This window comes from Papio anubis, chromosome 1 (assembly GCF_008728515.1).
Source record: "Papio anubis isolate 15944 chromosome 1, Panubis1.0, whole genome shotgun sequence".
Taxonomy (NCBI): Eukaryota; Metazoa; Chordata; class Mammalia; order Primates; family Cercopithecidae; genus Papio; species Papio anubis.
Genome location: NC_044976.1, coordinates 15,113,516 through 15,220,617, shown reverse-complemented (window position 1 = coordinate 15,220,617; position 107,102 = coordinate 15,113,516). Strand labels below are relative to the sequence as shown.

Here is a 107,102-nt window from a genome sequence, read left to right as displayed (position 1 = left end):
GATTTACTAGGTGAAAAAAATCCTCTTTTGTTGCAAAAATCTGGCGAAACTAGAGAAATCGAAAAGTAAAACAATGCTCTGGAATAAACTAGCCCAAATTAGTGATTTCTCAAGCTTTTTGCCACTGGGACCAGGCCTATTACGCCCTCTGCATGGGCTCCCAAGAGAGCCACAGCCTAGAAGGGAAACTGTTCAGTCGGTTCTCGCCCATGTGGGACTGGAAATCTCAGACGCGGTTATCCGGGAAGACAGCCTGGGTCACAGACCTCCTCAATGACCACACACTGAGAGCCACTTCCCCAAAGGTAACCCCAAGCAGATGGCAGGGCCTCCCACATCCTCTGTGGTTTGGAAGGAAGCTTCCTCTGGCCTTCTGCCTCATTAAGGGGAAGAGACCAGCTGCAGGTGTGGCTCCTTCCCAGCTGGCTCAGGGAATAGAGCCGCTTTAAGGCCAAGTAGCCTTAGCAATAAAAAGAATGAAGGGGGCACCCTTGCAAGGCAGTCTCCCATGCAGTCCCCAAGTCCTCTGCTTTTCTATTTATTTATTTTTATTTTATTTTTATTTTTTATTTTTTAGAGGGAGTCTCACTCTGTTGCCCAGGCTGGAGTACAGTAGGCTCACTGCAACCTCTACCTCCTGGGTTCAAGCAATTCTCCTGCCTCAGCCTCCTGAGTAGCTGGGATTACAGGGGCGCACCACCACACCTGGCTCATTTTTGTATTTTTAGTAAAGGTGGGGTTTTGCCTCATTGGCCAGGCTGGTCTTGGACTCCTGACCTCAAGTGATCCACCCGTCTCAGTCTCTCAAAGTGCCTGAATTATAGGCATAAGCCACCACACCCGGCCCCCTCTGCTTTTCTGAAGCCTCACATCCAGTGCCAGGATCTAAAGCAAGCAGCTGGCTTCTACCAAGTTCCTGCCATCTCATTTCATCCTCTCCATGACTTCCATTTTGTAGGTAGGGGGAAGGAGAGGCTTAGAGAGGGAAAGTGACGTTTTAAAGCTCACACAGCTAGAAAGCAACTCACGCGTCCATGTCTTTCTGATGCCATGTCCCTTGCCACCATACCATACTACCTCTTGCCAAGGCCACCTGGGCTAGCCACTTCCAAAGCCAGCCTTCCTGCTGCCCTGGGGCCTGGGTTCCTGCCAGAAATTGAGCTAAGCCCTGGGGGAGGACATGGGAGTTCTGAAAAGTTAAGCAACCTGCCTCCCCTGGAAGTGTCACCGGAAGATGAAACAACTCTTGTCACCTGGCCCAAGGAAGCCAGTCCCATGCCCCAGGTGGTCAACAGGAATGGCCCCCAACCGGCTGGCTCGGGCAGCCTGCCCCAACTGAGTAAATGGCTCCACTGGCACCCAGCTGCTCAGGCCAAAACCCTGAGAAGCATCTTGAATTCCACACATTCCTGCACCCCCACATCCTATCCACCAGCAAGTCCTGCCAATGCGTGTTCCTGTACCAAATAGTCACTGGGATCTTGCTATGAATCAGGTGCTGCTTTCCCTCCTGGGGTCTATCCCCTACCCACACCCTCACCACCATCACAGCTGTGTCTCCTTCCAGCCCCTTCCACAATAGGGATCATTGGAGTTTTCCTTTCCTTGACTAGGGCTACTTCTCAGTAGACAGCAGCCTACACAGGAACAAAGGCATCTCTGTTTTGTTCATTCTCACGTTCCTGGCTCCTAGAGCGGTGCTGGCACTCCATAAGTTCATCCTGGACAAATGACTGGTGATCCTGCCCAAGTCTATCCTTGGCCCTAACGTGAACCCTCCCTTGTTTGCCCTGGGATCTCACAGATCCACTCTCCCCTTTGGAGCTCCTCTGTCCAGAGGTCCTGGAGACAGGGAGCACTATGCCTGTGCCTGTCACTATGGGGTAGCGGGATAAATGCTGCACACAGGTATGACATCTCTGGTGCCTTTCAGGGGTCTCCATGAATCCCCTCAGTGCAGGTGTGTCTACAGGTCACGCTATGAGGCTTCTCTTTCTCTGGCATTTCAAGGCCTCCAGTGCATCACAGCAGACTCTCCCTGGGTCTCTGTGGAGGCACATCTGACCCTGTGAATCTCTGGGCAGGTGTGTCTTCCTTCTCCGCATTCATCAAGCAGCACCAGGCACTGTCTCAAGTGCTTGATACGCATTTTCTTTTCTTTTTCTTTTTCTTTTCTTTTTTTTTTTTGAGACGGAGTTTCGCTCTTTTTGCCCATACTGGAGTGCAATGGCACGATCCCGGATCACAGCAACCTCCACCTCCTGGGTTCAAGCGATTCTCCTGCCTCAGTCTCCCGAGTAGCTGGGATTACAGGCATGCGGCACCACACCCAGTCGACACGCATTTACTTGTGTGATCCTCGCAGCAGTTCTCTGTGAAGCAGGCATTGCTATCCTACAAGTTGGGAAAAGAGGGCCAGAGAGGATCGGTGACTTGCTCACGGTCGCATGGCCTGGAAGACATGGAGAGCTGGACCAGCACGCACAGTCCCTAACCATTGGGACATGCAGGGGGGCTGCCTCCGTGAGGTGTGCGTCTCAGGTCGCCCCGCCCCCGGTGTGTGCTGAGGAGTCGGCGGGGACTACAAGTCCCGGCAGCCCGGGCGCGGGCGTGGCGAGGGCCGCAGAGGGCCGCAGAGGGCCGGGCGGGGCTTGCGGCGCGCACGGAGGGACTGCGGCAGTGTCGGAGCCGCGCAGAGCCTGGTAGCCCAGGTGCCCCGCCCGCGCCAGCCCAGCTCCAGCCCCGCGCCAGCCCAGCGTCCCCCGCCCCGGGCCGCCCGGACCGCGCCCCTGCCCAGGGCCTTGCGCACGCCGGGGCCCAGGCCGAGGGCCGCAGCGCCGGGGCCGGCGATGAGCGCGAGGAGTCGGCATGAGCGCAGGTGAGTGCGGAGCCCGGGTCGGCCCGAGCCCTGTGCGGTGTCCGGCCCGCCCGTAGTCGTCGCCCCTTCGAGGGAGACAGGAGGTGACGCCCCCCATCGCGGGGTCGCGAGCCCAGGGAGGGGGCCCTGGGCGGGGATCCTGGGCCCGTCCCCTCCCTTTGGACGGGGACTCGGCCCCGGTTTCTTCCCAGAGACGCCGAGGCCGGGGATGGCGTCGACGCGCACAGCCGGTCCCTCCCCTCCCCTGCACTCCACAGCTGCGGGATTGGAAGCCCGGCGCTTGTGCAAGAGGGTCCTGGGGCCGTGCGGGGACGGGGAGGCCACCCCACGTCCACTTAATTGGATCTCACCCCGAGTGACGGATGTCCAGGTCGGGGAGGCGGCTGCATCCTCGGGCCTCTGGGCAACCCCTCTGGGCTGAATGAATGAATGGGGTTGGGGAAGCCAGGACCGCATTTTCTGGGTAGATGTCCGGGCCACAGCACCACTCCTGATCCCCTGCCTCAGGCCCCCAGAGAAAAGCTGTCACACCCAGGACCAAGGGCCACACCCTCCATGCGACCCATCCCGGGCCAGTTGCCCTACGCCCACTCCTCCAGGGTCTAATTTAAATCCCACCTGCTGGGAATGGGGCCAGTCACCCTCCTCTATCCAGAAAAGTCTCATCTCAGTGTCTGTCACTCAGCCTTCAGCCCCACAGCCTAGAGTGCACCCCTGGCGAGGGAGGGGAAAGAATGAGGAAAGACGTCCCCTAGAATCCGGATCCAAAGATGGGAAGACAGTTCACACACACTCGCGCCCCAGCCTGGCAGAAGACAGGAGCTCCCTGCCTCCGGGAACCACAGCCCCGGAGGAGGCAGCCGCCCTGGACTGCTGCCAGGTCACCAGCAGGAAGCCGAGGCTTCCGCAGGAAATAAGAGGTCCCAAATGGCTCTAGCCCCTCCGCTCCACAGTGCTGGTGACATTGCCCTGGGGCTGTGACCTCAGACCAAGTTCAAGTCCAGTCTTGGCCGCTCATAGCTGTGTGACTTTGTGCTTGTTAATCCACTTCTCTGAGCCTCATTTTAAATGGGAATCCTAATCTGTACTTTTCATGGAATGGTCGTAAGGAGGAATGTGCTCATTCAGACACACTCATTTCCAGCTTCTCCCCTTTCAAACTCTATGACCCTGGACAAGGGATTCTGTTCCTCAGTTTCCCCAACTGTGCAATGGGGATAATCATAGTCACTATCCCAGAGGGTTGTGTGTGAAGCTTCATTGAGTTAGCACACTGAAGGGCTTCCACAGGGCATGGTGAGCGCTCCATGGGAGCTGCTGTTAATCAGAAGAGCAATGACAGGCCAGGCACGGTGGCTCATGCCTGTAATCCCAGCACTTTGGGAGGCCGAGGCAGGCAGATCACTTGAGGTCAGGAGTTCAAGACCCGCCTGGCCAACATGGCGAAACCCCATCTCTACTAAAAATACAAAAATTAGCTGAGTGTGGTGGCGTGTGCCTGTAGTCTCAGCTACTTCAGAAAGCTGAGGCAGGAGAATCGCTTGAACCTGGGAGGCAAAGGGTGCAGTGAGCCAAGATCTCGCCACTGCACTCCAGCCTGGGAGACAGGGAGACTCCATCTCAAAAAAAAAAAGAGCAATGCCATCATGAAGGTGCTCTCGCCCCCCACACAGCATGTGGGTGCCTGTTCTGGGCTGGTCTGAGCTGGTGAGTGTTCGGATACCCTCCCGCAGCCGCCCTGGGGAGACTGGGCTGTGGCTGGGGATAAACAGATGTACTGCAGGAGAGAGTGCCCTGGGCGTGATCCTTGCAGGGAGGGGCTCTGGAGGTTTCCACAGCAGTGACTTCCTCCCTCAAGTTCCGTACCCCTTCTCCTCCTTGCCAAGGTTGACTGAGAGAGTGTCATTGTGAAGTGACAGTCATACGATTGACATGAGGAAGAACTTCCCAGGGGGACCGCTGTTTACATACTGGGGACTCCACCCTCTTTATGAAGAACCTTTTGTTCATAAAGAGTCTTGAGGCTGGGCCTGGTAGCTCAAACCTGTAATCCCAGCACTTTGGGAGGCTGAGGTAGGAGCATCGCATGAGGCCAGGAGTTCAAGATCAGCCTAGGGAACAAAATGAGACCCTGTCCCTACTAAAAAAAAATTAGCCAGGTGCAGTGGCACCTGCCTATAGTGCCAGCTACCCGGGAGGCTGAGGCAGGAGGACCTCCTTTAGCCCAGGAGATCAAGGCTGCAGTGAGCTAGGATAGTGCCACTGTGCTCCAGCCTGGGTGACAGAGTGAGATCCTGTCTCTTTAAAAAAAAAAACAAAAAAAAACAAGGAAGAGGCTCGAGCCCCTCCCCCCCCAACTCCCAGCACCTTTGCCTTCAAGCTCTGTTGTGTCCATGAGACGGGCATTCATTCAGTCAGTCAGTCAGTGTTTCCTGACCCCCCAGCGCATGGCAGGTACTGTGAGCAGGCAGGGCAGTGACACCCACACAAGCCTGATGCTGATGGGAATGTCAGGAGTAGGTGTGCTGGGCAGAGAGGACCTGGGAGTAAGGTCAGCCCTGTTCCAGCTGTGAGACAAGTCTGAGGGCAGCTGCCCCAGAGGCTCAGTGCTCTCGTTTGTCAAACGGGGTAAGGGAGCCCACCTTGTGGGTTGGTGCGGGAGGAAATCAAATCAGCACCACAGTGATGGCTCCTTTCCCATCCCTTAGCCCGCTGGGCTGTTGGCCTGAGGGTTTTTTTTTTTTTTTTTTTCCCTGAGTCTCGCTCTGTCGCCCAGGCTGGAGTGCAGTGATGTGATCTCAGCTCACTGCAAGCTCCGCCTTCCGGGTTCACGCCATTCTCCCGCCTCAGCCTCCCAAGTAGCTGGGACTACAGGCGCCCGCCACCACGCCCGACTAATTTTGTTTTTGTATTTTTAGTAGAGACAGGGTTTCACCATGTTAGCCAGGATGGTCTCAGCTAGTCTCGATCTCCTGACCTTGTGATCCACCCGCCTCAGGCTCCCAAAGGGCTGGGATTACAGGCGTGAGCCACTGCACCCGGATGGCCTGAGGGTTTTAAGGTACAAGGAGCAACTGTTGAATGGGCCTAGGGAGCCGTGGGGCAGCCAGGGCTTCAGATAGCACAGTGATGTGAAAGGAGAAGAGAGCCTGGGAAATGGATGAGCAGAAGCCACGCCCCCCTGGCCCGGGAGCCGGGTCCTGCTCACCTCTCCAGGCAACCCCCGCAAGGAACTTCAAATGCCTGGGATGAGCCGGCTTCTGCCTCCTTTTGTGCTGGATGCTTCGAGACTATCATCCTAGAGATGAGAAATGGAAGCCCAGAGAGGCAAAGGCACTTGCTGTATGAAACACAGCATCAAAAAAGAAATTCTTAGGAACAAATGATGGGCAAAAAGACAAAACCCCATCTCTACAAAACAATTAGCTGGGCGTGGTGGCCTGTGCCTGTAGTCTCAGCTATTTGGAGGCTGAGGTGGGAGAATCGCTTGAGCCTGGGAGGTCAAGGCTGCAGTGAGCTATGATTGCAACACTGCACTCCAGCCTGGGTGACAGAGAGAGACTCTGTCTCAAAAAAAGACTTATACACTGACAACCGTAAGCTGGGCCTGGTGGCTCATGCGTGTAATCCCAGCACTTTGGGAGGCCGAGGCTACAAGAGTGAAAAATAAATAAATTAATTAATTAATGAAAGGAGATCACAACCGAGGTTACCTGGCAGGGTTAATACGTTAGGCCATGTAAAGAGAGCCAGGGCAAGGTGACCCTGTGCACAGTGAGCCCTCTAGGAGTCTTGAAGCCAGAGTGCTTGGCGATGGGGCTGTTCAGAGGCTGGGGATACTGTGCCCACAGCAGCTGCCTGGGGCACTCTGGACTCTGGGTAGAAATTTTAGAAGGGCTCAGACTGGGGGATGGAGGAGGGAGCCCAGAATATCAGCAGCCTTCCCCCCACCTGCCCAACTTTCCCAGCCTGCTCGGTGAACTTCTCCAGAGGCTCCTATGAAACCACAGATGCCCAGCCCACCCCTGCCCCGGCCTGAGGAGTTGATCCAGCCAGTCTGGGGAGGGCCCCGGCATCTGCATGTGTAAAAGGTGCTCCAGGTGGTCTAGGACTGTAGATGAACCCTGACAGAGGCTGTCCAAGGGCGGGAGTGGTGAGCTGTGCCCACTCTGGAACCCCAGAACATCCACTGGCGGCCTGCCCTGCTAAGGCCACAGCTCCACAGCACAGGAATGAGGAGTGAAAAAAATGTCTGTGGCCGGGCACAGTGGCTCAGCCTGTCAGCCCAGCACTCAGGGAGGCGAGGTGGGCGGATCACCTGAGGTTGGCAGTTTGAGACCACCCTGACCAACATGGTGAAATCCCGTCTCTACTGAAAATATAAAACTTAGCTGGGCGTGGTGATGGGTGCCTGTAATCCCAGCTACTCGGGAGGCTGAGGCAGGATAATCGCTTGAACCTGGGAGGCGGAAGTTGTAGTAAACCAAGATCATGCCATTGTACTCCAGACTGGGCGACAGAGTGAGACTTTATCTCCAAAAAAAAAAAAAAGAATATCTACAATAGAACCACCTGATAACATTCACCAGGTCTCAGTTTACCCATCTGTAAAGATAGGCCTGCAGGACTGACCTCTTATCAGTCCAGACTCGATTTTGCATCTCCTCCCTGCCAGACCTGGGCTGGGCACGGATCGAATGAAGATAAGCAGCCATGACCCCTGCCCTTAGGGTGAGGACTGGATGAGGATGGAAAAGTGAGACCCAGAGCTCCAAGAAAGCTAATGGCTGGATGCACGAGCACCACAGGGGCTTGGGGCACTGACCAGGCCCTATTCTCCAATTCTGGGCCATACGCAGCAGAGAGAACCACACACGCAAGGAAACAAGACACTATTGGCCAAGCACGGTGGCTCACGCCTGTAATCCCAGCACTTTGGGAGGCCAAAGTGTGCAGATCACTTGAGGTCTGGAGTTCGAGACCAGCCTGGCCAACATGGTGAAACCCCATCTCTACAAAAAAACAAAAATTAGCTGGGCATGGTGGTGCCTGCCTATAATCCCAGCTACTCAGGAAGCTGAGGCAGGAGAATTGCTTGAACCTGGGAGACAGGTTGCAGTGAGCCAAGATCACGTGACTGCACTCTAGCCTGGGTGACAGAGTGACACTCCGTCTCAAAAAAAAAAACAAAAACACTGTGAGTAAGAACTGACAGAAGAGCCAGATAAGGGACACAGTAAGACGTGCGCTTTGGGCTCTATCAGACCAGGTGCTTATTGTTTTTTGTTTTGTTTTTTGAGATGGAGTCTCACTCTGTTGCTCAGGCTGGAGTGCAGTGGCATGATCTCGCCTCACTGCAACCTCCACCTCCCGGGTTCAAGTGATTTTCCCTGCCTCAGCCTCCTGAGTAGCCGAGATTACAGGCACGTGCCACCACGCCTGGCTAGTATTTTTATTTTTAGTAGAGATGGGTTTCACCATATTAGCCAGGTTGGTCTCGAACTTCTAACCTCAAGTGATCCACCCGCCTCGGCCTCCCAAAGTGCTGGGATTACAGGCGTGAGCCACCATGCCCAGGCTGATGTTTATTGTTTTTAAGGAAGCAGGAGGAGGAGGCACCCCCCCAAATGACCTTTCTCTTTTCTGTCCACAGACAGCAGCCCTCTCGTGGGCAGCACGCCCACCGGTTATGGGACCCTGACGATAGGGACATCAATAGATCCCCTCAGCTCCTCAGTTTCATCCGTGGTGAGTGGGCAGAGTGGGGTGGGGAAAAGCTGCAGGGGGAGAATGCCCAGGCCCACCCAGACACCCCAGCTTCCTACTCCAGCCCTGCCCCCACCCCGACCTGGGCCCTCTCTCGCTGCGTTCGCAGAGGCTCAGCGGCTACTGTGGCAGTCCATGGAGGGTCATCGGCTATCACGTCGTGGTCTGGATGATGGCTGGGATCCCTTTGCTGCTCTTCCGTTGGAAGCCCCTGTGGGGGGTGCGGCTGCGGCTCCGGCCCTGCAACCTGGCCCGCGCAGAAACACTCGTTATCGAAATAAGAGACAAAGAGGTGAGAGTCAGGCCGAGCCTGGGGCTAGAGAAGGGCAGTAAGGGTCAGGGTCTGGGGTGGAGGATACTTGGGTGCCAACCCGGCCACTGACTTTCCATGGGACAATAGGCAAGTCCTGCTCTTCTCTGGACCTCAGCTTTCCCATCTGAGCAGTGGGCACAAGATACGGGTCGGGTGGTTTCTGGAGGGCTCCCCATAGCCTTGATTTCTGCCTTCTCCAGCAGGGGCCCCCTGGCTGTGGGACAGGGCCTGGGAGGGGAGGGGACTCTTCTGGGACTGAGTCCACACCTCTGTGTTCCAGGATAGTTCCTGGCAGCTCTTCACTGTCCAGGTGCAGACTGAGGCCATCGGTGAGGGCAGGTGAGGCAGCCCCATTGCCACTTCCCAGAAGCCCCTGATCCCCTGGCCTCCCCAACCCTCTGCCCCCCGATGAAGACTGACTCTGGCACCTCCCATCCTAGGGAGGGAAGGTGGCTCTGTGACCACAGGGAGGTGCCAGGGCAGCTCCCAGAGCTTGATAGTAACTCCCACCCCCTCTCCCCAGCCTGGAGCCACCCCCACAGGCCCAGGTGGAGGATGGCCGGAGCCAAGCGGCAGTGGGGGCGGTACCAGAGGGTGCCTGGAAGGATACGGCCCAGCTCCACAAGAGCGAGGAGGCGGTGAGTGGACGGGTGGGTTCTGGAAAAGTCCTTGCCCCTCTCTGGGCCTCAGTTTCATGATCTGTGCAGTGGGAGAGTCAGACTTCATATTCTCCAATCATCTTTTGGTTCTGTTGTCCCAAACATCCAGGATGCTCTCTGAGCACATTTACACTTTCAGGCCCCTCCCCACCTCTCCGTCTGGTGACTCCAGTCCCTGCCCGCTACCCCCCATCCCTCAGCTCCCAGCACAAGCACACTCCTGGGGCTGGGGCCAGCTTCCAACCCATGCTCTCCTCTGTCCCACCCAGAAGCGGGTGCTGCGGTATTACCTCTTCCAGGGCCAGCGCTATATCTGGATCGAGACCCAGCAAGCCTTCTACCAGGTCAGGTAGGAGTCAGGGCCTGTGTGGCTCTCATCACCTCCCAGAGTGGCAGTGGCTCGGGCATAGATGGTGGCATGGCATGGCCTGGGCTCCCCTCTCACCTCTGATGCTTTTGCTCTCTGAAACCTTGGGCAGGTTACTGAGCCCCTCCAGGCCTGGGATTTCTGTCTGTAAATAGAGCATGAAGACAACTGCTTCCTCCTAGGATTGTTTTGACAGTGAAATAGATAATAATTCATGTAGAGCTTGGCACTGCATCTGGTCCGAGGTGGTGACACCACTGTGAATCAGACCATCAGCTCTGGACTCAGACTGTCCCCTCAGGGTTTAGTCATTGCTCTGCCACCTACAAAAGGCTTAAGAAACATGAGCTCGGGGCCGGGCGCGGTGGCTCAAGCCTGTAATCCCAGCACTTTGGGAGGCCGAGACGGGTGGATCACGAGGTCAGGAGATCGAGACCATCCTGGCTAGCACGGTGAAACCCCGTCTCTACTAAAAAATACAAAAAACTAGCCGGGCAAGGTGGCGGGCGCCTGTAGTCCCAGCTACTCGGGAGGCCGAGGCAGGAGAATGGCGTAAACCTGGGAGGCGGAGCTTGCAGTGAGCTGAGATCCGGCCACTGCACTCCAGCCTGGGCGACAGAGCAAGACTCCGTCTCAAAAAAAAAAAAAAAAAAAGAAACATGAGCTCGGGCCGGGCGTGTGGCTCACCCCTGTAATCCCAGCACTTTGGGAGGCCAAGACAGGTGGATCACAAGGTCAGGAGTTTAAGACCAGCCTGGCCAAGATGCTGAAACCCTGTCTCCACTAAAACTACAAAAATTAGCTGGGCATGATGGCACGTGCCTATAATCCCAGCTACTCAGGAGACTGAGGCAGGAGAATCGCCTGAACCTGGGCGGCAGAGGTTGCAGTAAGCCGAGATCACACCACTGCACTCCATCCTGCCTGGGTGACAGAGCACGACTCCATCTCAAAAAAAGAAAAACACAAGCTCACCACACACCTTAGTTTGTTTTGTTTGTTTGTTTTTTAAGATGGAGTTTCGCTCTTGTTGCCCAGGCTGGAGTGCAATGGCACAAGCTCGGCTCACTGCACTTCCGCCACCTGGGTTCAAGTGATTCTCCTGCCTCAGCCTCCCAAGTAGTTGGGATTACAGGTGCATGCCACCACACCCAGCTAATTTTTGTATTTTTTGTAGGGACTGGGTTTCACCATATTGGCCAGGCTGTTCTCGAATGCCTGACCTCAAGTGATCTACCCACCTCAGCCTCCCAATGTGCTGGAATTACAGGCGTGAGCCCCTGGGACCTGCTCACATACCTCAGTTTGAATGCCCCAGAAGCAGACCCCCAGCCGAGGTCGCAAGGGAGTTTGTTCTGAAGATGATCCCAGGCAGTGCTGGGGAAGGGATGGAAGCACGGAGGGAGGTTATGCTGGCTGCCACTGCCGTGGACACCCCAAGTTCAGTCACCCTGGGGATCTCCTCAGGACAGTGGAGACCACACACCTCCGGGGGACCTCACACAGGGAGTGAGGGAGCTGGGACACTTACCCATCAATTCCCTGCCATTATCAGTCATGGGACACAAACCTGTGCTTTCCAGGCTCACAGGCAGAGGGTGCACACACAGCCAGAAGGCCTCAGGTAAAGACAGGTGTTTACAGGGTCCAGCTGTCATGGAGGTGAGGCAGAGGGGAGATGGGGATGGCAGCAACAGCCTCTGCTGCGTAATGGGGATAATAGCAAAAATCACTTGTGCATTCATCACTTAGCAAATGGCAGGCACGTCCAAAGCAGTCCATGAGGCTTGCTCCACTTAATCCACCCATGGCCCTGTGTGGTAGGTGCTGTCACTGCCCCCATTTTGCAGATGAGAAAACTGAGGCAGAGAGGTTAAGTGACTCGCCCAAGGTATCATCAGTATAAATAGTGCCCTTATCACTAAATAACAGCTACTCTTTCACTGTTCATATTGTTAGCATCATCTCTCTGTTCTCCTTCTTCAGTGACTTGGTTTGGAGCCCAGTGAGAGGAATAAAAGGGCAAAGCCAAGCCTTGGGTTCAAGGGGGGCTTACTTGCTCCCAGGAGCTCAGTGTGGCAGAAGAGGGATGGGAGGCCTGGAGCCAATAGTCTCCAGCCTGCACAGGGTAGGGAATGCAGAGCTCAGGCCCCATGGCCCATACGTGTCCCCTCGCACCCATCCCCAGCCTGCTGGACCACGGCCGCTCTTGTGACGACATCCACCGCTCCCGCCATGGCCTCAGCCTCCAGGACCAAACAGTGAGGTCAGTGCTGCCCTGGGCCGGGGCGTCCTGAGAACTGAGGCCCCTTGTGTTGCTCCCCAATGTGGTTGGCTTCCAGTCACCTGCCTTCTCTGGGCCTCAGTTTCCCCAGCTGTAAAATGGGGAGCTCCTTCACCCCGGGAGGGTCCAGCCACAGCTCCTCCTTCTGATGGCTTGGCCTCATCCCCTCTTCTAGGAAGGCCATTTATGGCCCCAACGTGATCAGCGTACCGGTCAAGTCCTACCCCCAGCTGCTGGTGGACGAGGTAGGGCTGTCTCTGGGTCTTGCTCCAGCCCTGGCTTGGCGTGCTGTGTGACCTTGGCCCAGGGCTTGCCTCCTCTGGGCCACTTTACGGTGGCAACCAGACCAGCTGTCCCCTTCTCCATAGTGGATCGTCATCTCAGAACCTACCGCAGTCAGCCCAGCCAGAGAGACCAGGTCCAGGAACTGGAGGTTCTGCCCAAGGCTTGGGTCACAGATTGGGGCCCCACTTGCAGGGATTGGAGGCCAAGCTCCTACTGGGCCCCCAGAGACACACTCTAGAGCCTGGGTCCTCTCTGTGCATCCTCCACTTTGTGCTCCCAACAGCCCCGTGGGTTGGGCCTGGGACTGCACTGTTCATACCTGAGAAACCCAAGCTTCAGTGGGAGGCTGTGACATGGCCAAAGTCACACAGGGACAAAGAGAAGCCAGTGAGTGACCTGGACACATCTAGAATAAAGTGTGAACATCCCAGCCCTCTGACCAGGGGCAGGCACCATGAAAGAGAGAGAGATCTTTGAGTCTGGCCCCGTATAAATCAGTCTGTCACTTTTGTTTTTTGTTTTTGAGATGGAGTTTTGCTCTTGTTGCCCAGGTTGGAGTGCAGTGGCGCGATCTCGGCTCACTGCGACATCTGCCTCCTGGGTTCGAGCGATTCTCCTGCCTGAGCCTCCTAAGTAGCTGGGCCACCACACCCAGCTAATTTTTTTTTTTTTTTTTTCATATTTTTAGTAGATACAGGCTTTCACTATGTTGGCTAGGCTGGTCTTGAACTCCTGACCCCAGGTGACCCACCCACCTCGGCCTCCTAAATTGCTGGGATTACAGGCATGAGCCACCGCACCCGGCTGGAACTATGTGGTTTTAGGCCAGTGGCTTAACCCGTCCATGCCTTGGTTTCCTCATCTGTAGAATGGTGCTAATGGTGGCACCCGCCTTGTAGAATTGTCATTGCCGTTGTGTGACACTTAGATAAAGTGCTTGGCATGGCCGGGCGCGGTGGCTCAAGCCTGTAATCCTAGCACTTTGGGAGGCCGAGACGGGCGGATCACGAGGTCAGAAGATCGAGACCATCCTGGCTAACACGGTGAAACCCCGTCTCTACTAAAAAATACAAAAAACTAGCCGGGCAAGGTGGCGGGAGCCTGTAGTCCCAGCTACTCGGGAGGCTGAGGCAGGAGAATGGCGTGGACCCGGGAGGCGGAGCTTGCAGTGAGCTGAGATCCGGCCACTGCACTCCAGCCCGGGCGACAGAGCCAGACTCCGTCTCAAAAAAAAAAAAAAAAAAAAAAAAAAAGTGCTTGGCATGTAGTGGGGGTTCAGTAAATACCCTTGTCCTATTTATTTATTTGTTTGTTTGTTTGTTTATATTTTTTGAGACAGGGTCTCTCTCTGTCACCCAGCCTGGAGTGCAGTGGCACAATCTCAGCTCACTGCGACCTCCACCTCCCCAGCTTAAGTGATCCTCCCACCTCAGCCTCCTGAGTAGCTGGGAGCATAGGTACAGGCCACCCCATCAGGCTAATTTTTGTATTTTTTGTAGAGATGAGGTTTCTCCATGTTGACCAGGCTGGTCATAAACCCTTGTCCTCTTTGGAGTGGAGAAACTGAGGGCCCTGGGGATGTCTGGGTGGGTGGGGATGGGATTGACCAGGAGAAAGGCCTGGCTGCAGTCCTTTGGCAGCCACTGGGCCCTCTGCTCCCATGGGCACAGGAGACCCAGCCTGTGGCTGGGCTGCCCTGGGGGATGCGGCCCTGACGCTGCCTCCTGCCCCTCCCCCAGGCACTGAACCCCTACTATGGGTTCCAGGCCTTCAGCATCGCGCTGTGGCTGGCCGACCACTACTACTGGTATGCCCTGTGCATCTTCCTCATTTCCGCCATCTCCATCTGCCTGTCGCTGTACAAGACCAGAAAGGCGAGTGCCATGAGGTGGGCGGGGACGGGGCAGGTGGGTCCCCAGGGGCCCCCACCCACTCATGGCCCTCTTGTCGCCTGCCCACAGCAAAGCCAGACTCTAAGGGACATGGTCAAGCTGTCCATGCGGGTGTGCGTGTGCCGGCCAGGGGGAGGTGAGGAGCTAGAGCCCAGGGAGTGGGGGCAGGAACCTGGGGGGGCATGGCTAGGGCTGGCCCCGCCCAGCTGAGCTCCTCTCCTACCTGCCTGCAGAGGAAGAGTGGGTGGACTCCAGTGAGCTAGTGCCCGGAGACTGCCTGGTGCTGCCCCAGGAGGGTGGGCTGATGCCTTGCGATGCGGCCCTGGTGGCCGGCGAGTGCATGGTGAATGAGAGCTCTCTGACAGGTGAGCCCCCAGCCCCTGACCTGCAGCTTCCTTCCTCCCCTGCCATCCAACCCTTTGCCCTGCAGCAAAAGTTTTCATTTGAGTTTCCAGTTTCCTTTTCCTTTTTTTTTTTGAGACGGAGTTTCACTCTGTTGTCCAGGCTGGAGTGCAGTGACATGATCTCAGCTCACTGCAGCCTCCACCCCCCGAGTTCAAGTGATTCTCGTGCCTCAGCCTCCTGAGTAGCTGGGACCACAGGTGCATACCACCACGCCCAGCTAATTTTTGTATTTTTAGTAGATATGGAGTTTCACTATGTTGCCCAGGCTGGTCTTGAACTCCTGACCTTAGGTTATCTACCCACCTCGGCCTCCCAAGGTGCTGGGATTGCAGGCATGAGCCACCGCACCCAGCCTCCTTTTCCTTTTAAGTAACAATCCTGGCTTTAGCACTTACTAACCTCACACCCTTGGGCCATTACAACTTAACCTCTCCGTGCCTCAGTTTCCTCTTCTGTAAGATGACTGTCAGTCGCTCCTCCTGGACAGAGTTGTGCAAAGCGCTTAACAGCATGACAGGTGCAGCATAAATGGCTGGCCACCCAGTGCATCTGAGCTATTTCTTCCCTTTTTTTTTTTTTTTTTTTTTTTTGAGATGGAGTTTCACTCTTATTGCCCAGGCTGGAGTGCAATGGTGCGATCTCAGCTCACTTCAACCTCCGCCTCCTGGGTTCAAGTGATTCTCCTACTTCAGCCTCCCAAGTATTACTGGGATTAGAGGCATGCACCACCACACCGGGCTAATTTTATATTTTTAGTAGAGATGGGGTTTCACCATGTTGGTCAGGCAGGTCTCAAACTCCTGACCTCAAGTGATTCGCCCACCTCAGCCTCCCAAAGTGCTGGGATTACAGGCGTGAGCCACTGCACCTGGCTGCATCTGAGCTGTTTCTATACCAGTGCCCACTTTCAGGTCATAAAGATTCCAGATGGCACAGGAGAGTGGGAAGCCCTCTCCCAGAGTGAGAGACTGGGGTCCCCATTCACTCCCCCACAGACCCTTTCCCTTCCCTTCCCTTCCCCTCCCCAGGGCAGCCACTGTGAAGGGTATGAGGTGTCTTCCACGCCTTTTTCCGTGTAACGTGTGTGCACATGCGCTGATACGCCTCTCCTTTTGTTCTGACTGTGGGATCATGTGCTGTGTATTGTTCCATACTTTGCTTTTTCTCCTGGGCATCCTTCCGCAAGCACAGATGGCCCCACCTCACGGCTGCCTGAGAGTCCACAATACAGATGTATCGTAACTGACTCAACCGGCCCACTCGCCATGATATTTAGAATGTGACTTTCCAGCCATTGCAAAGGATGCCACAGGAGCAGCTTTGTCCTGTGTCTCTTGATATGTGCAAGTATTTCTTTCTCTGAGATGTGTTATATTTTGGTGGTAGATATTGGAGAGAGTTTACTAAAAACCGCAGGATAGTGGCTTTTTTCCAGGGAAGCTTTCTGGCTGGCGTTGTATTTATGTAATAATAGTTAATCGTAGGCCGGGCGCAGTGGCTCGCACCTGTAATCCCAGCACTTTGGCAGGCCGAGGTGGGCGGATCGCCTGAAGTGAGGAGTTTGAAAACAGCCTGGGAAACATGTTGAAACCCCGTCTCTACCAAAAATACAAAAAATTAGCCAGGTGTAGTGATGCACGTCTGTCGTCCCAGGTACTTAGGAGGCTGAGGTGGGAGTCTGAGGCTAAGCTTGAGCCTAGGAGGTGGAGGTTGCAGTGAGCCGAGATCGCACCACTGCACTCCAGCCTGGGTGACAGAGTAAGACTCCGTCTCAGGAAAAAAAAAAGTAGTAATTGTGATCAGTATGATTCGTGGGCACACGCCCTGAGCCCAGCCCTCCACAAACTGTCCACACATGCTTCATCTGTTCATCTCTTGTGAGGCAGATGTGGCAGAATTGTCTCTGAGTCCCTCGCAGGAATGTGCACACAGTAGGTGCTCAGTAGTCCCAGCCTGCAGGCGTTCGATAAGGGAATGCCACTGTTTGCCAGGCAGCCTGCCCAGGGCTTCACAGGGCCATGGCAAGCATGCAGTGCTCTTCTCATTCCAACTCATGGAAATATTTGCCCCCTCCATGTAAATATTCCTCTCCCCTACCCCTTCTCCTTCTCCCTCCCCCTCCTTTCCCCCCTTCCCTCCCTCCTCTTTTGAGACAGAGTTTCACTCTGTTGCCCAGGCTGGAGTGCAGTGGCACGATCTCGGCTCACCGCAGCCTCCACCTCTCTGGTTCAAGTGATTCCCCTGCCTTAGCCTCCCAAGTAGCTGGGATTACAGGTGCCCACCACCACACCCGGCTAATTTTTATATTTTAGTAGAGACAGGGTTTCACCATGTTGGCCAGCCTGGTCTCGAACTCCTGACCTCAAGTGATCTGCCCACCTCAGCCTCCCAAAGTGCTGGGATTACAGGCATGAGCCACCGCATCCGGCCCCTTGTAAATACTTCTATTGGTTGGAGTTAGAAAAGCACTCCATGCATGTTATAAAATAATTCCAGCAGAAAGAGAACGACCCCCCTGACCCCGCCCCACTGCACACATGATGCCCACACACGTTCTGTCTGACCCCTCCGCTGGTTCCTGGGAGCCGGCTGCCACCCGCTTCCAGGAGTGACTCCCTGTGCCTTTATGTCTCTGTCCTCTCTGAGCCTCAGTGTTCCTCTCTGTAAAATGGGGCTGTGACTTCTTGTTCACACCTGGTTACCGAGTTAACTGAGACCTAGAGCTTGTGGGACAGTTGTACACGTAACTCCTGGCTTGCTGGTGGGAGGGAGGGGTGTGGAGTGGTCGTCACACCATGTTCCCCGCCAGGAGAGAGCGTTCCAGTGCTGAAGACGGCGCTGCCTGAGGGGCTGGGGCCCTACTGTGCAGAGACACACCGGCGGCACACGCTCTTCTGCGGGACCCTCGTCTTGCAGGCCCGGGCCTATGTGGGACCACACGTCCTGGCAGTGGTGACCCGCACAGGTATAAGCCAGGAGGCTGGGCTTGAGAGAGATCCTGGGCTCAGCACCCATGGGAGAGGTGGAGCGGGGCAGGGTGGGACCTGAAACCCTGGACCCCACGCCACCTCTGCTGCTGCCCTGCTGTGGGACCTCGGGCAAGTCGCCCCGCAACTGGGGTCTGACATTCCCATCTTAGCAGGAGAAGTTGGGCTAGACTAAGGCCAAGCATTGCAAGGTCTGGAGGAGCCACCGGGGTTACAGTGCTGGAGTGGACAGGGATGTAGCGGGCCGGCAGGAGCCTTCCCTGTGTCTGGATTTTAAGAGGAACCACCCAATGTTTAGATGCTATCCACTAGTTCCTTCTTTAAAGCCCTTAAAAAGCCTACAAGAGCTGGGCCAGACTTGTTAGGACTCCACACTGCTGATGGCTGATCTCACAAACACCGTGTCTTGCAACTCCAGAGGCACGGGTCGGGAGGGCTGGGGTGGGGAAGACCTGTCCGCACCCTGGCTTCCCTGCCTTGGGGTCCCTGCCTCCTCCCCAGGGTTCTGCACGGCAAAAGGAGGCCTGGTGAGCTCCATCTTGCACCCCCGGCCCATCAACTTCAAGTTCTATAAACACAGCATGAAGTTTGTGGCTGCCCTCTCTGTCCTGGGTGAGTAGCCCCCTGTACCCTCCTCTGCCCATAGCCTCCCCGCCTGGGTCCCAAATCCCACTTAGTCCCTCGCTGTCCCCTCAGCTCTCCTCGGCACCATCTACAGCATCTTCATCCTCTACCGAAACCGGGTAAGCCTTGGGGGTGGGGTGGCGGGTGCTGCCAGTGGGGCCCAGGGGCCAACCGGCCAGGTGCTCACATTCATGGTGCCCCCTGCCAGCTGCCTCTAAACGAGATTGTGATCCGGGCTCTGGACCTGGTGACCGTGGTGGTGCCGCCCGCCCTGCCTGCTGCCATGACCGTGTGCACGCTCTATGCCCAGAGCCGGCTGCGAAGACAGGGCATCTTCTGCATCCACCCACTGCGCATCAACCTGGGGGGCAAGCTGCAGCTGGTGTGTTTCGACAAGGTGGGACCGCAGGCGGGGTTGGCGCGGGGGAGCGGGACAGCCACAGGCACCCCAGCCAGGCCTCCACTCCCGTGTTATTCTCTCAGCAGCACCCACAGGATGCCAGGTCCTGTCTAGGGATGGAAACCCCCAGAGGATCCACCCCCATCCCCCACCCCACCCCACTCCCGCCCTCACTGGGCTCATGGTCTAGCAGATGAAATGTCTAGAATCATGTATTCATATGTTCAAGAACTGGTGGGGGGTCAGGCGCGGTGGCTCACGCCCGTAATCCCAGCACTTTGGGAGGCCAAGGCGGGCGGATCTCCTGAGGTCAGGAGTTCAAGACCAGCCTGACCAACACGGCAAAACCCCATCTCTACCAAAAATACAAAAGTTAGCCAGGCATGATGGCACATGCTTGTAATCCCAGCTACTCGGGAGGCTAAGGCAGGAGAGTCGCTTGAACCCAGGAGGCAGAGGTTGCAGTGAGCCAAGATCACGCCATTGTACTCCAGCCTGGGCGACAGAGTGAAACTCAAAAAAAAAAAAAAAAAAAAAAATTACCGGTGGGGGCCTGGGGCCCTAGTGTGCATCCTGTGCTGCTCTCAACCCTTGGGGCCCAGCAGTGACTAACACAGGCATCCTTGTGGTCACTGGAGTGTGTGTGTCCCCCACCAAAATAAGTGATCCAGGAGTGCACAAAGGAGCTGCTGGGGTGGGGGGTAGGCAATGGGTTTTAGGAAGGAAACCATTGGGGTAGCATGATGGGTTGTAGATGGGGACACTTCCTTAGAAGGCAGTCAAGGAAGCCCCCTGAGCAGGTCCCTCAGTGACCTCAGTGAGGGGTAGGTCAGGGAGAAGCAAGGGTAAAAGGCGGGAGTGACATGGCACAGATGTACCATGCACCTGGGGCACAGGGAGTGGCGTGGCACAGATGCGGCATGTACGTGGGCATGGGGAGTGGTGGAGCAGGACAGGGCTGGGTAGGCAGTGGCCTGGTTGACAGAGGCTAGAGGCTAGATGACATTCAGAGGCTGTCGGGGGCCACGGAGAGCTTTTAAACTGGGGAGGAGGCCCAGCGCAGTGGCTTATGCCTGGAATCCCAGCACTTCGGGAGTCCGAGGCGGGCAGATCATGAGGTCAGGAGTTCAAGACCAGCCTGGCCAATATGGTGAAACCCTGTCTCTACTAAAAGTATAAAAAATTAGCCAGGTGTGGTGGTGCATGCCTGTTGTCCCAGTTACTTGGGAGGCTGAGGCAGGAGAATCGCTTGAACCCAGGAGGCAGAGCTTGCAGGTGAGCCAAGATCGAGCCACTGCACTCCCGCCTGGGCAACAGCGCGAGACTCCGTCTCAAAAAAATAAATAAACCTGGGAGGGGGCTGACCAGATTCCTATAGCTCCCAGGCTAGCCAAGGAGCCAGACGCATACTTGGGCAGTTAGAGTCTAGGGTGGGGAATGCAGGCACTGACTCCTGCACTCAGTCAACAAATATATTGAGGCTGGGCGTGGTGTCTTAACACCTGTAATCCCAGCACTTTGGGAGGCTGAGGCGGGTGGATTGCCTGAGGTTGGGAGTTCGAGAGCAGCCTGACCAACATGTTGAAACTCCGTCTCTACTTAAAATACAAAAATTAGCGGGGCAAGGTAGCACATACCAGTAATCCCAACTACTTGAGAGGCTGAGGCAGGAGAATCGCTTGAACCTGGGAGGCGGAGGTTGCAGTGAGCCGAGATCGCACCACTGCACTCCAGCCTGGGCGACAGAGCAACAAGACTCCATCTCAAAAAAAAAAAAGAAAGAAAAAAAAAATACACATATAGAGAGAGAGAGAGCGCGCGCCAACCGTGGGCTGAGTTCTTAACCACAGTGCACAAGTGTGGGGAAGTGAAGAGACCATGGGTGGGAGCCCAGAGCAAACCACCTGCCCTGACCTTGGGAGTGAAGGAGGATACTCCCTGGAAGAGATGATGCTAGACAGGGAAACAGCGGGGGCTGGTAGGGGGACCCCAGCAGAGGGAACCACATGTGCCAAGGACAGCAGGCAAGAAAGGGCATCTTCTGGCTCCAGCTCGGGTTCCTGGGGTTCCCATAGGGTCCGCCGGGCCTGGGGTTTGGATGCCCAGCTCAGCAGGGCACCCCCATCCCAGGACTCATCACTACCCCTCCCCCCACCTGTCTCCCGCAGACGGGCACCCTCACTGAGGACGGCTTAGATGTGATGGGGGTGGTGCCCCTGAAGGGGCAGGCATTCCTGCCACTGGTCCCAGAGCCCCGCCGCCTGCCCGTGGGGCCCCTGCTCCGAGCACTGGCCACCTGCCATGCCCTCAGCCGACTCCAGGACACCCCCGTGGGCGACCCCATGGACTTGAAGATGGTGGAGTCTACTGGCTGGGTGAGGAGGCCAAGCAGGTCAGCCCCCTGCCTCTGGGCAGCGGGGCCTAACGAATCCTACCCTGTCTTCCCTCTCGGTCTTCCAGAGTGGTCTCTTACTATGCCCAGCATTAATAATAACAGGCCAGGTGCAGTGGCTCACACCTGTAATGTGGCTCCCGGCACTTTGGGAGGCCAAGACGGGAGGATCACTTGAGCTCAGGACCCCAGCCTGACCTACATGGCAAAACCCCATCTCTACCAAAAATACAAAAATTAGCCAGGTGTGGTGGTTCATGCCTGTAGTCCAGGAGGCTGAGGTGGGAGGATTAATTGAGCCTGGGAGGGCGAGGCTGCAGTGAGCTGTGATCACGCTACTGCACTCCAGCCTGGGTAACAGAACAAGACCCTGTCTCAAAGAATAATAATAATAATAATGATAGGCCAGGTGCAGTGGCTCATGCCTGTAATTCCAGCACTTTGGGAGGTTGAGGTGGGCAGATCACCTGAGGTCAGAATTTGAAACCAGCCTGGCCAACATAGTAAAACCCCATCTCTATTAAAAATATAAAAATTAGCCAAGTGTGGTGGAACATGCCTGCAGTCCCAGCTACTCAGGGGGCTGAGGGCAGGAGAATCGTTTGAATCCAGGAGGCAGAGGTTGCAGTGAGCCGAGATCACACCGCTGCACTCCAGCCTAGGTGACAGAGTGAGACTCTGTCTTAAAATAAAAATAACGTAATAATGGCAAGGTCACATGCTGAGTGCCTAGTAGGCGCCAGTGCGCGGCTGCAGCAGCCTGGTCTCATTTCCTCTTCCCCAAGCCCTAGCAAGCAAGCTCAAATGTTGCTTCACGGAGGATGCTGAGGCTGGGAGATTTGGAGTAACGTGTTCCAGGTCACCCAACAGCTTGTAAGCAGCAAAACTAGAGTTTGAATTTGAGTCCACCTGACTCCAAAGCCCACATTCTTAACCCACCATCCAGTCTCCCACGAAGGAAGTCTTCCCTGAGTCTAGCTCAAATCTTTCTGTGCACCAAAGCCCCCAGACACCAACCTTCCCTGCCTGCCTGCCAGGTCCTGGAGGAGGAGCCAGCCGCAGACTCGGCATTTGGGACCCAGGTCTTGGCAGTGATGAGACCCCCACTTTGGGAGCCCCAGCTGCAGGGAATGGTGAGCTGAGGGGGGCCTGTGGGGTGCAGGGCAGAGGGGTGGGCTCCACAGCCAGCGCCTCAGCTGCCTCTCCAACCCTTCAGGAGGAGCCCCCGGTGCCAGTCAGCGTCCTCTGCCGCTTCCCCTTCTCCTCGGCTCTGCAGCGCATGAGTGTGGTGGTGGCGTGGCCAGGGGCCTCTCAGCCCGAGGCCTACGTCAAAGGCTCCCCGGAGCTGGTGGCAGGGCTCTGCAACCCCGAGACAGGTGCAGGGGGCAGCCCCTGAGGCCCCCTGGTTGGGCATTGGCACAGAATGGGGTGGATGCCCAGCCTCTGTCCCTGCTGTCGCCTCCTCGTGACACCTCCCTCTCCCTGGCAGTGCCCACCGACTTCGCCCAGATGCTGCAGAGCTACACAGCTGCTGGCTACCGCGTCGTGGCCCTGGCCAGCAAGTCACTGCCCACTGTGTCCAGCCTAGAGGCAGCCCAGCAACTGACAAGGTGGGCCTGTCCCCTGTCCCACCCCCTCTGAGGACAGGGCAGAGGGAAGCTCTCATGCAGGCAGAGCCCAGGGAAGATGCCCTGCCTGGTGGCTGGGAGAGGGGCCCTGGCTACTGCGTGACCTCTGATCCAGGTCTGCCCACCCTCCAGGGACACTGTGGAACGAGAGCTGAGCCTCCTGGGGCTGCTGGTCATGAGGAACCTACTGAAGCCGCAGACAACGCCAGTTATCCAGGCTCTGCGGAGGACCCGCATCCGTGCCGTCATGGTGACAGGTACAATGGCATGTAGGGGCCCGGGCTAGCAGGGCAGAATCCACCCCTTCCTAGCAGAGAGAAGGGGCACCAGGGATCCCTTTTTGGGGCATCTTTTTGGGCCCTTGCTTCAGGCCAGGTCCTTTTTAAACATTTCGTGAATCTGCACAATATCCCCCCCACCAAGTGGTAATTGTCACCCCTGTTTGACAGATGAGGAAACTGAGGCTCAGAGGAGTGGAGTGACTTCCAAGGAGCCCAAGTGTGCTGTCAGACAGCCCAGGTTCCAGGCGGCGCCCCTGAGAAATGGGGATAATGATGTCAGCCTCAAAGGCTGTGACAAGGCCGGGCGCGGTGGCTCATGCCTGTCATCCCAGCACTTTGGGAGGCCGAGGTGGGCGGGTCACAAGGTCAGGAGATCGAGACCATCCTGGCTAACACGGTGATACCCGTCTCTACTAAAAAAGACAAAAAAATTAGCTGGGAATGGTGGCGGGCACCTGTAGTGCCAGCTACTTGGGAGGCTGAGGCAGGAGAACGGCGTAAACCCGGGAGGCGGGGTTTGTAGTGAGCTGAGATCCGGCCACTGCACTCCAGCCTGGACGACAGAGCGAGACTCCGGCTCAAAAAAAAAAAAAGGCTGTGACAAGCTCAAGGAGGAGGAAGAGAAAGATTCTGGCCGGGCACGGTACCTCGTGCCTGTAATCCCAGCACTTGGAGAGGCCAAGGGAGAAGGATCCCTTGAACCCTGGAGTTCAAAACCAACCTGGGCAACATGGCAAAACTCCGTCTCTACAGAGTACAAAAATGGCCGGGCGCGGGGGCTCACGCCTGTAATCCCAGCACTTTGGGAGGCCGAGGCGGGCAGATCACTTGAGGTCAGGAGTTCAAGACCAGCCTGGCCAACATAGTGAAACCCTGTCTCTACTAAAAATACAAAAAATTAGCCAGGCATTGTGGTGGAGGCCTGTAATCCCAGCTACTCAGGAGGCCGAGATAGCAGAATCACTTGTACCTGGGAGGCGGAGGTTGCAGTGAGCTGAGATTGCGCCATTTCACTCCAGCCTGGGCAACAAGAGCAAAACTCCATCCCCCCGCCAAAAGAAAAGAATACAAAAATTAGCCAGGCATGGTGGCATGTGCCTCTGGTCCCAGCAACTTGGGCGACTGAGGCTGGAGGATTGGTTGAGCCCAGGAAGTCGAGGCTACAGTGAGCCATGATCATACCACTGCACTCCAGCCTGGGCAACAGAGTGAGACCCAGTCTCAAAAAGAAAGATTGTAGCCGGGGTGAAACAGCAGGAGCTAAGAGGTCTGTGTCCTTCTTCTTGTCCTCCCTGCCCCTGCACACACACACACATGCATGCACACACAGTCATGGGCACTTGGCAGCAGAGTCACACAGCAGTAAGGAGTGTATGTGGGCTGGGTGCATGGCTCATACCTGTAATCCCAGCACTGTGGGAGGCCGAGGCAGGGGGATCACCTGAGGCCAGGAGTTTAAGACCAGACTGGCCAACATGGTGAAACCCCATCTCTACTAAAAATACAAAAAAATTAGTCTGGTGTGGTCGTGCCCTCCTGTAATCCCAGCTACTCAAGAGACTGAGGCAGGAGGATTGCTTGAGCCCTGGAGGAAGGAGGTTGCAGTGAGCCGAAATCGAGCCACTGCACTCCAGCCTGGGCAACAGAGAGAGACTGTTGTCTTAGAAAAAAAAAAAAAAGGAGTAGATATGGAGCTCCAGCACGGGGCTCCAGTTTCTCCTAAGACCCTTCGATGCCTGGATCTACAGATGAGGAAACTGAGGCAAAAGGATGTTGATAACCTGCCTCAGCTCACTCGGCTGGTGGTGGCAGTTGGATTTCGTCCAGCCTGTTTTCCCATCTGTCAGGATCAGGGTGAGGATGGCCTCCCCGGATAGCCTCAGACCCTCACCTTGCCCCATACCCTCCAGGGGACAACCTGCAGACAGCGGTTACTGTGGCCCGGGGCTGTGGCATGGTGGCCCCCCAGGAGCATCTGATCATCGTCCACGCCACCCACCCTGAGCGGGGTCAGCCTGCCTCTCTCGAGTTCCTGCCGATGGAGTCCCCCACAGTCGTGAATGGCATTAAGGTGAGGCTAACCCAGAGTTCCAGCTGTACCGCACCCAGTGACCCCACCCCTGTGTCACCTGACCCAGGCCCCAACTCTCCAGGGTGGGCAGGGGGAGCTAAGCTGAGCTTCCTGGGCCCCTAGGATCCTGACCAGGCTGCAAGCTACACCGTGGAGCCAGACCCCCGATCCAGGCACCTGGCCCTCAGCGGGCCCACCTTTGGTATCATTATGAAGCACTTCCCCAAGCTGCTGCCCAAGGTAGGGCCGCCCCCAGCTCCCTGGCCGCCCCGCGCCTCCCCTGCTCTGTCTCCCTCCTCATGGCTCGCTCTCCCTGGCGGATGCCTCAGCCCTCCCCCATCTCCCTGTGCTCCCAGGTCCTGGTCCAGGGCACTGTCTTCGCCCGCATGGCCCCTGAGCAGAAGACAGAGCTGGTGTGTGAGCTACAGAAGCTTCAGTGAGTGCTCGGCAGAGGGTGTGGGCAAGGGCCTGCGGGGACTGAGCTTGTCCATTCATCTGTTCATCTGTCCTTCCCTAGGGCCCTGTCTCCCTCCTCAGGCACCAGAGAGCTGTCACCCCTCCCCACCAAAAGCAGGCAGGCTCTCCCAGGTCTTTCATGCTAAAAATAATCATTGTAGCCTGGGTGCGGTGGCTTATTCCTGTAATCTTTGGTGGCTCTTTGGGTGGCTGAGGTGAGAGGATTGCTTGAGCCCAGGAGTTTGAGACCAGCCTGGGCAACAAAGTGAGACCCCATCTCTACAAAAAATTTAAAGATTAGGCCGGGCGCGGTGGCTCACGCCTGTAATTCCAGCACTTTGGGAGGCAGAGGTGGGCGAATCATGAGGTCAAGAGATCAAGACCATTCTGGCCAACATGGTGAAACCCCGTCTCTACTAAAAGTACAAAAAAAAATTAGCTGGGCATGATGGCGCTCGCCTGTAGTCCTAGCTGCTTGGGAGGCTGAGGCAGGAGAATTGCTTGAACCTGGGAGGTGGAGGTTTCAGTGAGCCGAGATTGTGTCACTGCACTCCAGCCTGGCGACAGAGCGAGACTCCGTCTCAAAAAAAAAAAAAAATTTTTTTTTAAATTAGCCGGGTGTGGTGACACACCTGCCGTCCCAGCTACTCAGGAGGCTGAGGCAGGAGGACTGCTTGAGCCTGGGAGGCCACAGCTGCAGTGAGCCAAGATCACACCACTGCACGTCAGCCCGGGCAACACAGCGAGACTCTGTCTCAAAAAATAGTAATAGGCCGGGCGCGGTGTCTCATGCCTGTAATCCCAGCACTTTGGGAGGCTGAGGCAGGTGGATCACCTGACGTCAGGAGTTCAAGACCAGCCTGGCCAACATAGTGAAACCCCATCTCTACTAAAAATACAAAAATTAGTTGGGCGTGGTGGTGCATACCTGTAATCCCAGCTACTCAAGAGGCTGAGGCAGGAGAATCACTTGAACCTGGGAGGCAGAAGTTGTAGTAAGCAGAGATCACACCACTGCACTCTAGCTTGGGCAACAGAGAGAGACTCTGTCTCAAAAAATAATAGGCTGGGCACAATGGCTCATGCCTGTAATTCCAGCACTTTGGGAGGCCAAGGCAGGTGGATCACCCAAGGTCAGGAGTTTGAGACCAGCCTGGCTAACATGGTGAAACTCCATCTCTACTAAAAATACAAAAAATTAGCCAGGCATGGGGGCGGGTGTCTGTAATCCCAGCTACTCGGGAGGCTGAGGCAGGAGAATCGCTTGAGCCTGGGAGGCAGAGGTTGCAGTGAGCCGAGATGGCGCCATTGCACTCCAGCCTGGGCAACAAGAGTGAAATTCCGTCTCAAAAACATCATAATAATGATTATAATAATAATTGCATCTATTCACTGAGCACCTCCTGTGCACCAGGCACCATGTGGCATTAGGGGCCCAGCTGTCATCATATTCTGCTAGCCCACGCCTGGGGTGGGTAGGGTCGTTCCCCGGGCCACACCAGGCCACATCTCTCTTCAGGTACTGCGTGGGCATGTGCGGAGACGGCGCCAATGACTGTGGGGCCCTGAAGGCGGCCGATGTCGGCATCTCGCTGTCCCAGGCAGAAGCGTCAGTGGTCTCGCCTTTCACCTCGAGCATGGCCAGTATTGAGTGTGTGCCCATGGTCATCAGGTAAGGCAGGCAGGGACCGGTGGGCGAGGGCTCGGCAGGGCTGGGCAGCCAACCTAGACCCCCTAATGCCCATGCCCTGCCACTCAGGGAGGGGCGCTGTTCCCTTGACACTTCATTCAGCGTCTTCAAGTACATGGCCCTGTACAGCCTGACCCAGTTCATCTCCGTCCTGATCCTCTACACGGTGAGTACCTGCAGGGCTCCGTACCCAGAGCCGTCCCAAGACTAGGGAGGGGACACAGCCGTGTGCCTTGGAGCCGGCAGGTCCTGGGATAGATGATGTGGGCCCAGATCCTGACCCTGCCGCTCTCCAGCTGTGTGGTTGGAGAGGTGGCAAGGCTCGGGGGAGAAGAGAAAAACACCAGGCACAGAGCCTGGTGCCCACTAGGTCCTCACAAATGGCAGCAGCTGTCATGGGCTAACATCTTGACCGCAACTCTGGGAGCTCCCCCATCTGCAGAGAAGACTGAATGGAGGCAGGGCCAAAACCCTTGCCCCTGCCCCATTCCCACAGGTCTGCCCATTTCTCCAGACGCACTTGTTCTGTCCTATACCTTGGCTGTACCTCCCACACCCTACTTGGAGGAGATCTCCCCTCCCCTCCTCTGGGCATGGCCTGCTCAGCCCCAGCAAATGAGGTGACACTGTAGGGCAGCGCATATCTTACATTCAGGTCTGCCCCCATGTCTGCCTGAAAGCGAGGAGCTTCCTGAGGGCAGCAACTGCGCATGCCCTGGTAGCTATAGGGACTCCGCAAGGCAGAGCTGAAGCCTCCCCATCGGGCCGGGAGTTTGTTACAGGGAGGGAAACCTCCCCTCAGATTTAGGCCCCGAAGGTCAGCATAGGTGCCCTTTCCATCAGACCAGAGGTTTGTCTCACATCAAGAGCTATGCCTCCGGCTGGGCGCGGTGGCTCAAGCCTGTAATCCCAGCATTTTGGGAGGCCGAGACGGGCGGATCACGAGGTCAGGAGATCGAGACCATCCTGGCTAACACGGTGAAACCCCGTCTCTACTAAAAAATACAAAAAACTAGCCGGGCGAGGTGGCAGGCGCCTGTAGTCCCAGCTACTCGGGAGGCTGAGGCAGGAGAATGGCGTAAACCCGGGAGGCGGAGCTTGCAGTGAGCTGACATCCGGCCACTGCACTCCAGCCTGGACGACACAGCGAGACTCCATCTCAAAAAAAAAAAAAAAAAAAGCTATGCCTCCTCCACTGGGCTGGCAGGAGAGTACTGCCCCCATTAGACTGGCAGATGCCTTACCCATCAGACTCCTTCGGGGCAGGGATGGGGCATCTGCTATCAGACTAGGGGATGCCAGGGCCAGGTCTTACTTTCCCCTCTGTCCTCCCTTCCCTGTGGCAGATCAACACCAACCTGGGTGACCTGCAGTTCCTGGCCATTGACCTGGTCATCACTACCACAGTGGCAGTGCTCATGAGCCGCACGGGGCCAGCGCTGGCCCTGGGGCGGGTGCGGCCGCCGGGGGCGCTGCTCAGCGTGCCTGTGCTCAGCAGCCTGCTGCTGCAGGTGGCCCTGGTGACCGGCGTGCAGCTAGGGGGCTACTTCCTGACCCTGGCCCAGCCGTGGTGAGTAGGGAGCTGACCACCCCCATCCCGCCCCTGCCCCGTCCACCCCACATTCGTTCCCTGACCCTCATCCCTGTACCCCCAGGTTCGTGCCTCTGAACAGGACAGTGCCCGCACCAGACAACCTGCCCAACTATGAGAACACTGTGGTCTTCTCTCTGTCCAGCTTCCAGTACCTCATCCTGGCTGCAGCCGTGTCCAAGGGGGCGCCCTTCCGCCGGCCCCTCTATACCAATGGTGCCACTGCAGGCGTGGGCGGGAGATGCTGGTGGAGGGAGGGAGGAAGGGGCCCTGGGGTGCTGGGGGAGGCAGATGGGAGAGATGCCGGCTGAGTGGAGACTGGTGTGCACACATGTGTGTCTGTGGGTCCCGGGGGCGTGGCTCCTGCCTGAGAGACTCTCCTGCTCCCAGTGCCCTTCCTGGTGGCCCTGGCGCTCCTGAGCTCCATCCTGGTGGGCCTTGTCCTGGTCCCCGGCCTCCTGCAGGGGCCGCTGGCGCTGAGGAACATCACCGACACCTGCTTCAAGCTGCTGCTGCTGGGTCTGGTCACCTTCAACTTCGTGGGGGCCTTCATGCTGGAGGTGGGGCCCGCCCTGGGTCTCAGCAGTGGGAGAGAAGGGAGGTGGGGGTGGATTGACCCCAGCTCAGCCCCGGCTGCCCCTGACACCCTCCCTGCCCTTTGCAGAGCGTGCTAGACCAGTGCCTCCCCGCCTGCTTGCGCCGCCTCCGGCCCAAGCGGACCTCCAAGAAGCGTTTCAAGCAGCTGGAACGAGAGCTGGCCGAGCAGCCCTGGCCGCTGCTGCCCGCCGGCCCCCTGAGGTAGTGCAGGCCTACAGGCACCCCAGACACTGGAACTCCCTGCCTCTGAGCCACCAACTGGACCCCTCTCCAGCGACACCACCGCCACCACCTCCCACATCCCCGAGGTTGGCGATTGTCTACACTCCTCCCCCGAGGCCACCCCCACCGTGGGGAAGCGTTGACTGCTGTCCCCCACCTCGGACCATCCCGAGTAGGAATGGCAGCCCCCAACTCCCCTCAGCGCTGCTGTCAGTGTAGCAAATAAAGTGACGATATTTTCCTGGCTCTGCCGTGCCTGTCTCGTACCTGGCACCATAGACCCTCCCACCTGCCCAGGAGGAAATACACATACCCCCGGGTGCCCAGCTGGCAGCCCCTGCATGTGTCTGCCCCTGGAACCGCCTGGAGGGTTGGTTTTTCAGCCTGACAAGCCCCTGGAACCCCCTGGTTTTTCAGGCTCCATTGGCCAACTCCCCTCTCTGGGCCTCTGGCACTCATCTCACAGTAATAATGTTTCCTGTGTCCAGCATGTGCCTGGATATTCCGTTTAGCTTTTTTTTTTTCTGGTCTTGAGATGGAGTCTTGCTGTGTCACCCAGGCTGGAGTACAGTGGCGTGATCTCTGCTCACTGCAACCTCCGCCTCCTAGGTTCAAGCGATTCTCCTGCCTCAGCCTCCCAAGTAGCTGGGATTACAGGCGTGTGCCACCACGCCCGGCTAAATTTTGTATTTTTAGTAGAGACGGTTTCCTCGTGTTGACCAGGCTGGTCTCGAACTCCTGACCTCAGGTGATCTGCCCATCTTGGCCTCCCAAAGTGCTGGGATTATAGGCGTGAGCCACTGCGCTTGGCCCCGTGTAGCATTTTACACACGTTGTCATGTCATCCTTCCAACAAGTGGGGTACTATTCCCATTTTACAGATGAGGAAACCAGGGCTTAGAGTTTGCACAAGTAGTCAGAGTGGGGCTGGATAGCTTTGACTCCAGTTTTGATGTTCCTAACCCTCCTACCCTCCTTTGGAGGACAAGGAGATGTGGGCTTGCCTGGGAGGCATTTGCTAGGGGACAGTTCCCTCTCTCCCACCTTTCCCCCTCCCTGTCCCACCCCAACATCCTGGGACATGTTTGTGGGCAGTTCCTCCCTCAGATGAAATCCAGGCTCAGAGCCCACATCTCCCAGCCAGAACCACGTGCATCATCCCTCAGGGAAGGGTGGGTGCCTCTGAGCTCATCTCACCAGCGGGCCCCTGGCCAAGCCCCTCTGCTCTAGAGAGGCAGCTGGGCCGTCTGGCTCATCTGGGCAGGGGAGAACAGGAAAGACTGGCTGTTTCCTGCCTTCCAAAAGCCCTGGCCAACCTCATTCCTGGAACCCCTGGTGCTATCCCCAGGCCTGCCAGAGTAGGGGCTGAGAAAACGTTGAATCATGCTGGGGAGAAGGGATGTGGGTGTGAGGATGTAACTCCTGCCAGGAGGCACATCATGGTGGACCTCTGCTCCGGGCACAGCAACGGTTCAGGGTGGCAGATGCTGTTTCAGAGGAAGCCACAGAGAGGCCTGGGTTCAAATACCTCCTCTACCCTTAGCCGATTATTCATGAATCTATTGGACAGGTGTGTGCCAGGCACCAGGACTAACTCAACACACTGAATAAAATGAGACAAAAACATGGTCTCACCCTGCAAGCAGTTCACCATCCAGCATGAAAGCCTGGCAGGGAAGGAGCACATGTCCAAGGACATAGTGGGAGCACAGCAACCACAGCCCCATCCCCTCCCCTGCCCAAAGAAACAGCCAGGGGAATGGGTAGAAGCAGCAGAGAGGACCTGGGAGCCAGGACACGAGTTGGCAGCTTTAGCCCCTCAATCTCCCAGTTTTTCTTTCTTTTTTTTTTTTTAGACAAGGTCTTGCTCTGTTGCCCAGGCTGGAGTGCAGTGGTGCAATCATGGCTCACTGCAGCCTCCACCTCGGGAGGCTGAGGCAGGATGAATGGCGTGAACCTGCCTCAGCCTCCCGAGTAGCTGGGACTACAGGCAGCCCGCCACCTCGCCCGGCTAATTTTCTTGTATTTTTAGTAGAGACGGGGTTTCACCATGTTAGTCCAGGATGGTCTCGATCTCCTGACCTCAAGTGATCCGCCCGTCTCGGCCTCCCAAAGTGCTGAGATTACAGGTGTGCGTCACCGCGCCCAGCCTCCCTCTTTTTTTCGAGGGTAAGGGACAGCATTTCTACTGGGTGATTTCCTCTCTTTTGCCAGTGGGATTGCTCCTGGCAGCAGTGGGGTCTAAGGGCAGGAATAAAGCTGCCCCAGTCTGGGAAGGAGCAGGAATCTCTAGGTGAGAAAAGCCCCCAAAGGCCGGTGGCTAGAGGAGGAAGAGGAGGCAGAGCCAGGCTGCCATAAAGGGCAGGGGTCCTGGAGGCCACAGGGGAGTTGAGTCCCTACTCTGAGTGAAAGGCGTTCAGTAGAAGCGGTCATGATCTGCAGGGGTGAGGGAGGCAGGACCCACGTGGGAGAGCCTGAGTCAGTGGAGGATCCTCATCGCAGCCCAGCCCGCAGGCAATATGATGGTGGTATCAACCTAAAGAAGAAACTGCAGCCTTTTCAGGACCGAAGGCTGCCCCAGTGGCTCACGCTCTGTAATTCCCAGCCAGTCTCTCTGGGAAGAGCCGAGAGTGGAGTGGACTCAACTGGGAGTCCACAAGATGAGCCTGGACAACATGGTGAAGCCTCATGCTCTATTAGACTAATCAGCAAAAAAAAAAAAAAGGCACAGTGGTGGGTGCCTGTAGTCCCAGCTACTCCAGAGGCTGAGGCATAAGACTCACTCAAACCTGGGAGGCAGAGGTTGCAGTGAGTCGAGGACGCGCCACTGCACTCCAGCCTGAGAGACAGCAAGACCCCGTCTCAAAAAAAAAAAAAAAAAAATCCACCTTTTGGCCAGGCACAGTGGCTCATGCCTATAATCCCAGCACTTTGGGAACGCAAGGCAGGTGGATCAGCTAAGGTCAGGAACCTGGCCAACATGGTGAAACCCTGTCTCTACTTAAAAAAAAAAAAAAATGCAAAAATTAGCCTGGCATGGTGGCATGCACCTGTAATCCCAGCTACTTGGGAGGCTGAGGTGGGAGAATCCCTTCAACCTGGGAAGTGGCGGTTGCAGTGAGCCAAGGTCACGCCACTGCACTCCAGCCTGGGCAACAGAGTGAAACTCCATTTAAAAAAAAAAAAAAAGAAAATCAGCCGCTGAAAAAATTAAAGTTACTTTTATTGAGTCTTACTGAGGACTGCACCCTGGGAGAACGTTTCAGAGAGTCTCTGTCAGACTGCTCCAAAGCAGCATTTCAGCCCACACTTTAGATACAGAGGCAGGTGGTTCTGCATATATTCAGAAGTTATGGTCAGGCACAGTGGCTCACATCTGTAATCCCAGCACTTTTGGAGGCTGAGGCAGGTGGATTGCTTGAGCTCAGGAGTTCAAGACCAGACTGGGCAACATGGCAAAAGCCCTTCTCTACAAAAAATAAAAAAAAAAAAAATTAGCCGAGCATGGTGGCTCTTGCCTGTAGTCCCAGCTACTTGGGAGGCTGAGGTGGAAGGATCACTTGAGCCCAAGAGGTGAGCTGTGATGGTGCCACTGCACTCCAGCCTGGATGATAGAGCGAGACCTGGTCTCATTTAAAAAAAAAAAAAAAAAGAAGAAAAAAGTTACATCAAATGTCTTCAGAAGCTACACTAGAGCAAATCTCACCAAGGTTTGGGTTCGAGGATGCACCTAGTTATATAGATTATAGAGGCATAATCATTGGTCCTGTCAGGTGCTATCTTATGTACAGGAAAAGGCACAGCCCGGATCATTGAACTTACCTTTCCTAACAATGCAGTGATTCAAGCAAGAGGCATGGGAGCCTGTGTTCTGCCCTGCCTGCCATCTTCAAGACATCCTTCCGTTGCGCTGCCGCTGGCCACTGAGTCAGGGCTTTGTCAGCTTCTGACAAGCAGAAAGAACAAATGTGGTTTCTTGGGATTGCAACTTGGTCTCACAGTGGCTTAGGCCAGGGAGGGAGCAGTGGACAGAGTCACAAAAGAAATTTTTAGTAGCATTCACAGGTGGGTACTGGAATAGATGCAGGGCTAAGGGTAGGGGAGGAAGCCTGGGTAATGGAAGGCTGGGGGGCCAATGGAGTACTGGGAACCCTGGAAGGCCAGGTCTTGAAGGCCAGGTCTTGGGGAGAGTTAGGAGGTTGTGAATTTAGACTTGGATGCTTGTTGAAGTTGATGCACCTTGGGGACATTTGTGGGACACATAGATAGGGTCAGGGCTGAAAAAAGTGCTGGTTATGACCCGGGTCAGGGAATCTTGCCTGTAATCCCAGCAACCCAGGAGGATGAGACAGGAGGAACTCTTGAGGCCAAAATTTCGAGGCCAGAAGTTCGAGATGAGCATGGGCAACACAGCAAGACCTTGTCTCTAGAAAAGGAAAGAAAGAACGGCTGGTTGTGGAAGCCAGCCATGGCCCAGAGCTCAGCAGTGTAGGAGGAGATGGTGCGGGCCTGGGAGAGGCAGCAGGCTCAGCTGGAGAGGCAGAAGGAAAACCAAGGCAGGAGGGTGTCCTGTAAGCTGGGAGAAGGCAGAATGCGAGCGAGGCTTACTTTCTGGCTGAGGGGCCTATGGTGAGTGACTTTGGGAAGCTTGATTTTCTCCTCTGTGAAATGGGCTACACACCCACCCTTGCTCACCTCACCCACCTCACCCACCTCACCCCCCTCACCTCCCTCACCCCGTCGACGTCGAGTGAGGAGCAGCTGTGAGAAGGAGGAAGCTTTGCACGGACGTGAGGACGGCTCCGGGCGCCTCTCCCCCGGGGACACCCCCGAGGAGATGGAACCCCGAGGGCACGGCGTGGCGGCCTGTGCGCGCCGCTCGCGTTAGGACCCAGAGGCTCTGGGGCTGGAGGGCGGGCGCCAGCCCCGTCGGGGGCCCGGAGGGGGACTCGGAGCGGGCCAAGGGGCGGCTCCGGCGGGCGGACTCGGAGCGGGCGGCGGAGTGACCCGGACAGGTAGGCGCGGGCCTGGCGCTCGGGGGGCCCGGGGGGCGGTCAGGGGCGTCGGCGGGTCCCCCGGCGCGGGGACGGGGGTGCCAGGCTCTCCGGGTCCCCGATCCTGGGGCGACCGCGGAGGTCCTGAACCCAGCGCCTTCAGAGCGGACGCCAGGGGGGCACCTGGAAAGTTTGGGGTTGCTCTGCAGAGAAAACGTGAATTGGGAAGGGCGGGGAGCCCGAGTTTGGGGGGAGCCAGAGGTGGGGGCGTCGGGGGATGGGACATCTTTTGTTCTCCCGGGGAGGTTGGAATGTGGCGGGTGGGGTGGGGGGCCCCGGTGGGAATGGCCGAGACAGAGACGCAGAGAGACAAAGAGAGATCAGAGACGGGAACGCGAGGGCGCGCGGAACAAGTTTCCGCGGCTGACTGTTCCCAGCTGTGCGGCGCTGCAGCATCTGGGTTCCCCCCGCTGGGACCCGTCCCCCCTAGCTTGGCTCTGGAGCGGGCAGAGCCCTCCGTCTGAGGTCTGAGCCAGCGTCGGGGCCCCCTGTCCCCCTCCTCCCAGGACGCAGGGGAGTCGGGGTTGGGGGAGGCCGCAGCTGTGGAAGAGGCCAGAGGTGGGGGTGGGGCAGCCTCCCGGGCAGGTCCTGGCCTCCTGCACGCCCCAAAACCCCTTGGTCTAGAAGTGCTTGGAGATGTGGTCCCCTGGGAGGAGCCCATGAACTCCACACTGACTTCCCTCTTTCCTGTCTACCCGCTAGCCCGTGGGCCTCCCTCCCCCAATAAGCCTGGGTTTGGGGGCCAGTCGTAGGGAAGAAGACTCCACGCAGGGGACCAACAGGCATCCCTCAACACCTTGCAGCCCCTCATGCCCCAATTCAGCGCCTTCTGCTGAGCAGCGGGGGCTCCCACCGGCCTGACCGATGGGGAGAGGGACAACGATGGGAAGAGGGGCGACGGTGGGGAGGGGGGCGACGGTGGGGAGAGGGGCGACGAAGGCTCTGGGGTCTTTTCATCCCCCTTCCATGAGGAGGTCAAGGGTTTTCAGAATGGGGTGTGGGGAGTCAGCTATCCCTCACCTCTGGGGCAGCTTGGTCCTGAGCCTCCTCTCCCCGCTCCCACTCCACCTCAGTGAGGTGCCCAAAACGCATGAGAGGGCCGGGGGTCAGGGAGGCCTCAGGATTCAGAGGAAGGAGGGAAAGACCCCATGCTTTCTCCCCTTTCCCTCCCCTCCCCCTGGATTCCCAGTGGGGAAAATAGAGCAAAGTTGGGGTTTCCAGCTAGCTTTCTGGAAAGACTTCCTGGGTTGCAGCCGGGAGAGGCCCTCCTGGAGAATGGACCCCACCCTCGCAGCCCTCCCTACAGAAGGCTGACGGACCTGAGGTGGCCCTCCACGGAGCTGGGGCTGGATGTGGGGAACCGGAGGCTTCCCCAAGTCCCACCGAGTGGCCAGGACTGGAGGCTGGGCTCTTGAATGTCAGGATCCTAATGAAAGCCATGACCCGGTGCCCTCTCCTTCCAAATGACATACATACTTGCCTACAATGTCAGGGGGTGCGGAACCCCCAGGCCGGGTGATGTCACGGCCCCTTCAGTGCTGCCGTTCTGGAATCCAGAGGAGTCCCCTCAGACTTCACTCTAGTGTTTCCTGCTGCTGCAAATAGCCCAGGTCTCGTGAGCCTGTGATGAACACAGCCAGGTCTTGCGAGGCCTGGAGGTCTGGCAGGAGAGGAGTCTTCTGGGCGCTGGGAGCCCTGCCCGGCCTGGCCGCTGTGGGGGCCCGGCAGGCCCATGTGTATGTGGTTTTCTGCTGAGCAGGATGCTCAGGGCCCAGGGGCTAATTGGGAGCAGGTGGTGGGCTTGGCAGACGCTGCTGAGTCCAGGCGGTGATGCCGGTTGGCCACAGCTGGGGTCCCAAGGATGGGCCTGGTTCAGCGATTCATGCAGTCAGTGCCTTGGACACCCGGGGAGGCACTGGGCCAGAGGGCTGAGCATGGGTGTGGGTGAGGACAGAATGGCCCGGGCTGGGAGCACGTTAGGAATGTCCCCTTAGTGAGCAGGGCAGGGTCCACCCTTCCCTGACTGTGTCTAGTACACACATGACATGGGGTGTGCTTGTCAGGATCAGCCCTGGAGCTGGGTTGGAGGCCTTATTCCTTGTGACCTGAACACCTGGGCAGGCCAGCAGGGACTGGGATGTCCCTCCACTCCAGCCCTCCCATGCCTGGCTTCTGGGTGCCACTTTCTCCAGGGTGAAATCAGGGGATCAAGGGTGGGCTCTGCTGTCCTGGGTGTGGCCCTGGGTAGAGCTCCCACCGGTCTTTCCCCAGCTGTCCTCTCTGATACCACTCCGGCCTGCCTCTTCGTTGCCATGAGAGCTGCCTACCTCTTCCTGCTATTCCTGCCTGGTAAGTGGCTCCTGGGGCAGAGGGTAGCTCCCCTTATGTGGGGGTGGGGAGTAGGGTTAGTAGGGGGGATTAGCAGTGAGCCTGTGTCATGACTTATGGCCAGAACTCAGCTCCCCAGCTCCCAGGGCCTCCTGCCTGCTTGGACCACAGACTGGACTGGCCAACACTGGCAGCATCTGGAGGCAGCTCCCGGCCCTTCCCCCAGCCCTCCACAGCAGCAGGCAGGCAGGGCTCTGGAGGGCACGTCCCAGGCACAAGGACTCCGTGGCACAAGGCACAACGCCCCTCTGGGAGCCGATGTGCAGGTGGAGGTGCAGGGGCACCCAAGGCAGGGAGTCCGGACGCTTGGGTTCTAGATCCATTCAGGGCCCTTCAGCTCTATACAGTCTCGACCTTGGGGGGGTCCGTACTGGCCAAATGAGGAGAATCAATGAGGACCACAAAAGTCCTAGCAGGGCCAAGATTCATTCATTCAGCTGTGATGTGTTGAGTCCCTACAACGTGCCAAGTGCTGGGCTAGGCCCTGGGGATTCAGCGATGAACCAGGCAGACACATCGCAGACACATCGTTGCTCCTCATCATGCGGCCAGTCCAGGGAAGGAGGACAAACAGGAAACAAGCAGATGTGAGAAACGCCAGCATGTGCTGAGTGCCGGACGGAAATCAGCAGGGGGCCGGTGGGCTGGGGGTGGGGCGGCCTCTCATGAGTCTGAAATTCCAGGGAAGACCTGAAGCAGCTGAGCAGGCCTCACAGGCCCAGGGAGCATCAGGTGCAAAGGCTCTGAGGGAGGCAGGAGCATGTGGAGTCCCAGGAACAGCCAGGAGGCCAGCAACAGGAAGGGGCAGGATGAGGTCAGGGAGGTGACCACGACCAGGGTGGGGAAGCGTCTTTACCATCGAAGAAGAGTCTGGATCCTCTAGGAATCTGCTTGTAGGGTCCTAGGTTCTTACAGACCTGCCCTTGTGACCCCCGCCTCACCTCCCCAGAAGCGCCTGAGGCCCCCGTTGCCCCTCCCCGTGGGGTATCCCACATGCTTTGCCTCCCCACAGCAGGCTTGCTGGCTCAGGGCCAGTACGACCTGGACCCGCTGCCGCCGTTCCCTGACCACGTCCAGTACACCCACTATAGCGACCAGATCGGTAAGGGCCTTCCACCCCCAGCCCTGCCGGGTCACGGAGGCCTGGCTGCTCAGATGTGCATGGCTCAGCCAGGGACTGCACTGGACAGGCTGATGGGAACTCTGGGGGTTGGTCCCTGGCTCAGCGGGGACCTTGTTTGCCCCTGGGGCTGGGGGAGTAGCCTGACTCCCACCAATTCCACTTTCATCTTTGTTTGCAGACAGCCCAGACTACTATGATTATCAAGGTAACGGGCTGGGGGTAGGCGGGCAGCTGGGGTGGGGAGAGCCCCTGGGAGGGGTAGAGGGAGCAGACCCCCTTATCCTCCCCTGGCTGCAGAGGTGACTCCTCGGCCCTCCGAGGAACAGTTCCAGTTCCAGTCCCAGCAGCAAGTCCAACAGGAAGTCATCCCAGCCCCAACCCCAGGTAGGCGCCAGACCCTGCTCCCACCCCTGCCCCAGCTCCTGCCTCACCCCTCCCCACTCTGTCCACCCTGGGAGTGGGGGTCTGCCAGGGCTGGGAGAGGTGACTCCCCTTGCCCTGAAGATACCCCTCCCAATGATGTCTGCCTACCTCTGTCTCGACACCAGAACCAGGAAATGCGGAGGCGGAGCCCACAGAGCCTGGGCCTCTTGGTAAGGGCTTTCTTGAGCCAGAGAAATGGAGGCACGGCCTGAAGTTGGGGTGGAGTAGGGGGCGGTGCTGGTGGGCTGGAAGTCTTTGTCCCTTGCCCATGTGGGCTGTTGGCAGTAATGTGGGCAGTATGACTGCTGTAGGCTGGCATCCCCAGGCCCCCCTAGGCAGCTCCAGGAGGTCCCACCAGTCCCCAGCGTGCCTGACTGGAGGCTAAATTGGCAGCCTAGGAAGGCCCCTGTCCTCACAGTTACTGGGGGGGGGGGGGCAGGGAGTGTGCTGGGGACTTCCTGTCAGCCAGAGAGACTGGGTGGTGCCCATGTGGAGGCGAGGAAGGGCCAGGGAGCGCAGGCTGGCTGAGCGGTGCCCCTCCGGCTGCCCCAGCTGAGAGCTTGAAAGAACAAGGTGTGTGTGTGAGAGAATCCGTGTGCTCACCCTCGTGTGGGTTGGTGTGTGTGTTCCTGTGTGGGCTTCTGTGAGCGTGGGCAGATCTGCTTGGAAGTTGGTATGGGCTTTTGTGACGATGCATGGGTGGGTGGGAATTTCTGTTGAACTTAGGCTTCTATAGTAAGTGTGGTTGTGAGTTGATACATGAATATTACAGCCCTGGTAAGTCTGACAGTGCTGCATGTGTCTACGTGGGCATGTGTAGGTATGGGTGTCTGCACGGGGCCTGAGGGTACAGGGGGGACTAGGCCCTGCGAGCCAGCCTCAGGTGGGTGAGGCTGGGGGCCGCCCCCCAACTCTGGGCTCCTAGTCTGACCCCACCTGTCACCAGACTGCCGTGAGGAACAGTACCCGTGCACCCGCCTCTACTCCATACACAAGCCGTGCAAACAGTGTATCAACGAGGTCTGCTTCTACAGGTGAGCACAGGTGGGCAGCTGTCGGGAGGACTCCGGAGTTTGGGGGGCTAGAGGGCACACGGGACAGCTCTGGCCAGCCAAGGTGGGAGTTGGAGGAAAGATAGTGAGTCCTGAAGTTGAGCTCAGTTCTGTGGTTGAGCCTGGGCCAGGGACCTCCACTCCTGGACTCCAATGCCGGGTTCTGTCTGGGCTATCCCAGTGGGGTTGGGTGGAAGTGGGGCTGAGACCTCCCGTGCCCTGTCCCTGCAGCCTCCGCCGTGTGTACATCGTTAACAAGGAGATCTGTGTCCGTACAGTGTGTGCCCACGAGGAGCTCCTCCGAGGTAGGAAGGCCTCCTCCCCAAGACCTCCCCTACCCCCAGGTCCACTTCATTATCTGGCTACCTAGTCACCCACCTGATGTTTATTCAACACGTATTATCCACCAGGCCCACTTCCAGGACACCCTGAGCTCCCCTCCCTGCTACTTTTCATCCTCAAAACACTCCTATCACCAGAGCTGGGGGAGGGACAGCGGTTCTCATCTCCCAGCTCCACCCTGACCCCCCTCCTTCCTGCCCCTAATAGCTGACCTGTGTCGGGACAAGTTCTCCAAATGTGGCGTGATGGCCAGCAGCGGCCTGTGCCAATCCGTGGCGGCCTCCTGTGCCAGGAGCTGTGGGGGCTGCTAGGGTGGTGCTGGCATCCGGAGTTCTGGCCCTCCTGGGATCTGGGGCCCTCGGGCCCTGCCTGACCTGGTGCTTTTTCCCCCATCCCCATGTTCCTTTTATTCTGTAAAAAGTTAGTGGACTGCAGCCCTGGGGGCTGCAGGCTTCGGTGCCTCAGGCCACTCCTTCAGCCTGTGGCCACCTCTGGGGCATGATGGGAGCTCCCCACTGCCTAGTCTCTGCCCCTCAGGTTGGGGGGGCATCCCAGGCCTCTCTGTGGGACCTTGGCCCCTGACGGGCCTTCTCAGCCCCTTTTGAGGACAGACAGTCCCCCCTTCACAGTCCCCTGAGGTAGGCTACGTCCCCCCACCCCAGCTGGTCTGCTTGGATTTCCTACAGCCCCCCTGGGCATGGACCACCTTTATTTTATACAAAATTAAAAACAGTTTTTACAAAAGATCGAGTCACTTTTTCGGTGGAGAGCACAGAGGGGCCATCCAAGTGCCCCCAACGCAGACTGTCCTGAGAGGCTCCCCACCCCTTGGAGTGAACGGTCTGCTCAGGTGCCCTGTGCTTCTGCAGTCCCAGCCCCACCTCCTCACCCACCGGCTCCAGTTCTGCCCTGCCCAGAACACTGCGTCGTGACAGTGTACGTGCGCACGCGTGTTGCAGGAATTGCATGGGAGATGGAAGGCTTCAGGGACACAGCTTTCTCATGATCAGGGCTGCTTGGTGAGGACATGAGTTCCCATCACCAGAGGGACACAGTGAAGATGGGAGGCTGCCCATGGGGTTGGAGGGCATGGGATCAAGGCAGGCGGACTGACATCCAAGGCCTTTGAGAAGTTGGGGAGATGGGTGCCATTAAAAGAAAAAAAACGGCGGGGTGCAGGGGCTCACACCTGTAATCCCAGCACTCAGGGAGGCCGAGGCGGGCTGATCACTTGAGGCCAGGAGTTCGAGACCAGCCTGGCCAACGTGGCGAAACCCTGTCTCTAGTAAAAATACAAAAAAAATCAGCCAGGCGTGGTGGCGTGTGCCTGTAAACCCAGCTGCTCAGGAGGCTGAGGCACAAGAATTGCTTCAACCTGGGAGGCGGAGGTTGCAGTGAGCCAAGATCGTGCCACTGCACTCCAGCCTGGGCAGAGCAAGACTGTCTCAAAGAAAAAAAGAGGGCAAAAACGAGCAAGCCATTATAACACCTCCCTCTGACCAGCACGTGGGGCCTGGGCTCTGCGTGAAGGCTCGCACACTCCTTAACTCTGAACAGGCATATGTGGTGAATGTAATTCATATCCCCCTCTTAGAGACAGGAAAACTAAGCCCAGAGACATGAAGTAACCCACCCAAGGGTCCCACCCACGGGTCCACAGCTGTCAGCGGCAGTGCTGTGGCCAAATCGGGCAGCTGGACTCCAGCAGATGAGGATGAGTGTTAATTTCTCCTTCAGACACTGATTGAGCACCTATGTGAACTTCCCCAGTCGCCCTATGCGGTAGGTTCCCATTTTACAAATGAGCAAATTGAGGCTTTAAGAGGTTAAGCAGGCTGGGCGTGGTGGCTCATGCCTGTAATCCCAGCACTTTGGGAGGCCAAGGCAGGTGGATCACCTGAGGTCTAGAGTTTGAGACCATCCTGATCAACATGGTGAAACCCTGTCTCTACTAAAAAAAAAACATACAAAAATTAGCTGGGCATGGTGGCGGGCACCTGTAATCCCAGCTACTCAGGAGGCTGTGGCAGGAGGATCACTTGAACCCGGGAGGCGGAGGTTGCAGTGAGCTGAGATCGTGCCATTGCGCTCCAGCCTGGGCGACAGCTTTGCTCAGGATCACCCAGCGGAGCCAGGCATGTTCACACCCAAACCTGCACTTGTTTGCCATGCTGCCTGGAAGGCCTGTCACTGTCCCGAGGGTGGGCTTGGATCTAAGGAGGGGCCAGAGAAAGGGGCAAGAAAGCACAGACTGGAAAGAGTCGAGCTGCCCAGGCTCGGCCCAGTCCCAGGCTTCAACAGCCCCACCTGTTCTATGCGCCGGGTGACTCAGGACCCCAGAGGCCTCCCCATCTGACATCCTGTGAGGCTGGCAAGTTCCCTTCCCAACACAGGCCTCCCTGCCTCTCCCTGCCGCCTCCCCAAGCACCCCTCCCTACAGGGCCCCATCCCTCTTGCCCCAGACCCCACCTGTCTCCCCCCGACCCCGTCTCCTCCAATCGTCTAGAAGAGGGACACATCTGTACAAACTTTTTAGAAAAGGAGATCTTGTTACAAAAAACAGTTCTGAACAGTTAACATTGTAAAAAGGTATAAAAATACAGGGACTCTGAGCATTCTGAGGAATTTCCTGACACACACTCTCAACTAAGGCAGACAGATCCCTGGGAAGCCAGAGTCAGGGACTGGGCCTCTGACCCCTGCCCTGGGCCTGGCCCCTCTCCTCTTTCCCACGAACCCTTGCTCCAGGGCTGACCAGAGACGAGGGCTCTCCCCAACCCTGGCTACGGCTCAGCCCCTCAGGGAGGAACTTGTACTATCTACAGTGGCTCATCCTGGAAGAGGGAGGCTGGACTGAGGTGGGGCCTGCAGGCGATGCCGGGAAGCCTCGCCACGCCTGGAGCTGGAGTACCCCTCCTCAGCACTGCCAGCGGAGCGCCTCCTCATCCCACCCTAGCTTGAGGCCCCCAAGGGACTGGGCTCTGGGGGGTGGGCTGTCCAAAAGGAGGGCCCTCCCCTGTCCCGGGCATAGGGCCTTTTTCCAGATGCCAGCAGGGGCTCATTTCTCTGGGGGGCCGGAGGGTGGGGAGAAGGGTGCTGAGCTCCTTCGAAGCTCCTGCTGCAACTGTCCCTTCAGTGTGGACACCTGGGGAAAAAGCGGAAGATAAGGCCAGTCAGGTCGTCAGCCTGGCTTCAGAGAAAGGAAGGCAGCTGGGAACCCAGAGGGACACAGTGCCACGGTTTCAGGAAAGGTCTGACCTGACTGAGAGCCAGGGGCTGTCCTGCCCTTCTCATTTTGTTCCTTATGGCACAGTCAGGCGTCTTCAGGGCAACTCCACCCCCATTCTTTATCCCCATCATCACTTGGGTGGGCGTGGCTCTAGCCCAGACCCAAGGGGTGGACATGTGACCCAGCCTCCAGCTGACAAGGCTGGCTCAGGCATGGTCAGGAAGGGGTGTGTGATCTGAGCAGGCCAGTGAGGGACAGCCCTGGGACTTCTGCCCCTGCTGTCTTCAGGGATGAGATTGCTGGGAGAACCTGAGGCTGGAGCTGCTGAGGACACCTGGCCACCTAGGGAGAAGGCTGCCCTGAGCATGGAGCCAGGGGGAGCAGAGCCATGGCAGGAAGGCCTTGGGCCCAGGAGCATCCCGTGGCCCCTGGTCTGGTCTTGGCTGATACCAGCGCAGAGCCAACCCCACCCTTTTCGGTTATGGGAGCCATCAACTGCCTATACCCACGAGGTCTTGACTGGGTCTCTCCCTTTCCTCCAGCCCCACACAGAATCCTGGCCCAGCCTTCTGAGGGGGCCTGCACACCTGCTCCTCCAGCCCACGCACCCTCTGGCGGTGGGCCCGCTCCCGAGCCTCCAGCGTGCGCTCAGCCTGCACCTGGGCACTGCGCAGCCGCTCCACCTCCTGCTGCAGCTCCAGCTGCTGCTGCTGCGCATCTACCTCCAGCTGGGCTGGGCTGTGGCTCTGCTCCAGCACCACCACCTGCGCCTGCAGAGGGGCTGTGGTCAGGGTTCTGGCCCAGCGTGAGTGTGTGTATGCATGTGTGACAGGTTGTCAGGTACCTCCCTGGGACGTGGCCAGTGCAGAGAGGGAAGGCAGGAGAGATCCTTGTGTGTCTTCCATCCTGCTGGCCCTGACAGTGAGCCTGCAAGCCCAGGGTGAGTGCACCCAATGACCCCCACTCAGGTAGGTGCGTGCACACACACACACACACTCACACACTCAGACGTCATACACACAGGCACAAAGGCAAGCATGTAAATCCCTACCTGGACTCACACAGGTGCATGTGTATGTGCAAAGGCTCAACTCCCACATACGTGAAAACGTCTGTACACAAACACATATTCACAATACCTAGACACGCCACACCATGCACAAGATTCATGCTCCATACACAAGAATAATCACATGGGTTCTCACACTGCCGCAAGGCCACAACATACATGAACCCACAGGCTCACGTGCAAACAGGCCTTTAGTGTCTTTTCCGTACACCTTATGGAGAACCCCTCCCTCCATAGCCCGGCTGGGTCACTGGAAGGCTCAGAGCTCCTAGAGGAGGGGGTTGTGGGCCCTGGGCTGGCTGGGCCATCAGCAACACTGGGATTGCTGAGCACTCAGACTGGGGATGAAGTTGGCGTCCCGGACTGGGTGGGGTCAGACCTCCAGCTGCTGGATCTGCCTCTGCGCCTCTGCCAGCTCCAGCTCAGCTCCCGTGAGGGTGCGGTCTAGGCGGCCCTTCTCTGCGCTCAGCCGCACTGTGTCCTCGTGGCTACGAAGCTTCTCCCGCTCCACCTAGGCAGGAGAGCCAGAGGAGATCAGGGTGCCAGGAGGAGCTTACTGAGGGGGCTCGGGTTCCTGAACCCCAATGGAATAACCTAACCCCACCAGAGGCAGCACACCCTGGGGATGTGCAGTGGGATCCACCACAGCTAGGCCCCAGAGGAAGTGAGGGGAGAGCCCAGGGAGCAGCCTACCTTGTCCAGCGTCCTCCTGAGGGCTACACGGTCCTTCTCCAGCCGCAGGGCTGAGCGCTCCACCTCCCGCTTCTCGGCTTCCAGCTGAGCCAGGGCGCGCTGCAGGCTGCCCAGGCGCTCCTGCAGCAGCCGCCGCTCATCTTGCAGCTTCTGGACCATGTGCAGGGCTGCAGCCTCACCCTCCTGCCGCTGTCGCAGCACCTGCAACAGAAGCCAGGCAGGCCCTGAATCCCTCTGGGCCTGAGCATACTTATCTGAAGCTTGGGGATAATGAGGCTGGCCCACTCACAGAGCAGGCGACGGTGAGGCCCACATCAGAGAATTGTCACCTGAAGCCAAACCTTTCTCTCAGAGTCTCAGTTTCTCCATCTGTATAACAGAACTATGCTCTGAATGAACCATGTTTCCTTACTGGAGGTCGCACCAGGGTTTGGGATGAGGTTGAGATGGGTGGGAACGTCCCCACCCTATCCCAGGGCCTCACAGTCTTGGGGACAGAGGGGGCACACCCTGGCCCTCACCTCCCGTAGCTGTTGTAGCTGGCCCTCGGCCTCCACCCGCTGCAGCTCCAGGTCAGCCACCTCGCCTCGCAACGTCTGCACCTGCTCACCCAGAGAGCTGCTTTGCTTCCGTGCCTCAGATAACGCCTGCCGGGCAGCATCCAGCCGTTCCTGGGGGACAGGGGCTGATGGTGCCAGGCTGGCCTGGGAGCCCTAAAGAGTCCTCTCTATTCTCTACCTCCGGATAGGTCCACAACCCACAAAACAGGCAGTCTTCTCACCTGGAGGGTGGGGTGCACACCAGACCCATCCACGGCCTATCCACTGACCTGCGTAAGGTAGGACCCACTCAGACCCCAACTCTCTCCAATAAACCCTGCACCTGGGTCCCCCGAAGTCTATACTAGTAGTCTTGTCTTCTTAGGGGACATACCCAGAGCCTCTTCTCATTGGCTGATGGTCTACTGGGTCCACGCCCTCCCTTCAAGCCTGCTCTCATTGGCTCCAACTGACTGCCCCATTGGCTGGCTCTTTACCAGGGCCCCCCTCCAGGCCTGCTCTTACTGGCTGACTCTCTCACTGGACCCACCCCAGCCAGACCCTGGGCCCGAGACCTGGAGCACTTGGCGGTCATGTTCACAGGCGGTCAGAGCCTTCTGTAGATGCAGGTTCTTGTCCTGGGTGCTGTTGAGGCTGGCACTGCTCTGGGCTAGGGCCTCTGTCAGGCCCCGCACCTTGTCCCGCAGGGCCCCCTCGCTTTCCTCCACCTTGGCCAGGGCCCCGTTCAGCCGCTCCACAGTCAGCTGCAGGGTCCCTGCCTTCACCTCGCTGTCTGCCACCTGGCAGGAGGACAGCCAGAACAATCAGGGGGCTGTTCCCATCTGGCCTCTACACCTCTGCTCCTACTGTGACCTCCACCTGGCATGCCGAATCCACTCCCTTCCCACTTCTCTCTGGGCCTCCATCATGGAGACCCTCTTTTCCTAAGAACTCCCGGGGCTCAGCCTACTGCAACCTGGGCCCCACGTCACTGCTGGCTAATTACTCGTGCCCAGAGTGCCATCAACCTAGCTGTCTCAGACTCACTGGTCTCCTCCCTGTCCTCATTCCCCTCTCCTCTCTGCCATGGAAGAGAAAGGGTAACCACCACCACACTAAAATTTTCTATTTTTGACTTTGGTGGGTGTTCAGGCAAGGCTAGCCAAATTATTTAACATTCCAGTTAGAGCTGAGCTTCCTAGCAGTTAAGGCAAAAAGGGAAATGAGTGAAACCTACATCTCTAACTTATCCCAGATGACTCCTATGTATGCAGATTCTGTTATCAAATAGCCCTGAATTCTAATTTCGGCTCTGCCTCTTACTAGCTGTGGGATCTTGGACAATGACATCATCACCTCTCAGCCTCTATTTGTCCATCTGTGAAATGGGGATGTTGGTAATACTTGCCTCACAGGGTTGTTGGGGGATTGCGTACTGCCTATAAAGCTCTTGGCACAGGGCATGCAAATGTTGTGGCCGTGATTTGGAGAGGGGCCCACCTGTCTCTGCAGGGAGTCCACCCGATCCTGGAGGGCCTGGGCTTGGGCCTCGCGATCACTCAGGCCCAGGCGGCTGCGCTGCAGCTCCCCCTCAAGCGAGCGCCGCTGCAGCTCCAGCTTGACGGTGCGGCTCTCGGAGGCGTCCAGGACCTCCTTCAGGCGCCGTTTGTCGCCCTCCAGCTTTGTCTCATTGGCCTTCATCTTGCTGATCTTCTCCTGCAGGTGGCGCGGGGCTCAGGCCCAGACATCCAGTGCACCCCACAGCCCTCCCACACACGCCCTAGGGCCTATAGGGGAAGAGTGGGGAGCAGCCTCGAAGGGTGACCTGTGTGACCTGGGGCCAGCCTGGGACCCTCTGGGGGCCTCGGTCTCCCCATGTGTTCCCAGGATGAGTGGACATGAAGATCCCAGAGCCCACCTTTCCAGTTTTAGCCCAGGCCAATGGGCTGTGGAACCCGGGACTGCCCCTTCCCGCCGTCTGGCCCCATTTCATATCTGCACAGTGGGGATACCGGATTGGTCCCAGGGTACCACAACCTGGGTGCTCACAGAAGCCCTGAGGAAGGGGCTGTAGAAATGCAGATTCCGAGGCCCTTCTCCTGCCCCACTGACTCACGTGCAAACTGAGCTGAGCCCGACAGTTCTGAGGGGGCCCTGCTGTTCTAGGGTTTCAGGTTGTGATTCCCCCTCCCCTGCCCAGGGTCAGCCAGTGAAGAAGGCCTGTGGAGTGGGGATGGGACAGGAAGGCAGACTAGGGGTCCTCCAATCCCTGGTTCTATCCTAGAGACAGGGTGGATCAACAGGGGGTGTTATTAGAGCCTCCCCAGCCCCCATCCTGAGCCTGGCCCCTCTGCCACCCTGCCCTCAGCCCCAGCCCTGCCCTGTCTGGGGCCCCCACTCTGGCTCCTGCCCAGCTTTGTTCCTGGCCTCCTCCCGCAGCCCCTGCGGCTGGGCCCACAGCCAGGGCTGAAGCCGCAGACACAACAATCCAGCTAAGCTCGGCCCCAGGCCAGAGGCAGGGGGTTGAGTGCGGGGCAGTAATAGAGGGACAGGCTGGGGAGGGCGGAGAGGAACTGTGGCTGCACTGTCAGCACCAGGGCCTGAGTTTCCTGCCCCAGACAGGCAGACACACACACTGGCACAGGCAGCTGTCCCCCAAACACACACAAAACCCCCAGAACTACAGAGACATAAAACAGAGGCTCCCTGAGTACCACCTGTGATAAGAGCCTATGTGTATCACCCTGTGAGGTAATCACTGCTCCTCCTTTTACAGATGAGATGAGGAAAATGAAAACCAGGCAGATGACAGCTCAAAGCCCAAGCTCTCTTTCTTTCCTTTCTTTCTTTCTCTTTTTTTTTTTTTTTTTTTTTTTTTGACACAGTCTTGCTCAGTCGCCCAGGCTGGAGTGCAGTGGCCCGATCTCGGCTCACTGCAAGCTCCGCCTCCCGGGTTTATGCCATTCTCCTGTCTCAGCCTCCTGAGTAGCTGGGACTACAGGCGCCCACTACCGCGCCTGGCTAATTTTTTTGTATTTTTAGTAGAGACAGAGTTTCACCATATTGGCCAGGATGGTCTCGATCTCCTGGTGTCAGGTGATCCGCCCGTCTCAGCCTCCCAAAGTCCAAAGTGCTGGGATTACAGGCGTGCGTGAGCCACCACGCCCAGCCTTGCTCGCTTTCTTTTCTTCTTTTTTTTTTTTCTGAGACAGGGTCTCACTCTGCCTTGCTAGAGTGCAGTGGCATGATCACAGTTCATTGCAGCCTCGACTTCCTGGGCTCCAAGTGATCCTCCCACCTCAGCCTCCCGAGTAGCTGGGACTACAGGCCCACACCACTATGCCCAGCTACTTTTTGTATTTTTCATAGAGATGGGGTTTCACCATGTTGCCCAGGCTGGTCTCAAACTCCTGGGCTCACGGGATCCACCCACCTTGACCTCCCAAAGTGCTAGGATTACAGGCATGAGCTATTGCACCTTGACCAAGCTCTTTTTTCTACAGCCAGTGACCACAAGTGACATGAGAGGATGGAGTCTGAATGTGATTTCACAGACTCACAGGCTGGTCACCTCAGTGGGTTGCAGAGAGACTCAGGCAGACAGACACAGGGAGACACACGTAAGAGTTAGACAACCACTCAGGTACACAGATTCCCTGTCGCCCCCACTGGCCCTCAGCTCATGCCCACCTGGCTGGCCCGGAGCTCGCTCTCGGTGGCCTGCAGGCTCCTCTCCAGTGTGGCTATCTGGTCCAGTGTGGCCCGGCGCTCCCGCTCACTGCGCCGCACACTCTCCTCCTGCAGCGCCATCTCCGCCTGGACCCCGCTCAGCCGCCCATCCACACTGCGCCGGGCTGCAGCCACCACCCACGCCATCAGGCATGGCCAAGCACAGCCCCGAGACCCAAACCAGGTCACAAAATGTCCAGCCTACACTCCACCCAGTGCAGGGCCAGCCTGTCTGCACCCTTCATAGTGTGCAGGTCTGCACACAGGTGAGGCTGTCCAAGGAGACAGCCCCGAGTCAGGTCATGGGGGCCACAGCAGGGTCAGAGGCCAATCCCCCGGCTCCTGCCTCAACTGCCCAAAACGAGAGACCAGGGACCCCAAGGATCAGACTCACCTTCCTCACTCTCAGCCACCGCCTTCTGCAGCTGCCTGGCCCTCAAGGTTGCGTGGTCTCTCTCCGCCTCCATCTCAGCCAGCTGGCGACTCAGGGCACTGGTCTGGGTCCGAAGATCATCCTGCAGCCCCAACATGGGGGAACGAAGGAAGACCCCTGCTCTGACACCCTGCAACCCCTCCAGGGCCCTGCAGGTTCCCTATCCAGCCACGCAGGCCCAGGCTTACCCGTTCTCTCTGGGCACTGCGCAGCTCCTGCAGAAATTCCCGGAGGGCCCCGCGCACGGCCTCCGGGTCCAGGTCTGGAGGAGCCGGGGAGGTGGCAGGTCCTGGAGATGGTGGCTGGGACCCAGGGCTGCATTCTAAGTTGCTGGGGCTGCTGAGCCCGTCCCCGCTTCCTAGAAGAGAACACTTGCTCAGTGATGCAGGAGCCACGGGCCTCCCACGCATCTCACTCACTCCCAAATGCATCTCACTCACTGTCATCCCTGCCTTTCCCAACAGCCCTCAGAATCAAGCCCAACTTCTCTGCTATAGCTTAGGGGCCTTCTTGCCCATCCCAGCTGAAACCCTCTCACCCTTTACAAACTGGCCACCCTGCATCCCCCATGTTCTAGAACATTCTTTGTCCCAGCCCTAGGGCCTCTGTACATGCTGCTCCCCCTCTCCCCATGGTGTCTCTTTGCCTGGCCCGTCCTTTAGGGCCGCCCCCTCCCTCAGAGGCCTCTCTGGCCCCAGGCTGGATTACAGTGAGCTCATCCCATCCTCAGGGGTGTCTGATGTCTGCCACCTCACCCAGACCATGAGCACCATGAGGGCTGGGCCTCGTCTCTTCCATCCACCACTGTTCCCAGGGCCCAGTGCAAGGGTGACTGCTGCATAACCTCAACGTCTCTCCATACCGAGTGCCTACTGTGCTTGGCACTTCATCTTCACGACAACTTCCTGACAGGTAAGGAACAATTTACCCTCTTCCCAGGCAAGGCTGGCACACAGCAGTTAAGTGATTTGCTTGTTCTCTTGACTGGATGTGGTGGCTCACGCCTGTAATCCCAGCACCGTGGGGTCTGAGGCAGGCGGATCACTTGAGGTCAGGAGTTCAAGACCAGCCTGGCCAACATGGTAAAACCCCATCTCTACTGAAAATACAAAAATTGGCCAGGCGCGGTGTCTCACGCCTGTAATCCCAGCACTCTGGGAGGCCAAGGCGGGCGGATCACCTGAGGTCAGGAGTTTGAGACCAGCCTGGCCAACATAGTGAAATCCCATCTCTACTAAAAATACAAAAATTAGCTGGGCGTGGTGGTGGGCGCCTGTAATCCCAGCTACTCGAGAGGCTGAGGTTGGAGAATTGCTTAAACCTGGGAAGCGGAGCTTGCAGTGAGCCGAGATCGAACTGCTGCACTCCAGCCTGGGTGACAGAGCGAGACTCCGTCTCAAAAAAAAAAAAAAAGGCCGGGCGTGGTGGCTCAAGCCTGTAATCCCAGCACTTTGGGAGGCCGAGACGGGCGGATCAAGAGGTCAGGAGATCGAGACCATCCTGGCTAGCACGGTGAAACCCCGTCTCTACTAAAAAAAAAATACAAAAAACTAGCCGGGCGAGGTAGCGGGCGCCTGTAGTCCCAGCTACTCGGGAGGCCGAGGCAGGAGAATGGCGTAAACCTGGGAGGCGGAGCTTGCAGTGAGCTGAGATCTGGCCACTGCACTCCAGCCTGGGTGACAGAGCGAGACTCTGTCTCAAAAAAAAAAAAAAAAAAAAAAGAAACAAAGGACTGGGAGTGGTGGCTCACGCCTGTAATCCCAGAACTTTGGGAGGCCGAGGCGGGCAGATCACGAGGTCAGCAGTTCGAGACCAGCCTAGCCAACATTGTGAAACCCCATCTCTACTAAAAATACAAAACTTAGGTGTGGTAGTGGGAGCCTGTAATCCCAACTACTCAGGAGGCTGAGGCAGGAAAATTGGTTGAACTGGGACCTGGGAGGCAGAGGTTGCAGTGAGCCGAGACTGCACCATTGCACTCCAGCCGGGGCGACAGAGCGAGACTCCGTCAAAATAAGAAGAGGAGAGGAGGGGAGAGGAGACGAGAGGAGGGGAGAGGAGACGAGAGGAGGGGAGGGGAGGGGAGGGGAGGGAAGAGGAGAGGAGAGGAGGGGAGAGGAGGAAAAGAAAAAAGAGAGAGAGAGAGGAAGAGAGGAGAAGAGAGGAGAAGAGAGGGGAAGAGAGGGGAAGAGAAAAGAAGAGAGGAGAACAGAAGAGAAAAGAAGAAAATAGAAAAATTAGCTAAGCATGGTGGCCCATGCTTATAGTCCCAGCTACCTGGGAGGCTGAGGTATGGAGGCTGAGGCAAGAAAATAGCTTGAACCCCGGAGACAGAGCTTGCAGTGAGCTGAGACTGTGCCACTGCACTCCAGCCTGGGCGACAGAGCAAGACTACATCTCAAAAAAAAAAAAAGGGGGGTGGAGCCGGGGGCGGTGGCTCACACCTGTAATCCCAACACTCTGGGAGGCCAAGGCAGGTGGATCACTTGAGGTCAGGAGTTCAAGACCAGCCTGGCCAACCTGGTGAAACCCCATCTCTACTAAAAACACAAAAAATTAACTAGGCGCAGTGGTGCACGCCTGTAGTCCCAGCTACTCAGGAGGCTGAGGCAGGAGAATTGCTTGAACCCAGCAGGCGGAGGTTGCAGTGAGCCAAGATCGCACCATTGCACTGAAGCATAGGCAACAGAGTGAGACTTGGGCTCAAAAAAAAAAAAAAAAGTGATTTGGTTGTTCTCAATGCTGGGAAGTTTCAGGGCTGGGGTGGGAATCCAGGCAGCCCCACTCCCTGGCAGAAAATTGTGCACTCTGCTTGGAGTGATGGCTGGGAGAGGTGGAGCGGGTAGGGCAGGTGGAACCAGGGCACTACCTGGAGGCTGGCACTGGAAGTGCAGGACACGGGTCCTGCCATAAGCATCCTGCCTAGGTGGCGGAGGGACACCGAAACTTCCCCGCAGCCACGAACTTGGTCACCACCCAAAAGGCCTCGCTCAGAGGTTCCCAAAGAAGCAGGCCTGCCCCTGAGGGACCAGCTCTAGAAGGTCCCATCATCATCTCGTGAGACTTATTCACTATCATGAGAATGGCATGGGGAAAAAAAAAAAGAAGATCCCATCGTCTCGGGGTAAAAGTCCTCGTAGAGGCCTACAATGTCTATTGGAGCAAACCCTTCGTCCCCAACCCTCACTCCCCTGCTTGGTGCTCTGGGACTGATGGCCCCTGCTGTCCATAGGACAGGGGCACCTCCACTCAGGACCTCCCTCCCCCAGCTGCTCGCTCACGTTCTCCCCTTACCTATCACCTCCTCAGTGAGGCGCCTGCTGCCCCTGCATGAACTGCTCCAGCCCTTCCCTTGGCTTTGTCCTTTTTTTTTTTTTTTTTCTGAGATGGAGTCTCGCTCTGTTGCCCAGGCTGGAGTGCAGTGGCGCGATCTCGACTCACTGCAACCTCCGCCTCCCAGTTTCATGGGATTCTCCTGCCTCAGCCTGCCGAGTAGCTGGGACTACAGGTGCCCACCACCACGCACGGCTAATTTTTGTATTTTTAGTGGAGACAGGGTTTCACCGTGTTAGCCAGGATGGTCTTGATCTCCTGACCTTGTGATCTGCCCACCTCAGTCTCCCAAAGTGCTGGGATTACAGGTGTGAGCCACCGCGCCTGGTCTCCTAATTTTTTTGTTGTTGTGGCAAAACATATATAACACAAAGTGTCCCAGTTTCACCACATTTTTTTTTTTTTTTTGAGACAGGGTCTTGCTCTGTTGCCCAGGCTGGAGCACAGTGGCATTATCACAGCTCACTGCAGCCTCGAATTCAAGGGCTCAAAAGATCCTCCCACCTCTGCCTCCCAAGTAGCTAGGACTACAGGCATGCGCCACCATGCCTGGCTAACTTTTGTTGTTGTTTTTGTTTTATCGAGATGAGGCTTTCCCATGTTCCCCAGGCTGGTCTCAAACTCCCAGACTCAAGCGATCCACCTACGTCAGCCCCCCAAAGTACTGGGATTAACAGGCATGAGCCACCACACCCAGCCCATTTTCACTTTTTTTTTTTTTTTTTGAGACAGAGTTTCACTCTTGTTGCCCAGGCTGGAATGCAATGGCACAATCTTGGCTCACTGTAACCTTCGCCTCCTGGGTTCGAGTGATTCTCCTGCCTCAGCCTTCTGAATAGCTGGGATTACAGACATGTGCCACCATGCCCAGCTAATTTTGTAATTTTAGTAGAGATGGCTGCTCTTGAACTCCCGATCTCAGATGATCTGCCCACCTCGACCTCCCAAAGTGTTGGGATTACAGGCATGAGCCACCATGACCGGCCTTTTTTTTCTTTTTTTTTTTGAGACGGAGTTTTGCTCTTGTTGCCCAGTCTAGAGTGCAATGGCGCGATCTCGGCTCACCACAACCTCCGCCTCCTGGGTTCAAGAGATTCTCCTGCCTCAGCCTCCCAAGTACTGGGATTACAGGCGTCTGCCACCACACTCGACTAATTTTTTGTATTTTTAGTATAGACAAGGTTTCACCATGTTGGCTAGGCTGGTCTTGAACTCCTGGCCTCGAGTGATCCACCCGCCCTGGCCTCCCAAAGTGCTAGGATTACAAGCATGAGTCAACGTGCCAGGCCATTTTCACCATTTTTAAGTGTACAACTGAGTGGCATGAATTACATTCACACGTTGTGCAGCCATCACCATCATCTGTTCTCAGATCATCCCGACTGGAGGTCAGGAGTTTGAGAGCAGCCTGTCCAACATGGTGAAACCCCAACTCTACTAAAAAAAAAATATACATATATATATATATATATGCGCGCATATACACATACATATATATACACACATATATATACACACATACATATACATACACACACATATATACACACATACATATACATACATACATTTATATATCTAGTACTTGCACATATGTAATCTGTAAGTACTATGCCATTTCATATCAAAGACTTGAGTATCTACCAATTTTGGTATCCAGTGGGGTCTTAGAGCCCATGCCCCTCAGATACCAAGGGATAATGCATATTACATACGTGCATCCTGCCATATACTCCCATACACTTTCAGTCATCTCTAGGTTACTTATGATACCAAATACAGCTAAGTGGAAATAGTTGTTATACTGTATTGTTTTTAGTTATTCTTTTTTTTTGAGATGGAGTCTTGCTCTGTTGCCCAGGCTGGAGTGCAGTATCATGATCTCAGCTCACTGCAACCTCTGCCTCCCAGGTTCAAGTGATTCTCCTGCCTCAGCCTCCTGAGTAGCTGGGAGACTACAGGCACGTGCTGCCACGCCTGGCTACTTTTTGTATTTTTAGTAGAGATAGAGTTTCACCATGTTGGCCAGGCTGGTCTTGAACTCCTGATCTTAGATCTGCCCTCCTCATCCTCCCAAAGTGCTGGGATTACGGGCGTGAGTTACTGCGCCCGGCACACCCTGGCAAACTAGGACAGCCCCAAACAAAAAGTTTAACTACTAAATAAAGCAGTAACCCCCAAATCCCCCACTTTCCTCAGCTGTAAGTAAACTCTAATCTGCTTTCTGTCTCTACGAATTTGTTTATTCTAGATATTTCATATAAGTGGAATCATACTGTATTTGTCCTTTGGTGACATGGATTTCACTTGGCGTAATGTTGTCAAGGTTTATTTGTGTTGTGGCATGTATCAGAATGTCATTCCTTTTGAAGGCTGGATAATATTCCATTGTATGGCCATGCCACATTTGGTTTATGCATTCATCTGTAGATGAACATTTGGGCTGTTTCCTTTGACTATTGTGAACAATGCTGCAATAAGCATTGGTGCTCAAATATCTGTTCATGTCCTTGTTTCCAATTCTTTTGGGTATATAGCTAGGAGTAGAATTGCTGGGTCTACAGTAATTCTATATTTAGTGTTCTGAGGAGTTGCCAAACTATTTTCCATGGTGACTGCAGCATTTTACAATCCCACCAGCAATGTCCCTTGCCTGGTTTTTCCTTTGGAAGGATTTCCTGGAAGGGGTCAGGCCTGGTGGTGTATACATCTGAGGGAGATATTGGGGTCACAGGTGTGGTGTGGAGCTGAGGAAGAGAGGCTGAAGAAAATGGGATGTTGCTGGAGAGAGGGCAGGGGTCAACGAGGAGGATGGAGGTTCAGAAAATCAAAAAAGGAGTCAAGGGCATTAAGAGCCCTCCATCCCCCATCCAGGAAGGGTGCAGTGGCTCATGCCTGTAATCCCAGCAGGAGGATCCCTTGAGTCCAGGAGTTCAAGACCAGCCTGGGCAATATGGTGAAACCCCATCTCTACTAATAACACAAAAATTAAGCAGACATCATAGTGCACACCTGTAGTCTCAGCTACTTAGCAGGTTGTGGTGGGAGGATAACTGCAGCCCAGGAGGCAGAGGTTGCAGTGAGCCAAGATCACACTACTGCACTTCAACTGGGGTGACAGAGTGAGATCCTGTCTCAAAAATTGAAAAAAAAGAACCACCCCACCTCCCCCAAAAAATAAGTGGCCTAGGCCGGGTGCCATGGCTCATGCCTGTAATCCCAACACTGAGAGGCCTAGACAGGAGGATCGCTTGAGGCCAGGAGTTCAAGACCAGCCTGGGCAACATAGTGAGACAGCTGTCTCCACAAAAATCACAAAAATTAGCTGGGTGTGGTGGCACACCTGTAGTCCCAGCTACTCAGGAGGCTGAGGAGGGAGGACCACTTGAACTCGGGAAACAGAGTGAGGCCTTGTCTAAAAAAAAAAGCAGCGCCCTTGAGAAGCACGGATCAATGAAGGGAGGGACCTTGGTGAGGGGGCGGGGCTAAGAAGCGGGCCTCAGTGGAGGGGTGTGGTGGACTCCTTGAAAAAAAACCGGCGATGTGGGGGCGGGGCCTCAATGCGGCCCGCCCACCTCCCCCTCTTCCCTGCAGCGCCGCGCTGCCCTTACCTCCTGTGGGTGCGTCCTGGGCAGGGGAGCCGGGCACCGGCCGCGGGGCTGGGCTGGGCGCACGACCGAGGCCGAGGCCCCGGCGCAGAGCCGAACGCAGGCCACCCAGCTGGGCCTCCGCCGCGCGCCGCTGCGCCTCCACGCGGGCCAGCTCGGCTTCCAGGCCTTGTGCCCGGCCCTCGGCTGCGCTCAGCCGCAGGCCCAGCTCTGCAGCCTCGGCCCGCGTCGCCTCCAGCTTCAGCTCTAGGCCGCGGGCGTGGTCCAGCTGCTGCTTTTCAGTGCCACGCGCCTCCTCCAGGGAGCCCAGCAGGCGTCGCTCGCGGGTCCGGAACTCGCCTTCTTGTTCCTGCAGCTTCCGCTGGGCTACCTGGAGCTGGAGTGATGCCAGGAGGTGGGGGTCGGCAAGGCCTCCCCCAACCCGATGCCCCACCCCTAAGGCCCAGACTGGAGCCCACCATCCCTGGCTGTGTGGTCAGCACAACCCTTTATCCTTTAGTGCTCGCCACTCAAGCAGGAGGTGCAAAAACATCCCCGTGGGAGGAAATACTATAATTTATTAATCTCTTTATTCTTTATACAAGCCTTGTAATGTCCATAGTTTATTAGTAATAACAGCTAGCATTTGAATACATAGGGCTTATCAGTGCCAGACACTAAGTAACTTTCCAAAAAAATTAACTCTAATTACTACTCTATGAATTGATCTCACTTTACAGAAGATGAAACAAGCACAGAGATGCTAAGTAACTTGTCCAGAGCTGGGATTCAAAGCCAGGCATTCTAGCTCCAAAGGCTGTTTTCTTTGTTGTTGTTTTTGTGGGTTTTTTGTTTGTTTGTTTTTGGAGACAGAGTCTAGCTCTGTCACCCAGGCTGGAGTGCAGTGGCGCAATCTCAGCTCACTGTAAACTGCCTCCTGGGGGGTTCAAGTGATCCTCCCACCTCAGCCTCCAAGTAGCTGGGATTACAGGTGAGCACCACTATGCCCAGCTAATTTCTGTATTTTTAGTAGAGACGGGATTTCACCATGTTAGCCAGACTGGTCTCGAAATCCTGGCCTCAAGTGATCCACCAGCTTCAGCCTCCCAAAGTGCTGGGATTACAGGTATGAGCCACTGTGCCCAGCTGTTTTTGTTTCTGTTTTTTAAACTTTTTTTTTTTTTTTTTTTTTGAGACAGAGTCTTGCTCTGTCGCCCAGGCTAGAGGCAGTGGCGTGGATCTCGCTCACTGCAAGCTCCGCCTCCCATGGTTCCCACCATTCTCCTGCCTCAGCCTTCCCGAGTAGCTGGGACTACAGGCGCCCACCACCTCACCCAGCTAGTTTTTTGTATTTTTTTAGTAGAGACGGGTTTATCAGTGTTGGCCAGGATGGTCTTGATCTCCTGACCTCGTGATCCCCCATCTCTGCCTCCCAAAGTGCTGGGATTACAGGCTTGAGCACCATACTGCCTTTTAAACTTTTCTTTTTAATAGGTTTGACACAGCAGCTTATTAATCACATGTACTCACAGCCCTAGGGGGTGCGGGAAGGCAGGGAGGCACACCACACAGGGCCACACAGGGGCTGCAGGCTGGGAACACAGTGAACAGCCAGGAAGGTTAAGTGCCCACTGGTTCCAGAGGGAAGTGTGTCCAGAGGCTGTTCCCTTAACCACTAAGCTACATTGCCCCTCCTTGCCCATAATTTATCAATCAATCTGCACACAATGGGGGCATGCATTAAAAAATCATTTACCGATGGGATGCAGGGTCACACAGACACAAAGCCATCCCTGCCATTTAGAGAGTCAACCTCTCACAGTCACCAATTTCACTGGAAACCCCATCTACTGAGCAGCTGGGTGCCAGGACCTGTGCCAGGGCCCTTCATACATGCCTGGCTGTGCTAGTCCATCTCTTATGAGCACTCTGAGGCACAGAGATGAAGTGACTTGCTCCGGGCCATACAACAGATTCACAGCAATGAGACAGCCGGAAAAGGCAGAGCAGGAAGACTGTGGGCTTTGGAGTCAGACAGACCTAGGTGGCTGTGTGACCTTAGGTAGATCCCTCGACCTCTCTGAGGGTTCTGTAAAATGGGGCTAATGGTAGGACGGGCATGGTGGCTCACACCTGTAATCCCAGCACTTTGGGAGGCCGAGGCAGGTGGATCACCCGAGGACCAGAGTTTGAGATGAGCCTGGCCAACATGGTGAAATTCTGTCTCTACTAAAAATACAAAAAAATTAGCTGAGCATAGTGGGGAGCACCTGTAATCCCAGCTACTCGGGAGGCTGAGGCAGGAGAATTGCTTGAACCCAGGAGGCAGAGGTTGCAGTGAGCCAAGATCGTGCCAGTGCACTCCAGCCCGGGCGACAGAGTGAGATTCCATTTCAAAAAAACAAGTAAAAATAAAAATGGGGCTAACGGTACCTACCCCATGGGGCTGCTGGGAGAGTCAAACAAGGTCGTATTTACAGGGCCTCTCCGTGCCCATTTTGTGGCGGCATACAGTAGACCCACTGTTCTTTGGGCTGTTCTTATTATAACTTGGGAAGGGTCTCAAGGAGTGGGGGAAGGAACGAGCCCTAGGGAGTGGCCTTTCAGAATGGTCCCAGCATTGGGGTGCCTACCTGCTTCCTGCTGGAGGGAGGGAAGATGCACCAGCCCACCCGCCTGCTCAGTTACCTCCTGCCGCATCACCTCCAGGCTGGCCTCGCCCTTCAGCAGCCTCTGCCGGAGGCCCAGGGTCTCCCGCCGGCTCTCCTTCTCTGCCCGCTCGCCCAGCGCCAGGCGGCCCTGCAGCTCCGCCAGCTCCCGGCCCAGTCTGGTGTTCTCACTGTCCAGCATCTTCATCTGTGAGACAGTGGGAACGGCAGCGGGTTCAGCTCTGCCCCTGTGCCCTCCCAGTCCTGGCCCAAGGCCACTTGGGACCTACTGCTCTAGGGACACCTATATCAAATACCACCCATATCCACTGGGAGCCGGCCCCTAGATAACCACACTGAGCTCAGGCGATGCCAGGCACTTGGGCACCAGTGGCCTGTTTACCATTTAATCAGTGGGCCAAAACTACCTTTCATGAGGGCATTGGTATAGTAGAAGGAGGGCTCAGCCCTTAGCAGACCAGGAGTTCACAGGCAGGAGCCATAGCTCCCTGGGTTATCTTTCATCTCTACAGTGGTGATGAACATATTTGGAGCGCTCACCATGTGTCCAGTCCTGTTCTAAGCACTTAAGTTACATTAACTCATTTAATCTTCGTACAGTGCTATATGAGGGAGGTAGAAACATCCCTATTTAACAGATGAGAAAACTGAGCCTCAGAGTGTCAGAGTAACCTGCCCAAACTCACAGAGCCCACACACGCCAGACTGGGATTCGATCTGAGACAACTGCAACGTTCTAAGCCCCCATTTCCCCACAGGAGCAGCTGGGGGTACTGCCTACCTACCCCATGTGCTACAGCAGGGGTAACAGGATATGCCATAGCATGAAACACGCCCAGCAAAAGCTGGCATGCAAATGCCAGCTCCTTTCAGGGAGTCTTGTGGTTTCTCAGGAAGGGGCCTGGGTGAAGGGGGCTGTGGTATCTCTGGCTATTAGAGTATCAGAATATCTCTGGCTATCCGGTTGTGATATCTCCTTTTTGTAACTAAAAACAATTTTTTTTTTTTCTTTTTTTGAGACGGAGTCTCGCTCAGTCACCCAGGCTGGAGTGCAGTGGTGCGATCTCGGCTCACTAGAAGCTCCGCCTCCCGGGTTCATGCCATTCTCCTGCCTCAGTCTCCTGAGTAGCTGGGACTACAGGCGCCTGCCACCACGCCTGGCTAATTTTTTTGTATTTTTAGTAGAGACGGGGTTTCACCGTATTGGCCAGGATGGTCTTGATCTCCTGATGTTAGGTGATCTGCCTGTCTCGGCCTCCTAAAGTGCTCGGATTACAGGCGTGAGCCACCATGCCAGGCCACAAAGTTTTTTAAAAAAAATTTGGGGGGGCCAGGCGCGTGGCTCACGCCTGTAATCCCAGCAAAAATTTGTGGCCGGGTGCGGTGGCTCACGCCTGTAATCCCAGCACTTTGGGAGGTAGAGGACAGTGGATTGCTTGAGCCCAGGAGTTCGAGACCAGCCTGGCCAACACGGTGAAACCCCGTCTCTACTAAAAATACAAAAAACTTAGCCAGGCGTGGTGGCGGGCATCCATAATCCCAGCTACTCGGGAGACTGAGGCAGGAGAATTACTTGAACCTGGGAGGTGGAGGTTGCAGTGAGCCAAGATCACGCCATTGCACTCCAGCTTGGGCAACAAGAGTTGAGACTCCGTCTCAAAAAGTAAATAAATAAATAAAATAAAAATAAAAATTTTAAAAACTTTTTAAGAGACAGGGTCTTGCTTTGTCGCCTAGGCTGGAGTGCAGTGATGTGATCACAGCTCACTGCAGCCTTGACTTCCTGGGCTCAAGGGATACTCCCACCTCAGCCTCCTGAGTAGCTGGGACTCCAGGAGTGTGCCACGACAACTAGCTATTTTTAAAATTTTTTGTAAGGACTGGTTCTCACTATGTTGCCTGGGTTGGTCTTGAACTCCTAGGCTCAAGCAATCCTCCCATCTTTGCCTCCTGAAGGATAAGATTAAAGGCATGAGCCACCACAGCTGGCTAATTTTTTGCATTTTTAGTAGAGACAGGTTTTCACCATGTTGCCCAGGCTGGTCTTGAACTCCTGGGCTCAAGCAATCCTCTGGCCTCTGCCTCCCAAAGTGCTGGCATTACAGGCATGAGCCACTGCACCTGGCCTGGTTGTGATATCTCTGGGTGAGGCCAGCAGGTGCTTCTTCAATGCATGCTGCTCTTGATGAGTTTGGAGATCATCTAATTCACACGTCAGCAAACTACAGCCCACAGGCCAAATTCGGCCAGTCTCCTGTTTCTATAAGGGTCTGAGCTAAGGATTTTTTTTTTTTTTTTTTTTTTACAGTTTTAAATCGTTGAAAATGGATCATTTCTAAAGGAAGAACGGTATTTCTTGACACATGAAAATGACAGAAAATTCACATTCCAGTGTCCCTAAACAAAGTGTGACTGGAACCCACACCCCTCTGTTCATGCGCTGTTTGGGGCTGCTTTCTCACTACCCCGGCAGAGCCAAGTAGCTGCAACAGAGACTGTGTGGCCGGTAAAGCTGGAAATATTTACCATTTGGGCTCTTTACAAAAAACTATTTGCCAACCTCTGACCTAGTTCACGAAATGTGTACCTTTTGTTGTTCGCAGATTCCTCTGAGAACTGGACAAGGACACCAGCTCCTCACCTTGGAGAAATGTGAGCCTGAGCGTGCACACAAATGCACGCAGACTTTTGCACAGATTCAGGGATTCAAGGACTGCTCAAAGCCCATCCATTCACACCAAGGTTAGGTAAGAGGACTTGTCATAGTTCAAGCCCCTGGTTTTACATAGGGGGAAACGTGATTCCAGAAAGGGGGAGCTACTGGCCCTAGGACACACAGCAAGCCCTGGGGCAAGGGGTGGCACAGGGAGAGTACCTGATGCTGGAGCTCCTGCAGCTCCCGCCGAGCCTCCAGCCGCGAGCGCTCCACCTCCTGCAGCCCAGTTCGCAGCTCCCTGGCCTCCTTGCCCACGGCTGTCCGTGCCTCCTCTAGGAGTGCCAGCTTCTGCTCCTTGTCCTCATTGGCAAGCTTCAGGCTGGAGAGGGCAGAGGTCAGCCCTGGGTCCTGGGAGTAGTCAGTGGCTCTGCACAAAAGCTGCCTCCTCCAGTTCCTGGAGAGGGTCAGGCACTGCCCGCCTATGCGGCCTCTCCCAAGAGCTGAGCCCTCCAGGGCTGGGGCCCAGGCCCTCGGCTGGGAGGGGTAGACCAGTGACTCCAGGAGGGGACCTGGTTTCCAGGGTGATGAGGCGGGTGGGTCTGAGTCTGGACCCAACCCTGCCCGCTGCCCCTCTGCCGCTTTCCCCAATCAACAGGGAGGAAACCTTCCTAAAATGAGCCAGTTGCCAGGCTCTGCTTAGGAGACAGAGGATCCGTATCTGGGCAATTTCCCCAGAACTTTAGGGCTGAAGTTAGATTTCAGGGATGGGATTCCATGAGAACTCAGGGCTGGTCCCCCTGTGACGCCCCACCTGATGCGCTCGCTTTCTGCCTTCTTCACAGCGGCTCGAAGCTCCTCGTTGGAGCGCCGCAGGGCCTCACGCTCCTTGGCGCCCTCGCCCAGGCTGCGCCGCAGCTCCCCTGCCTCCTGGCGCTGCACCTCCCGGCCCTCCTGGCTCTCACGCAGCTTGCGCTGGGCCTCCAGCAGCTCCCGCCGCAGCCCATCACGGGCATCCTCCAGCAGACGCAGCTGGGTCCGAAGCTCTTCTGCCTGTGAGCACAGCAGGTGTCCCCAGGCCAGCGGTCAGGGACCACCCCTCAAGCTGGGTCTTGTACCCCAGATCCCTGGCCCCGGGGAGCCTGCCCCATCCCTCTGCAGTGCTGAGACCGCAGGCTGTGAGTTATCATTTGAGCAAGGCGTGCTGCAATCAGTAATGTTTTCATCTGAAGTCACCATCAGTCAGGACTGTCCTGAGCACACCACGAGGGCAGAGACCCCACTCACCCCTCCTTGAGGCCACATCCCACCTGTACACAACAGGCGCTTCACAATGCTTGCTAATTCCCACCTGTACACAACAGGTGCTTCACAATGCTTGCTAAATCCCACCTGTACACAACAGGCGCTTCACAATGCTTGCTACCTCCTTTCTAAGTGCTATTCATTGGTCCTCACATGCAGGGAGGAATCTTATACTCTTCCGGGGCCCTGGGGAACTAGGCCCCCAGGCACACAGCGCCATTGAGGGTATGCTGCTCAGAAGAGGGGGCGGCTGCTCACCTCGCGAAGACAGGAGTCCCGCTGCTTGCCCAGGTCTCGGGCCTGCTCTTGCAGCCTCCTCACCTCCTGGGCGTGGGCTGCAGCAGCCTCCTCCAGCTGGGCCCGTACGTCCCGCAGCTCGGACGTCAGAGCGTTCACGGTGCTCTGGGACAGAGGGGCTCCTCAGACTTGGTCCTGCTGTGTCCCCAGGCCCTGGCTGCTCCCAACCTGCTCGGTGCACTGTCCACTTTCAGCTCTAAACACGGCCCCTCCTGCTGGCCTGCCAGACCCTCTGCCAACCCCTGGATGCATAGTGAGTGCTGCCCGTGTAGCCAGGCTCTCCCTCAGGCCCAAAGGATTCATCAGGGCAGGGCTGAGCCACCTCCCTCAGATGGGGGCTCCCAAAGGAAGGGCTAAACCTCCTCTCCCACAGCCTGGAAGCTTCTCCAGGACGGGGCCATGCCTCCCTGTGGTGGGGTCTCCTCAGCCAGGGATGTGCCTCTCTATGAGACAGCAGCCCAGCTGCCCAGCCCGCCCTACCCGGTCCTGCTCCTGCCGGCTCTGGGCATCTCGTTTCTGCCGCTCCATCTCCAGGGAGATGGTGGCCAGGCTGTGCCGTGTACCCATCAACTTCTCTGACAGCGCCGTCTTCTCAGACTCCTTCAGAGACAAGGCCTGGGCAGAGGCAGGGGACAAAGGGCTTAGGGGATGGGCTGGTCCTGGGGGCATGCTCAGGCTTCTTCCTGCCTGGGAAATGTGCCCACTGGGGGCTTAGAGGCCTGAGTGTGCCACTGCAGGTGGACCCAGGGCAGACGTGCAGCCCTGGAAAAGGGCACAACGGCAGTCACAAGAATCCCAGACGTGGATACCACTCATAGAGTTCACTAACCCGCCACAGCACCCTGACAGCAGAGTCTTTCATTCTACCCATTTTACAGACGAGAAAACTAGACTCAAGGAGGTAGAGCGACTCACCCAGGTACACAGCTAGTGAGGAGAGGAGATGGGCGCAGTCTGCCCTGTCTCCATTACGTTATAGGAAAGTTAGGGACTTGTTATTTGTGGGGACGGATCAGTTGATGCCTGTGGGCATCGTGGGGACTGCTCTGAAGGCAGCCCTGAGGATCCATGCCCGGCCTGGGTGGGACGAGGCATGGGAGAATACGGAACAGCTTTCCTGGTGTCACAACTGTCACTGTCACTCAGTGAGTGCTCACTGTGTACCAGGCATGGAGCACAGTAAGGCCTCACGAACCCTCTTCTAATCCTCCCGTCCTGCAGGTGAGGAAACAGAGGACCCCAAGAAGGCAGTGGCCTGCCCCAGGGCTCTTAGCTGCCATGTGGCGGAGCGGGGTCCACCCCAGAACAGGAGCAGCTCAGAGAGCAGCAGAGGCCACGCCAGGGCTCACGAACCTGCTGCTTCTCGCTCTCAGCCAGGAGGAGGCCCTCGTCGCGCTCCTGCTGCAGGGTAGCAATCTCCTCACTCAGCTCTTCCTTCTCGGCCTCCAGCCGGGCCAGCAGCTCCTCCTGCTCACGCTGCAGCTGACTCTGCAGCTGGGCCCGCTCGGCCTCCAGCTCCCGCCATGCTGCCTCCTAGGGGGCCAGGACCGGACGCGTGTGACACACCAGGAGGGGCCCAGGCAGACCCCCCAAGACATCAGGGCAGCAAGAGCCATCTGGCCCCCATACCCTCAGCGACAGGGAGGGTGACCAGGTAACTACAAGGGGGTGACGGAGACACGCCAGGGCTTTCTGAAAGTGCCAAGGAGCAGCAGTGGGCTGGCCTGGTGGTCCCAACATGATCCCCTGAGGAGGGACAAGCAGCTGTCAGCCAGGTAGAGAGAAAAGACAAAGAACCCCAGGCCAAGAGCACAGCCCCTGGAAAGGCCTAGAGGATGCAGGGTGCAGAGGGAAACGGGACGCAGTGAGCCACAATGCCAGAGCCCCAGGCAGTGGCCGGGCCAGGCCAGGCCATGTGGGCCATGGGGATTCTAAGGACAGTGAGGGGGAGTGGGAGAGAGGACTCCAGCCAAGGTGACAAGGAGCAATCTGATTTTTAGCTTAGGGGATGTTCCAACAGCTGTGGAAGAGGGACTGGGGTTGGGATGGAGGGTAGTTAGGATTGGCTGTGACGAATGAATGGGGTCAGGGGTTGCCAGAGGAGCTGGAGAGAACACAGACTAGGGGACATTAATGAGGCCAAGCCAGGCAATGCAAAGGGCAAGAAGAGCAAGGGGGAGGTCACAGGAGTTTAGATCCCTGGGGACTGGAAAGGCGGGCAGGCAGAGCCCACAGGCAAAGAGCAGCCCACTTGGGGAGCCCAGGGGCAGGTGCCTGCCTTTTTTTCTTTCTTTCTTTCTTTCTTTTTTTTAAATGGAGTCTTGCTCTGTCGCCCAGGCTGGAGTGCAGTGGCGTGATCTCCGCTCACTGCAAGCTCAGCCTCCTGGGTTCACGCCATTCTCCTGCCTCGGCCTCCTGAGTAGCTGGGACTACAGGCACCCGCCACCATGCCTGGCTAATTTTTTTGTATTTTTAGTAGAGACGGGGTTTCACCGTATTAGCCAGGATGGTCTCGATTTCCTGACCTCGTGATCCACTCACCTCGGCCTCCCAAAATGCTGGGATTACAGGCTTGAGCCACTGCGCCCAGCCTTTTTTTCTTTTCTTTTCTTTTTTTTTTTGAGACAGAGCCTTGCTCTGTCACCCAGGCTGGAGTGCTGTGGTGTGATCTCGGCTCACTGCAATCTCTGCCTCCCAGGGTCAAGCAATTCTTCTACCTCAGCCTCCCGAGTAGCTGGGACTACAGGTGCAAGCCACCATGCCCAGATAATTTTTTGTAATTTTAGTAAAGATGGGGTTTCACCATGTTAGCCAGGATGGTCTCGATCTCCTGACCTTGTGATCCGCCCATCTCGGCCTCCCAAAGTGCTGGGATTACAGGCATGAGTCAGCACGCCCGGCCAAGCTGCCCCTTCTTTAAGAGCTTCACCATAGCTCATGCCTGTAATCCCAGCACTTTGGGAGACCGAGGCAGGTGGATCACGAGGTCAAAAGTTTGAGACCAGCCTGAGGAACATGGTGAAATCCCATCTCTACTAAAAATACAAAAATTAGCCAGGCGTGGTGATGCGTTCGTGTAATCCCAGCTAGTCAGGAAGCTGAGGCAGGAGAATCGCTTGAACCCAGAAGGTGGAGGTTGCAGTGAGCCGAGATTGCGCCACTGCACTCCAGTCTGTGCAACAGAGCGAGACTCTATCTCAAAAAAGAAACGGAAAAAAAAGAGTTTTATCGCCACCTGCTGGAGAAGCATGATAACAACCACCCAAGGCCATGGGGCCTGCAGGGTGCGTGGCATCCCCTGGAGCCATGCAGTCATAGCCTGCACCTCTGTCGGAGGTAGCCCTGTCTAGGATTTGGTGGCCCAGGGCTCCTGTCCTGAGGGCCACTCTGGAGAGCATGCCAGTGCCAGCAATAATAACTTATGGAGCATTTGCTAAGTACCAGTCACTATGCTCAGCCCTCTATGCGGATGGTCTCAGTTCATCCTCAATACCTTCCACTATCCTGTCCCTATTTCTACAGGTGGAGAAATGAAGGCACAGACACCTTGGGTAGCATCACCAGTAAGTGACCAAGATTACATTCAAACCCACGCGATGTAACCCCAGAGTCAGTGTTCTACTAACTTCCCTGGCCCCTTGCCTTTCTATATACTCAGGTCTGAGTGGCCCTTCATATGCAAACAGTACTTAGCAAATGAAAGTGCTTTCCTGCTGTATGTTAGGTCAGCATTTCCCAAATGTGGTTGTGGACCCTCTGCATCAGGATTACCAGGGCTGGACCAGATTTGGGACCTGGGAATCTGCATGTCTAATAAGGACCACAACCTCCCCCACTGCCCGCACCCCAAGTCCTCCCAGCTGTCCCCAGGGCCCCCACAACAGAGAGGAAGTCCCATTTCACAGATGTAGAGACCAAGGCAGAGGAAGAACGACGATGAGACACTGGCTCTGAGGCCTGCCCACCCCTCCCCAGCTGCCTGAACCTTTTCGCGCTGGAGTCGCTGCAAGTCCTCCTCGTGGGCTGCCCGCTGCTCCCGCAGAGAGGCCTGGGCCTCCCGCTCAGCCTGCACCAGCTTCTGGGCCATCAGCTCCTTGTCTAGACTGGCTTTCTCCTGTGTAGCTAGTATTTGCTGCCGCAGGCCCGCCAACTCCCCTGCACAAGAGGAATAGGGGAAAGGGCAGGGTTGGGTTCAAACTTTTCCTTGGGCCAGCAGACTTAGGCCAGGTGAGCCACATGGGCAAAATCCCAGAGGCAGAGGGCCTGCCTGGCAGCTAGTTTGGGTCCTCTTGAAGAATTGGCTTGCCCTCTCTGGGCCTCAGTTTCCCTATCTGCTACATGGGCCCACTGGCCCTGACCCCTTTCCTGCCTACTTAGAATGGCATTAAAGGCATAAAATGACTGATAAGAAGGCCTCCCAAATGGGAAGGATGCCAAAGATATAACAACCCTAGGCCAGGCGCAGTGGCTCACACCTGTAATCGCAGCACTTTGGGAGGCTGGGGCAGGTGGATCACCTGAGGTCAGGAGTTCGAGACCAGCCTGGCCAACATGGCAAAACCCTGTCTCTACTAAAAATACAAAAATTAGACGGGTGTGGTGGTGGGCGTATGTTGTTATAGCTACTTGGGAGGTTGAGGCAGGAGAATCGCTTGAACCAGGGAGGCAGAAGTTGCAGTGAGCCGAGATTGCACCATTGCACTCCAGCCTGGGCGACAAGAGCGAGACTCTGTCTCAAAAAACAAACAGGCTGGGTCCGGTGGCTCATGCCTGTAATCCCAGTAGTTTAGGAGGCCGAAGCAGGTGGATCACCTGAGGTCGACAGTTCGAGACCACCTTGACCAACATGGTGAAACCCTGTCTCTACTAAAAATACAAAATTAGCCAGGCGTGGTGGCACATGCCTGTAATCCCAGCTACTTGGGAGGCTGTGGCAGGAGAATTGCTTGAACCCGGGAGGCGTGGAGGTTGAGGTGAGCCGAGATCATGCCATTGCAATCCAGCCTGGGCAACAAGAGTGAAACTCTGTCTCAAAACAAACAAACAAACAAAAAAAACCCTATTACTGACTCAGCACTAACTATAGGTTAAGCACCCAGCTAAGTATTCTAGATGTAACTTCATTTTGTCTTCATAACATGCCTAGGTAGTTTATCCTCATCCCCATTTAACATATGATGAAACGGAGGCTCAGAGGAGATCAGCAGCGACTTCCCAAAGCCGCACAGCTACACATAAAGCATCTCCTTTAATGACTGACATAAACATGCCTGTCAAACGTTAACTATCAGTATTAATGGAAATGACTACAGGAAATGGAAATGGTATAGCCACTATCTAAAAACCATCTCCCGGGTTGGAAATCCCTTCCTGGTTCTGTCTGGCTCAGGTGTACATGGACAGGAAAATTAATTTCCATGACCCAAGTAGGTGCTTAGTTAATGTTAGGTGAGCAGAAAGAAGCCCTGAGTTCAGACACTGGATGGGAAACAGTGTAGGGAAGCGGGGCTGGGATTTGGGGGCCAAGAGAGTCATCTGAAAACCACAGAGAACTCGACTTTCTAACAGGCCTGATGAGGGATGAACTGTAGTTACTGTTGACTCAGCCAGGCACCATGCCACGGCCTTACACGCTTTTCCCACGTCATCCTGGCAATAGGCTTAGAAGGTGGGCACTGACACCTCTAATAATCAGATGAGGAATCTGCAGCCCAGAGAGGAAAGGGGCTTACTCAAGGGAAGGTCAGGTCTAAGTGGTGGCACAGGACTAGAACCCAGACCAGCCAGACTCCTACTCCAGTGCTCCCAACTTCTGTGAGACCCCAGACCCTGGGAGGTTGCAGTCTGGGCTGGAGCCTGGTGTTCCCCCCAAGTCCCCAGCCCCTCGTACCAGTAAGGGTCTCCTTGGCCAGCAGCAGGGCCTGCCCCTCGGCTTCCAGATGCTCCCGGCGGGCCTCAAGCTGGGCCAGCTGCCGCTGCACCTCAAACAGGCTGCCCTCCAGGGCTTCCTTCTCCAAGCTGCAGCACATACAGTCCCTGAGGCCCTGGGACTCAGCCTCCCTGGCCCCAGGAAACTGTGGATCTCAGGGAGTGGCCAGGCATGGGCCAAGTGCCAACCTACCTGCCTGGCCAGGTCCACACTCCCTGGGGAAGCCTGAGCCACAGCTAGGACATGTTGGCAAGCCAGACTCCTTGGTAACTGCCCCTGGGGGCCCATGCCTGGGTGTGGCTGGTCATGGTGTGGCCCCGGGAGGACCCCCCAAGGCAGGTTGGGCAGAGCCCAAGGCCTTACCGCAGGCGTGTGGCCTCCTCTGACAGGGTCCTGCCTTCACGCTCCGCAGCCGCCAGCTGCACAGCCAGGCCAGCGCGCTCCTTGGCTAGCGCCTCCTTCTCCCGGGCCGCTCGCTCCAGCGCCTCCACCTGCCGCTGGGCCTCCCGCTGGGCCTGCTCCAGCTCCTGCTCCCGCCCGCTCAGCTGCCGGGAGAGCTGGCCCCCACCCAGAGACTGAGCAGCACTCCCAGCATCCCCCAGCTTGTTCGTCGTGCAGCACCCCAACTCTGGGCCTAACCCAGTCCTGGCAAAAGGCCTAGGTTCGAGCCCAGGGTCTGCCCTCATGTACTATATGTATTTGGGCAAGTCATGACCTTCTCTAGATCTGCAGTGCACGTCTGTACAAAAACGAGGGCCCGGCCGGGCACGGTGGCTCATGCCTATAATCTCAGCACTTTTGCTGGTGGATCACTTGAGGTCAGGAGTTCAAGACCAGCCTGGCCAACGTGGTGAAACCCTGTCTCTACTAAAAATACAAAAATTAGCTGGGCATGGTGGTGCACGCCTGTAGTCCCCACTACCTGGGACACTGAGGCAGGAGAACAGCTTAAACCCCAGAGGCAGAGGTTGCAGTGAGCCCAGATCATGTCACTGCACTCCAGCCTGGGCAACAGAGCAAGACTCTGTCTCAGAAAAAGAAAAAAAACAAAACCAAAAAAAACGAGGGCCTTCACTCAGCTTTGGGACTAACAAGTAACAGAACCCTTGTATTATGCTAAACTTGCAGAGAAGTTGAATATAGAAAACAGACACAAGTGCAGCTGCTCAGCAGGCCTCAAGGTGGAGACCTGCACCCTGCTCCTTGCACCCCCTGCCCCATCCTCTAGAGGCCCCTCCCAGAAACTCAGGGGCTCCAGGATAGACACTGCATGAAGGTCATTGGATCCTTCAAATCCTAAGGTCTCTTCCAGATGTGATGTTCCCAAAAGTCTAAGATTCCAATTCTAAAAGTCTTGACCTCTTATTAATCTGTATCATTATTATTATCATTATTATTATTTTGAGATGGAGTCTCACGCTGTTGCCCAGGTTGGAGTGCAGTGGCACCATCTCAGCTCACTGCAACCTCTGCCTCCCGGGTTCAAGCGATTCTCCTGCCTCAACCTCCCGAGCAACTAGGACTACAGGCACCAGGTACCATGCCCAGCTAATTTTTTGTAGAGATAGGGTTTCACTGTGTTAGCCAGGATGGTCTTGATCTCCTGACCTTGTTATCCATCTGCCTCAACCTCCCAAAGTGCTGGGATTACAGGCGTGAGCCACTGCGCCCGGCTAGCCCCATGTTACAGATGGGGCAATTGAGGTATGGGGAGGTTGGGCAGCTTGTCCAAGGTCCCCAGCTAGCAGAAGTGGGGCTGGATTTAACCCAGAAGCAGGCTCCAGAGCCTGTGACTTAACCCAGGACTGGATGCCAGGGGCTGGGAGCCCGGCCTGCCCCACATGCTGTCCACACCGCCCCCACACACGGCTTGGCCCACCTGCGCTAGCTGCTCCTGCAGCCGACTGCGCTCAAGGCGCAACGTGGGGAGTTGCTGCTCCAGCGCCTCCTGGGCCTGCTCTGCCACACGTAGGGAGCCCTCCAGGCCCTGCCGCGCCACCTCCTGCTCCAACCGCAGCTCCTCCAGCCGCTCCTGCTCTTCCCGCGCCACTGTGGCCTCCTGCTCTGCCTGCCGCTGCCGGCCCTGCAGGGCGGCCTTTTCTTCCTCCAGCTGTGGGCCGGGTACGAGTGGGGCCTCATGAGCAGGGCGCCCCTCCCAGGACCAGGATGCCTTCTCCACCCACCTACCACCCACAATAGCCCAGGGGAGGCTCCAAGGGAATAAGGGACAGTGCCCTTGGGTGTGTGGGACGCTGGGGAGGGGGAGATGAGGGCCCATGGAGCTTCCGTGCTTTGACGCCTAGAGAGGATAGACAGACAGACGGAGACAGACAGAGAACCAGAGACAAAAAAGGAGGCAGCGGCCAAGACAGGTGCAGGGCTGGGCCCGGGGTGCCTCACTGAGTGGGGAGGACGGGTGGGCAAGGCAGGTGCGCCTGCAGGTGCACAGCGTACCTGGGCAACAAGGCGGTTCAGATCCAGCTTGTCCTGAGCAAGGCTCTCGTTGAGGGCGCTCAGCTTGGACAGGGAGTCCTGCAGGGAGGCCTCCTCTGCCCTCAGCTTGGTCATGGAGAGCTCGAGCTCCACGCGGCCAGCCTCAGCCTGCAGAGTCAGGCCCTCAGAGATGAGGAAAGGCAGAACGGTCGGGAGGAGGTGAGGAGAGACAAGAAGAGACCCAGAGAGATGGACCCTCGGAGACAGGGGAGGGGAGACAAGGAGGGGACATAGCGTGAGATGGGAAAAAAAATCACCGCAGAAAGCCTGCTGCTTATGGAGCCATTTAAAAGCCACACAACACAGAGCTGTGCAAAAATAGCTCAAGCTGCAGGGCAGGACCAGAGTTCAGAGGATCCCCTGAGTAGGGTCTAGGGATAGCACTGCTCAGAGCCCAGGCTGCAGTAAACAAGACCGGCCCCCCCGCCAAGGACTCTCTGGGCTGTAGCCCCAACTCTCAGGCCCCAGGAGCTGAGTCTCAGGCACTGGATGACCCTGAGCTATAGGCATTGCCCCCAAGAGCATCTACAAGAGCAGGGATATGGCCATAAAGAGAGGTCAACCCACTTCTGCCTGGGACCAGAGGTCCAGAGGTCTGTGGCCTGCAACAAAGATCAGCCTGTATCCAGAAGGAAGGGGTCAGTCTGTGACCTGGCTCAGAGGTCTGCCTGACACTGGGACCAGTCCATGCCAGAGCGAGAAGTCTTGGGGCTGGGGGTCAGAGGTAGGTTTGTGGTTGTGCAGCAAACAGGGACCCACCTTGGTCAGCGCCTCGGCCACCTCGGCCTTCTCGGCCTGCAGCATGTCCCGCTGCAGCATGGTGCGGCTCAGTGCCTCCCTCACCTCCACCAGCTCCTTGGCCAGGACTGAGCGCTTCCCTTCCAGCTGCTCTAGTTGTCTATGGCTGCGGGACAGAGGACGGGTGGGTGGCCCATGTCACTTTCCTGCCCTGAACCTCCTGTAGCCAGCGAGATGCTGGGCTGGGGACCAGGCCTGAGGCAGGAGTTTGGAGAGAAAGAGCCTGGCCCACAGGGCAACCAAGCCCACTACACTTAGCTGCATGACCCTGCGCCTCCGTTTTCACATCTGCAAAACGAGGTAACACTTGCCTCGTGACATTGTTTTTTTGAGACAGAGTCTTGCTCTGTCACCCAGGCTGGAGTACAGTGGCGCGATCTCGGCTCACTGCAACCTCTGCCTCCCGGGTTCAAGCAATTCTCCTGCCTCAGCCTCCTGAGTAGCTGGGATTACAGGTGCCCACCACCATGCCTGGCTAATTTTGTAGTTTTAGTAGAGATGGGGTTTCCCCATGTTGGTCGGGCTGGTCTCGAACTCCTGACCTCAGGTGATTCCCCTGCCTCAGCCTCCCAAATTGCTGGGATTACTGGCATGAGCGACCACGCCCGGCCTGTTTTAAGGATACAGACTTCACATATGCTTAAAATGGTGCCTGACACATGTCCCCAAGGGCCTTCAGAAACAAGAATCACATGCACCACCACAGTCTACTAAACATCATCATCGATCACGTCCCAGAGAGGTAAGCAGCGCAGTGGGGAAGAGGTTAACTCTGAAGGCAGAATGCCCGGGTTCAAATCCTGGCTCTTCTGCTAATTAGCTGTGTGACCTGGAGCAAGGAACATGGCTTCTCTGTGCCTCAGTTTACCATCCACAAAATGGAGATAACAGCTTCTACGACACAGAGTTACCATAGAATTGAATGAGAACTGAATTGCTTAAAATGGTATCTGGCACTTAGTGAAATTAGTAAGGATATTATTATGATCATAACTAAATTTAAAAAATACTATTGTTAATATTACTACTGTTATTTTAATTATTGTTGTTATTATCATCCAAGTTCTACCTTTTAACTAGTTCTCTGATCCCAGGTAAGTGACGACACCTCCCTGAGCCTCAATTTCCTGAAATGGGTCTGGTTAGAAAACCCAGCATCAGAGGGGTCCAGATGGTAGGAGGCCCAGGACCCAGTGGGTGCTCCCTAACCCCCCAGGGGCACTGTCAGGGGATCTGAGGCACATTTGAAGGGCCCTGACAGGGAGGCGAGATGCTGCTCACCTGCGCTCAAGCTCCCGGCGCACCCGCGCGCCATCCTGCACCGCGTCCTCCTGCTCTTCCACCAGCCGGTCCCGCTGGCGCCGCAGCTCCTCCTGGGCAGCCTGCAGCTTCTCCCGCTCCTGCCGCAGCTCCTCGGCCTGCTGCTGGGCCACCTGCAGGCTGTGGGCCAGGTTGCTCTTCTCCCTTCAGGACAAGGGGAGGGGAGGGGAGGGGATGCTGGGGCTGCTCTCCCCAGGGAAGGTGGCTGGCTGCTCCTCTAGCCATGAGCTACATCTTCCCATCTTCCAAGGCAACTGCCTCCAGGAAGCCTTCCCTGACCACCCTGCCCATGGCTGATTCATTTCACTCAAACCCTCCAGCAGAAGAACCTGGCTTTCCTTCTCCCCAGCCTGTCCACTTGGAGGCCCAGTGGAGTGAATGGAGGCACTGGGGTGACCTCCAAGCACCCCACCAGGTAGAAGAGGCCACGCTGGGCTCCTGGGACACACGGGCAATTGTGCCACCAGCTCTGCTAGGCCATGTGACCAGGAAATGCCCCCTATAAACACCCCATGCCTCTCAGTTCTGGGAAGCCTGATAGAGCTGAGTCTGCAGATCCCACAGCTTCCTGCTACATAGGCACATGGTGCCCACAGCAGGGGCGGGAGGAGAAGGCAGCAACGGGGACCCCAAAGACTTGCTGTGAGCTGCCACTTTCCTCACTGGCAGTAGGTGCAAAAAAACTTCACGACATGATTTTTTTTTTTTCTTTTTCCTGAGATGGAGTCTCACTCTGTCACCCAGGCTGGAGTGCAGTGGCGTGACCTCCCCTCATTGCAAGCTCTGCCTCCCAGGTTCACACCATTCTCCTGCCTCAGTCTCCTAAGTAGCTGGGACTACAAGCACCTGCCACCACACCCAGCTGATTTTTTGTATTTTTAGTAGAGACGGGGTTTCACCGTGTTAGCCAGGATGGTCTTGATCTCCTGACCTCGCGATCTGCCCACCTCGGCCTCCCAAAGTGCTGGGATTACAGGCATGAGGCACTGTGTCCAGCAATTTTTTTGTTTTTTGTGTTTTTTAGATGGAGTCTCACTCTGTCGCCCAGGCTGGAGTGCAGTGACACAATCTCGGCTTGCTGCAACCTCCACTTACAGAGTTCAAGCGATTCCCCTGCCTCAGCCTCCCGAGTAGCTGGGATTACAGGCACCTATCACCACGCCCAGCTTTATTGAATTTTTAGTTAGAAGCAGGGTTTCTTTTTTTTTTTTTTTGAGACAGAGTCTCGCTTAGTCGCCCAGGCTGGAGTGCAGTGGCGCGATCTCGGCTCACTGCAAGCTCCGCCTCCCGGGTTCACGCCATTCTCCTGCCTCAGCCTCCCGAGTAGCTGGGACTACAGGCGCCCGCCGCCTCGCCTGGCTAATTTTTTGCATTTTTAGTAGAGACGGGGTTTCACCGTGTTAGCCAGGATGGTCTCGATCTCCTGACCTCGTGATCCGCCCGCCTCGGCCTCCCAAAGTGCTGGGATTACAGGCGTGAGCCACCGCGCCCGGCAGAAGCGGGGTTTCACCATGTTGGCCAGGCTGGTCTCAAACTCCTGACCTCTAGTGATCTGCCCGCCTCGGTCTCCCAAAGTGCTGGGAATACAGGCATGAGCCACCATACCCGGCCCTAACTTTTTTTATTTTTTACTTTTATTTTTATTTACTTATTTTTTTTGACACAGAGTTTCACTCTTGTTGCCCAGGCTGGAGTGCAGTGGTGTGATCTCAGTTCACCACAACCTCCGCCTCCCGGGTTCAAGTGATTCTCCTGCCTCAGCCTCCCAAGTAGCTGGCATTACAAGCATGCACCACCATGGATGGCTAATTTTGTATTTGTAGTAGAGATGGGGTTTCTCCATGTTGGTCAGGCTGGTCTTGAACTCCTGACCTCAGGTAGTCCTCCAGTCTCGGCCTCCGAAAGTGCTGGGATTACAGGTGTGAGCCACTGTGCCTGGCCAATTTTTTTTATTCTTAGTAGAGATGGGGTTTCACCATGTTGGCCAGACTGGTCTCAAACTCCTGACCTCAAGTTATCCACCCGCCTTGGCCTCCTAAAGTGCTGGGATTACAGGCGTGAGCCACTGTGCCCAGTCGACAATGTGCTGTTAAGTACAAATAGCAAAATGCCAAATGAGATGTTTGCTGTGAACACAACTACTTAAAAAGATCTCCTTTCCAGGCATGGAAAGCCTCCGTTTACTCTCACATGGACCTGAATTCCAATTCCCGCCCTGCCACCCCCAGCCACACAACACTGTACGAGTCTGAGCGAGTCTCTCAAGCTTACAACAACAGAGTTCCAAATTGCATGAGTTTGACAGGAAGGCTAAATGACAGAGTACATAAAAAACACTCAGCCAAGAGCCCGGCACACAGTAGGTGTTATAGGCATGAGCCACCACACCCAGTCTGAATTTTCACTTTTTAATATTTTTAATTAAATTTTAATAGAGCCAGGCACAGTGGCTTATGCCTGTAATCCCAGCAATTTGGGAGGCTGAGGTGGGAGGAGTGTTTGAAGCTAGGAGTTCAAGACCAGCATGGGAACATAGTGAGACCCCCATCTCTACAAAAAATTTAGAAATGTTGGGGGCTTGTCTAGCATCCTTGGGGCTGAGATCAGAGTTGCCCAGGACCTGGGGAGGTGAGGTCTCAGAGGGTGGTGAGGGCACAGAGGAAGGGAGTGGAAACCTAACTCTCAAGCATCGGTCCCATATCCTTCCCCAGGCCAGGCCCAGGCCCTGGCCCCCAACTAGGAACAGTTGGGAGGTAGAGGTGGGAGGATCGCTTGAGTCTGGGAGTTCCAGGCAACAGTGAGCTGTGATGGAGCCATTGCGCCCCTGCCTGGGAAACAGAGCAAGAGCATGACTCAAAACAAAGCAAAACAAAACAAAACAAAACTGAATAATAAAAAATAAATGTTGGCCAGGCACAGTGGCTCACGCCTGTAATCCCAGCACTTTGGGAGGCTAAGGCAGGCGGATCACAAGGTCAGGGGATCGAGACCATCCTGGCTAACACGGTGAAACCCCCGTCTCTACTAAAAATGCAAAAAATTAGCTGGGCGTGGTGGCAGGCGCCTGTAGTCCTAGCTACTTGGGAGGCTGAGGCAGGAGAATGGCGTGAACCCAGAAGGCGGAGCTTGCAGTGAGCCAAGATCGCGCCACTGCACTCCAGCCTGGGCGACTGAGTGAGACTCCATCCTAAAAAATAAAAAATAAAAAATAAATAAATAAAAATAAATGTTGGCCAGGCGCGGTGGCTCATGCCTGTAGTCCCAGCACTTTGGGAAACCGAGGTGGGTGGATCACCAGGTCAGGAGTTCAAGATCAGCCTGGCCAAGATGGTGACACCTCATGTCTACTAAAAATACAAAAAAAATCAGCCGGGCGTGGTAGTGGGCCCTGTAATCCCAGCTACTTCGGGGAGTCACAGAGGTGAGAGCTGCTCAAACCTCGGCTGCGGAGGATGCAGTGAGCCAAGATCGTGCCACTGCACTCCAGCCTAGGCCACACAGTGAAACTCCGTCTCAAAAAAAACAGCCTGGCGTGGCAGCGGGCACCTGTAGTCCCAGCTACTCAGGAGGCTGAAGCAGGAGAATGGCATGAACCGAGCCAGAGCTTGCAGTGAGCCAAGATCGCGCCACTGCACTCCAGCCTGGGTGACAGAGCGAGACTCCGTCTCAAAAATAAATAAATAAACAAATAAATAAATATTAATAGGCACATGTAGCTACTGGAGACAATATTAGCGCATAAGGCTCGACTGGTGTTATGCCCAGATGTTTATTTATTCTTCAGCAGCCCCCAGCTCAGACCTCCCGGGCACCTGCTCAGGAGCTCGTTGGCACTCCGCAGCCGCTGCACCTCGCGCTGGGCGTCCTCCTGGGCCTGCATGGCGCCATCGGTCTTGTCCCGCAGGCGCTGCAGCTGTTCCTCTAGGGCCCGCCGTTCACTCTCGCTGTCGCTAAGCTGCTTCCGCAGGGTGCCCAGCAGGTCCTGGCTTGCCTCATAGCGCCCACGCATGTCCTGGGGCGTGGGGATCACAGAGTCTAGAGGGGTCCTGGGAGGCCTCCAGAGCCCACCTACTCTCTTCTGGTTCTAGGGATACACACCAGCCTACGCTAGGCGGGGTCCAGGGTCTGGACCTGACCTGGGACAGGATAGGGGCCTAGGCCTGAGATCCAGGCTTCCACTCCCCTACTATGTGCCCTCACCACCCTCTGAGCCCTCACCTCCCTGGGGTCCCGGACAACTCCTATCAAAGTCTCCCCTCCCCCCATGCCACACAAACCCCCAGGAACACTAGTCTCCTGGGATCTGACCGGAACCCCCCCAGGGCTCCCAGGCCCCTCCCCTTTGCATCCCGGTTCCACCCTCAGACTCCTCCCTACCCTGACTCTGCCCCTAGTTGCCAAGTTCCTCTCATCCTAGGCTCAGATTCCCCTTGCTAGACCTTTTCCCAGGGTCCTGGCTCTGTACCTGTCTCCCTCTCTACCAAGACCCTAACACTGCCGCATTCCTCTCCCTCCACCAGCTGCCCAAGCACCCCTACTTCTGGGCTCCGTTTCACCGCAGAGCTCTCGGCCACCTCCTTGGGGGTCCTGACACCCTCAGACACTATTTCTAAGGGCTCTGGCTGCACCACAGGGCGCTCAGACTCCTGTTCCGGACCCTGGCCCCGGACCCGACCCCGCCCCTGCCCCCACCCCCACCCGGAGGGCGTGAGCACCTCCCCCGGGGCCTCTGGTGGCGCCCAGAACACTCAAACCCCTTCCTACCTGGACCTGCAGCTGGCGCTTGTGCAGGGCGGAGTGGATCAGGGCGAGCGTGGAGGAGTCTGAGCAGGCCGGGGAGGGGCCTCGGCGGGGCGAACGGCCTCGGCCCGGTGAGGAGCGCCGCGGTGGGGACGGGGTCCGCTGGCCCGAGAGCCCCCGCAGGCTGCCGTCGGACGCATCTGCCGTGCGCTCGGAGCCACTCAGCTGGACCCCGCTCTCAGAGTCCGACAGGACGGCCTGAGGGTAGGGGAGGAAGGCAGAAGGAGGCCAGAGTTAGGAACCGCGGGGTTAGCTGGACAAAGAGGCCCAGACTAGGCTGGGGGCCGCCTCATCCCAAATGATCCCTCCTACAAGAAGCCTTCCTGATTTCACCTCCTCCACTAGTTCAGTTCTCAGCTCGCAGCTGAGGCCTCCGATTTATTGCGAAGACATCATTTGGCGTCAGGTGGGCTCCGGAAGGGCCGTGCCTCCCCTCTGAGACTGGGGGCTGCCCAGGGCAGGGGCCGGGTGAGTTAGCAGGGGTGCTGAGCAGCTACAGCCTGGGCCCTAGGCCCCCACCCATTTGCAGTTCAGTCCCAGGCCACCAAAAGGCGTGGTGGGGGAGCCCGGGACCGCCTGGCAGGGCCCTGTCTTCCCACCTCTCTGGGCTCACACCTGTGCCAGGTCCCTTAGGGTCTGCTGTAGCCCCTCTCCGTCCTCTGTCTCCAGGGCCGCCTGCTCCTGTAGCCGCAGGGATTCCTGGAGTGCGGTTAGGGAGACAAAGGGTGGTCCAGGTTCTGTCTTATCTGAAACCTCCCCTTCCCCTCCCTCCCTGGCCCACCACTGACCAGGTGGCCTCTGAAGCCATGTCCATAGGCCAGCCACCTGGTAGACCTCACAGCAGGCCCGAGGCCCTCGCTGAACAGTCCAGGCCCAAAGAAGAGCTGTGTCCTGCCCCAGGTCACACAGTCGATTGGAGGAGAGCCAAACCTAGAACCCAGGCCAGGCCCCACACAGAGGGGTGACCAAACCAGGCTGTACCCTGGAGTAGTGAGTGTCCCACTGGTGGGGGAGGGGGAGCAGCTGGGTTGCCTGAGGCAGCATCTGGACCTGGAGAGCGCGGATGGGAGTTCAAGTCCCCACTCTCCCGCTTACTGGCTCTGAGACTGGACAAGCATTTCCCCTCTTGGGCCTCAGTTTCCCCATCTGTGTCATGAGGATTATGCTACAGGGCTGCTGGGGGAAAGAAATGGGATGGAGGAGGTGAGTGTGCTTACCACGAAGACTGCACACCTGTGAGGGCTGAACCTGAGTGTGAGTGGGATGCTGGGGGTGGCCCAGGCAGCCCAGCCCTAAGCCTGCGTCCATGGATCTGGCCGGTACCCCATCCCACCCTGCCACATCTCAGGGGAAGCTACAGCTCACCAGGGCCTCAAGCTTCTCAGTGAGGTCCTTGTTGACCTGATCCTTCTCCAGATTCTGCTTCTGAAGACGCTCCACTGCCAGGCCCAGCTCTGTCACTCTGGAGTTGGGGGAGCAACAGAGGTGAACAGGGGACCACCCCTGCCTCTCAAATCCAGTAGCTCTGTGTCCACCATGCTTCTCCAAACCCGAGGCAGGGACCCTAACATCCACCTCCCTGGCTGTGTGACCTTAGGCAAGTCCCGGCTCCTCTCCAGACCTCACACTTATCTGTGAAACAGGAGTGAGGTTCCCACCAGCTTTATCTCGTGGGAAAGCACTTGAGGACGTGTCCAGGTGGCAGGAGTAAGGGGCACAAGTTCTTTTTTTTTGTTTTTTTTGAGACGGAGTTTCCCTCTGTCATCCAGGCTGGAATACAGTGATGTGATCTTGGCTCACTGCAACCTCCACATTCTGGGTTCAAGCGATTCTCCTGCCTCAGCCTCTCATAGCTGGGATTATAGGCACGCACCACCATGCCCGGCTAGTTTTTGTATTTTAGTAGAGACAGGGTTTTGCCTGTTGGGCAGGCTGGTCTTGAGCTCCTGACCTCAGGTAATCCCCCTACCTTGGCCTCCCAAAGTGCTGGGATTACAGGTGTGAGCCACCACACCCGGCCACAAGTTCTGTCATCAGAGGCTAAGCTGTTTATGATATACACCGGGCAAGTGCCTTCGGAACCTCAGTGGGGTGCCTGGGAAGACTGGCTGAGCTCGCAGAGGAAGGCCCTGTGCCTAGTGAACAGATGCTCCCTTCTCCCCAACCCTCCAGTTTTACCTTCTGCAGGGACGCCTGCCTTGTGCAGTACCCACCAGGTACCCACCTGGCACTGAGGTCAGCCTTGTCCAGGTCGCTCTGCATCTGCTGCTGGGCCAGGTCCTTCTCGCGGAGCACCTTGTCCCGCAGCTGCTCCTCCAGCTGGGCCTGCAGCAGGGCCTGCTTCTCCAGGGCTGCCTCCGTCCGGCTCTCTGCCAGCCGCAGGCCCGTGCTCAGTCCCAGGCCTGCCTCCTGGACAGCTCGTGATGTCCGGGCCAGCTCCCCTCCCAGCTGCAGCAGGTCCCTTGGGGAGAGAGCATAGGCTGGCGATGGGATGGGGCTCGCTCCCAACTACAAATTAAAACTATGCTGGGGCCAGGCGTGGTGGCTCACGCCTGTAATCCCAGCACTTTCTTTAGGAGGCCAAGACGAGCAGATCGCCTGAGGTCAGGAGTTTGAACCAGCCTGGCCAACATAGTGAAACCCCATCTCTACTAAAAATACAAAAATTGGTGGGGCATGGTGGCACCCGCCTGTAATCCCAGCTACTTGGGAGGCTAAGGCAGAATTGCTTGAACCCAGGACATGGAGACTGCAGTAAGCCGAGATCATGCCACTGCACTCCAGCCTGGACAACACAGCGAGACTGCGTCTCAAAAAAATAAATAAATAAAATAAAAATAAAAATATATTAGGCTGGGTGCGGTGGCATGCACCTGCAGTTTCAGCTATGTGGGAAGCTAAGGCAGGACTGCTTGAGCACAGGAGTTTGAGGCCAGCATGAGAAACATAGTGAGACTCCATCTCAAAAACAAAAGAGGAAGAAAAAAAAAAAATACAACAACAAACCCTACACTGGGATGCCATTTGTCCACTATCAGATTCGAAAAAAAAAAAAGGGTCAAATAATACACAGGGAGGGGCTCTGGGGTAACAGGCACTCCCCTACACAGCTGGTATGAGGGTGAGTACAACCACACCCTCATGGGAGGGCACTGGGGGACAGTTCCAAGAACTATGCATGCATAGGACCTTCCCACCAGCTCCTCCTCTAAGAACGTATCCAAAGATATACCCCAGCACAGAGAAGATGGCTTGTGCACAAGGAGGTTCACTGCAGCATTGCTCGTGTAAAAAATCCTGGTGACAACCTGAATGTCTATCAAAAGGGGACTGTTACTAAGTACATGATGGTACATCCATTCAGTGGAACACTCTGTGGTCAGAGAAAACCAGTGAAAAAGTTCCTCCCAGTCTGACACAGAGTCACTTCCCAGTTAAAACTGGTAGGTGAGGAAAGCGTTTTCAAGAACTGTGAAGATGAAATTTTACCAGGCGTATATACAAAAAAGTGTGTGTGTGTGTGTGTGTGTGATCTGCTTTATTTGATTATATAAGATAACCCTGGAAGGTCACTTAAGAAACTGATAGGCCAGGCGTGGTGGCTCACGCCTATAATCCCAGCACTTTGGGAGGCCGAAGTGGGAGGATCACCTGAGGTCAGGAGTTCAAGACCAGCCTGGCCAACATGGCGAAACCCCACCTCTACTAAAAATACAAAAATTAGTTGGGTGTGGTGGCTCATGCCTGTAATCCCAGCTACTTGGGAGGTGGAGGTGGGAGAATCGCTTGAACCTGGGAGATGGAGGTTGCCGTGAGCCAAGATCGTGCCACTGCACTCCAGCCTGGGAGACAGAGGGAGACTCCATCTTGAAAAAAAAAAAAAAAAAGAAACTGACAATGCATCTCGTGGTAACTTGGTGGCCAAAAGAAAAAAGAAAAAAATTGTATATATAAAAAGAAAAAGAAGCTGATAATGCTGCTTGCCTCCAAGGAGGGAAGGGGAATATCTGGGGTCAGCGGGGAGAGGGAGCCATTTTACTGTGTACCCTTTTGAAATGTGAACCTTGTGAACATGTGACTTAATCAAAAGTAAAATATAAAAATATTAAAAGGCTACTTAAAATTTTTGTTTTTGTTTTTTTTGAGATGGAGTCTCTTTCTGTGGCCACCAAGGTAGGTGGATCACCTGAGGTCAAGACCAGCCTGGCCAACATGGTGAAGCCCCCATCTCTACTAAAAATACAAAAGTTAGCTGGGCTTGGTGGCTCACGCCTGTAATCCCAGCTACTCACGAGGCTGCAGCCATAGAATTGCTGAACCCAGGAGGCAGAGGTTGTAGTGAGCCAAGATGGCACCACTGCACTCGAGCCTGGGCAACAAAGCGAGACTCCATCTCAAAACAAAAAAAAAAGACAAAGCAACCATTCACATTTTGTGAATGTCTATGGATCTGGATTCAAACAAATTATAAAGAAAACACTAAAGCAAGACTATCTGTGAATTTTTTTTTTTTTTGAGACAGTTTCACTCTGTCACCCAGGCTGGAGTGCAGTGGTGTGATCTCGGCTCACTGAAACCTCTGCCTCCTGGGTTCAAGCGAGTCTGGTACCTCAGCCTTCCCAGTAGCTGGGATTACAGGCGTGTGTCATCACGCCTGGATAATTTTTGTATTTTTAGTAGAGATGGGGGTTTCACCACGTTGGCCAGGCTGGTCTCGAATTCCTGACTTCAGGTGATCCGCCCGCCTGGGCCTCCCGAAGTACTGAGATTATAGGCGTGAGCCACTGCACCTGGCCTATCTGTGACATTTATGAGACATATGGAAAATCCAGACACTGGCTATTTGATGGTATTAAGAAAAGATTATTGGCCGGGCGCGGTGGCTCAAGCCTGTAATCCCAGCACTTTGGGAGGCCGAGATGGGTGGATCACGAGGTCAGGAGATCGAGACCATCCTGGCTAACATGGTGAAACCCCATCTCTACTAAAAAATACAAAAAACTAGCCGGGCGAGGTGGCGGGCGCCTGTAGTCCCAGCTACTCGGGAGGCTGAGGCAGGAGAATGGCGTTAACCCGGGAGGCGGAGCTTGTAGTGAGCCGAGATCCGGCCACTGCACTCCAGCCTGGGTGACAGAGCGAGACTCCGTCTCAAAAAAAAAAAAAAAAAAAGAAAAAGAAAAGATTATTAAACCAGGTGTGTGTAATCCCAGCACTTTGGGAGGTCAAGGCAGGAGGATCACTTGGGCTCAGGAGTTCAAGACCAGCCTGGGCAACAAAGTGAGACCTCAACTCTACAAGAAATAAAAAAATCAGCAAGCCTGGTGGCATGCACCTGTGGTCCCAACTGCACAGGACCTGAGGTAGGAGGATTGCTTGAGACCAGGAGGCCGAGGCTGTAGTGAGCCATAAAGAAAAGAAAAGATAAAGAAAAGATTACTAACTAAAAGGTTTTTAAGGCATTAAATGAAACACCTTGGCCCCCTGCCTTGGGGCTCTCTCCACAGCCTCCCCGACACTACTGTTGAGTGGACTGCTCACACCGATCAGATGCCCCTGTTCAAGATCAGGCAGGCCCAAACTCCCCACGCTGAGGCAGGCTCTCCTTTCCCTGTACCAGCCCAGCCACGTTCAACCCCACCAGCTGCCATGGGCTTTCGCACCTCCCTGCGCTCATGCCTTGCTTCTGCTTGGAGTGCCTGCTGCTCTGCTTCAGCCCACCCATTCAGCCGGGGCTCTGGGCAAATTCCATCTCCTGGCCGGTTTCCTGACCTCCCCACCCCTCCCATCCTTCTGAGCCTCCAGGACATTCCCTCACCATCCCATGTACCTTATCACTGACCACTGCGCTTCGCTTGATGCAAAATTTTTGGGGATCTGCGTCACCAATTTCACCACTAGAGGCTGTGAGGGTCCTTTGTAGCAAGCTGAATATTCTAGTGGATTAAAATCCAGGAACTTTGGCGGTGCAGTGGCTCATGCCCTATAATCCCAGCACTTTGGGAGGCTGAGGCTGGCTGGGATTGCCTGAGCTCCAGGAGTTCGAGACCAGCCTGGGCAACATGGGTGAAACGCCCGTCTCTACTAAAGATTAAAAAAAAAAAGTAGTCAGGCATTGGCAGCATGCCCGTTATCCCAGCAACTCAGGAGGCTAAGGCAGGAGAATTCCTTGAACCCAGGAGGTAAGAGGTTGCAGTGATCCAAGATCGTGCCACTGCACTCCAGCAGTGACAGAGGCGAGACCCGTTTAAAAAAGAAAATGAAGTAGCGATTGGCTCAAGCCTGTAATCCCAGCACTTTGGGAGGCGGGGCAGGGTGGATCCGCGGGTCAGAAGGTCGGAACCATCCTGGTGAACCACGGTGAAACCCCGTCTCTAAAATACAAAAAACTAGCCCGAGCAGAGATGGCGTGAGCGCCTGTAGTCGTGATTACTTGGGAGGCTGAGGCAGGAGAATGGTAAACCGGGGCCCAGGCTTGCAGTGAGCTGAGATCGACCCTGCACTCCAGCCAGTGACAAGCCGAGACTCCGTCTCAAAAAGAAAAATCGAGACTTCAAACTCACAGCTCAGCCACTTATGTACTACTGTGTGACCTCAGGAAGATCACTCAACTTCTCTGTGCCTCAATGTCCTCATCTGTAAAATGGGAATGAACACAGTTCCTACTTCACAGGGAAGCTATGAATATTAGTTGAAATGAAATATACAAAGAGTCTAGCTCAGAGTAAACATCTAATAAATGCTGACTGCCATGACTATGGTAATGGTTATTACAAGTTGCCTCTGTGTCCTCACACGCCCTTGTGCACAGTAGGTGCATTGAGTTGAACTGAAATTCAACTGAATTGAGTTGGATGTAAAGAGCAGGGCTGGCTCTCAGCTGCTGCCCCGTCCCCGGCCAGGCCTCACCTCTCGGTGAACATCTTCACCTCGCTGACCAGCCGCCGGAACCCCACTACCTGCCTCCAGAGGAGGAGCAGGCGACTGTGCTCGTTGCTGAAGTAGGCGTTGAAAGACTGGAGGGAAGACATGCCGAGAGAAGGGTTGGGGTGACAGCAGGTTTACTCCCTCCCCCAGCTTCCCCCATCTCCGACCATTCCAGGAGGCACCACCGTTCAAGGGAGTGGGTTTTCCTGTGGGCCTGTGTGCAAGTTGTGTCCAAGCAGCCACGCTCAGCTTCCCAAGCCTCATGGTTCCCTCCTGCACAGGGACCTGGGTTTCAAATCCTCTCTTGGCTGCAAGAGGCAGCAAGGAAGGGAAAAAATGCCAGGGACCTAGCTTTGCCTCCCAGCTGCCAATTGCATGACTGTGGGCAGGTTACTTAACCTGTCTTTATTTATTTTGAGACAGAGTCTTGCTCCGTTGCCCAGGATGCAGTGCAGTGGCACGATCTCTTAGCCTCCTGAATAGCTAGGATTACAGGTGTGTGCCACCACGCCCGGCTATTTTTTGTATTTTTAGTAGAGACGGGGTTTCACCATGTTGGCCAGCCTGGTCTCGAACTCCTGACCTCAGGTGATCCACCTGCCTCAGCCCCCCAAAGTGCTGGGATTACAGGCGTGAGCCACAGCAACCGGCCTTAACCTCTCTTTAAAATCAGGAGAATGATAACACCTACCACATGCTGTTATTACGAGGAATAAAGGTCAATGCACACCATGCACATGGTACATGCTACGCATTGATAAAGACCAGCTATTGTGATGACGGCTATTTACTTCTGCTAACATGCTCCCTTGGACAGTGCTCCCTCTCCAGTGCACCTTCCCCTTGGGTCAAGCTGGCCTCCCTGCACCCCCATGCCCACCTCCTCCTCACGCCTCCATGCTGCCTCCCGCTGCTCCAGCTCCTTGCGGCTGCGTGCCCAGTCGCTGGTCACCTTTCGTATGTCCTCACTCAGAGCTTGGTTGGCCGAGCCTGCCTGGTCAAGCTGTTCTCGGAGCATGGCATTCACCTGGGCCAGACTGGCACTCCTGAATGGGGCACAGGGGATCAGCAGGCACTCGCCCAGGGGGCCATCCTGCCAGCCCTGGCCCTCCCTGCTGCGCCCTCACCTCTGCTGCTCCTCCTCCAGCCGAATGAGGGCGCTCTCCAGGTCTTGGCTGTGTTCTGTGTTCTAGGTGAGAGAAAGGTTAAAGCATCAGGCTGGGCAGGTAGAGGGCAGGGCCTGCCCCTGCCCCACCCTGGCACCCACCCTCAGTCGCTGCTGCTCCAGCTCTCCGGATCTCTCCAGCAGCTGCTGCTCCAGCTCCGAGCACCTCTTCTTGTACTGGAGAATCTGGGGATGGGGAGCTGATGGTGAGCCCCAGGGGTTGGGGTAGTGCAAAGTGAACATGTGGGAGGGCAGGAGCAGGAGTGGGTGGCCCTGACCTTGCCCTGCAGCCGCTGCACAAGCTGGGCCTGCCGTTGCTGGCCCTCCTGGTAGGCCTGCAGCTTGCGCCGGTAGGAGGCCTGCTCCTCCTGCAGCTGCCTCCGCAACTCCACGCTCTGCCGTACCAGCCCCCTGGGCTCCTGCGTCTCCAGCTCCCCAGACTCCAGCCGCAGAGTCTGCTCCAGCTGCAGGGAAGGGCCGTGGGTGAGAGTCCTGGGCCTCCTGGGAAGGCAGGCTCAGGCCTCTGTAGGGGGCACCAGGCTGGGCCCAGACCCACAATGCCTTGTAGGCTGATAGCCTGGCACCCTGGGGAGCAGGCACATGAGGGCAAGCCCAGGGGCAGTGCACATGTGCAGGGGGTGATGCAGCCATGCACAGACATGCAGATGGGGCATGCATGGACACATGCAGGTGAGCCCACAAACTCAAACCATGCAGGCAAAGCTCAAAGGTGCACCTGGGATCAACCTCAGGAGCCTCAGTAAACCATGTGCCTCTCCTCCAGAACACTCAGCCCTGTCGTGGTTTCTGTTTATTACATTGATGCCTGTGTCTCCCCACCACGCCCCCACTCCAATGTGAGCTCAGGAAAGCCTGGATTTTTTGTTCCTCAGTGTATCTTAGTACTAGAATGGTGGCTGTGGTATGCATGGCTCACGCTCAGTAAAATATCTGTTGTGATGGTGAATTAATGGCATGAGCTCATGGGAATATATTCAAAACAGAGGTGTCAATCAACCTATGCATATCTGAACTTAAAGATATGCACACAATAACACATACAGGCAACCTCAAACATCCCCAGGTGGACACGAATGAACCCCTCAAATATACAACATTAAGATTTGTAAAAGATGCGCACAGATGTTGCCCTATACAGCGCCTGTATATTAATGCCACCTTCTGGCTGGGTGCAGTGGCTCACGCCTGTAATCCCAGCACTTTGGGAAGCCAAGGTGGGTGGATCACTTGAAGTCAGGGGTTCGAGACCAGCCTGGACAACATGATGAAACCCCGTCTCTACTAAAAATACAAAAATTAGCCGGGCGTGGTGACATGCACCTGTAATCCCAGTTACTCAGGAGGCTGAGGCAGGAGAATCGCTTGAACCTGGGAGGCGGAGGTTGCAGTGAGCTGAGATCACGCCACTGCACTCCAGCCTGGGCAACAGAGCAAGACTCCATCTTTGTTTATTTTTATTTTATTTTACTGAGACAGTCTTGCGCTGTCTCCTGGGCTGGAATGCAATGGCGCCATCTCGGCTCACTGCAACCTCTGCCTCCCAGATTCAAGGAATTCTCCTGCCTCAGGCTTCCAAATAGCTGGGACTACAGGTGCATGCCACCACACCTGGCTAATTTTTTGTATTTTTAGTAGAGATGGGGTTTCACTATGTTGGCCAGGCTGATCTCAAACTCCTGACCTCGTGATCTGCCCTCCTCAGCCTGCCAAAGTGCTGGGATTACAGGCACGAGCCACAGTGTCCGGCCCAAGACTCCGTCTTAAAAAAAGAAAAAAAGGCGCCCTTCGTCCTCACCTCAGGAAAGCCTCTGCTGCTGCCGCCCTTCCTCCACCCCCAGGCAGCTCCCATCCCCTGCATCCTCAGACCCCTGTGGGCTCTGGCTGCCCCTATCAGCCATGGAACCCTCTCAACTCCCTTAAGGCACCTGCTGGCCCCTGATCTTCCCCAGTTGTTGGGGAGAAGGGAGGTGAGAGAGGAGCAGGGCAGTGTGAGAGCGCACAGTGGGTTGGGGGCACCCAGCAGGGACAACACCCCAGCCCAGCTGACTCTGACACTAGCCCCGCACTCACCGTCTGTGGGTGCAGGTTACACTGTGCACATTCTGTGAATTGGAGTGCTTTTGTGTGGACTAGTTTTACGGTCTCACTATGTTGTTTGTGGCTTGTTTTGTGCATCTGTGTGTCTCTGTGTGGGGCCCGTGTCGTGTCCACACTGCATATCTGTGTGAAGCAGGTACTGTTTGCCTCTGGGACACAGAGGGGTTCAGGCCGTTGCCGGGTTCTCCTCCCCTTTCTCCAATGCTCAGAACCAGAGCCAGGACCCTGTCGGCCACACCTCACCCCTTTCCACAAACTTCACCCCGCACAAAACAGCCTTTCAATTTTACTTGCAATTCAAAAGGGAAGGAGGCTGCCACTAAGCCAGAGATGAAAGAAGTTGACTGTCTCCCCTAGCAACCGCTGCCCTCGGACCGCCATTCCATTTACTCTTTCCAGGTTGCTATGGACACAAGGGAGCCCAGGGGTCTGTCCTCTGGAGCCAAGGGAGGCGTGGCCACTCCCTCCTTTCCATTCTCAGCTGTGCCTACACCTGCTTCTCAGGGACAGCAAGAAGGAAGGACCCCCGTAGGGGGCCGGAGGTCCTCTCTCTTGGCTGGGAGGTGGCCTCTGGGAGTTCCTCAGTTTCCCTGCAGGACATGCAGTCAACAGGATACCTGACCCTCCCTCCACTCCCCATGCCGGGGGTGCTGCAGGGTTGGAAAGATCAGAACAATCTTGCTGACTGCCCCCCAACCCAGCCCACCATGCCAGTGAGGGCCACAGGGGCAGGCACTTGCCACCTGTGGCCATGGAGAAAAGGGGGTGGCAGGGAAAGAATGTTGCCCAACTGCAGAGCCCTGGACCAAGGGTCTCATCCCAGCATCACCACTGACCTTGGGCCTATCATGCCCCCTCTCCAGGACTTACTTTCCCTATCTGTGATAAGGTGATCTCCAGGCTCTGAAGTTCTCTGGGGACCCACCCTCCAGGAAAGGCCTTTGTAGTCATTCCTATTCCACCTCTGCCTCCAGGTGGGGCCTCATTCAAACCATGGTGGATAGAGGACAACTGAAGCAGCGGGCGCCCTCTGCGTGCCATTTGGGGCCCCCCTAGCCACAGGAGGGAGCCTTCCACACTAACCCAGACCCCCTGTGCTGCAGTCCCAGCCCCAGCTGCTGTGTCCCAGCAGAGGAGGAACCTGTCACCTCCCACCTCTTCCTTTCCCTGCCAACTGGGGGCAGGGCTAGCTTCAGAAGGTGGCATTTAAGAGGCAGGCCCTGGGGGTGTGGCACTGTGCCATGCATGGGCCAAAAGAAAAGGGAGGGCTGGCTCAGGGCCCCATCACCACTGACAATGCAAGACTGGGGCCAGCATGCCCTACACACCCGCTGCAGACCCTGGGAAAACTAGCTCTCCACTGTCCTGATGCAAGGGGCCACTGCAGGCCGCCTACCCGGCTCCTCTACAAGTCCCAACTTGTCGGGGGTTTGTCCAGCCAGACAAATCCCAGGACACGGACACGCCCCACAGTCACACGCAGGAACACACACCCTCCTCCCAGTGCGGGCTCCAGCCTGGACAAGCCCAGCTCAGGGGTCCCACACCAACCCTAGCTCTGCCACTACCACACAGGGGACCCTGGGCCAGCCCCTGCCTCTCTGGGTCCCTTCCAACTTTGCGGGGGCCAGCTGTGCCCTGAAATCCTTAGCCCAGAGTCTCTTCCCGTACGTAGGAAACAAAACTTCAGAACTTTGGTTCTAGACTGGGTTAGTCTAGAAACCAAACAGAGCCCCAGGGCTGCGAGCTGGAAGACCTGGTGTCTAGCCTTAACTGGCTGTGTGCCCCCAGCATGGTGCTTCCCATCCCTGAGTTTCTGTTTTCTCCTTTGTTAAATGGGCATCATAATGGTCCCGAACTTGGTGTATTAAATGTGAAACACGGCCGGGCGCGGTGGCTCAAGCCTGTAATCCCAGCACTTTGGGAGGCCGAGACGGGCGGATCACGAGGTCAGGAGATCGAGACCATCCTGGCTAACACAGTGAAACCCCGTCTCTATTAAGAAATACAAAAAACTAGCCGGGCGAGGTGGCGGGCGCCTGTAGTCCCAGCTACTCGGGAGGCTGAGGCCGGAGAATGGCGTGAACCCGGGAGGCGGAGCTTGCAGTGAGCTGAGATCCGGACACTGCCTCCCGAGTAACTGGGACTACAGGCGCCCGCCACCTCGCCCGGCTATTTTTTGTATTTCTTAGTAGAGACGGGGTTTCACCGTGTTAGCCAGGATGGTCTCGATCTCCTGACCTCGTGATCCGCCCATCTCGGCCTCCCAAAGTGCTGGGATTACAGGCTTGAGCCACCGCGCCCGGCCAACAGTAGCTACTATTAATACACTATTGCCACCTGCATGCCTCCCATCTGCACACATACACTCGGTCCCACTTGCAACTCCCTTACCAATCTTCAGCCACCACCAACTTCCCAGGGTTACCTCCCGGCCACCTGGAGGCCCAAAGCAGTGCATCAACAGCATCCCGCACCCCTGGCACCGGCTCACACCCAGCTCCCACCCCAGGCTGTGGGACCCCCACAAGCCTGCAGCACAGGTGATGTGAATCCTGCCTGGACATGAAGACAGGCCTGCTTCTCCTTCCTTCCCTGCCTGGAACCCATTCCAATAGGCAGTGGCGGCAGGTCTTGTGGCTGCCCCAGATGGCCTGCAGAACACCGCGGGTGGCCACACCAGCCTCCAGCCAGCATCCAGCCACCGCCTCAGCCCCAAGGCCCGTGGCAGTGGTAGCACAGGGAGATGCCCAGAAACTCAAGGGGCAGGAATCTCTAGGGATCTCGTTCTCTGTGTCCCGCATCCCTAACAGGCCTGGGACAGATGGGAACAAAATGCCCCTATGCCAGGCACTTTATTCTATTATTTCCTATTACTCACACAACTCCACGTCCCATTACAATCCCCACTACAGAAAACACGCTTGAAGAATGTAGTGATTTGTTCAACGCCACTCAAGGTGGCAGAGCCTCAATCCAAGCTCAGGCCAACCTGACACCAGGGCCCATCTTTTGCCCCATGTGTGGGCCTGGTCTAGATGCCTCCATGCCCTCAAACCAGGGGAGCTCTGGCCTAGCCCACCACCTGGGCGGCACCCACCCTCTCGCTGACCGCGTTGTACTTAATGGCAAGTTCATCGCGCTCGGCACGGCTCTGGGCCAGCAGGTCCTCCACGCGGGACAGCTCCTGCTGCAGCAGCTGGTTCTCCTCCTGCAGTGACAGCAGCGATGCCATCTCCGTGGCTGGCAGCGGGACTGGCAAGGGACAGTGAGTACATGGTTGGCTTCTGGGTCCAGTGGGACATCCTCCCCACATGGGGGGAGGGCAAGAAAACCATCCAGGCCCCTGAGATGAGCCCAGGTGGGAATGGCTGCAGCACCAGGCCTGCAAATAGAGCTGAGAACAGGGAGGAAGGCAAGGAGGGGATACAAAGCTGGACATAAAGTGAACACAGCTCCAGCTAAAGTGTGGCCCAGCAGCTTTTGGAGGTGCAGGAGAGAGACTCAGTCTAGGAGCCAGGAGACCCCTGAGTTCTTGCTCCCTCCTTTTCCAATTACTGTTCTTCTCTGGGGCCTGTTTTACTTATCTGTAAAATCGGTGGGGCGGGCACGGACTCACGCCTGTAATCCTAGCACTTTGGGAGGCGAGATGGGAGGATCACCTGAGGTCAGGAGTTTGAGACAAGCCTGGCCAACATGGCGAAGTCCTGTCTCTACTGAAAATACAAAAATTAGTTGGGCATGGTGGTATATGCCTGTAGTCCTAGCTACTTGGGAGGCTGAGACAGGAGAATCACTTGAACCCGGGAGGCGGAGGTTGCAATGAGCCGAGATTGCACCACTGCACTCCAGCCAGGGCAACACAGTGAGACTCTGTCTCAAAAAAAAAAAAGGTAGAATAGTAACCAGATCCTCCCAGAAAAGCATCGAAGCCGCACTCAAGGGAAGAGCTTCAAGGAACTTTAAAGGCTAGGACTCAGGATAGCGTGGGTCAGGTTGTGAGGAGGAGGAGAAAGACAGAAGAGGGAAAGAAAGGCCAGCAGGAGAAGCGGGGTTGTCCACCTCCTGTGGGTTTCCCTTCTACCCCGGGAGAACTGGACATACGCCCCAGGTGTCAGGGTGAGGGCCCCCTGAGTCTCTCTCTGTCTGGGGCTCCAGGGCACCAGCATCCCTGGTGCTCCCAAGGAGGGGGCCCGTCTGTAGCTTGTCAGTTGAACAGAGAATGGTTAGAACACCAAAACGCCATCACGGAGAGCTGCCAGCACACCAGCTGCAACTGACTGTGCCCTTCCCAGACCCTCAAGCCACATAACGACATACCACCACCATGTGTGCCACCCGCTGAGAGAAGCAGGGACCATCCACCTTCCTGCCCACATGGGAAATGCATGGACAGCGCCATCCACTCAGACTTCTGCAAAACCCTGGTCTGAGCTGAGCTGCCCTTTCCCTACATCTTGGGTTCAACCAGCTCACAACTTCCCCGGGTGGGAATATGGGATTTGGGGTTCACATCTTTGCAGCAGGCTACAGGCAAGCACGGAGGGGATGCTCAGCCCTTCCTTCTAGTTGCACCACATGCGGAATAAGTCTGGGCAAATTACATCCCTGAGCCTCCGTTTCCTCATCTGTAAAATGGGTTCTTCCATCATAAGGTTGTGCCTGCCCCACAGCGAGTTACAGTCATGATCATCATGGTGACTGCTCAGGAAAGGGACATGCGAAGAGGTAAAATGTGGGTGGTGTCTGTGGAAGGGAGCGGACGGGGGTGGCACCTGGGCTCTCAGGCCGGGAGAGGTTGCGGGTGACAATCTCCCTGATGCGGGCAGGCAGGCTGGTGGTCTGAGCGTCCTGGGCCAGGTCCCGAGTGCCCAAGCCCTTCTCCTGGCACAGGACGCTGCTCTCCAGTGTCTGTGGGAAAAGCGAGAGGGTCTTCAGGGGACCTGGGACCCGGGGCTCCCTGGCCTCGGGGGAAGAGCCAAGTCCTACCGCCCAAGATATGGGTCCCCAGGAGCCCCCGCAAGATGGAGTGAAGCCTGGGAATTAGAATCCAAAAAATCCCCGTGGGAGGAGCCTCTTGTGCGCTCCCCGCCCCTGGAAGAAGGCCACCCAGGGCCAGAGATGCGAACCAAACCCCACGAGCAACTCCCAAACCCCACTGAGGCAGTCCAGTGTTGGGGGCTCCAATCCGGCTCCAACCCTAGATGGATGAGGATCCGGCTATGCCAGAGGTCCTCCGAATCCCAAAATCTGGAAGTAGGGACCCCCCTTCTCCCAATGCAGGGCACTGGGATACTGGGATGAGGAAGCCACAGCAGGTGCACCCTGTGTGTACCTCTGCCCCCCGTCTTGCCAGGAACTGCAAACGGGGGCCCCTTATGCCCCACCAGCACCACACCCCTCCCACCCCTTGACCCCCAAGACGTACACACCTCTCACCACTCCTGCTAAGTCCACACTACCCCGCCCCAGACAGGGTGGGCACAGCCCCCAGGACCCACCTGGATAACCGTCTCTAGTGTCAGCTCGACCTCCTGTGCCCCTGCCAGCCCCAAGCTCATGGGGGGGAGGCTGTGGGCACTCCTCTAGCCCCCTTTCCCAGGACCCCAAGACTAGCTCAGTCAGCACGCGCCACAGCCAGGCTGCTGTGCTGAGCACCAGGCAGATTAAGCTTAAATCCGGCGGCGCCCCCATGTGACCACTGGGGTAGGAGGAGCGGGATGGGGGCTGAGGGGGGAGGGGATGGGAAAGGACAGGAAAGGAGGGAAGCAGAGGCGGGGAGCTGAAGGAAGAGGAAGGATAAAGAGAGGGGAGAAGAAGGGAGAGAAAGGAAGGGAGGAGAGAGAAGAGGGAATGGGGGTTGAAAAGGAGGGGAGGTACCTGGAGGTCAGGACCTCACACACTCTCCACCCTCCACAGGTTGCTGGGTCCTAGAGCCCTCCAAGCCAGGGGATGGGGTCAGTAGCCATGAGACAGGAAAGGCCAGAGTCCTAAGTCTTCAGGACCATCTTTGCTGGCCCAGAACTGGGGTCACATGGTTAGCTAAGAATGCAAGGATTGACAGCATGCTGGGAGCACGCTTTCCCACAACAGGTGTAGGGCAAAGAATGCAGGCTGTGAGGTCACCCAGAGCAGGCTAGGCACTTAGTTGGGCATGAGCGGTCCAGCCTGGACTGATGAGCATTTATGCAACACCTGTGGCATTCCTAGGTCTGACCTAGACACAGTGGCACAGCCTCGACCTACAAATGCCCCAGCCTTGCCCTGCGGGCACTTATTGGGAACCTTCTGGCCCCTCCACACCCACCCCAGCCCCCACTTGCTGGGTGCACCAGCAACAGTGACTTTGCCTCTCTGAGCCTCAGTGTCCTCTTACGTAAGATGTGATAATATTGGCACTCACCTCATGGAGCTGTCGGGGGATGAAAGAAAATATCGTGTGTGCATAACCAGCACATGACACGGTGCCGGGGGGTCACAGGGTCAACACTCAAGAAATACTCATTTCATTCATTTGAAAATCCAAAAGGCGGCCGGGCGCGGTGGCTCAAGCCTGTAATCCCAGCACTTTGGGAGGCCGAGATGGGCGGATCACAAGGTCAGGAGATCGAGACCATCCTGGCTAACACGGCTAAACCCCGTCTCTACTAAAAACACAAAAAATTAGCCGGGCGAGGTGGCGGCGCCTGTGGTCCCAGCTACTCGGGAGGCTGAGGCAGGAGAATAGCGGGAACCCGGGAGGCGGAGCTTGCAGTGAGCTGAGATCTGGCCACTGCACTCCAGCCTGGGCGACAGAGCGAGACTCCGTCTCAAAAAAAAAAAAAAAGAAAATCCAAAAGGCACGGTCCCGGTCGAGCGCGAGCGCTCACGCCTGTAATCTCAGCATTTTGGGAGGCCAAGGCAGACAGATCAGCTGAGGTCAGGAGTTTGAGACCAGCCTGACCAATATGGTGCAACCCCATCTCTACCAAAAATACAAAAAATTAGCCGGGCGTGGTGCCACATGCCTGTAATTCCAGCTACTTGGGAGGCTGAGTCAGGAGAATCGCTTGAACCTGGGAGGCAGAAGTTGCAGTGAGCTGAGATCGTGCCACTGCACTCCAGCCTGGCGACAGAGTAAGACTCTATCTCAAGAAAATAAATAAATAAATAAAAATTAAAAAATTAGCTGGGGCATGGTGGCATGTGCATGTAATCCCAGCTAGTCAGGAGGCTGAGGCAGGGGAATCACTTGAACCCGGGAGGAGGAGGTGGCAGTGAGCCAAGATTGTACCACAGCACTCAGCCAGGGTGACAGAGGGCAAGACTCTGTCTCAAAACAAAATAAAAATAAAATAAAATAAAATGGAAAATAAAAATAAGAGTAAAATAAAATAAAATGAGACGGGGAACAGAGGTGTGGTAGTTCAGGTCTGTAATCCCAGCACTTTGGGAGGCCAAGGAGGAGGAATCACTTGAGGTCAGGAGTTTAAGAGACAACCAGCCTGGGCAACATAAGCGAACTCTGTCCTACAAAACTCTTTCATCATTGGTGCTGGCGGGTGGTGAGCTAATCTGTGTTGGTTTGCTGTTTAGAGCAGATTAGATTTGTCGTGTGAGACAGCATGATGGCTGGGTGGGGGGTGGATTTGGAATAGAAATTAAGACCTGGAAGTCTGCTGAAGTTCCCAGCTGAACAAAGCTCCTTCCTTCTAACAACCTGGTGTGCAGGCAGTTTTGCCTGTGGCTGGATCATAGCCTTCACTGCTGTCTGCCTCAGCCCTGACCTCTGGGTGCCTTCTGCTCATGCACTTATGCTGGGAACTCCTTACGTCTCAAGGTAGTCACCATTTTGAGCCATTTTCCCAGTTGAGAAGAAACTGAGAGCCGAGGGAAGTTGAGCTCTCCATTAGGGTGGGCGTAGCTGGGAGGTGGTGAGACTGACTCATTCCGCTTTCCGCCGGCAGGCCTCCCAGCCAAGAGACGAGGCAGAAACATTTGCATAGGGCTCTCACTGTAATGGGATCAGAACCCCGAGGCCACCCCATGGGTGGCCTGGTACTCCATCGATAGGGCCAGGACGACTCGAACCATCCATCACTTGCAGGATGACCAAAGACTGAGGCAGAAAGGGCTCAATCGTCCACCAGGGCCACAGCCAACAGCAAAACAATTTGAGAGCTGAAGGCGAAGCCGCGTAATGGGGTTGACTGCATCGCCGATACGGCGGCAGGGCCGGTGGCGGGGATGCGGTGCAGAACCGGCACGTGGTAAAGCAATACCCAAATACGAAATGCTTCGACATGGTGAAAGGCTGGTACCTACAGCCACCGCCTTACTAAAGAAACTAAAACTTCATCCTGCAAAGCTCAAAACAAAATTCCACAATGGCTTCAAGGCCACCACCTGAAGCGGTAACAAACGAAAACTATATCTCACTCGCCAGAAGCCGGCAGCAGGCACGCACCAGGCTCCGGGGATGCCCGCGCCTCTCCTTCTCCCTCAGGCAGCCTCCAAAATCCCCACGGGCTGCACCTGCCATCCCAGAGCAGGGAAGCCACAAAATACAAATGCCTGGGACCGGCATTAATCCCGGCCCACCACACCAGCTCTGGCAGAGGGGCCCAGTGTGGGGGACTGGGGCAGGTGTGCCTTCTCTGACCGGCCCCTAGGGGTTGGGAAGGACAAGATCTCAGCCTAACAGGGTGACACCACCTTGGCTCCTCCCCAAGGATTCTCACTGCAGTCACTGGAGTTCCTCCCTTGAGATCCCCAAGGAGAATCACATCTGGACATGTATATTTCATCCATGTCCACTTTTAATTCTCCAAAAAAAAAGAGACTAGGAATTCTCTTAAGAAATCTGGATGCTAACAACCAGCAGCATCTAGCCACCTGGACTCAATCTTGGCTCACAGACCCTGCGCCAGAGTCTTCGCTTCCACAGGCTGGAACCTCATACACAAAATGGGATAATAATGGTGCCTGTCTCTAGCATGAGCATCAAATAAATACCGATGCCGCTATATGCCTGGACTATGGTGTGGCAGAAACTGCAATGTGCTCACCACAAGCATTCCGATTCTCTTAGAATATGGCTGAAAGCCATTTCAGGCTTCCCTTCCAGTCCCGAGATACAGCCACGTGGTCAACTTCTGGTCCTACAGAATTCAGACGAGCGTGCCAGATTGGAAACTGGCCCATAAAATTATTTCTCTCCTTCCCTGCTCCCATGAAGGCTAGAGAGGAGATAACTCCAAGGTCCTGGGGGATGCTGGAACCTGAGACAGAGGGATCTGGGTCCTGGGTGCCACATAGAAAGCCACCCGTCCCAACAGGACTTTGCATGAATGAAATAAGCTTCCATTGTGCTAAACCTCGGGGATTCAGGGTTTTACTCCATTATTCCTACAGTGTTACCTTAATTACTACCAACAGTTAAACAATGGGTAGGCGTTGGTTACTACTGTTATCATTTACTGTCATGGTATTGTTGGTATCGCTCATAGTACCCAAGCTGAGACCCTGGCTGTTCACAGATGCTGAGCCATTGTTGGTGATAATACAGAAAGAGACACCCTTTGTACCCTTCCTCCCACTACCACCCTCAAACCTGCCTTTTGCCAGGGTTAGCTGACGGGAACTAGCCAAGAAACCGCCAGAAGTTACTCATTTCAAACATGGCAGTACCTCTTATCCAGCTTACCCTTCTTTGTCCTCCTTAACAGCACGACTGGAGTGTGACCAGTGAGACCAACCATGAGCCCGGTCGCGTGGCGAGTGATGCGTGCGCGGCGTTTAGAGCATGCGCGAGATGACGGCGAGTCGGCGGTTGCGCCCGTTGACCGGTGCTGTACGGAAACCGAGTGCAGCCGACACAGGTGACGCGCGGTCCGAAGGCGGCAGCAGGTGGAGTGCAAACCATTAGCGGGCTGCGGAGCGGTGGCGATTCTTGACCGCGACGCTCGCCACCCGGAGCCGAGCCATGCCCCAATACCGGAGGAAATTAAATACTCCTCCCGCAAATTAAGCCCTATTAATTCAGGTTTGGTCTCAAACTCCTGACCTCAAGTGATCTACCTGCCTCGGCCTCCCAAAGTGCTGGGATTACAGGCATGAGCCACCACGCCCAGTCCAGAGTCTTAAATAATAACAGCAAGTTGGGTGATCCCAACACTTTGGGAGGCTGAGGTAGGAGGACTGCTTGAGCCCAGGAGTTTGAGACCAGCTTCTTTAACATATAGTGAACTCCATCTCTACCAAAAAATACAAAAAACTGGCCTGGCATGGTGGCATATACCTCCTGTAGTCCCAGTTCCTTGAGAGGCTGAGGCAGGAGGATTGCTTGAGCCTGGAAGGTTGAGGCTGCAACGAGCTGCGGTTGTGTCACTGCACTCTAGCCTGGGTGAAAGAGCAAGACACTGCCTCAGATAAACAAAAACAGTAACAGCAATGACTGCCATCCTGTAGCGCCTGCTGTGTGCCTGGCACCACCCCAGGACTCCGATGTGTATTACATAAGCCACTGCCTGGACTGCTCAGATGGCTCCCCAAGGGTCTCTCTGCTTCGCTGCTCATCCCCTCACCCCACTCAATTTCACACAGTAGAGGTCATACCCCTCCCCTGCCCAAAGCCCTCTACTAGCTCTTACCGCACCTAAAATGAAGTTCAAAGTCCTTCCATGGCTCACAGGGCCCACCAGATCTGACTCCACCCCACTTCTCCCACCTCATCTCCTCTCTCCCCCTCGCTCATGGCCTTATTTTATTTTATTTTATTTTTTTTGAGGCAGAGTCTTGCTCTGTTACCCAGGCTGGAGTGCAGTGGTGCACGATCAAGGCTTACTGCAACCTCCGCCTCCTGGGTTCAAGCGATTCTCCTACCTCAGCCTCCTGAGTAGCTGGGATTACAGGCAAGCACCACCACGCCCAGCTAATTTTTGGGTTTTTTTTTTTGTTTTTTTTTTTTGGAGACAAAGTCTGGCTTTGTTGCCCAGGCTGGAGTGCAGTGGCACGATCTTGGCCCACTGCAACCTCTGCCTCCGGGGTTCACACCATTCTCCTTCTCAGCCTCCCGAGTAGCTGGGACTATAGGCACCCGCCACCACGGCTGGCTAATTTTTTGTATTTTTAGTAAAAACGGGGTTTCACCGTGTTCTCCAGGATGGTCTTGATCTCCTGACCTTGTGATCCGCCCGCCTCGGCCTCCCAAAGTGCTGGGATTACAGACGTGAGCCACTGCGCCCAGCTAATTTTTGTATTTTTAGTAGAGATGTGGTTTCACCATATGGGCCAGACTGGCCTTAAACTCCTGATCTCAAGTGACCCACCCACCATGGCCTCCCAAAGCGCTGGGATTACAGGCGTGAGCCACCACACCCAGCTGCTCATGGCCTTCTTGATTCCTCAAACACCAGGCATGCTCCCACCTCTGGGCCTTTGCACTGCCATTTTCTCTCCCTGGGACGCTCTTCCCCTTCCTCTGCACAACTCACTGCTGCTTGTCAGCCAGATTTTAGCTCAAAAATATCACCTTCTGAGGGAGGTATCCCTGACTCCCAGCTAAAGACGTCCCTCCAGTGGCTGTTCCGTTTTCTCCAACATGTATGTTGTCTGTCTCCTCCTTTTTTTTTTCCTTTGAGACAGGGTCTTGCTTTGTTGTCCAGGCTGGAGTGCAGTGGCAAAATCATGGCTCACTGCTGCCTTGACCTCCTGCGCTTAAGGGATCCTCCCACCTCAGCCTCCTGAGTAGCTGGGACCACAGGTGCGTGCCACCATGCCTGGCTAGTTTTTTTACTTGTTGTAGAGATGAGATGTTGCCCAGGCTAGTCTCCAACTCCTGGGCTCAAGCAGTCCTCCCACCTCAGCCTCGCCAGGTTAGAAGCTTAGTTCACTGCCACTTCCACAGTGCATAGGCTAAGAGGCCAAAGCTCCACCGAGGAGCTGCTACAGATAGTGTGAATCGCGAAGAGCCAAGTAATAATGTAGGATGTTAAATGGAAAAAGAAATGATTTCCCGTTAGTCTGGCTGCGGTCATGTTGGGCAAGGAATTGTGTGTCAGCCACAGACGGGGATCACGGAAGGACACCAGCGAACACATCCTGCATCTGTCGCATCACAGAAGTTCAGGGTGAAAACCAGGCAGTGACCCCCACAGGGGCCACCTATAGGTGGAAAGGGCCTCTCAGGGCTGAGAGAAAGACTGGGGAGGGAGGGGTTAAGTCAGAGGAAATGTGTGCGGGTGGGGGAGCCTCCCAGATCCGGGGGTTGAGGAGTCCTGGGTCTTGCTTTGAATCCGCTGGCCTCTGCTCCATACAAGATCTGTTTATTAAGAAACACCTGCTGTGAGCCCAGCTAAAGAAACAGAAATCTCTGTTTCTGCCGTAAACTGAACAGATGGCACCGTGAGGCCCCTCCCAGGGTCCCCATTCCCCAGTCAATCGTCTTTGAGGCATGAGGCTGGTCACCAGAGGGCAGACATCCATGGCATGAGTCGTCAAAGCTTAGGTTTGTGTGAAATCAGGAGGGCGCTCGTTCCAAAATGCCCTCCAGAGACGCTGCCGGGCCCAGGGCCTGACGCCACATGGTGAGAGGCACCAAGGTGCAAGACCCATCCCACTGGCATCCGGCATTACTGCCCTGTGGCCAGCACTGCACTTGCTAGGTTTTGACGGGAGTTGGCTGGAGCCCGGGTGGGATGGGGGCCGAGAAGGATTGGGTGGGGACCGCGCAGAGGGCATCTGCAGGGGGCAGTGGCCGTCGCGAGGGCCTCCCACGGCCGCCCGCGGAGCAAGGGGACCCGGCCGGCGGAGGGACGGCTGCGCCCTGCAGGCCGCTGCGCCCGAGCAGGCCCCGGCCTCCTGTCGTGCCGCCGGCCCGCGACAATCCGGGCAAGATGGGCGGCAGGACGCAGCGGGACATCCGCGGAGCCCGTCGGGAACGCTCACTTGGCCTCTGGTGCCGAGCAGCGGCGGATGAGGCGCCCACAGCGCCCCCAAATCCGGGACGTGGCTTCAGCCCGTCCCCAGGCGCGCGGCCTCCTCCGCCGGGAGCGCGTCCGTCCCGCCCCCGCGCACGCGCGCGCCCCCGGCCTCCTACCTTCGCGCGCCTTCGCCGCAGCCGCACCACTCCCGAATAAGGGGGTGGGATGGGAATGGGCCTTGGGAGGCGGGCCGGGGCGGGCGGGGCGGGAGACGCCTGCGCCTGGCGCTGCACCGCCGGGCAAGCCGAGCACCCACAGGCACAAGAATTTCAAGCAAACAACACCCGGCCCCAAAACCTCACAATTACAACACAGTGCAGGATCAAAGCCCCCCACCCGGCTGCAGAGTCCCCCTGCAATCACCCAGCAAAACCTAAGCTCAGGCTTGCAACCCGCCATGCTCAGTGACGGAAGGGAACATTTCATGCTAGCCCCGTCACAGCCCCCAGCGACGATCCCGAGGCTTCGGTGATTTGATCATTCGGGGAGAATGCCTTTGTTTTGCTAACTGAGGTACAGCCCTGAGGAAGGCACTCTGGCCTCAATTTGTTCGCAAGACTCAACCTGCAAGCGCCTGTCTCGTGTCCTTTCCACTGTATGTTCGTTGCACCCCCTCACTGGACTTCGACCTCCTTCTGTTATTGAAGGCATTGGATGAAATCTTTTTTTTTTTTTTTTTTGAGGAGTCTCGCTCTTATTACCCAGGCTGGAGTGCAGTGGTGTGATCTCGGCTCACTGCAACCTCTGCCTTCGGGGTTCGAGAAATTCTCCTGCCTCAGCCTCCTGAGTAGTTGGGACTACAGGCGCCCGCCGCCATGCCCGGCTACTTTTTGTATTTTTAGTAGAGTGTTTCGCCATATTGGCCAGGCTGGTCTCGAACTCTTGTCCTCGCGATCCAGCCACCTCGGCTTCTCAAAGTACTGGGATTACAGGCATGAGCCAGCGCACCTGGCCAAGATCATTCATTTTCAAAAGGAGAGGCAGCTCTGAATCTCCAGGGCTAAAAGAGGGATGTGTTTGGTTTGAAAAGGCATATTTAATTTAATGATTTTGTGTTTTTTCCAAACACAGTACCCAGAAAGAACGGCCAGCAGGCCCGCGGCTGATGGTTGGGTTCCGTGTTTCCTGCGTGGTAAGGAGGGAAGCAGTGGAAGTTTCATCTTTGTCAAAGAGGAATCTGTTTGTAACATCTGAAAAACTGCACTAAAGGCTGCCAGTGTGTCCTTTGGGCTCTGAAACCCAGCCCAGTGCAAGCAGAGGCTGTGGCCTGGACCAGGACCCTGCTGCAGGGAGGCACACATACTTACCTCCTTGGCGGGGCCTCAGCTCCCCTGTCTGTGAGGAGCTTAGGTTCCCTGCTGTGGTGATCCTTAACCTGCTCAGCTCGGCTGACGAGACTCACGGTCCTTTTTGATCCCAGAACTTATACCCACCGTTGCCTGTCCTGTCACCAGGTGGTGACTGGCCCAGTGACCCCCAGGACCACCCACCAGAAAAGAATCATGCCAGGTGCTCACCTGCTCACTGCAGAGGGTTCTAAATCCACAACTCAGGTAACAGGGAAACAAGTAACTGATTGGAGTTACCACCCTGAGGTTGCTAAGGCCAAGGGCCTGCCAAATCCAGCGGCTAGGCTGGGGAGGACTCTGCCCGCCATCAGCAGAACCACATTCACCGGGAGGTGTAGAGGACAGTGCTCTGGTTAACTGGATTTGCTGGGCATCTGAAGGCTAACTTGCAGAGTCTTTCTATCATGCCAGACTTTAATACCAAAAAGGTAGAAAGACCTAAACGTTCAGCAGTATGGGACTTGTATAATAAACCATGGGTTATTCATATAATGGGATACTATGATGTCATTCCAAATGTTATAGAAGAACATTCAATGACTGGAGAGATGGTTATGATATATTAAGTGAAAGGTTCAGAAGAGTAATACAGAATAAAGAATAAGCCCATATTGTAAAACAAACAAACAAAACAATGATTTCTTTTTTTTTTTTTTTTTGAGACAGACTTTTACTCTTGTCCCAGGCTGCAGTACAATGGCGCAATCTTGGCTCACTGCAACCTCCGCCTCCTGGGTTCAAGCAATTATCCTGCCTCAGCCTCCTGAGTAGCTGGGATTACAGGTGCCCGCCACCACGCCCAAATAATTTTTGTATTTTTAGTAGAGATGGGGTTTCACCATGTTGGCCAGGCTGGTCTCGAACTTCTGACTTCAAGTGATCCACCCACCTCAGCCTCCCAAAGTGCTAGGATTACAGGCATGAGCCACCAGCCCAATAATTCACTCCCAACCCAATAATTTTTTTAAAAGAATTTTTGTAGGCCAGGTGCAGTAGCTCACAGAATACTAAATTTGTAGACATTTTGGTGCCTTAATGTCAGTAAGGGTTGCACAAGTTTTGATAGGCATGCATTCCAGAGATGTATAGAAATTCTAGTTACTGGCTGGGCACAGTAGCTCACTCCTGTAATCCTAGCACTTTGGAAGGCCCAGGCGGGTGGATCGCGAGGTCAGGAGTTCAGGACTAGCCAAGATGGTGAAACCCTGTCTCTACTAAAAATACGAAAATTAGCCGAGTGTGGTGGTAGGCGCCTGTAATTCCAGCTACTCGGGAGGCTGAGGCAGAGAATTGCTTGAACCCAGGAGATGGAGGTAGCAGTGAGCCGAGGTTGTGCCACTGCACTCCAGCCTGGGCAACAGAGTGAGACTCTGACTCAAAAAAGTAATAATAATAAATGAAAAAACAAATTCTAGTAACTCACAAATTTTTGGGAAAGAAGCCTGGAACTAGATTCTTACTTTAGATAATAAGGAAGTCTAATTGCCTCTAAATTCCTCAGATGAGGAGTTTTGCCTCTGGATGGTCTGCTTTACAGCCACCAGGTGATTTTTGCTCGCCTCAGTGACCTTTTAAGTCTAGGAATTTTTTTTTTCTTTTTTTTTTTTTTGAGATGGAGTCTCGCTCTGTTGCCCAGGCTGGAGTTCAGTGGCGTGACCTCGGCTCACTGCAACCTCCCCTCCTAGGGTTCTAGTGATTCTCCTACCTCAGCCTTCCGAGTAGCTGGGTTACAGGCACCCGCCAGCATGCCTGGTTAATTTTTTTGTGTTTTTAGTAGAGACGGGGTTTCACCATGTTGGCCAGGCTGGTCTTCAACTCCTGACCTCAGGTGATCAACCCGCCTCAGCCTCCCCAAGTGCTAGGATTACAGGTGTGAGCCACTGTGCCCGGCCCTAAGGGTGGGCTTTTTTTTTTTAAAGACAGGGTTTCACTGTCGCCCGGGCTGGCGTGCACGGAGAGCAGTTGTTCAGCATGGTGATTACATGATTCTTACATCATTCCATTTTCTTTCCTTTGTTGGCTTATTAGCTCTAACTCTTTCTTTCTTCTGGTTCACTGCTCCCCGACTTCTTTCCGTGCTGTTGCTTTTTAGTGATGACTTTAGGGTTTCCAGAATACATCTTTATCGGTGCCATCTAGTGACATTATACCTCCCCTTCTGGCCGTTATGCTAGTGTTGTCATGTAATTTGATTTTAGACATGTTATAAACCCCAGAATCCATTATTATTGCTTTTAATTGGTCAAATTATTTTAAAAGATTTAAATAATAAAACATATATGGCGGTGATGGCTCAAGCCTCATCCCAGCACTTTGGGGCGAGATGGGCAGATCCGAGGTCAGGAGATCCCGAGACCATCCTGGCTAACACGGTGAAACCCCGTCTCTACTAAGAAATACCAAAAATAGCCGGGTAAGGTGGCGGGCGCCTGTAGTCCCAGCTACTCGGGAGGCTGAGGCCGGAGAATGGTGTGAACCCAGGAGGCGGAGCTTGCAGTGAGCTGAGATCCGGCCACTGCACTCCAGCCTGGGCTACAGAGCGAGACTCCGTCTCAAAAAAAAAAAAAAAAACATATATATTTAACTATGTACATACCGATTTCCAGTAGTCTCCATTTCTTTGTGTAGATCCAGATTTCTGTCTGGTATCCTTATCCTTAGGCCTGGAGGACTCCTTTTGCATTTCTTGTAGTGTGGACTGCTGAATTCTTTCATTTTTTGTGTCTTTAAATGTCCTTATTTCAGTCACATTCTTGAAAGATTTTTCATTTTGACATAGAATTATAGGAAAACTTTATTTCTTTCAGTACTTTAGGATGTTGCCACTTTGTTTTTGTAAAACTGGTATAAAGTGGGCTTCCTGTACTTGTTATATAATTTTTGGAATGTATATTTAAATGAAAAACATTAAAATGGGCTGGACGAGGTGGTGCACGCCTATGGTCCCAGCACTTTGGGAGGGGGAGACAGGAGGATCACTTGAGGCCCAGAGTTGGAGACCAGTGTGGGCAAGGTAGCAAGACCCTGTCAGTCTCTTATATAATGTGTATATATACACACACACATATATACACACACATACATATATATACACGCATACATACACACATACACACATACATACATACATACATACATCGTGAATGTCCTACATTCTTCTTAAGTTCCGCCAACAGTGCACTTGAAGTAAAATGTGCCCAACCTTTGGGTTAAACCTACCTGCTGACGTGTAAGTTGTGTTTGTAAAACATTCTCAACAGCATTTGCTTTCCCGAGCATAGTTTTCATGTTTTCCTCACACCTGAATGTCTGAAGTGCAAAACCTGTCAGAAATCATTTCCTTTGCCAAAAGATTCTAAAATACTTTTTTTTTTTTTTTAAATCAGCTCACTGCAACTTCCACTTCCCATGTTCACAGGATTCTCCTGCCTCAGCCTCGTGAGTAGCTGGGACTACAGGCCTATACCAACACACCTGGGTAACTTTTGTATTTTTAGTAGAGACGGAGTCTCACCATGTTGGCCAGGCTGGTCTCGAA

The 107,102-nt window shown here is 55.7% G+C and overlaps 3 protein-coding genes across 20 annotated transcripts; 2 read left to right on the top strand and 1 right to left on the bottom strand.

Moving 5' to 3' along the window:
- The first annotated feature begins 2,639 nt into the window (after positions 1-2,639).
- ATP13A2 (ATPase cation transporting 13A2) lies at positions 2,640-30,034 on the top strand. 9 transcript variants are annotated; one of them, XM_009200332.3, is made up of 29 exons: positions 2,640-2,878; positions 8,532-8,626; positions 8,754-8,936; positions 9,238-9,296; positions 9,481-9,595; positions 9,889-9,965; positions 12,172-12,249; positions 12,443-12,512; positions 14,292-14,426; positions 14,514-14,580; positions 14,678-14,809; positions 17,659-17,814; positions 18,338-18,448; positions 18,533-18,579; positions 18,669-18,857; positions 21,029-21,235; positions 22,290-22,385; positions 22,469-22,628; positions 22,742-22,862; positions 23,013-23,137; positions 25,072-25,232; positions 25,356-25,472; positions 25,589-25,668; positions 27,208-27,360; positions 27,448-27,544; positions 28,725-28,948; positions 29,034-29,185; positions 29,360-29,529; positions 29,634-30,034. In XM_009200332.3, exons 1-29 carry the CDS (start codon positions 2,869-2,871, stop codon positions 29,769-29,771), a joined length of 3,525 nt encoding a protein of 1,174 aa, XP_009198596.1. In that variant the 5' UTR covers positions 2,640-2,868; the 3' UTR covers positions 29,772-30,034. The 9 variants fall into 9 exon arrangements, with proteins under 9 accessions (XP_009198596.1, XP_009198598.1, XP_003891250.1 ...); XM_009200334.3 differs by having other exon boundaries at positions 9,886-9,965; positions 14,319-14,426; XM_003891201.4 differs by having other exon boundaries at positions 9,886-9,965.
- Positions 30,035-34,706: 4,672 nt separating this feature from the next.
- Positions 34,707-40,914, top strand: MFAP2 (microfibril associated protein 2). 2 transcript variants are annotated; one of them, XM_003891203.2, is made up of 9 exons: positions 34,707-34,803; positions 37,114-37,191; positions 38,243-38,332; positions 38,532-38,558; positions 38,651-38,737; positions 38,902-38,946; positions 39,723-39,810; positions 40,060-40,133; positions 40,378-40,914. In XM_003891203.2, exons 2-9 carry the CDS (start codon positions 37,155-37,157, stop codon positions 40,479-40,481), a joined length of 552 nt encoding a protein of 183 aa, XP_003891252.1. In that variant the 5' UTR covers positions 34,707-34,803; positions 37,114-37,154; the 3' UTR covers positions 40,482-40,914. The 2 variants fall into 2 exon arrangements, with proteins under 2 accessions (XP_003891252.1, XP_009198590.1); XM_009200326.1 differs by having other exon boundaries at positions 34,718-34,803; positions 38,246-38,332.
- A 1,785-nt stretch (positions 40,915-42,699) lies between these two features.
- On the bottom strand, positions 42,700-95,029 carry LOC100998646 (rootletin). Of its 9 annotated transcripts, XM_003891200.4 has the most exons (37): positions 94,755-95,029; positions 94,029-94,164; positions 92,354-92,508; positions 87,414-87,599; positions 87,238-87,321; positions 87,098-87,159; positions 86,851-87,016; positions 85,953-86,059; positions 81,271-81,507; positions 80,412-80,508; positions 79,662-79,745; positions 79,011-79,244; positions 78,059-78,258; positions 74,208-74,390; positions 72,888-73,032; positions 72,090-72,236; positions 71,515-71,745; positions 69,999-70,192; positions 69,597-69,724; positions 67,692-67,861; positions 65,060-65,239; positions 64,187-64,321; positions 63,668-63,811; positions 62,919-63,157; positions 62,327-62,486; positions 59,471-59,638; positions 56,807-57,179; positions 50,051-50,220; positions 49,824-49,944; positions 49,391-49,554; positions 47,201-47,416; positions 46,276-46,500; positions 45,683-45,832; positions 45,162-45,362; positions 44,848-44,979; positions 43,987-44,169; positions 42,700-43,315 (listed from the first exon to the last, which is right to left on the bottom strand). In XM_003891200.4, the coding sequence occupies exons 1-37, from the start codon at positions 94,812-94,814 to the stop codon at positions 43,229-43,231; spliced, it is 6,054 nt and encodes a 2,017-aa protein (XP_003891249.3). In that variant the 5' UTR covers positions 94,815-95,029; the 3' UTR covers positions 42,700-43,228. The 9 variants fall into 9 exon arrangements, with proteins under 9 accessions (XP_003891249.3, XP_021792254.2, XP_021792244.2 ...); XM_021936562.2 differs by lacking the exon at positions 94,755-95,029 and having other exon boundaries at positions 94,029-94,619; XM_021936552.2 differs by lacking the exons at positions 94,029-94,164; positions 94,755-95,029 and having other exon boundaries at positions 92,354-92,922.
- Between the last annotated feature and the right edge of the window lie 12,073 nt (positions 95,030-107,102).

What these genes read in the sequence shown, in the direction of transcription:
- MFAP2 (XM_003891203.2), top strand. Translation starts at nt 37,155, where the DNA reads ATGAGAGCTGCCTACCTCTTCCTGCTATTCCTGCCTG. An exon ending in CCACTATAGCGACCAGATCG is followed by an intron (nt 38,333 to 38,531) that starts GTAAGGGCCTTC and finishes CTTTGTTTGCAG; the next exon opens with ACAGCCCAGACTACTATGAT. An exon ending in AACGAGGTCTGCTTCTACAG is followed by an intron (nt 39,811 to 40,059) that starts GTGAGCACAGGT and finishes CTGTCCCTGCAG; the next exon opens with CCTCCGCCGTGTGTACATCG.
- LOC100998646 (XM_003891200.4), bottom strand. Translation starts at nt 94,814, where the DNA reads ATGAGCTTGGGGCTGGCAGGGGCACAGGAGGTCGAGCTGACACTAGAG. An exon ending in TGCAGCGGCTGCAGGGCAAG is followed by an intron (nt 87,322 to 87,413) that starts GTCAGGGCCACC and finishes CCCCATCCCCAG; the next exon opens with ATTCTCCAGTACAAGAAGAG. An exon ending in GCAGTGCCCAGAGAGAACGG is followed by an intron (nt 49,945 to 50,050) that starts GTAAGCCTGGGC and finishes TTGGGGCTGCAG; the next exon opens with GATGATCTTCGGACCCAGAC.
- ATP13A2 (XM_031664815.1), top strand. An exon ending in TGGTGGAGTCTACTGGCTGG is followed by an intron (nt 21,236 to 22,289) that starts GTGAGGAGGCCA and finishes CCTGCCTGCCAG; the next exon opens with GTCCTGGAGGAGGAGCCAGC. An exon ending in CAGTCGTGAATGGCATTAAG is followed by an intron (nt 25,233 to 25,355) that starts GTGAGGCTAACC and finishes CTGGGCCCCTAG; the next exon opens with GATCCTGACCAGGCTGCAAG.